At 46.1% G+C, this 144,179-nt stretch overlaps 4 protein-coding genes across 5 annotated transcripts in view; 3 read left to right on the forward strand and 1 right to left on the reverse strand.

The window, feature by feature from the left end:
• Window positions 1-11,716: 11,716 nt before the first annotated feature.
• On the reverse strand, window positions 11,717-19,658 carry LOC144097108 (serum amyloid A protein-like). Its single transcript, XM_077629893.1, has 3 exons — window positions 19,535-19,658; window positions 13,257-13,491; window positions 11,717-12,108 (listed from the first exon to the last, which is right to left on the reverse strand). The coding sequence occupies exons 1-3, from the start codon at window positions 19,536-19,538 to the stop codon at window positions 11,871-11,873; spliced, it is 477 nt and encodes a 158-aa protein (XP_077486019.1). The 5' UTR covers window positions 19,539-19,658; the 3' UTR covers window positions 11,717-11,870.
• Window positions 19,659-52,550: 32,892 nt separating this feature from the next.
• Tbc1d22 (TBC1 domain family member 22) lies at window positions 52,551-78,385 on the forward strand. The gene is made up of 12 exons (XM_077632202.1): window positions 52,551-52,762; window positions 54,244-54,291; window positions 54,798-54,931; window positions 56,162-56,335; window positions 57,199-57,390; window positions 59,815-59,885; window positions 60,712-60,840; window positions 64,636-64,701; window positions 65,496-65,616; window positions 66,197-66,379; window positions 71,031-71,254; window positions 77,360-78,385. Exons 1-12 carry the CDS (start codon window positions 52,683-52,685, stop codon window positions 77,492-77,494), a joined length of 1,557 nt encoding a protein of 518 aa, XP_077488328.1. The 5' UTR covers window positions 52,551-52,682; the 3' UTR covers window positions 77,495-78,385.
• Window positions 78,386-80,757: 2,372 nt separating this feature from the next.
• Window positions 80,758-96,464, forward strand: LOC144099117 (transmembrane protein 243-like). Of its 2 annotated transcripts, none has more exons than XM_077632205.1 (4): window positions 80,758-80,946; window positions 82,829-82,879; window positions 88,935-89,039; window positions 92,659-96,464. In XM_077632205.1, the coding sequence occupies exons 1-4, from the start codon at window positions 80,893-80,895 to the stop codon at window positions 92,776-92,778; spliced, it is 330 nt and encodes a 109-aa protein (XP_077488331.1). In that variant the 5' UTR covers window positions 80,758-80,892; the 3' UTR covers window positions 92,779-96,464. The 2 variants fall into 2 exon arrangements, with proteins under 2 accessions (XP_077488331.1, XP_077488330.1); XM_077632204.1 differs by having other exon boundaries at window positions 80,813-81,339.
• Window positions 96,465-139,342: 42,878 nt separating this feature from the next.
• LOC144099115 (catechol O-methyltransferase domain-containing protein 1-like) overlaps window positions 139,343-144,179 on the forward strand; it is a 16,574-nt gene continuing 11,737 nt past the window's right edge. Inside the window, exons 1-2 of the mRNA XM_077632203.1 lie at window positions 139,343-139,484; window positions 144,167-144,179. The exon at window positions 144,167-144,179 is cut by the window's right edge and continues 95 nt beyond it. Of these exons, the coding sequence (XP_077488329.1) occupies window positions 139,482-139,484; window positions 144,167-144,179 (16 nt within the window). The 5' untranslated portion in view covers window positions 139,343-139,481. The remainder of the gene's footprint in view (window positions 139,485-144,166) is intronic.

A 144,179-nucleotide genomic window follows, 5' to 3' on the forward strand; every position in this document is an offset into this window, starting at 1 on the left:
TATTATTATTATTATTATTATTATTATTATTATAACACATGCACTTTACAAACTCATTAACAAAATTTCCGTGGCAAAAGCAAAAAGAAAGTAAATATTAGGCAACCCGCTCAGCAACAAATATTTCACGTAATACCGTACGAATTACGTCAATGAAACCAGATAAACGTGTCTTCAGCCTATTCAGAAGAAATGGTAAATTGTACGTTAACGCTTGCAGGAGGTGGTCTGTGCGCGGCCACGGCACGAACCACTCCTTTGATGACCTGGTTGGATTTGTGTCTTTTCAATGTAAAAGTACACAATTTCTTCGCGAACTCCTCAGAACATACGCTTTAAAGTGCCTTTGGTATGAAGTGCAACAGACCACAATTGTAAAGCTGTTTCGCACTAACTTGCATTGGGCAAACAGTTCATGACTGTGCCGATATTATGAACCATTAGCAAAGCAGCGGACAGTTTATTTATCGGGCCTGTGTAGTACAGTTACGTTTTTTTTTAGTAGTCGTAGCCAAAATTAACATGCTATAGTTAACTGGGACAAACGAGGGAGCGACAGACTTCAAGTTGAAAGTTTGTTGAAAAATGTCTCGAGATTGATGTAGTAAGCCAACAGCGAAACATAGATTTTTGTGCAATTGCTGAATATGCGCATCCCAGCTCTCACGCTGCGAGAGTACCACCTCTAACACCTTGTGTTCTACTATATCGATGGGAGAGATGCCTAAGCGTAGCACGCCATTCAGGCTAACATGTTCATTCTCTCTCTCACTCTCTCTTTTTTTAGCGAACAGTGTAGCTTTTGGATATTTTAGGGTTTATTCTCAGAGTTCTTGCTTAGTTTGAAGCGGGAAAGATTTAATGTTGTCAATAAGATCTAAAGAAGCGCGATCTGGGCATGCCGAGAATATGAAGTTAAGGGGCTAGATCAGGGGGCATTAATCCCTCACTTTTTTTTGCTTTATTTTACCAAAAAAATGAGGAAATGAGGTTGGAACTGCAACTATAAGGAAAATGTAATAAAGGCTACTGCTTGTCAAGTCACTAGAATTTAGCAACATAGTTACAAAAAAAACTAATTGCGGGTTTTTACAGCCCAGTGTCGAGGGAGTGGCCCACCGTAGTCACTGAAGGGTGGCGGTTTAACTTCGAGCACCTGGCGTTCGTTAGCGGGCACCTAATATACGGGCTCTTCTGCATTTTACCTTTATCGAAACGCAGCTACCGCGACAGAATTCGAACCCGCAGCTTCGTGCTCGGCAGCTAGCAGGCGGGATTTGACCACCGCGGCTGGTCACCGCAAACATTTCATTTCGTCGATGTGAATTTCATGCAGCAATTCTTGCTGAGTAATAATCCCTCGCGCCCGCTAAGTTTCAAGCGGGAAGATTTGGCATTTCGCGGTTTGCATTCCGCTACCGCGCGCTCATTGGCTGCGTGTGGCCCGGGGAACGACGGGTGCGTCACGGAATCGCGACGAGTGATGAGTGTGACGGATGCGGTGCAGTGGAAACACTAGAGCACCTGCTCCTTCGCTGTGCCGCGTTCGCCGATGCTCGTCGCGATATGCTTGCGGCCTATAGGGCGGTGGGCATACTACCAGACTCCTTCAAGACGCTATTGCGGCCGCAGGGCAGTGCGCGCGCTCGTGAGCGAAGCTTGGTGAGCCTCTGTGCATTCCTCGCACAGACGGGCCTGACGTCCCGTCTGTTTTGCGCCAGGTAGTTACACGCAGTGACCGAACGCTCCGCGTGCGCTACCTCGGACGATTAGCAGCTGGGCGCCGCACCCCAGCTGTTGTGTGCAAAGTGTTGTTCACGTGTGTTTTTCTTTTCTTTATTGACACTGTACGCGTAACTTGGACAAATGAATTATGTAAATAGGATGTTTGTCATCTCTCCCCCTATCCTTTCTTAGTGTCCCCTCACCTCTTTCATTTCACTTCTTCAAACTACCTGCTATCGTTTATTTCTGCAGCCCCAACTCAGGTGCCGGCGCCGTATGATGGCAGATGCCGTGGTTAGCAAAAATCGTTTACCTTCCTTTTTTGCTATTATTTTTGAATTAAAAACTTACTACTTCCGCTACCGTGAACAGCTTACGCGGTGTCCCAGCTGCGTCTGCGCAGTGGCAGTGTGAACCTCGAGTTCATCTGCGCATGCGCTTATGCTGAAGCGTATCGAGGTAGCGGGACGCCGATCGCCCTATACCTATTATCATTCTTGCAGGACACGCCATACCATTTTTGGCGCTGCTGACCAGCTGAGTGCTTGACTTTAATTCACTGTAATCGTATCTGCTATCACTTGAGGAGTTGTGCCCAGTCCGGCGATGCCGTGCTCCCATTTTCTGCGTGCGTGTAGTCGCACTGCGAACATACCCGCATCGTTTACAGCGCGACAGTTTTCGATGTCCTCTATACGTATGGCGCGGCATGCAGTCGAATTTATAAGCGCGCCCAGGCGCATCGCATAAATGGAAGAAACTGCAAACGCGGACGCCTCTTCACCGCTTCACGCAACGCTTTCGGAAAACCGTCAGAAATAAAACGCTTGCTAAGCAGAATTAACGAAGCTCTTATTGGCAAGTTATCGCGGTGTCTTACCCTAAGACGGTCGCTCCGCTCCAGATGCATGACGGGGTAAAAAAACTAAAGAAAGTAATGCACTCTTTGCCTACAGCCGGCCGGGGATCGTGTATGCAGACCTTGAAGGCGTTGGCACGGTTGACATGAATGCCATCAGCAGCGTCTCGTGACAGCCACCTGCATTAAGTGCCAGGTTAGGAGTACGCGCAAACAGAGTCGGGCAAAGGTGATCAGCCTCCAGTCCGTCCTCCTTTTCATAGAATAATGCCGGTCGAGCAAAACCAATGGAAAGCGCTCTTTCCGCACTGACATTTCAGGGCGTCCGCGAGGCAAGGCGGAGCATTAGCGGCGGGGTGCATTCGCTCACGTAGGCGCAGCCATCGCCTATCATTAGTGGCGGCGTCCGGGGCCAGTGTGGGGCCGAGATCAACGAGATCAGTTCACGCACTTGTATACACACTGAAAGCATGAAGGCACTCGCGAATCATACCCTTATACCAGCTGACCCCGGCCCGTGTGCATATAGTCTCGCCGTAACATCGACGGTAAAACGGCAGGTCGCTGTCACGAGATGGCGCTGCCGGTACAGCTATAGACAGGCTATGGCGTGTTCCATGTCTATACATCTCGCATCTCTAGCTGTACCTCTGATGATTGGCAGTGTGCCGAAGAAACCGTTAGTTGGAGGCAGTACTCTTACAGGCGATGGTGCATCTTACTGAGCGCGCACTTGTACATGTCGAAAGACGGAGAAAAAGCTTAGATATCGGGGGATCAAGACGAATACAAAGGTCACCATAGGCGTGAGCAGAGGGGAAAAGAGGGGCAGTGACCCCCCAAGTAGGACTGGGCGAGGGGGCCACGAAATTTGTCCCCCATTGTTCTTTGCTACCCAGATGGCGTGAACAGGCGCTACCGTAAACATTGGACCCCACTTACGGAGAGGCCTGGGCACACCTATGATGGTGAATGCCATGCAGTGAACATGCAATGAATAGCTCATGCTATTCCTGCTATTTCCTGCTTAGGCGCATAGCCCAGGATGGGCTGTCGTGCTTTGTTTAAGAGCGATGAATACACAGTGCGCTTTTGTTGGCAAGGAATAGAAACTGAATGGAATCACTGGTACGTTTTGCGCATTGTAGAACGCCACTCATTTCACACGGGCTGCTGCACGAATGGCGGGAAAGTGAGCTATAAATATATGCGCACTTTTGGAACATCGCAGAACGTGCGCGGCATTGTCCACAGGCTGCCGTCCTCTTAAAAGCGTCTGTTGGTGTGCGTATGTACTTGTATCGCTACCGGTCCATGGACGAAATTTCGATTGGTCCGGAAAAAAATTTTCTCAGCCATAGCTGTATCAAGATGTGTCTCGAATTCCCTGTCATCGTCACGCTAAGGCGCCCGTGTGCTGTGCGAGGTCAGTGCACGTTAAAGATCCCCAGGTGGTCGAAATTATTCCGGAGCCCTCCACTACGGCACCTCTTTCTTCATTTGTTCTTTCACTCCCTCCTTTATCCCTTCCCTTACAGCGCGGTTCAGGTGTCAAACGATATATGAGAAAGATACTGCGCCCTTTCCCCCCAAAAAACAAATTATTATTATTATTATTATTATTATTATTATTATTATTATTATTATTATTATTATTATTATTATTATTATTATCACAGTACCACTCGCAGTAACAGTGCGTATGCTTAGTAAAAGTTCAATGATGCACCGCTCCTGAAATAAATATCCCTTTTTGACCTCGTCATACCTGAGCTGATTTATGTTCGTCAGCGTTAATAAAAACGTATTTCTAAATTCTAGGCGTTCCCATGAGCGGGCGCAAAAAAAAAAGATATGCAGCCGTATAGATCCAATAGTTATTTCACTGACTTTTCTACGTGATGTTTTATGGGTCACTATGCTTTCAGTAACATGCAACAACGTATTATGACGCATAATAAGCTAAATACATGCAAGGCAGGAAGCACATTTAAATAACAGAGAAAGCGCATTTATCCCTGCCGTTTGTTCCCCAAGGCGAGGTGGGAGAAATCTGGGCGTCTTCTCTTCCCTTTCCATTTTTGTTTTTGTAAACGTGGACAGCGGGGCCGAGCAATCGAGGCTGTCCTACATTCTCTACGCGCTACGGATAGAGAAAGTCCGGCACATAAACTCTTGCTGTGCGGAGACAACGGCTCGCGCACCACTCCATTCGATCCTGATCGATATCACTGGATTAGAAAACAAAAACAAAAAAGGGCTCTTACGAATGCAACATACTCTGCAATTCTGGACAACAGTACTTTTTAACCGGAAGTTGTTTGTGAACGCAGTTTTTCGCGCATAGTAAGACAGCACCATAACAATAAATACATCCGCGGATTTCCTCTCGGGACGCCTGCAGGTATCCGCTATACTGTGTGGAACGCACCCCATTGGTTTTCTGTGGGAGTCTTAACTACTCTGTTCGAACGCAGGGCAGACTTTAAAACCAAGCTTTTGCTATTCATCGGAATATCAGGCCATTCCCATCGATATGCTCGTAGGTTTCTGACAATAATCCACAGGTGTCTCATAATTAAATATGAGTGCCAAGAAAACTGAACTTGGCAGGACTTCGAGGAACTTAATAGACCCACAGTTTAGAGAGTAGTGCTCCGGTGAACCCAATCTTCGTCCGTGCCTTGCATTTTATTGCACTGAGCAAATTTCTTTTATATTTCTGTTAAAGTTGTACGCCTGATGTGGTGAAAAGGAGCATTTATTATCCATATGGCTTAGTTCATGCGTACATTACATAAAAATATACAGATATCAATTAATCCTTTTAGACAGCAGCCTTGGTCTAACTCGGCAATGAAATATCTTCGAGGTAAGTTCAATATGTTCTGTTCCTGACGGCGATGCGATTGCGGCAAACGAGGTGCTTCTTGACATATTGTTTTCTGTGTAATTTGTGCGCTTTTTTTTGCGCATAAAAGCACCACTTACCACAGTGCTTGCACGTCGGCCAAGACACCATTGACCCACGCCAGATAAAACCCCGCAAGCACCTACATTCCAGGTTGCGCTCAATTCCATTTCCTCACCTCAAGGTCACAAGCAGACTCCACACAACAATAGCACAAGGTTTCCCGCAGTGGCTGTCGGTCCTTCCGCGGTGAATTCGGTCTCAAGCGGCCATCAGACCGGCAGTTTATCGCCAAGTGGGAACAAAGGACACTTCCAACTTGCCACTTCTCTCGGAGCCTCCGTCTGTATCGACGCAGGCACTGCGCAAAATGCGGAAATGGCAGCACTCGATTTATTCTCTGACCGGGCCGTACCAACAACCGCGGTATGTAAAGGGGCCGATATTGAAAGCCTGGCGCCTCCACCCTCCCCCCCACCCTTAAAAAAAAAACCAGAAAAAGAAGAACAAGGAGAAAAAAGTAAAGAAAAGAAGAGAATAAACGCCCTGCGCACACTCTTGAAATAGCCTCGCGACGCAAATGTAGGCCCCGAAATCTGACGCCCTTTGCCGAAGCCGCTTTCGGGGGGTCGTTCGCACCTATAGTGCTTCCCCGTTATACTTTCATTCGTTTGGCTTTCAGCTTTCAATAAACGGGTTGTCGATCAATCTGCGCCGCGCGGCTCAGAAAATGATGCGGGCTATTTTTCGCTGGCGGCTTTTTCCTCGAAGGCATGGGGTGAAATGTTTCAACGGGTTTGACCATCAAGACAGAGGTAGAGAGAGAAAAAGAAAGTAAATGTTTGCAATGTCTGACCGAGGCCGGTGCACGATAGTCTGCCAATTTTGCCCGTTCACGTTCCTGGCGTGTCGGAAGAGAAAGCGGTCGGAGGATTAGTTTGTGGTGGCTCGCTTCCAGGCTTATGCGTCTCTTGCGTTGAGTTTAGGGGGTGTGAGGTTTGTGGGCAGAATTTACATCGCATCAGTGCCGGGGTCAGTGTTCGTTGTCTGGGTATACTTTCGGCACTAACTGGGCTGCTGTAATGCATAGTGGGGGCAGTATTCAGAGGGTGGTTTTTAATGTTCTGGTTAGGGCCATGAGAGAACCGCATTGGAGAGACCGACGTAGGGACTGACAGACATCAACTTTATCTATCTCACGAGTGCATTAAAGGTCGCCATCGTGACATTGAGCGCCGGCTTTAGTTATCAAAGTCATTGTGTCCCGCAGTGTACTTGAGCCTGTCACTGGACACGCTCGATTTAAAGCGTAGTTAACCTTGATAATTATGAGAGCAAATTTAAGCAAAGTACAAATAATCATTGCAAGGAGCACACCTTTAAATACTTAAAAGAAGCTAATGACAAAAAAAGTATGCCCATGTCACGGATCTACATGGTGACGTTCTTTTTTTAAAAGGTCTTTATAAAAGACATTCACCTTAGTCATGCTGGCGCGTTGTATTCGTAAGATTTATAATTTTTTCCTATTCGCCGCCATTAAGCAGCCAATTTTTTTCTAGCGATGGCGTGCCTTGATATATGCGGCTTTTCGCTGTTTCAACAAAAGTGAGCGTAGTTCCGTAGCATAAAACAACGACCCCAAACCTCACTGAAATTCTGGGCAAAGGCATTTTTGAGCGGGAAACTGTTTATGAACGCATTTTTTCGTATAACGTAAGATTTCACTACAACAATCAATATATCCGCAAGTCACCTGACGACAGTCCTGTATTTTTTTTCATTAACGTTTTTGAAGTCGTCAAAAGCCTTCCCCTTTGGTTTTCTATGGAAGTCTTAACTGTTCGATGCGATCGATGAAAAACCGTTGAAAGAAAAATTTTGCTAGATATCAGAAGAATGGACCATTACCGACAATATTTTCAAGTAGCGTACAATTTTCCCATTTTCAAAATTTTTGTCCGAGAATGCTAGACATGTAACTTCTGGTGATATCTTCCTGTTGTTTAAATGTTTCAAATAGGACAGAAATAGGAGTAAAGGTATTGAATGAAACATATTAAATTTAATCTTGCGTTTATTGCCAAACTACTGCTTGTGGCTTGCGTACTGACGAAATATTTTTTGAAAAAAAAAGGTACTCATTTCACCTGCTTCATTATCTTCAGATAGAACCCATTGCAATGAAATATTATGAGCCTAGTAGTTATAATTGTATGTACCGACTGGTTCTCTCAGACCCAAGACCTACCTGAAAATTCGTTATAGTGTATAGACCACATAGCGCACGAACCTGTGGTTATTATGTTCCGAAACATTTTACTTTGTTGTCGCCCTACGTTTTTCTTATGAGATATATATATAAACCGAAATACTGAAGCGAGCTTCCTATGATCGATCCCGTTTTCCTAAATGCTTTGCTCTTAGCAAACTGTAGCTGGCGTCTTCGATCATTGTAACTGTCTTTCCTTCAATAATTAGTTCTCAGCGCTCTCTGCTGCCCCCTCGCGGCGTACCCTTTAAGTCCCCGAGTCATTGGCCGGCCTCATATTACAAACATTAACAAACACGCAACAATGAGGAAATTCATTTCAATGCAATGCAGCTTAGAAGCATTTGTTTTTCTCGACAGAGGCCGCACGCACTGGATTCAAGTTATGGCACAATTAGGCCGAATCTAGCGCAGGACTATCCGGTCCTTACTCTAAATCTGGTGTACTACCTAGGGAGAGTTCAACGACCTGCGTATGTAGTTGTCAAGCCGGCAGTGCCTGAACGAAGAAAGACAGTACAACACTTCGTTTTCTACCGCGCCGCCATGTACTCCCGCTCACTTACACTCTTGAGCAAACTGCGGCCACGGTTGGCTGGACGGTGCTCTCGGATCGAAGCGTAAAAACCATCGTTTCCTTGTTAAGGTTGTTGTACGCACTGCAATCTAGAGTCGCGGAAGTGAAATGCTCACTCTCAAAACAGCGCCGCACCCGCGAAGCGCCCAGCACTCGCACGCGCTCTCCCCTTAAACAGCCGCTCGTTCTCTCCTCGCTTTCCGGGTTCATCTATTCTGGGCGCCTACTCGGACACTCGGCAGTGGCGCCACGATAGGCCACTTTAAAGCCGCCCACTGCCATTGTTTCTTCCCCCTTTCTTTCTTTCTTTCTTTCTTTCTTTCTTTCTTTCTTTCTTTCTTTCTTTCTTTCTTTGAGACGAGCACCGACTGCGTGTGGACGACGCGAAGTGGCTGTAGCCGGACGATCTGACAGAAGCGGATTAGGCCGCTCGGAAGAGGCGCCCGCGCTCAAGGAGGGTCACGTGACCTCTACTTCCGGCACAGGACTAGACTCAGCGGCTCTATAATCTCCCACTCTCTCCCTCTTTATTTTCCCCCCTCTCTCTCGGTGTGCCCCCGTGAGATGGCATCCCGCCTGCCAGTCGGGGGTCGTGACCCCCCGCGGCTTACGAGGCTGCACGCCCTGTCAGTGTTGCACGTCATTTTCTATATTGTTTCCGGAGTCGCCGTGCTAAATCTATCGACCGCCGCTGCCGGAGAAACAATCCTGCTTATCCTTGATGTGAGTGGCCACGCGGCTACGCTGCTAGCGACATCGCAATCGCTGCGGGGTTCGCCGACGCGCTGAAAGCAAGTAGCAGCGCGGACTTTTGTTATTTGTTTAAAAGGCACAGGCAAAGTCGATTTAGTCCTAGGAAGTTTTCCGCCCCATATTATACGGCTACACAGGAAAGCTGGGCAGATATAGATCAACGCGACAAGAAAAATGCGAGTGCTTCACTGAGTGGATTGAATTGTTACAAGTATCTGTATCGTGAAGCACTTGGAGTGGTTCGAACCTCTGTAGGAATCCTTATGAGAGACACCTTGGCTGCTGGATAGCAACGCGTTGCTGCTGAACTGCTGCACATGTTTGCTTGTTTTTTTTTTTTCACTTTAGAACGACGCGTTAAAACGAGAAACTTGCAGGCAGTGTGCAGGGGTTGACTTGAAAGCTTCTTGGTGCTCTGTAAATATGTTACGGAGCAACAAATCGAGCGTCAACTCTTTGGTGCAGCGCGTGTTATCGTCGATCACCAATGGATAAAATGGAGCTTACAGTGCGCGAACGAGCGCCGGCTTTTGCACCACATTTAAGGGCTGCTCGAGAGCAAAGGATAAACAAAACAGGTACGAACAGGGCCACCGCAACATTTAATCTAGGAGGACAGGCACAACCGGATAACGAATGCACAAGCAGGCATTTCTCAGAAGCTAAAAGCAGCCTGTTCCCTTTTCTACGCTTCTCCCTTTGTGCATTAACATTACAAAATCATTTCCCCTTTTCCTACGCCCACAGTCATGCACAAAAAGTTTGCGAGATGCGGGTTCGAGAAAAACAAAATATTTCGGAACAGTCGGGCGGAACAGGCTTATAAAACGCATTGAATCATGAGGGGACATGCATGCTGCATCCACTGGAATAATACCAGTAGGCTGGCTAGAGAGGCCGCGCGGAAATCATTTTTTGTCTCGATGGATTCGCGCTCCGCAAACTTTTGTTCATGACTGTGCGGCATTAAAAACAAGCACGGTGTCTGGCTATCGTATTTGTCATACATGGACTTCAATTGATTTCAATGAACTTTTAACGTATGCCACAATGCTAGGGAATGCCTTAGCATTGCAATAGAAAGTCGTGGCATATAACAGGACGACTCCAACTTTCCACGCTAGAGTAACAAAAGAAGAAAAAAAACGAATTAATAGGCGACCAGCAAATATACTGCAGGCTTGGGCACTATATAGCTTAAACTCTCTTTGGTCCACCGATCTTCTGCAGCACACTAGTGAGCGAATGTGCACCTGTGCTTGCTACGCACAGGTGCATCTGTACTGTGCACGTGTGCACAGGCACACCTGTGCACTTTTGAAGTCGGTCAACGTCCTTTGCACAGCTAGCGTTACATAAAAAAAATAAAGAATGGCACGAACAGAATCTAAAGGAACCACGTACACACCAAATGTCACACATCCGCAGATGTGGCCTCGACTAAAGGTACTGGATCTAAACAATGTATTGTGCCACACCAACAGATTTTTTCAATAATACATGTGAATGTAAACTTAACGTCGTGTCCCGGCCACCTCCTCTGCATGATCAAACGCGTTATGTGATGCAGCTTCTAATAAAATGCGCGTTTGTACAACGCAGGGAGCATATATACTGCATACGTTCGCGGTTTTTGTTTGGAGGGGTATACACACACAAAATTTAAAGATCACTTAAGACGGCGAGTTGAGCTAGTTGGTACATACTGACTGTGAATAACGTGAAGCGCAGAGACAAGTCCGCTGTTCTTGCGCTGTTTTTCACAGTCAAAATTTAAATAGTTTACAAAGGAAATTAATTTGTTTCCTTTGAGCATTTAGGAACGCCTTCTATGGAGCGAGTTTCAGTCCCAGGCATTTCCTTTAAATAAAAAAAGGCCGTGCTAAAAACGTATTTCGAATATATTGTATTGATTTGTTGTTTATTTTGTCTTATTTTGTGCCTATGCTTAAATATCAGAATGAATCCTTTCTAAGTATGCTAGGGGTAAACTATGGACATCCTAACAAATGCGTCAAAAATAGAACTTTTTACCGCTTATTACATTTCTGACATAATTAAAAAAATACTAAATTCAGTTCGGCTTATTGGGCGTTAAGAAAAACGGTGGGCTTTACCACACGAGACGGACTTATGTTTCACGGAGAAACAGATCACAAGCGTTTCACATCCCTAATCTTGGAGAAAAATGCATCAGCAACCCTTCCGTGTCATTAAATGACAAGGAAATTGAATATCTTGACTTGCACGTGGCACAGGTTGTTTACCCTTTTGTCGGCTTTCTATTGTATTGTTGGCGTTCACAATACATTACCACTTTTCGTTCTTCAATAAACTCAGTTGTTAGCCAGCGCCTGTCTTACCTTTGTCCCGCCTTTGTTGCGCGTTTCACCCACCATAACTGCTTACCAACTCGCCCAAATCTCAGCTCTACCAAGGAGCCAGGTGCGGACGCATCTGAGACATTTGCACATGCTCTGTTGGCGGCTGGCGGTGGGGAGTTATGCTCTATGCTAGAATTGTCTATTAATTAGTCATACTGCACTCTGGTTTTGTGAGTTCGCTTTCTTCCTTACCACGCCTGTTAGGCTAAATAAAGCACCGACGAGTACGAACGTAGCCTGTGTACATAGCCCTTTAATGCAGCGTGACTCTGAAGGTTTGCGAGCTCTCGTTCCGAGAAGTCGCCCGAGATTCGTTTCGGACGGCAGCTCCGGGATCACCACCTGCATTGCCCGGTTCTCGGTCTGTAGGCGCACCCGTAGCTCCGGGATCACCACCTGCATTGCCCGGTTCTCGGTCTGTAGGCGCACCCGTAGCTGCGCAGGTATCGAGCGCCGCAGTTTCCGCCGCGTCGGCCGAATCGGTTGGCCGCTTCGTCTCCGCGGCGGTCTCTCGGATTTCCGGGCTGAGAGAGCTCCCTGCAGAAGCTGATGATTTCGGCTACTCGCCTGCTCGAGCCACCCCGACAGGACCTCACAGCCAGAAAATTGGCCCTGCAGTGGAAATACCTGCCACGAGAACAAAGATAGACAGACAAAAGAAACAGGTTACCTCCCGCTGTACTAGGGCAAAGGTGACACGAAATACACGATGGCCACATAAAAATTTCTGATTTTCTTCTCTTTTTCAATTCTGTAGCTCTGCCATAGTTAAGAGAAAAACTTCTAGACACGCTAGATGTTTTACTTATAAGGGTTTCTTACGCAGTGGTTTCAGTTTTAATTAGCACTTAAATTGTTTCAATGGAAAATATTCAAGCATAACAGGCCTCTTATATGAGTTCCCAAAAAAGAGTTATGCCTCGCTGCGCACTGCCATCTGTAGCCATCGGTGCCTGCAAATTCTTCTTATTTCTTATATTGTGAGAAATTCTGCGAGCGATTCAGCCCGACCATTGGCGTTTAATTTTCACGATCTCGAAGGAGCACCTCAAGTACTCCAGTATGGCGGCGTTACGAAAGACTCCATTTGAGGGCAACCTGGGTAGGATTGCTTTTGTTTTGAAATTTCACAATGAATTCACGCTTGTTTATCAATGATGGCAAAAGGTTGTGAGCCAGATTTTTTGCTTCTCGATGGCGTCAAGAAATAAACAACTTATAAAGAAGAAATGCCTGTCTGGAGTTTGAACACATATGGCGTAAATGTTTCGCAGAGGCGGTTGACACGCACGTCAGTGGTAACTTAAAATCAGTGTCGTGGCGATGAGGAGACTTACAGAGCGGATGAATGAACAAATCAGAATTATGCTAGAGTTAGCAGTTGGGATGCTGCTGGCGCAGAAAAAAAACGGTCGGCAAATTTTCTAGTCATTGTCGCTTTAATTTTAACAGGTCTAGTCCCAACGAAGGACACCTGTCCCACTACCTGCATATAACCATCTGCATATTACCATCTGCATATGACCATCTGCATATTACTAGCTGCATATTACCATCTGCATATTACCACCTGCATATAACCATCTGGATATAGCCATCTGCATATAACCATCTGCATATAACCATGTGCATATTACCATCTGCATATTACCACCTGCATATAACCATCTGCGTATAACCATCTGCATCAGTGACAAGGTTACGCGCATGCATCGCAGGTTCTAAGCATCGTAGTATTCCTATGCGACAAAGAAGGAACTTAAGCCCATTCGTACTTGTCGCATTTCCTGCAGTTGGCGCGGTTCATGGCGTGGAACTGGCGGAACATCTGGGCGGCGGCGCAGGCTCCGCTTCGACTCCTCAGCAGGCGACCCGCACGCCTGTAGACGCAGGCCGTGAAGCGTCCCCACTGCGCACCACCGCTGCGGCCTTCCCCGCACACCGCGCACAACAGCAGCACCAGCAGGAGCGGAAGCAGCAGCAGCGAAGGCCGCACCGGAAAGCGTCGAACTGCGAACGTTGAGTTGAGTCATGGATTAATGACCTCAAAACGTTCCAAAGAAACATTGGTGGGCCGTGAGGCAGGTCGCATCGAAGGACTCCATATCGGTTGCGGCCAGCCGAGTTTTTAACGCGATCACGTTGGAAACCACATGGGACCAAAATGCGTCGTCGGTAATAAAACTCGCCCTTTGAATAGAAGGAAGTGACGACACCGGACCGAAGCATTCTGATTGGCTGGGGAGAAGTGACGACACCAGACCAGAAGTGACATTTCTGGTAAAGGCATCAAAAATTGCCAATGATACTGAATGGCTAAGACTTAATGGCAATTAGGTGTCCCCAAAATATAAGTACAAGGGTGCTTTTGCATTTCGCCGCCACCGAAATGGGGCCGCCGCAGTCGGGATCTAATTCACGAACTCGCGCTAAGCATCCAGAAGCCTTATGCTTCGATCCACCTCAGCGGGTCAGAGAATATGGTCTAGGATTAAATTGCATGTGCGAGATACCTATACAGTAAAAAGATTTGCATCACTAATCGAATGACCCTGCCGAATTACCCATTTAACCCTTACTTTTAGCCCACGCTCACTATATATATATCTCTCCACGCTCCACACCCCCGGATTCCTTTCTGCTGAGTTGGCGTTTTTTTCTCACAGTTTTGCAGGTAAACAGGTTAATCATCTTTAGCAGCCATCCTGCCTGGACAAGAATCACCCTCCCCATCCTAACGCCCTTCCCACTCCACACCCTCCTCCCCCTCCCCGGACTTTCCTTCTCGGAGTGATGACCCTGTTTAAACCCCGCCAATGATGAACGCTTTGCCCAGGCGAAGACAAGCCCTGTTGTCGAAACGTTGGCGAGCACCCTGAGTGTTTTCCTTCCTTGTTCACTTTGTGATTATCCAGAACCATCTGACCAATCTCTCTCTACCTTTTACTTTTAGTTGGTTTGTTAAAAAAAGTGCGATACATCAAAATCATTAATTAATGCATGGATCCGTTAAATGGTCATAGGAGCAAGGCTCTTGCAGCTCCACAGGATGCAAGAATGTGTAGAGGTTTAAGATCCTCTAAGGATTTTCATTTCATTTCAACTTCTGTCATACAATGTACCAAACACTCACTGTCAACTCATAGCCAAAGGCTTGTGTGGGGTTCAAAAACAAAAATGCATGTAGGCAAAGACACAGCTCTCTTGTGAATTGGGAAAGTACCGCTATACCGGCGAAATGTCTAAATATATTCGATATTTCTAAATATCTTTCTAACAGCTTTCTAAATATCTAGCAGCTGTTCAGGTGTGCATCTGATGTCATGCGAAATGATTCTAACTTTCCGTGGAAATACCGTTCAACCTCGTTGCGACGAAGGCGAAGGGATTCCACGATTTCTTCATTATAGCTGTTGCTTTGCTACAGCTGCACGAGACCTTAGTTGCAACTGTCGCATGCCACTGTGTGTAACAAGGACCCTTAATGACTTGTACAGTGCCGGTGGGGCGATATTATTTTACGTTCATTAATTAACGTCTCAAATGATAAATGTGTATACCGAGGACAAAATAGATGTCATTTAACCTGCCACCTTTGTACAGTTGTGAACAATTTAGTGGCAACAAACTTTTTTCACAAAATGGAAATCTGATTAATTCTGCAATAAATTTGAGAATACGTCAAAAGCAGTTGTTAGAAAACAAACAAAAAAACCTCTTCTTGTCACACATAATTACGGACTAATCAATAAATGAATGCTCCAACTTTGTTCCCTGTCATACTGCTCACGAATGCACGTTGTGGGAGCCTTCAACACGCGCATCGAGCACCCACCACGTCACCGAATATACGTGCACCAACCGAATATATCAGCATTGACAATGCGCGCCTGTTCCTTCTGTTTCCAGCACAGGCTTCAACACCTAGATTAGGCGGCCCTGTGAAACTAATGCCGTAAAGAACCGGGAGAGGCATATTCAGAATAGTTAGTTCTTTCCTACGTGCAAAAGCCGCTGTAATAGAGGGCGCCCGGCAACAAGTTCATCGCAAGCACTTGTTGTGGTTGGCTTCGCCGCACAACTCACAATACGCAAAAAGAACTCTTCACCGCATGACTGAAATGTCTTGTGGAGAATGCGTATGCCAACTCAAAGGCTTTATTGGGGGCCGCCTTCTGGTTAACGGAAATTGTTTTGCAATTTCGTTTTCCGCTTCTTGGTGCCGTGAAACCAACGTGATGTTGACACCGTGAAGCACACCAAGCTCACTGCACAAAGGTTTCGACCATGCTACCAAGCTTCGAACATGTCCAGCTTTGTTGGGCAAACATAATAATAATAATTGGTTTTGGGGGGAAAGGAAATGGCGCAGGATCTGTCTCATATATGGTTGGACACCTGAACCGCGCCGCAAGGGAAGGGATAAAGGAGGGAGTGAAAGAGGAAAGGAAGAGAGAGGTGCCGTAGTGGAGGGCTCCGGAATAATTTCGACCACCTGAGGATCTTTAACGTGCACTGACATTTTGAAAATTGGAAAATTGTAAGCCACTGTTATGTAAATATTGAAGGTAATGGTTCATTATACTGATATGTAGCAAAATCTTTATTTTAAAGTGTGTTCATCGATTACATCGAACAGTTAAGACTGCCAAAGAAAACCAATGGAGAATGCTTTTGACGGTAGCCAAAAACGTGAATAGAAAAAAATATATAAGACTGCGGTCGGGTGATCTGCGGATATATTGATTGTTATAGCGAAATATTCATTGTATAAAGAAAAGACGCGGTCATAAACGGTTTCCCGCCAAAAAATGCTTTTATCCAAAATTTCTAGGTATGAAGAAGAGCGTTCTCGTAACGGGCCGTGTGCAGTGAGGTTGAAAAGCGGGAGAACTCCAATGACCTTGGTAACTCTGTCGAGGCGCAGCGGACAGTGCGTACCGAGCAGTGAGGCATAATTATTATCCCGCACGCGCGGAATAATTTTTCCTCATGTTTTGTGCGGTGATTGACAGCGCAAATTATGGCCAGTGACTTCAATGTGTCACATCGATTCGGTACAGAAGTGTTGAGCGCCGTTAGAAATAAACATACGCTGGGCGAAATTGCCAGTGAAGTTAACTGGAGGTTCTTTATGTCCAGTTGTAGGAAAATTTGATTTCGTAAAATCAAGATACCGAATGCATGGGCTTCCATGGGAGCTTCGGAGGGAAATGGGTTTTCTTTCGTTATATCTATTTTTTCGTTATAAAGCGCTTTGTTTCAGCGAGGTTTTGTTGAGCACTAGCTGCTTGACGTGCGCATATGTGGTTACCACTTCCGCTGTCACAATTTGGTAACTAAGTAAATTTTCTTTGCTTAACTGACTTGTTCTAGCGGCTCTATAGAGGCTGACATAAAATAAATAAAAGCGCTGAAAGTAGGGCCGTCATAAGTAAATACAGGAAGTGTTGCCCTACTTGACTTGCTTCTTCTTTACAGATTCATATGGATGAACATAGTAAACTCCTTATTGACAACTATAGTGACCTAGGCCCGGTAACCATTTTTATATCATTCAGGAGGCAAAAAAAAGCTTCACAGTTTTAAGAAACAAAAACTGCCATTTCCCCAAGAACTTTCCCTGCGTTAGATCCTAAAGGAAGCAAGCAGTTTCCCCGAGCAATAAGGTTTCTGAAACTTCCAACGTGTTGCCTCAAAGTCAAAAAACAGGTGCAAAAAAAAAAACGGCGTTTGGAACATGAGAGCGTTAAATTCCTACCTGTACAATAAACTCAACATACCTGCATACTTTGCCAATGTGCGCTCGGGCAGAAAAGTTTTCGCAGACATGTAATTCCAGTCTCGCCAAGTGGTAAGAACTATAACGCCCATAGATGTGTCACTGGTCCTCCCAAGATCGGTAAATAATAGCGGGGGTCAAAATGCATGCCCATGGTGACAATAACGGCTTTTGCAAAACATTGCCGTGGTAGGTAATTCGGCCTACCATGCTAATTTCTCGAGCACTTATGGCAAAGTTGAAATCGATGTAAACAGTTGCATCATGAAAGTTGGCATTTGGAAAGTTGGAGTGCAACAATTTGTGTTTAAAAGCAAAGTTAGAAGATAAACCAGTATGAACGGTTGCTGCAGAAAAGAAATGCAAAACATAGCCTAAAAAAGAGAAATGAAAACTGTATTTAGTGTTTTATTTTTTTGTTGCGTTCGAGCTTTACAACATACGTGCAATCATTTCTTTGGATTTCAGTGTAACTTGAGGGCTGGAGTGTGATCTTTTTCCGATTTGAGCCGGTAAATAAATTCGCCCTTGACCTGCCATCCCACCGGTGTGGCAGTCGTCGCAGGTTCAGGGCTAATGGGAATGACTGATTTTTGTTCAAGAACGAAGATTTTGGAAGGCTGTAGAACCTTCCATCGTAGTATGGGATCAATACTTTCAATAGCAATCAGTGGTAGCGCTGTTGGGGAGCAAATCGGTAAGCGATAACGTTTCACACTTGATCGCCATTCTTGTGTTGAAGTTTCCTGGTGGATGCCTTCTGGCTCTAGGACTAATTTATAGCTTGCCTTGGAATGCCTTAGCTTCATTGCCGCTTTGTTGCGCTGCCGATTGGGCTGCAGCCCTTATAAGAATGATCTATAGACAGTCTATAGACTTCTTATAGACTAATTGCCTTTCTATAGATATTTATGTTGTCTATTCATAGTCTATAGACTGTCTATAGATAAAAGTCTACTAAAAGTGTATGGCCATAAACCTACATATTGTCTATAGACTGTCTATAGGACTTGTATTGCCTATAGACTGTTCTCTAGGCTTTGTCTTTAGAGAGTCTAGTTACTTTACAGACAGCAGTCTATGAACAGTCTATAGACTGTCTAAAGAAATGTTTGTAAGGGATGTCGCGGGACATGTCTGCGAAATTACTTCCGCTACACGGACTGCAAGCAGAGATACCCGTTATTTGCTACATGACGGTGAGTATGCGAGCTACGCAGACGTGCAGTGGCAGCGGGTGATAATAATAATAATAATAATAATAATAATAATAATAATAATAATAATAATAATAATAATAATAATAATAATAATAATAATAATAATAATAATAATAATAATAATTGTTTTTTTGGGGAAAGGAAATGGCGCAGTATCTGTCTCATATATCGTTGGACACCTGAACCGCGCCGTAAGGGAAGGAATAAAGGAGGGACTGAAAGAAGAAAGGATGAATAGGTGCCGTAGTGGAGGGCTCCGGAATAATTTCGACCACCTGGGGATCTTTAACGTGCACTGACATCGCACAGCACACGGGCGCCTTAGCGTTTTTCCTCCATAAAAACGCAGCCGCCGCGGTCGGGTTCGAACCCGGGAACTCCGGATCAGTAGTCGAGCGCCATAGCCACTGAGCCACCGCGGCGGGTGCAGCGGGTGACCGCGAATTTCGTCGGGAAGCAGGCAACGAGCGCCGAGAAGGAAATCGACCACCCACAGAAAGGTATACCGGCAAAGAACTGGGAACAAGACACCGTTGTTACCTGTCATGGACGCTGTGAAAAGCGGTGACCTTTTGCGAAAAACTGTTGTATCGTCTTTTATAAGCAAGGACACATCGCTAATATGTGTAAGGTCGAGGTTGTAGACCGGGTAGATGACCAGGCAGCAGGCCTTGCTACTTCTCAAGCGAACAGTTGAGGTTAAAATTAAGAATAAAATTAATGTTGCATAGACAGTAAATTCGAATGAAATGTAGCATTATATGCAGACGCCGCGGTAACCATGAAGTCGCAAAAATACTTTGTCCACTACTTTTCGCATTTGGCGCTCAAAAACGAGAATTCGAATATCGGCGTTTGCGAAGCACGAACCTATGCAAGTACAAGAGTGAATATTTGCTTCGCTGTAGACTGTGCAGGCTTCCGGGCTTTAAGCACACAAATATTGTTCCGAACATCGATGCACGTATGACTCTGGCTCGACGTTGGAGGCAGCAAACCTGGGTCAATTATATGTACAATATGTTAAAACATATGTCGGATACAAACTTACGCATTTCGCTCGTTGCAAGGGTTTTCCGATGCACACGCTGATGATTCTAAAAATGTTACCTAGGGCACATACGTATATATACACAGAGGCAGGCCTCGCACCTGTTCTAAAAGAACAATGCAACGATTGACCGATCGCCCATGACATTCACGGATGTTCAGGAGCTGTTCTGCTGATTTCCAAAATGTACGTATGGTGAAAATCTGCACGGTGTGCTTATAGTACTGCCACCTGCTACTATCTGCAGTTAACCTCACACACTGGTTAGGCTATTCGTTTTTACTTTAACTAACATGTACGGATAAGTTGCTGTTTGACATTGGAACCGGTCACTTCTTTGTACAGAGAGAAAAAAATGCGCAAGAAGTTACCATATAATACCCAACGCAGCACTGCTAAGGCCCACAATACACAATACGATTTGCAGCACAGTACCACTGAAATGCTGACAGCGGATGGCAGAAAAGAGGAGAAGAAAACGCAGCCCATTTTAAACAATGAACAATCGTGATCAGAGGCACATAGAAGACAGTATGGAAGCAAACGATATATTCGGGCAGCATTGAATCCTGCGAACGTCATTAGCCCCACGCGTGGAAAGCAAGTAAAGAAAACATTTTCCTTGATGAGTGGTGTGAATAGGGAGAAATCGAGCACTTCGTACACTTACCAACAATGCTGCTGGTCTCGAGAAGAGTTTTCAGCCCAACAGCTGCTAGCTTTTGTAGTGCGCACTATGACCGTGGGGCTTATTGCTTAATAATAATAATAATTGGTTTTTTTGGGGAAAGGAAATGGAGCAGTATCTGTCTCATATATCTTTGGACACCTGAACTGCGCCGTAAGGGAAGGGATATAGGAGGGAGTGAAAGAAGAAAGGAAGAATAGGTGCCGTAGTGGAGGGCTCCGGAATAATTTCGACCACCTATTGCTTATTGCTTCTCAAGACAAGAAATGCCTCCTATTAAGGGCTGCATTTAACAAGAAAGCCAGTGTTTCAGGAACGCAACTGTATTCATGCCTGGATTTACATAATAAATCTGCGTCTACATGCAGAAAAGATTACAGATTTGCTTTGGTAAATTGGTCGACTGTCGCCAACATGTTCGCGAAACGCATTTCCAATGAGCTAACACTTTCCTTCCTTTAGAATTATGACGGAACTCCATCCGACCCGCCGTTCTGTCTGGTTCAAGCTGGAGCTGCCCACAACGCGCTTTGACGAATCTGACTTTCATGTAGTTATTTAATTGTTATACCTTTTTCTGGAAGTCGTATACTTTCGTAACAGACAACAACAGCAAGAACTGCTGGAGGTAGATAAGGTTAGTGTTACATTTGTTTACATGTAGACATTTTTTGCCGCACTTTCCCTTTAGCGACGTAGATACAGCCGGTAGCTTTGTGAAAATATGCGAACTCTATGGGTGTTTTATTTTCCTGCACGAAAATGGTGAAAATATTTTTGACGGTTGATGAAGTGAAATGCATTACCCGCACATCCAGGCTAGAAAAGTTATGGTCGTTCTTATTTACTTTTTGGTATTTCATTGGTTTGTCATTCGTCGCAGTTGTCATTTTTCGTGGTCGTTATTTCGAGTGGGAGTAACTGGTGTATAGGTACGCGCCATTCATCAAGGAAGTTTACATGAAGCATATGCATGCATTAAAAGAACTGAATAAATAAAGCTTACATCACTGCCTTGGTCTCAGTACTTCACATGCAGTCGATGTTTCAAATTATTAAATACAGATTTTTCTTTTAAGGGAACAGGGTAGACCCAACACCTCTCATGTATCTGAACTGACCTTTGGGACCAGCTTACTCAAGATCTACTTCGTTTAGAGCAGTGAGTCTGCTAAGCTTCTAATCAACTCATTGTGCTCTCTTTACTGAACAAGAATAATTGTTCATTACAAATTTGTTATCTTTGTTTATTTTGTGCTGGACCATTCAAGTATTTAAGCCGAAACGGGCAATAAACATAATGTAAAACGAAAATTTTTGCATTAGTTTCTATAGCCTTACTTCACTATACTCTCCTTTTCGTTTGTTGCAAAATATTGATGTTTTGATACAAATGCCTTGGAAGTGAAAAATGACGTTCATTGCAACATTGCAACCAACAGATGTATACTGATGTAGGATTTCAATATAGCTGGCAGCCAGGTGCTCATCTTTTCGATCAATATTTCTGTCGCTTAATTGCTCCCTACATTTCCTGGCCTCTTTTGTGATCAGGTGTGTAGTGCTTTCCGCAAAGGAAAGTCATCGCCGGTCAGCCTCGAACAGTCATTGCACCGTGTACCGTACTGCAGAACTATCAAATGAATGAAAACGCTTGCTCCGACAATTGTTCCATCATTAAAAGTGGGCAAAACATCATTCACCCTGGATTTTTTCGGCATCTGAAGACCAATAAGCACATCCTCCGCGGAACGCTTCCAAGCAAAACTTCTGAAGACACATTTGCGTCTTGGGTCTCCCCATGGAGGAGGGTCTTTGTGTTCCTAAGCCAGTGTATAGGCACTGTCCGTAAGTCGCCCCTGTCTCACCTTTGTGTGCAGCCGAAAGGGAGAGTTTTAAAGAATAAGAACTCGCAGTAGACACTAGCCAACATTTGGATGTTAATAATTCGTTGTTGGGGAAAGGAAATGGCGCAGAATCTATCTCATATATCGTTGGACACCTGAACCGCGCCGTAAGGGAAGGGGTAAAGGAGAGACTGAGAGAAGAAATGAAGAAATAGGTGCCATAGTGGAGGGTTTCGGAATAATTTCGACCACCTGGGGATTTTTAACGTGCACTAACATCACACAGCACACGGGCGCCTTTTGCGTTTCGCCTCCATCGAAATGCGGCCAACCGGCAACGCGAGGAAGTCAACACCATGATGGTCAACATAGGCTAAATAGCACAAAATCAATGCTTCTAGTAATTCTAAGTAATTACTTAAGTTCGCTTAAGTAATTTGCTTAAGTAATACGAAAAAATGTCGTACTCGAGCCCAATAGGCGAAAAATAATCGATATTACTCGAAAAGACGCACGAAATCAGTGTAATAGTGAGCGACACGTTTCAGGCAAATTGCATAGCGTCTAGAACAAAACTGCCTAAAAACGAAATGCTATGAAGTTTTTTTGTTGTTGCCAGATAAACACTAACAATCCCTCTAAGACTTAAAAAAAATCAGTGTACCTGCTTTGTTTTGTTTTTCGACGTGGTAGAGCTACTCATCGCACTTAGATGTAAAATGGGGCATACATGGTTTGTGATCAGCCAGGTTTCAAAAAATGCACTGTTTCGTGTTAAAAATATTGCTCGCGCGCGACTGGGACATTGAACAGAGTTCAGGAAAAGGTGGAAATTTGATATCGCGAAAAACGAAAAATCTATTTAAACAATATGTTTGCCTACTCTGCTCCCTTAAAATTCGTGAAAGGTACTTCGGTGTGATCTCTGCAGGTTGAGTTTACGCTAAAGCTCACATTATTTGCGTGATAGAGTGCAATACAAAGACAATTAAGTAAAGTTAAAAGAATCAACTGTGTCAAAAAGTTTTTGTTTTAAGGCGCAAAGTTATTCTGTGAAATTGAAGGCCAGCCTAATTTTAGAATTTCAAAATCGGCATCGCTGCTCAAGGTATGCAGCACGAAATAAAAGCACCTTTCAAAGCTGTTCTAGTCGGCTTTCCCACGCAGCTCGTTGTTAAAATGGCGATCCTTGATTGAAATATAGACATTGTTTACGCATTTCATCATGTAAACGATGCTGGCGTCATCACCGGGAGGATAGCACGCGCAGCGACACCATATTACCAATATTCAAAGCGGCAAAGCCAACTTAACGAGCTTTCAGAGGCATATTTTCCACCATCAATATCTCGAAGTACCATGCTGATAAAAACATTTTATAAATTGGGCTTGCCTTCAGTGCTGAAGGCCCTCAATATCGCAATGAAATCGTCTACCCTGGAACCAAAATAAACGTTCATTAGATAAATTTAGTTAATTATTCGTCTTTCCATTGCACCCAGTTACGCAAATAATGTTCACATTGCCGCACAACCAACATGCACAGACCACACGGACATGCCTTTCACGGCTTTTCAGAAAGATATCTGGATTGAATAACTTAAAATACCCCCGGTACATAGGCAGATAACTGCCTAGCGAAGCAAATGATTTGAAGGACCGACGCAGCGGGCCCTCTAGATTCATGTAATCGCCGTGAAGGCTCTGCCTATATAAATAATATTCTAAGAAAAACACCGCCAAAAAGTCTACAAATCCAAAACGCTCCTATTTGACCGGCGACACAACATTCTGCGTCGCTATCGATTTAATTTCTCACTTCTGAGTCTGGAGGTATGAAAGCTAAAGGATCTAACACGTAAGCGATGTACTAAACGTACAGCCCTAAGCGTGGCGAAAATACTTTAACGGATATTCTTAACGCCGGCCTGCTTTAATTCCTCTGCCACGTGAATATTTTCCAACAAGAAAAATCTATATTGCAACTGTGCGCTCAGTGGGCCCAGCTTGAGCCAGTGCTCACCAGCTGCGGTGACATAGTGCATGGCTATGCGATCATCTTTTGGGCCCAAGGAATGAAACCCCAGGCGCCGCTGCTATTTCAATGGAAGGGAATTGCAAAAGACGTCTGTGTGCTGCGCGATGGCAGCGCACGTTAAAGGAACACTATAGGGTAATACCAAGACAGGTTAGACTGATAGGTTAGCATCCCGTAATAGCAAATATATCGTTGTTGTTGAGACTGAAGGAATTGAAAAGCAAAGAGTACGGGCCTGTCCACTGGCTCTAGCTAAGCCACAATCGCTGCTATGTGCAGACAGTATGAGAGTTAAAAGAGGTGTGAGAAGAAAGACTGAAACAAGAGACACGCGTCGAAACAACCGCGTCCGCCCAAGCCACGAGGACGGCTTTAGCAGCAAATGTTCCAGTGGCAAGCAGCCCTCGCCATTTTGCGTACAGGCCCTAGATCCCAGCCCTGTAGGGCCAGGAAGTCACCGTTCCCGTCGCTTCTGTCATTGTTACAATGGCTGTGGCTGTCTGCGGAACGCGTGCCACAGGCATTGGGTTCAGCGCGCGCCAGGGTGAACACGCCATGGTGTGACTGCACGTGATGAGACGGTGCGTGATTGCAACACCACCTTGTGCCTGCCCTCGACATAGGAACTCCTAGGGAAACATAGGGAGCGGCACAGCGATATAAGACCTGCGTCTGACGAGCCAGTGGGCAGACCCGTGCAATTTTCTTTCCATTCTTCCTTTAGTCATAACAAAAAGAGAGAGCGTGAACTCGTGGTCGACTTGTGCTGTGCGGACCCGTGTCGTCTGGAGATTTGGACGCTCTCTTATAAAGAAGCGTCTACGTGCGTTTTTTAATGCAGTTTTATGTAAATAATGTAAATATAAAGTTTCTTTGTTCTTCCTTCCAACTAGGAAGAGGCCTCGGAGTGTTCCGTAGATGCAGAGCCTCGGTCCCGATCTCAACACAACGAGATGCACATAAACCAGTGGCAAAGGTGGGATAGGTTCGCGCTCAATTCCTCGCACCGACGCTGGGGAAAGCTGATTTTCCTTGAGATTCTGCCATGTCTTTTGAAGAGATGCTGAAGTTTATCCAAAATGGTATGTGGAATCTGCTTTGTGAAAGTGTGTGTTTATTAAGGATGCCTTTACGGCACCTCGGGAAAACGGAAGCCATTGCCAGGGGTGACCATGAATTTGAACACGTCGAGCAAATCGGACCTAGTGCTGATCTGCGAGGATTTGGGACTGGATGTGGGGACCATTCGGAAAAAGCCACACCAGTCTGAGCCGCTACAATTTCAAAGAACATGCACCCCGAATTACACAGAGGTCGCAGGCAAATTAAGCCAGTGTCAAAGCCCTCCCACGGCAATAGCAACGAACACTAAAGTGCTATAAATGAGCGCAGCCAAATATATGGGCAAAAAATCCATGTGACTAGCGGCCACCATCGTGGACAGCATGACCGAAATCACGAGTACAGTAAACAACACAAGCAGCAGTAGAGTCGCAGAAGAGGCCGGCATAGCGACGGCGATAGCCCACATGTACCACAATAACGCAAATGAGGACCCGGAGGATGTAAACATGGACGCACGTTACTCACGGACTCGCAGACAGCGTGCAGAGCGTAAGCGAAAATCGAGCTAGCCAAACAGGCGGCTATGATACAAGGGCCACTGACACCCGAAAAGACGCCGAAAGCACAGTCTAGACCCCCGGCCATGCCTCCCTTGCGGGCAATGTGCGCGCAAATGCGCTAGCCCGAGTTTCAGCCTTCCTGGCATTGTCAAGGGAGGTGAATCATGGAAGGGGGAAGAAACAGTCGTAGAAGAAGCCGACACACAAACGCGACGCACGTTTGGACACATTACAGAATACTAACGCACAAAAAGAACGCTAACCCCCACCCCCCACCCCCAATCACTCAACAAACTCGAGGCTATGGCCTGGAGAAAACTACAAGCGCACATATACCAAGGCCTCCATCACAAATATGTGCTACGCCTGCACTTACACCCATATACACGCCCCAACTGTAAAGAGAACAGACCAACCCATTTACCACATGGTATGGGCATGCCAGGCACCCCTTGCGGGATCCCACTTATAGGAAACCGCAACCCTGCTGCCTGGGAGTCTTCCCTGTCTAGCTATCGGCCTGAAAATTAGCGGTGCAGATTGGACGGGCCGCCCGGACGTCTGCAGACACTGAAGCCATGAGATAAGCGCATCGCATGGTCTCTCTCCAATCAACTACAGATTGTATTCATGACCAGAAATGGCACGGTCTCAAGGGAGCCCACTCATCCACACTCATGGCCCCCAATCTCTAAGGATGTGCTGGAGCCATTCATTTCCTTGGGATTCCTTTCCGAGGCGTTCATTTGCCCTTTTATGCTTATCCATTTCCGCCTGTGGCACCAGGGCTGACGATAGCAAGTTGTGTCATTCGCCGGCGGTAGTGTCAATGGCAGGGCTGACCAACGGCAAGGCAGCAGATGAATGGATCTAAAAAATAATCTCATGTTATAAATACGTCCCCAGGATAACATTCTGTTTAACCAACACTGTTTAAACAACCCTGTTTAACCGAGTGGAATTTACTTATACAACTATGATAATGAAAAGTGGTACTGTCTTTTCGAGTTCTTCTATTGGACCGTGGATAAAACTTGCTTCATGCGAAGAGCTAAGTTAGGAACCATGGGCCAGCTTCTGAACCACCCAAGCATATCGCGTGCCAGCTATCCAGGGTCTCCGGCGGGAGCCTCGTACACGTCTGGTAGCACGCCACCCATGTAAGCGGAAAGAATGCCGCGAGAGGGAGCGCGGGAAATTCGGCGTGCTGACCCGCATACGCCAAGGGAATCACGTTAAACAGCGTTGTGTGTAGGCGGAACGCTACCGGCTGGCTGACCTGCTCGTATACAACGAATCGTGGTCGATATTGGGGAGAGGGCTGAGAATAGCAAGCCTTTGCTGCTCTTCATTTTTGAGCAATTTTTGGGGCGCCGGCGCGGCAGTTGTAAATGAGCTCAGGAATGTTGAGGAGTGCGCAGGTAACGCAAGGCGATATTAATTGCAGTGAAATATTTAAACTGCGATAGCTGCACAGGGGATGGCCTCGGGGCTAAAAGATGTTACTGCTTCTTCCATGTGCGTGCCAATGAGAATGTTATCCACGTGGGGCTTGTTCCATGCGGCCTTGTGGAATGGTTTAGACTGTGCAAATTGTATGCGGTTGCTGCTGCACGTTTCAATATCAGTGCACCAAGCACCGGACGATGACAGCCTCGGAAAAAAAAAACCAGGCTGCTATAGGCGGTTCCACGCAGAGAGAGGGGATATTTATGGTACTGTTTATGTTATGGCAGGGTGTCTGTCGGCAATTGTTCCGTCGGTACCAGTTAACAAAGTGGACCACCCACTCACTGCACCAGAAGGTTAGCGTCCCCTAATAACTACAGTAGCACTTCTGTCACTGCACGCTGCCCAGTTTGTGCACCCTCAAAGTGCACAGTGTGAGAGGCGTTTTACAATGGCGCATTCCATCTCAGGGAGGTCGGCACGCCGTCAGTAAGGGAAACAACAGCATTGCTGTAGATGAGCTCAACGATATACTGCCCTCTAGCGTTTGTGATGCACCCTCCCCACGCGAAAGGTGATGTTCACTAGTATTCCCGTGGTAATATGGGTCTCGGAAATGCTATTTAAAACTGAAGCCAATTCTTGATAGTAATTCGCGGTCCTGCTTTGCTGTGGAAGCTTCCGGATGGCATCGCTGTGAAAACAATAAAGCAGCATTAAAAAGATTCCCACCGTGGAGAACGCTTGTCCCGTGTTACTGACGATGATAATTGTGGTTTTTTATGGCACAAGAGCGTCTGCTGCCAAAGATCGCCATGGCACAAGGTATTTTTCTTCTTCTTAAGGTGCGGTCGAAGACCCATTTCCCAAGCATTTCACCCTAAAGAAGCCGAGCGCCAGGCAGGGGAAAGCTTGTGTCCATTGTATCACCGGTGGGTAGGCGGCGTCACTGGGGATCGAGCCCTGAACCTCCCCCCCGCCCCCCGCATGGGAGGTGAGTGCTCAAACACCAAAGCCACCACTTGTGGTTTCGAGCACCCTTGCACACCATGAACAAACTGATTGTTTAACTTCTTGCACAAGCACTGGCGGCGTCCTTTTTTTTTTTCTGTTGCCAGCTTTCACAGGGTTATGTCCGCCGTGACGACTGAGAACACGAGGCTTCGGGCTCGCTTTTGACGCGTGCAACTTATACTTCACAATTCGCTACAACAGCTTGCAGCGAAAAGCTTGTGCGACGGGCCAGTCGGGGCATCCCATCCATCCATCCATCCATCCATCCATCCATCCATCCATCCATCCATCCATCCATCCATCCATCCATCCATCCATCCATCCGTCCGTCCGTCCGTTCCGTTCCGTCCGTCCGTCCGTCCGTCCGTCCGTCCATCCAATCCATCCATCCATCCATCCATCCATCCATCCATCCATCCATCCATCCATCCATCCATCCATCCATCCACTTGTTCTAGCGTGTTTATAGCTCCCAGCATGCAATAGCTTAGAAAGCAGCAGCTTTTTTCGCATATAAAAAAGGAGAAAAATAAATTGATGGCGGTGAATACGGATTTCATGGGCATCTATATGGCCATAGAGCGTCATGTCACAAGGTATTTTCGACTACTCAAGGTGGGTTCAAAGGACCCATTTTCAAAAAAATAAAAATTGACGGGATGATCATGAAGCCTGATGCGAGAAAGCTCTCGAAAAAATGTTGGGGGGGGTGGGGGCAGGGGGGGGGGGGGGGGGCGACCGCCATCCCTTGCCCCCCATGTTCCGGGATCTCTGGCTGGCTCCCGCGCAGCGGGGCTCACGGAAACGCCAAGGGGCGCGAACAGTAGCGAGCTCGGCGAGAGATACAGCGAGCCTATATACCTACGGAGAAAAAAGAAAGCAGAATTTCTGCAAACCAATGGTCTCGCCCTTTGACAAGCCAAGCAAAACCGAGCTATCGCTCGACAAGCTTGGCTCGGCAAACCACTGCTAATTTTTTCGTTCCACTGCTGCGTGGTCTTCTAGTGGCTGGAGGCCTTGGGGAGGGGTAGACGTAGGTGGGTTGATGGAGGGTGACGCTTCTGGAAGAGTAAAGTTAGGTGGGTGCATGGCGTCTCTGATGGGGTGGAAGGTGAACACGAGCCTGAACGGAATAAATTGGCTTCTATGGGCGCTCTTGTAAGAAGAGCAGGGGGGAAAGGCGCAGTAGTCAGCGATGCCAACTGTTGTCTGTCCGAGTACACTGGAAGACAAAGATAAAGGCACGATGAAGATGAAAATATTTAAATTCTACCTAAAATTGGCGCTCGGTCTTCGCCATCGTGAAATGGCAAGAACGGCTGAGCAATGAAGACAGAACAACAATGATATCCAGTTGAGCTCAAGAGATGATGAAGAGGAGTGCAAAGTAGCAGGCAGTAAGCAATCTAAATGTGCCATGCTAACCGAGATCAACAACAACAATCGAAATCGACTCATTTAGGGGGAATTCATTTCTGCATCACTTGTAGCTGCTTCTGTATCCAAGGTTTCGCCAAAGGCTTTACGCAATTTTTAAAAATAGGCTTTCTGAGTTAAGAGAGCTTTTTTTGGGCATAGCCTTGTAAGCGGTATAGTAAATCAGAAAACAGCTAAGATGTGCTGACTAGTAGGCGGTTAACCAATACTGAATAGTTAACTTTTTAACTACTACTGTTAGGCTCCTTAATTATTTAGAAGCGTGTAGCCCACCTTAAGTAATATCCATATCAGTTTTTTTTTAATTTTGAAAACGCGGTTACCCTCCTGGCCCAACAAATTTAGGCTATTTGGACAAGTTACGTGCACTGGAGAGGTTGCTTTACCTGCAAGCTTCTCGAAATTCCATGTATTTTGACGCGATGTACCCAGAATTTGTTGGACCACCGTGCCGAGGGCAACCGAGTGGGCGCTTAGTCTAAAAGTTGACTCACACTCTGAATACTTTTTTTTTCTCACACTATTGTGCCTTGGAATCACCTGTCGCTCTTTGCAACTGCTGATGCAAAAATCGCATTTTACCTCATTATTATCCCGCAAGATGTCCAGGGACACAAAACAACGCAGCGGGCACTTAAGTTACACAATCACGTGCTCTCTATTTTTTTTTTTTTAGTTTGCCTTCCATGGACTTCGTGGCCGACTCGCGATCGGCGAACAATATCGTCGATCGATCAAAAACGCTGCTCAGAACTTAGCGAAACATGTGGTGAGCCCTATATTTTGCCTAGAACATTCATTGTTCTCGTTTCTATTGCAGTCGACACACTAACAGACTTTTGTCGAAAAGAGAAATTTAACAAAATTCTTATTTTCGCCACGGTACTTTTGAATTCAGTTTTGTCTTTCGCTGCGTGTAAGCATACGCTCATTTACTGCTTGTGTTTAAAGCTTTTCTTATTGTTCAGTGTTCTTCGTTACATAATGTGCTCATGTGATATTATTCTACGGGTTGCCTGAATAAACTAAGTGTGTAAGACAATAAAAAATGTGATCATTAAACAATGACAATCTTCTAAGAATCCATTCATTGTCAGAAGCTTGGGACAGCACCCAGGCAGTGGCGCTTCGCCTAGCGCCCTATCGCGTTCTGTTCTGCAGCAGCTCGATCATTATCTTCCTTTCTTACGTCCCAGATGACGTCTGCGTGCTACTTTTGACTGTTCAAATCCATGCGCCGCATGGCGGCAGCCAAAGGAATTAGAAGAGATTGTCCTGAATGCCTAGCAACATAGAGTTTCTTACTATTAACTAGAGGGAAAGCTGGCAGCGCTGCACCTGAACCTTCATGGGCGCGCAAAGCATCATGGGGCGATGAGCTACTTGGTGCGGGACAGTAGGTTTTTTTTCAGGAACACAGAGTTGCGTTACTGAGATGGCCCATTTCGTATTCACGGCGCGCTCCGCGCGCAGACGACTGCAGCCCAAAGTAGTGCGCAAAAGCCATAGTAGCGAAAACGCAACAGCACACGACGCCAATAAAAGGTTTTTGTTTTCCGAAATGCTGTGTAAAAACCTTTTGAAATGTTGAAGAGACAACATTTTTTTCAAAAACATATTTATTTTTAAAAATGCCCTGTTAAGCACGAAATATTGGCTTTTGTGGTCTGCGATGCTTGGCCAATAGGAGAGCAAGCCATCGCTTATTTTTAGCAAAATTTGCATTTACATGCTTTTATGCTCGTTTGCTGCGATTTATAGACAGGATATTGAATGATAAGACATTCTTTACTATCGAACAACGTTTGTTTTTTCATTATTTTTTGGCCAAAAGTTGTAGTTCTGCAGTCGGTAGCTCTCCGCCCCATGATGCTTATATAGCGCCCATGGTGGTACAGGTGGTCTCGAGGAAGCTCCATGCGAACTTCCATAGGCGGGGAGCCAGCTTTCTCTCTAGTTAACAGTAAGAAACTATATGCCCAGTAATGCTCCGTGACGGCTCAGTAGCTACGGCGTTCCACTGATGAGCCCAATACAGCACAAGATTTCGATGGTGGCGAAATCTAAATGCACCCGTGTTCTGTGCGATGTATGTGAACTTACCAGGTAATCTAAATCAATCCGGAGCCCTTCACCAAAGGCGTCTCATAGCCCGCGTGCGCCTTGAAACACTGAACACCACCTTACCGTATACAATATTTTCAGTATCCCAGTTGTGTAATATAAACCTGAGCACATTATGTAAAGCGCTAACCGCGACTGTAAGAAAGGCCTCGATTATTTGTTGAACGCTGGGTGAAGGTAACAGGGTGCTTTTTTTTTCAGAAATATGGGAATGGAGTATTTAGACAGATAACTTGTGGCATAAAGCTCCTTAACATCTTTTCTTTACCCAACGACAGGGCTTGTTTAACGCTTTCAAGTAACTTACCCGAGCAACTGCATCGGACATATGGACGGCAAAAATGACGGACGCAGGGGGAGTGGACACCGAAAGACCAGACGCAGGAAAGTGAAAATGTATCTGCTTAATCCCAGGTTGCACAAGTTGTTGGGCATCTGTACGTCCCACGCAGGTAGTTGGGGCGGCCCCTCAAATACCTACGTCAACCCTTTGTGGAGATCGTTTGGTAAAACCCGGATTCGGCTAGACTATGTTGATCCCGCGTTGGTCGCATATTTGCATTGATGCATTATTTCATTTCATTTATTTGTCCCTTAAAGTCCCGAAAGCGTTGCGTAAGAGGGGTGGGGGGGGGGGGGGTTGGAGTGCGTGCAGGTTGGGCTGGTTACAAAACAAAAGGAACAAAGGATTGAAAAGAAAAAATCAACACAATAACATTTGATATAAACGCAACGATAAAGGATAAACAATACAAAAGCAGGCACTCAAGATACAAACAAGGCACAGCTGATACTTCAGCGTCGTAGTACAGTAGCGAGTAAAAAAGATTAGCACTCGTGACGTGCCACAGGAGCGGCAGACAGCAACGCCCGGCGCTGCGGGCATACGAACACGCCGATAACAAAAGTGCCAGTGTGTTCGCAAAGTATGGCGATTTTCACCGCTCCGGTGATGTCATTGTGCAAATCGTTTTTACTCGCTACTGTACGATTTGGGCAGTTTCAAATGCATGTAATGCGCAGGGCAGGGAAACGAGTCAGTGACTTTATGAAAAGTGAGCAACCAGTTTTTCGCGGGACACTTGGCGGGCAGAGCATGTGATTGTACTGTCGAGTGTGCTGTTCCAAAGTGTTATAGCGTCGGGAAAGACGACTTGGTCATGGCGGAGGTGCGCGCATTAATGCGTACGACGGGATGACTGTGGCTTAGGCGGGATGACGTTCTTAAGGGTAGCTTAAGCGAGGAATGTCTTTGTGAGCGATAAAAGGAAGACTGCAAAGGCATAAGCGTGAAATTACGCGGCGGATTGCGAGTGTTGGAAGGCCGAGGGATCGTTTTAGTAAAGTAGCGCTGGTATGCCCCTTGAATAATTCGATGCGATAAAACGGGCGGCTCGATTCTGAATTGCTTCTAGATCTGAGGTAAGGTATGCTTGCGGAGGATGCCGAACAGATGACGCGTGTTCTAGCTTCGGAAGGGACGAACTTCAGGTGACGCGGATTTTAGGTTGCGCCCGAGGAAACCAAGTGTGCGTGATGCCTTAGAGAGCAGATGGTTTGGACATGTGTGACCCATGATAACGATGACGTAACGTGCATTCCTAGGTATTTATAACATGATGTTGAGCCAGGGACGTATCCAAGGGGGGGGACCGAGGGGGCCCGGCCTGCTACCCCCGAAATCGTGCTCAACCCCCCGCCTCTCCCCCCCCCCCCCGCCTCCTCTCCGGGCTTCGTCCTACAAAACTGCCTCGGGCGCCTCCCGAAAAAAATTTCTGGCTGCGTGCCTGTGTTGAGCTAATGACAGCTGATTTAATGTGGTAGGTGTTGTCGATTACTTTGCGTTTGCGAGAGAATGACATGAATTTGCATTTGTTCAGGTTAAGTGGCATGTGTCATTTATCGCACCACGATGCGACAGACTTTACGTCCTGCTGGAGGATAGTGATGTCGCTAGGGCTTAGGATGGAGTTGTAAAGGACGCGGTCATTGGCAAATAAACTTACCGTAGATTTCAAGTCAGCCATACGCAGCAATTGTGGACAAAAGCATTTTGGAGCGGGAAACCGTTTATGAACGGAGTTTTTTCATATAACTTAAGATTTCCCTGCAACGATCACTATATCCGTAGATCACCCGACGGCAGTCTTGTATTTTTTTTTTTCTGTTCACGTTTTTGCTATCCTGAAAAGTGTTCCCCATTTGTTTTCTATGGTAGTCCTAACTGTTCAATGCGATCGCTGGAAACACTTTTATAGAAAGTTTTTGCTACATATCACAATCACATATCACTATACCTTCAATATTTTCATATGAGTGTCTTACAACTTTCCAATTTTGAAAATTTTTGCCCTAGAAAGCTGGACTTGAGGTAGGTCATTGACGTAGTTGAGAAACAAAAGGGACGATAAGCCTGCGCCTTGGGGGCACCAGATGTACTGACAGGTGAGCGCACCGCAATTGCTGACATAGAATTGCTGGAGTACTTTCAGCAAATTTTCTAAGCAGGACAGCAAGTTCTGTGGAATTCCAAGATAAGAGTTTTAGGTGAGGAAGATTGTGCGAGGCACGGCCAAATGATTTTGAGAAATCTAGGAAATTGGCGTCTCTCCTGAACAAGGTCATCTAAATACTGCAAATCACTCATCGTCTGATTTCTCGTTTTCCCTCCGATCACGCCACTGGGCCGCGCGACGGCCAAATACGGAGTTACCATGGACTCATCACGTGATCATGCGACTCTTGAGTCTGCAGGTATTGATGCGGTGAAGCCGCCGCGCAGACTTGCGGCTGCCGAAAGAATATGTGTGCCAGGCAGGCGCAGCTGACATTGGCGATGATTATAATTTTATTTCACCAAGGGACAAAACGAAAGAATGTCCATGCGGCAATAAAATAGCAGAGACAGTTCGAAATGGGCGTTATAATCAATGCACAACTGCCCCAGTGGACGCTGAGTTTGGATTTCAACTTTCTGTGGTAGGATACAACAACAACAAAAAAACAGCAGTTGGCAACACTGGGCCATGTTTCGCGGCGTTCTGTCCTACTCCGCTGACCAATCACAAAAGTAAACTAAATCAGCTTTCTAACGTTGGATTACATTAAACAAGCCAGGAACGAAACTTCTAAAGCTTATAACTTTTTTATCGTGATTAGCTTCTTCTTTAGGTAACAGCAAAAAGTGGTCGTTTTAACGACCACTTTTATTTTATTTTTTTTTTGTTGTGGAGGAATTGTGTGCAGCGGTCTTGAATGTGGGCGGAGCTTCACTGCAGACTTCAAGGGGCTGTGAAGGGGACTATTAAAGTTGCAGCATGCCTGGGATATTGAAGCACGCCGCTTCACGAATAGTGTCCAGCAAGGATTTTTTTTAAATGCGCTTTGTAGAAGCTGAGTTATCTGTAGTTAAAATTTGAATTTCAGCGTCTTCGCGCATTTCCCTCTCCTCTCGTCACTTTTTGCACGCTAGAAGGTAGGCGCTCCTGCGCCGACCCGCCGAGCCCACTTCAATTCAAGTTTTTGTATGCATTAGAAGTACACTTTAGAACAGCGAAATATGAAAATATAAACAAAAAGTAAATAAACCTGAATAAACATTTAAATAAGATATGGAATAGATAAACAAACAACTAAAAAACTCTAAGAGATGCCCCCCCCCCCCCCCTCTCGAAATAATGTTCCGGAGTCCCTGGAAATTGCATCATCCTGCAGTGGCTGCGAACTCTTCATTGGCCCTAACCACCAGGCCAAGCTAATTAAAATTACTTATTAATGTATAAGAACTTGCTTAGTTGCTTAGTATGGCTCTCAGAATTCCTGAGGCGTTCAGTGATTGCACAGTTCGTTCATGAAAACATGTTATCTTTCACTTTCCGCCACCCTATGTTGAAGAATCTTTCAAAGCTTTCGACATGCAACTGCGCCGCTTGACCGACTCGCTTACCGACTCCTTGCGTGCTGTCCACAAAAAAAAATAAATAATGGAAGTGACAACGTTAATGGCATTACGCACAAAGGGCCGGTCTTCACACTTTCCCCCGCTGCACCTGCGACTTCGTTGAATACTTCGGTGTTTTGTACGTGTGTAATTTACTTTGGTAGCTGACCAAGAACACTCTGTCCATGTGTGGTGCCGCATAAAAGTAAAGCCTTCTCGTTTCCAACGGCTGCGATCTCCAAAGACTGAACTGACTGAACGCTTCGTCTGACCGAACTACATGAGTTAGTGGCCTAGTGGCGCCACCTTGTGACGATATTACTAACCGGAATGCGCTAGACTTTGCCGCGGGTCAGCCTTAAAATAAAGCATTATTATTCAACCTACGTTCTCCGCTGTTTGCTCTTGTAAATGATAATACAGTTTCTGCCATTGGCGTAATTCAAACCAAACATTTTTTTTTTTCACGCTTTCTTCCAATAAACGCATACGCACATAGCACAACCCCCTTCGGAATGGGATTGCCAAGATATTGTTACGTGACGGCGAGCTGACGAATGAGATGACAGATGGCTACAGTATGATTTTAATGGCGGATGGCCTGGCAGTGGCGCGAGCATTCCTGCCCGCGCCACTGCGCAGTTCGTCTTTTACTTCGTCACAATGTAAACAAACAGAAAAAAGGACTGACGGCGCTCACCGGAGACGATTTGAGAAATGTCGCTCTTTTGCTAACGGAGTAAAACTGTTCCTAACATCCCCGGTTTTGAACGACGTTGTAGAAGAAAAACTTTTGATTTAGAATGTGAAGTTCTAAATTCTCTGTACCTCATTTCCTGAGCCTTAGGTACCATGTATCAGTATGGTTCAAACGCCTTATGACCCTGTAGGCGTACCGGAAACATAGAAAAATCCTAACACAACATATAAACCCAAAAGAAAGGAAATACCCAAGACTAAAAATTATGCACCGATTCGTCTAATGTCATTTCTTGACATGACAGTGGAAAATGTTTGCCGAATTTTGAAGAGGAACTATTTAAAGTAAATATAGGGATCCCAACATCGGCCAGACGGCTCTTCTGGAATAAGCAATCTATAGGGTGCTTTGATGCAGCTTTCCTTTACTGGGTGGTGACACCCATTGTTCGAATGATATCGTTACTGTTATAACCGAACCGGTCCAAATTAGGCTCTTTGCCGATGATTGCATTTTATTCGATGAAATCAACAGCCCTAAAGACCAAATCCTGCTTAACTTTATGCTCCAGAAAATTGACACATGGTGTAATAATTGAGATAAGCATGCAGCTTAATGCCGCGAAAACAGGTTTTATGAAAATTGCCAAAAAAAAATTGTACACTCATTTCTATACACCCTTACATCGCATCCCCTTGTAGAAGTTGTGGGGTTGATTTGGGGAGATAAGTACTTTGTCCCCACTCAATCGCGGCTGACACGGTTCAAAGCCGCCCGGACCCCACCCCGTGATCGCGTACGCTACCGAGCGCTCGCCGACCACGGCGGGCCTTGCTCTGGGGGAACAAAGGAACGACACATTGGCTGACACAAACAGCCATTTATTGCTACAGAAACAATAACGCCAGCTAGCAACAAGGTACGCTAATGAATCAAGGACGTCCGACTCACCAGCAAGGTTCCGAGCGAATGTTCGCCCGCGCTAGGGCAAGGGATATAAACTCCGCAGGCCGGACGGGACGAGTACGGGAGCCTGTCTCCCCGTCGCTTCTTCGCCCCGTCGGCGAAGAGCGGAGACCCGAGCGACGCGTCCGCCTAGGGTGATTATCCCGGCCCAAGAGACCCCATCTCCCGCGGGCAGGCTTCAGCAGTCTCCCGCGCAGCGACGCTGGCGCCCTCTCTTGCCAGTTAATGTAACTGACAAGGGAATCCGCTCAGCCTCGAGGGGAGACCGCCGCTGCACGGTGCCTCGCGGGAAAGCAAACTCAGGGGGCTGCAGGGCAGGTCCCCACATCCCCCCAACCTTAAATAGACCCACGCGCCTGAAAGTACATGCTATGGAGGAGTCTCCTGGTCTTCATGTCTTTGAGGCACGTCTTGCAGCGGAGGTCACGCCGACAGCGTCCACGCAGACTTCCGCGGTATTCCGAAGGCGGCGTGAAGGTCTCCGCTGGGACGACTCGTATGGCCCGCGGACTACCGTGTCCGCAGGCCCGCGAATCGAAGGCCGGTGGGAAAACTGCAGGCCAGGATCCTGCAGTAGTCGCCAGGGCAGCAGCAGCCGGAGGTGACTGCTGACTGGTCTCGCCACAGCTGCCCCGGATGGATGCGGCGAACAGGATACAGGCCGCTCCGTCGCAGCAGGTGGCAGCGAGACGATGTGCACCGGTCAGCAAGCCTGGGTGGCTCCACCGGATCTGCAAAATTGTCGAAACGCTCTCGGCGTGCCTTTAACGTAGGTCACGGGAGGGGAAACGGCATCCGCAAGGGCCTCGTGGCACAATGCCTAACTTGCTAGCAAAACGTGTCGGCGGCTGTGCAAACGCAAAGTTCGAGTGAACAAAGCCCTTTCTTGAGTTGAACGAGACTGCTCAGTTCGTGCGAGGTTACAAAAAAAAAACGGACGGGCAGCAAAGTGCGCCCCCTCTCAACGTCACGGTCCGGTGGTCATGTCTCTTTTAATGTGGTGCAGGCAGCTCCGAAAAGCCTCAGGCCTAACGACCACTCCGACAACGACCGTGACCACAAGAAAGACCCGAAACGGGTTTTGTGCGCGCAGCCGCGAGGAGACATCAGCTTTGTGGGGTGGTCCTACCCCGCTCACTGCACAAAGCAGCTTCTGAGCGGTCGGCGCCCACCGTATCGGACGGTGTCGGAGCGCCCGGTGCCGAGCTGCAATACCAGCGAGCTCGTAGCGGCACCCGTGGCCCCAGGCCACCCGGCTCCCGGAGCCGCGACTCCCAGAGTCGAAAAAGAGATAGTAGAGAAAATATATACAGAAACTCGGACCACCCACGCGGCTTCCGTACTCACTCGCTTCGGGCTCGGCGACTCCGCGGGCGCTAGGCCTCGAACTCCCTCGATGCGGACCAAGTCATTCTCACGAAGAAACTCCAGGGAAAAAAAATGTGCTGAGCATGTCGAAAAGTTCAAACATGCTGCAGCGCAATACACCTCGCACTCAAGAAAGCATGCCGCAGGTCCTAGCGATCAAAATTCACTCTAGGCCTAGCACTTGTCAAGTCCGGACAAAGAGCGTTCCTCGAACCGAACCGACAGTCGTCCAATGTTCCAAGAGCAGGCCCCACGTTGGGCTGCCAGATGTGGGGTTGACATGGGGAGATAAGTACGTTCTCCCCACTCAATCGCGGCTGACACGGTTCAAAGCCGCCCGGACCCCACCCCGTGATCGCGTACGCTACCGAGCGCTCGCCGACCACGGCGGGCCTTGCTCTGGGGGAACAAAGGAACGACACATTGGCTGACACAAACAGGCATTTATTGCTACAGAAACAATAACGCCAGCTAGCAACAAGGTACGCTAATGAATCAAGGACGTCCGACTCACCAGCAAGGTTCCGAGCGAATGTTCGCCCGCGCTAGGGCAAGGGATATAAACTCCGCAGGCCGGACGGGACGAGTACGGGAGCCTGTCTCCCCGTCGCTTCTTCGCCCCGTCGGCGAAGAGCGGAGACCCGAGCGACGCGTCCGCCTAGGGTGATTATCCCGGCCCAAGAGAGCCCATCTCCCGCGGGCAGGCTTCAGCAGTCTCCCCCGCAGCGACGCTGGCGCCCTCTCTTGCCAGTTAATGTAACTGGCAAGGGAACGCGCTCATCCTCGGGGTAGTAGTAGTAGTAAAAACATTTATTTTCACAGAAGGAAGAGTAAGGGAGTAGGGTGTTGGGGATAGATAGAAGTGGAGCTGCAGTGGTCGGTATTCCCTAGTCCAGGATCCCGTTGGCCTCCGCCGCTGCCTTGGCCCTCGTCACCAGCATAAGCTGTGTGCTCGGGTCGGAGTCAGCCAGGAGGGCCTCCCACTGCTCTAGACCAGGGCTATTTATCTTTGGTAGTAAAGGGCTTTTTTCACAGCCCCAGGTGGCGTGGTACGTTGTGGCGTAGCCCCCACACCACACGCACTCTTTCGCATATCTGTTCGGCCACATTTTATGATACATGGCTCTGCTTGGGTAGGTGTCTGTTTGTAGTCTTCTGAGCGTGGTGGCCTGCTCTCTGTTGAGGATATCCGCCGGAGCCGAGTACTTCTTGCGCGCTCCCAACAACGCCTTCATTGCCTCCCCGTACGATTCTGGCGTGCTGAAGGGTTCGACCGGCAAACCCGCCCTCCGGTTCGTGAACCCTCGGACAACGGTGTCTGCCATGAGATTTCCCTCAACCCCAGTGTCAGGGACCCAAATGATGGTGTGTTGAATGTGTGTGTTGTTTGATCCATGTCTGTGTTGGTTTTGTGCGAAGAGAATCCTCGCGGCTTTTTGGCCGATCCTGCCATCTCTGTATGCCCTCGCTGCAGCCTGAGAATCCGTCGCTATCCAGTAACTCAGTCCCTGCCGATGGGCTTCAGTCAGGGCTAGAGCTATGGCGATCTCTTCCGCTGCTTGTGTTGTCCTTGTGCGCACTGATGCACCAGTAATGATCTTCCCATTGGCGTTCACTACTGCTACCGCCCTAGCGTTTTCCTTCGTTCTGTACTTGGACGCGTCAACATACAGAACCATCTGTTTCTTCTTTAGGAACCTGTCCAACTCCAATGATCTCGCCGCCCGTCTTCCTTCGTGGTTCTTCGGGTCCATGTTTCTGGGCACTGGTTTAACCAAGAAAGTGCTCCTAATTTGGCTGTCAATGTCTGTCTTGTCTTCGCCCTCGCCTTCTGCCGGGTATCCTAGCTTTAGCAGTAGTGCGCGGCCAGTGGCTGTTCTTTTAAGTCTTTCGAGTTGAAATCTGAGCATAGTTTCACTGTGCTCCTCATAGGTGCCGTACACACCCATGTTCATTAACTTTTCTGTCGAGGCGCAGGTCATGACGCCTAAGGCTTGCTTATACGCCTTTCTGATGCATGTTTCCATTTTGTTCTTTTCCCCTTTATTAGGTTGTAGGTACGGAAGCGCGTACGTCATCCTCGGTATGATGAGCGCAGAAGTGATCCGTAACGCATCTCGCTCCTTCACCCCTTTTCTCTTGTTCGTAATCCGGCTTAACATCCGGCATATCTGTTTCGTGGAGTGTTCCAAGAGCTGGATGGTATGGTCTCGTTTGCCTTTCTCCTGCAGCCACATTCCCAAGATGCGAAGCTTATGTGTCCTTCTTACGGGTTGTCCATCGATCTCTAACTCTATCGATCCCCTGTCCTCTTTGTTTTTGTGAAGTCTAATAAATTCTGATTTTTCTGGAGAGCACTGCATCCCGCTAAATAAAGCAAATTGACCGATCTCATCCGCCGCTCTTTGCAGTATTTCTTGCTTGTGTCCTGTCGATCCTTTTGTCGTCCACACTGTTATGTCGTCCGCATAAATTGAATGTTCTACATCTTTGATGTTTTTCAGTCTCCTAGTTAATCCAATCATTGCTATGTTAAAGAGCAAAGGTGAGATGATGGATCCTTGTGGTGTCCCTCTGTTTGGCGTCGTCTTCTTTTCTGACCTAATGTTGTTGATGCCGATCGTTGCTGTTCTGTTAGACAGGAAGGCCTTTACGTATGCGAAGATCCTCTCCCCACAGTTTGTTGTCGAGAGTTCTGCGAGAATGGCGTTGTGGCTGATGTTGTCGAAGGCCCCCTTGAGGTCTACAGCCAAGATTACGCCTTCTCGAGTCCCCGATATTTGTTTTAGTACCATGTCTCTTAACTGGAGCATCACGTCTTGCGTGGAGAGCTCTAGACTAGGGCTATTTATCTTTGGTAGTAAAGGGCTTTTTTCACAGCCCCAGGTGGCGTGGTACGTTGTGGCGTAGCCCCCACACCACACGCACTCTTTCGCATATCTGTTCGGCCACATTTTATGATACATGGCTCTGCTTGGGTAGGTGTCTGTTTGTAGTCTTCTGAGCGTGGTGGCCTGCTCTCTGTTGAGGATATCCGCCGGAGCCGAGTACTTCTTGCGCGCTCCCAACAACGCCTTCATTGCCTCCCCGTACGATTCTGGCGTGCTGAAGGGTTCGACCGGCAAACCCGAGGTATACGCGGCTGCCAGGTCATTCACGAGGAACACAACACCGGGAAAAGATCAAGTAACCAATGCAATGATCAGAAACCTCAGTGATGACCAAATGGAAAGCCTGACCGGACTAATCAACGAGCACTGGGAAAGGGGCACGGTCCCGGCGGAGTGGAAACACGCTGAGATTATCGTGATACCTAATCCTCGGGGTACGACTGCTGCTGCATGGTGCCTCGCGGGAAAGCAAACTCAGGGGGCTGCAGGGCAGGTCCCCACAAAGTTAATGAATATAAATATCTAGGTGTTACCATAACTAATAATCTAAGTTGGAACAGTCATATTGCCAATACATGCATGTTCATCCTCCTACAGAAAACTTGGGACTTCACCACAAACTTAAAAACGTTCCTTTCCGGATAAAGCAGTTAGCATACTACAGCCTCATAAGACCCAAACTAGAGTATGCTTGCACAGTCTGGGACCCTTATACCAAAAAGAATATTGAGGCATTGGAGGCTGTACAGCGGAAAGCCGTCCGCTTCATCTTTTCTAAATATCGCACATCTGGCTCTCCCTCCATTTTAATGAAACAAAATGCCATCCCGCAACTGCAAACACAAAAAAAAATTCACAGACTAAAATTTCTATTTCTGTTGAAAAACAACGAACTCTCCATGAGTTCCGAAATTAACCTTGCGCCCCTTACAGCTCGTCCCACAACACACCACCATGGACATTCTTTAACTCCATATCAAGCTAAAATTAATGCCTTTAAATATTCTTTTACCCACGTACTATTGAGGAATGGAACAAGCTACCATCTGACGTCATCATGTCCATTGATTCTACTGTCAAATTGTTGGCGTCTACCTCATAGTAGTGTTTTGAATTTAATTATGTGTGTCTTCTTGTAAGAGTTGAACACGTCTCATTGTATTTTGCTTACTAATGTTTTGCGCGATGAAGTCATATTCACAACGCTGTATTCTTTTCGCCCCTCCTGCTAGGGCCCACTTAGGGCCTGCAGTATTTGTTAAATAAATCCGTCCAACATAGAGTCACATGCCCTGCTAGCACGCCGAGAAAGATGACGTAACAATACGGAGTTTTGAAGATGGCCGTCCCTTTGGAAGCGCGCAGAGAATCCGTGTGCGGTAATTCGTTTTTTGACAATTAAAGGTGGGAGACCATTTAATACTGACCGAAGAATGAAGGCGCAGTATGGGAACGCCTGTTTTTTGCCTCAGTAGTTTTATGAGCGGCACAATAAGCGTAGAAGGGCAGCTTCACCATTAGCTGATGCAGCACGCCCCGGACGTCTGCACGCTGCGACTACGCCGGACGTTTTTGCTGCTGTGGAGGTAATGACCCATGACAACGGGCGGATCACAATCGAAGTGGCGCAAGCGATTACTCATTGCACTGCGCGTGAAACCATCTGCGACGACTTGCGCTACCGCAAAGCTCTTGCTATAGATGGGTGCCACAGCAACTTACTCGCGAACTGAAAAAAACGCCTCGCGTACGCTGAAATGTTGTTTCGACCTTTTGAAGCAGAAGAAGACGGTTTCCTACAGCGTATAGCGGCAGGAGACAAATGCTGGATCCATTAATTACAGCTAAGTACTAAATTAACAAGTGGCGGCATTCACTGCCGGCAAAACCGAAAAAGCTCGAACACCATTGTCGGCCGGCAAATTAATGCTGACATTTTTCTGGAAGCTGAGACCGAGTGAAGAGCTCCAGGACGATGGGCGAGGGTAAAGTAAATCAAGAGAGGCAATGGAAGCTTTACATGAGCATAGAATGTGTTCAGTATCTGCCCTGATCTCCGGACAGTTGGAGGTGTGAGCTGTAACATACTCTAGCTGCTACGTTGCAGAGCATCGGGAGGGGTGGGGGGGGGGGGGGGGTGCATGGGCGCCTGCAGGGCCAATCTGAATGCCGCTTTTATTCCGGAAACAAGGCATTGGTGAAGCGCTGTGCCATGGGCGTTCAGCGCCCTGGAGAGTATGCTAAATGATAATAAAATACTTTTCTGTCTTACTGCGTTTTCTTCGCATAAAAAATTCTAAGGTATTTTTCCACTTCCCGGCTTATTACAAGGCGTATCAGCCATGGCGCCCATCACATTTGCAGGGTCTACAACCAGAAGCATCACAATTTTTTTTTTAATTTGTGAAAATTGACTGTGCTTGCAGAGATGGGAGCACTGCACATTAATATAATTTCAAAAGCACTGTCTCTAATATCGAGCGATAAAAGAGTGACGTGCTTGTCGCGAGCTTTTAGAAGTATCGATATTAAAAACTTCACGATGGCGGTGACGCCGTATCATTACCCAGAGGACTCTACTTGAGTTACTTCTTACCCTACAAAAGCAGTAAAACCCCTGTGTTTCTAAGCGTCAAATCATCCCTTGCTACAGGAGTGTGACTGCAAGAAGCTTTGCTCGGATAAGTATAATCCCATCGGGTAAATCAATAGACGAAAAAGACGGATCACTGCTCGTGCGAAACCTAGACGTGGAAAAAACTACACGATAATATTTAGGTTACCTGCTATGGTGTCTACAATTAGTGTAATGTTCTTGCGATTTCCCGTCAATACTCTACTTGGAACCGATTCCATAGCTCTTACATGGTATGCATGCATCATCACATTCTAGAATGTCCCGGTAAGAACTATTGGATTATCCGGGCAACTAATCCACCACAAAACCCTACTACTCTTCCTTAATCCACTTTTTGGGGTGTGCCTATTTCTGGGGGTCCTTTTGAATTTTGAGGGTGGGCCAACTTTTAAATTTTGGGGTGCTCAGATTTTCAAATTTAACAATACCCTAAGTTTGGTCCACTGGTGGTCACGTGATGTTTTTGACGTCATGACCCTCTCAATCGAATTAATGGATGGCAGGGAGTCCTCACACCACTATAATGGCGCAGTACATGGTGCAGCGGCGATAGTTTTAATATGGTTTAATATTAATATTCTTTTTAATATTATTTTTACCCACGTACTATTGAGGAATGGAACAAGCTACCATTTGGCGTCATCATGTCCATTGATTCTATTGACAAATTGTTGTCGTCTACCTCATAGTCGTGTTTTGCATTTAATTATGTATGTCTTCTTGTAAGAGTTAAACATGTCTCATTGTATTTTGCTTACTAATTTTTTGCGCGATGAAGCCATGTTCAAAATGCTATATTCTTTTCACCCCTCCTGCTAGGGCCCACTTCGGGCCTGCAGTATTTGTTAAATAAATCCGTCCAACATAGTGCCACAGCAATACCCTATGTTTAGCCCACGGGTGGTCACATGATGTTGTTGACGTCATGACATACGGTTCCCTGCAGCAGCCTAGGTATCACTTCGCGGACACAGTCATTCTCTACTTTAAGATTCGTAAATAGCGGGGAATCCTCATACCAGTCCTGGCAGTGGGGTGCAGCGGTTTAAGCAATGCGCCACTGCCCAGGCAGTTGGCTGTTTCGAACACGGCCATCGGTGGGGTATGTGAGACCCAGGTCGATCGCTATCCCCGAGCAACCTCTCGCGACCAATAACTAAATTAATCAACAAAAATGCAACATTCTCCAGCAACGGTAAAGCAAACCTGTAGGAGAATGCAAGTCCGCCATTTATGAAGGTGTACACATAGTAACCAACGTTTCGCGAGGAGCAACCACGATGGTGACACCTGAGTTCCGCAGTACAGCCCAACATGCAATTCATACGCTCACCTCTGAACCGGTACCACGGAGTGAAGCTGATATAGCCATTACTGAGGGGTGCCCTATGAGTGATAGTGACGAATGGATAATAAGCTAGCAAAGTCTTCTAATAAAATAATGGGGCTATGCATGCAGTTGTTGCAAAGTGCTGCTATTTGAAAAACATCTTAAAAGGACACTGAGGAGAAATTGAAGTTGGCTTGTATCGATAGAATAGCAGCTCCTGATCACAAAAACGCCACTCTTACTGAAAACAAAGCTCTTGTAGTGTGGAAAATAGCAAGAACCAAAATACAGGTGTCGCCGCCACAGGCCAATCTCGCAAGTGCAAGCGTGATGAATAGATAGATAGATAGATACCTGAGGCCTTGCCCTTTGTAACGGGTGGGCACCACTAGGTTGGGCACCCGGCCAAAAAAACAAAAAAAAAACAAGAAGATGGAAGCACACCAGGAGAGAAATAAAGATAAAACGCACAAAAAATGGAAAAAGAAGAAAAAAGAAGAAAAAAAACACGCAAAGGCTAAAGTCAGGAGGTGGATGGGGGGGGGGGGGGGGGGTTCGCTCGTCGACCTCGTTCACTTCCGCCTCTGCGGCTTCGCGCTTTTAAACACAGTGCTCCACCAAAGAGTTAGTCGACGCTTGGTTCGCAGCACCCCCTCGCTCTTGACCTTGGAGCTGTCTCCTTCGTCGTCCACTGCAGGACCGTGAAACCCGAGCGCCTGTGGGAATGTGGTGCCCTCTGTCGGCATTGGATGGAGTCTCTGGCACGACATCACCAGGTGCTCGATGGTTTCCTCCGCGTCGCCACACGCTCGGCATATTGCTGCCTGTGATTCTGGTGTTGCGTCGAAGTGACGGCGGTACACCAGTGTTCGCAGCGCTCCGGCACGGGCCTCAAACAGCAATGCGCTACCCAGGCCGTTGTCAAAAATCTTTTCAGGTCCGATGCTGTTTTTGCACTCGCGGTACACTGCCAGTGTCGGTTTTTCCGCGAGCGCCTGCAGCCATTGGCGATTCTCTTTTTCCTGGACCCGTCTCCTTGCCTCCTGTTCCATGCCGTTGCCGATTCGGCACTTATGGGTGTCTGGAAAAGTCCATACTTGCCTTCTATCTTGTGGAGGCGCTTCACCCATGTAGTGCGTAGGCATGTCGCAGCGAGGTATTCAAAGACCCGCCTTGCCCATCGGTTGTGGCTCATGAACTGCAGTCGACCGCGGTACTCCAGCTTGATGCATGCCTCCCTTGCCTCAAAACTAGACCATCCCAGGTCGCCTTGAATGGTTGCATTGGCCACCCGTCCATGACATCCGACTGCAGTGCGGCCGACCTCTGTTTGTCTGCGCTCTAACCAATTTCTGGTGGCTGATGGGAGGCAGACCACCGCGTTGGCGAATGTGAGTCCTGGCACGTGCGCGAGCTTCCAGAGGTCGCGGACCATGGTGTACTGGTGGCACCCCCACAGGCACCGACGTCGGAGGATGCATTGCGCTCGAAGTGCAGATTGACGGACCTTAGCCTCGTGCAGTCTGAACATGTCAGTCTCAGCACACAAATTTATGCCCAGGTATTTATACGATCTGTCGACTGTCAGGGTCTCTTCATTCAACGTCAGCGATAGCTGATCATTCGCCTCGCCTGCCAGCTGAACAACCCTGCATTTTCGCTGGTTGAACTTGAGGCCAAGGCTTCGCAGCTCCGCGGCACAAATGTCTAGCATTTTTTGCACATCCTCTGTGTTTTCTCCCATGATTACCAAATCATCAGCAAAGGCAAGACCCGGCAGTCGGCTGGAGTTGTCAATTCCTGTGGTGCTGTACTTAAGGCCGAATCCCAGGTTTGCCTGCAGGAGTGCCTTTTCCAGTCCGGCCACATACAGGAGGTAGAGGAGGGGAGACAATGGACATCCCTGCCGAAGCCCCCTGTGTACGTAGACCCGTTCCGAATGCACATTGCCAAAAACGGCTGTGACTACGTTTTCCCTGTACAACCTCTTTATCGTCTCGAGAAGTGGTGGTGCCATTCCCAGAGTACCAAGGCGATGGAAGAGAGTTTCGTGCGGGACGTTATCATAGGCCTTTTCGACGTCCAGAAAGCAGCAGATGAGTCTCCTGCCTTCCTTCCTGGCAATTTCTGTACAGCTGGTGAGTACGAAGAAGTACAAGAGGCGCCACCTTGGAGGAATTTTCCTTACTTCATGACGCCACGAATCTCTGAGGCTGGCAAAGGAAGGTTGCGCACCGCACCGCTAGCCGTCAGAAATCACGGAGTCTGCGTTTACGTCACGTATCACGTCACTCCGTTCTGAGACGTCATAAGAGTTGCCGTGGTGTCATAAGAGTTCCCTGAGTGAATCAGAGCGGCGGGAAAAACTTTTTCATCTTCGAATCCAAATTTCTTTGAAATAAATGCATCTTTCGCGCCCGGACAAGCGGCAACAAAGCCATGAAATGCCGAACTATCAGATTTTGCTCACAAAAAAAAAATGATAGAGTTCTCCACGGTGTCCCTTTAAGAGCAGTTGGAAAACTTCTGAAACACGGTGCTTGAAATATATTTGTAATGTTATTTTATGGTTATAATCCAAACATATTAGCGTTTAGAAGACTGTATTGAGAAGACTCTATTACTTGGACAGTCGAAAGTTTTGTGACACAACACATATACCGTTTTTTTTTAATGTTATACATTATAGTTAGGGTTCTTTGTTTTCAGGTAAAACCCGATTTTACCCGATTTTTGCACCCCGAACATATTCCTAAAAAATCGGGTAAAACCCGATTTTACTCCCATTTCTGGCACAACTACACCCGCCGAACTACTATGCCCCCACCCCCCCCAGTTGGCGCGCGGGCGAGAGGTGGCCTAGTGTTTCTGTATATGCTCCCTGCGGGAGCATATACAGGAACTCTAAGGTGACCGACAGACAAAGACAAAATCCAGTTGACATTGTGGAAATTTGGAGCCGTACGTACTGGGTATACATTCCGAAAGGGGCTGCTGAGTAAGTCGTTTGATGACTACCGACTTGTCTTTCTCTTGATTTCCGTGATCGACGATGTAGACTCACTTCGCGAGGAATTTAACCAGTACTTGCTGAAATCAGCCCGACTTTTATGGGTGTTGAAGTCATGGACTGTTGCCACGCACGACGCAACTGTGCGCCACCCGGGGCTGGAAAATACCGTGTTGACAATGTCATGCATCGCTAATGGCAGCTGTGATGTTGAGGGAAATTTTCATCCGAGATGCCTTCAAAGACCGGACAGGTCTCGTATGGAAACCGGAATGCTGCGCATGCAGACGATCAGGTATGTTAACAAGGACGTGTAAGAAGCCGATAACCAGCATGTGTGAATAAAATGTTTCATGTCCCAAAACTGATACAGGCTAGCTGTTTACTAGTAATTATTAATTAGCAAAGAAACGCCGAATTCCGGAATATTTTCTTGAGAACTCCGATTTTTCCCCGCTTACCATCCTGAAACATAGCCCAAATTGTTACCCTCCGATAGAAAAAAAATCGAATAAATTATTATGGTTTGTGAATTTAACCCAAAAAAAAAACGGCATTTCGCAGACCAAACGCATTGAACATTACGTACGTACATACGCCCGATTTTCATCCCCCGAATTTGAAAAAATATAAAACCCGAAAACGAAGAACCGTATTTATTGTTTGTACGCGTAAGATTAGAATGAACAGTGTTATACATTACGATATCGTTTAAAAACCAGCGTTAAAATAATATTTACTTCCAATGTTACAGCGACGCTGTATACCTCTACCGTCCAAGGAAATTTTCGTGTCGTCGTCAGCAAAAAAACCCAGGTGTAAAAAAGCCGCCGCAGTGGCTCAGTGGTTAGAGCGCTCGGCTACTGATCCGGAGTTCCCGGGTTCGAACCCGACCGCGGCGGCTGCGTTTTTTATGGAGGAAAAACGCTAAGGCGCCCGTGTGCTGTGCGATGTCAGTGCACGTTAAAGATCCCCCAGGTGGTCGAAATTCTTCCGGAGCCCTTCACTACGGCACCTCCTTCTTCCTTTCTTCTTTCACTCCCTCCCTTACCCTTCCCTTACGGCGCGGTTCAGGTGTCCAACGATATATGAGACAGATACTGCGCCATTTCCTTTCCCAAAAAAACAATTATTATTACCGAGGTACGTGACAGGCATCATTTCTTTTCCTTAAAACCATTTTTTCCCTTGCCTTTCAGCGCGGTTTGGGTGTCCACCGAGATATGTCCGACAGGCGTCATTGCCTTTCCTCAAATTGTCCAACGGGCAAGGAAGGCATCGCGCCGAACGGACGATGGCGTTCCGTGGACCCCTTGGCAACGCTGCAACACGCTGTCGCGTCCCGCTCTTAAAGGCATATCATAAAGGAATGGTGATATAATTTTGTTATTAAAAGTGTGAAAAAATAAAAATAAATAGATAATAAAAATACAGATCACATATCTCGATGGGCACTCATACCGCGCCGTAAGGGAACGAATATTTCCGACGCGCGGTGCTGACAATTACAACTACGCGTTCCGGTAAACATTAGGTTGGCAGCTGCTTCGAAAGGGGTTGAAGTCATTCGAAGCCCTCGTGGGAAGTGCAAAGCGCATAATGTTGATAACGGCACCTGCAAACAATGCAAAGCGCGTTCCTTCTCCCCGCGTGTGTTTCCCGGTAAGATGAAAATTGGTCTGCAGGAAAGGAAACGACGCAGTAACTGTCTCACATATATCCGCCGGCACCCGAACCGCGCGTAAGGGATAAAGGAGGAAGTGAAAGAAGACAGGTATAAAGAGGTGCCGTAGTGGAAGGCTCCGGAATGATTTCGACCACTGCGGGTCTTTAACGTGCACTGACATCGCACAGCACACGGGCGCCTTTTGCGTTTTGTCTCCATCGAAACGCGGCCGCCGCGGTCGGGTTCGGTAAAGATTACGGTTGCGTTGTCGTTGTCGTGAGCAAAAAAGGCCAGACTAGAAACTGAATGCAAACAGCTTAGTTTCGCTGTCGAACCACCCTCACAGCACCAATTGGAGCCACAATTTTTAAAACTAATGTTTCGATAAAACATATAACGCTATTTATTAATTTTTATCTTTAATATGGTTTGGTATATGGGGGTTTAACGTCCCAAAGCGACTCAGGCTATGAGAGACGCCGTAGTGAAGGGCTCCGGAAATTTTGACCGCCTGGGGTTCTTTAACGTGCACTGACATCGCACAGTACACGGGCCTCTAGAATTTCGCCTCCATCGAAATTCTACCGCCGCGGCCGGGATCGTTATCTTTAATATGTAGCGTTCCAATGCAACACACAACGCTATTACAACTTATATAACATTTTAAAAATATTGTTTGGATGATCGGTGCTACCTGGGTTGTTGGGCAAACACATAAGCATATTTCTAAGACTGAAGTGCAGTGAAAGGCAAGCACAACAAAGTGAAATGCAAAGCAGGGCGCCCGTGCCCACCATCATGCTGATGGAATTACTCAGCTTTTCAACGGCCGCCTTCGGACCCCTCGACCCTTTCCAGCCATGGAAGTAATAAATCTCTCTGAAAAACAAATTGAATGCGTTCCCTACACATTCAATGTCAATGTTATTGCTAACAAATTCCATTTAAAGGACAATGAGGACAGTTCCATTCAATTATTGATCAGCGTAAAAATAAATTATCTGGTTCTTCCTGCCTACAAGACGTTTGTTCGGGAGTAAGACGCATATTTTTCGGCGAGAAAATTGGATGTAAAAATCTTCCCGCCAGTCGTTTTAAACTCGTGACGTCCTTACAGAAAACGACTGGTTGCCAGCGTTTTGAAGTGGGTAGCAGTGCAGCGTAGCCTCTTGGATCCGCACCATCAAATCGCTGTCGACGCGCGCAATTTACGTACGAAATCGGCCGCTGATGGCGGCACCGTTTTTTTGGTCTTCTCTAGCTCTTAAAAAAAAAAAACTACGCTTCGGGTGGGAGTGACCTCTTTGAGATAGCGCGCGTTACCCTATCGATAAAGACTAACCTTCATTTGTCCTCAGGGTCTCTTTAAGCATTCCAATATAACTGGAATATACATGGAAAAGGTTCAAATTACGATGGAATTGTCTTGTGTGGCTAGGTGTGTGCAGTAAAACATTCAATCTTTTTTTTTTTGCAACCTGCACAGCTCGAACTTACTCAGACGTCCAGAGCAAAAAATTAAACTATTATGTCACACCATTTAAAAGCAGATTTCGTTTTTCTCATGACCCATATCTGCTGGCTGCTCATACCGCGCACCGTTAGCCTGTCATATGAAACGAACGCACCCCCCCCCCCCCCCCCCTACTAACGCGTACATTCGGAGACCGCTTACGGTGGAAAACTGCGTGAGTTGAATGGCATTCATCTCAAAAGCGCGGAACACTGATACACAGTGAGGAGCAAGATGACACTAAGAGCTTATGTCGTGTTGTGGTTCTTGTCCTGTGCTCACGTGTCACGCTTCTAAGATGAGTACGTATGGATGTATACGCTAGAAAAATTTAATCTCAAAGGCATAATGCCTACGGTTTGAAGAGATGGCAAAGGTATTGCAGACACTTGTATACTGCCCACTATGGTACCATATTGCCCACGTTCTGCCATAAAAGCTTTTATACTTCTGGCACACACAAAAAATACTTTCCGAAGCATCCGTTTGCTTAAGCATTCTTGTTTTAGTCGCTTTGACAGAAGAACGTCGGTTCAAATCCGAAAGTACAAACCACTGATAGTACGAACACGAACCTATCGTCCACGTTAAAAGAGAAGCGAGCTCCCAGAGAGTAACCTTTTGGTACAATTGGCAGAGCAAGTAATCTTGATCAACTGTTTTCTAGAAATAATAATTGTACAGAATTCTTGCGAGTTAGTTTTTTTTATTAAGTATGCTTTTGGCTTGCGACGTTAGGGTGCGACCAGTAACGACGGATCTGACGCCACCGGAAAAGCAACGTTGTGGAAGACAACATGGCGACGTGATGCGTGAAAGTACCGATGAGCAGTTGTGTAGAAATGCTAGTTGTGCCCTCTTTTATTACTTAAATCATGGGGATCCCTGACTTTCTCCTGAAATCATGATGCAAGGGTTCACGGAAAAAAATGCCAACGACAGGACCGCATTTTGGAGAAAGAATGCGCGATCCGTTCCAGGAAGGTAAAACATATTCGCCGCTTTTTCCCTTTGAATAACCGCGACAACGGCGTAACCTGCACTTACGAATTTGAATTACTGGTGCAAACTATGCATGGCATCGACGATCGGGCACGCGAAGTGTCTACGACGGGCGTAGGCCGAAGCATTGCGACATGCCGGCAAATGTCTTGGCAGTCGTCGCCGTGACCTCGCCTATGTTTACGCTTTGATGAAGTTTCCGTAAACACACGTAGCAGTGGCGTTGTCCAATATTTGATACCATTTCTGGCAGTGTCGTGCAATGCAGAGGACACGTCACCGCATCAGTTGATTCATAGGGCCCACACATTCTTGTGCATTGGTTAACCGCGTCCGTGTCGCCGTTTTTGGTCACGGTCATTGCCTGACAAAATTGCCGACAATCAGCGCATCCCGTGGGAAACAATATTGCATACGCTGTCTTCCCTAGCTCTTGCGCATTGCGTACCGCTTGGGTCAGCTTTCGTGAAATTGTCGATCTTTAATGAATCGCGTTAGTCGTGTGCTTTGACGGCTTTCCTACCTCTTGCAACGCTAACGAGAGAAAAAGCCTAGTGCTGTCGTTTATTCCGCTCATTACGACAGGTCCTTTGTAACGGCACCAAAGTTTGTTTGAGCTTTTGTTTTTGAGTGTCATCTCGCGGACTGGTTGTAGCCAGCAGCGTAGGCGCCATCCAGCAGCTGCTTGTCTCGTTTTGTGCATACGGGAGCGCTACGTAGGCGCAGACTTGCGGTCAGTGCGCTGCATGCACACTCGCTGTGCGCACATTTGCTTCGCTTCGCATTGTCGACTGTTTAGTTCACCTCGAATATTTTAAAGCGCTTGCTGCGATGCTTCCTTATTTGTGCGCCGTCGCGTACTTTGCTCTGCTGCTGGACTGTATGCCTGCACCTGTATTGTCTATGGCACTGCAGGTGCTTGCCCGTCACGGGTGTTATTAACGCTCGGGCCTTTCTTGAGGGCTCTTCCCATTGTTGTAGGTGCAGATACTTTGTGTATAACTGACACACCTGTGCCTCCGGATGTTGTGCAGCATCAGCTCGGGCCAAACAAACTCTATTCCCTCTGTATGTTACCAATAATCTGGTTTCTTGCATTCTGTTTGGGCAGATGTTAAATTATCTCAGAACATGCTCTTGCAGTATATACAGCAGTAAGTGGTGTTTGCACTGAGTGAAGGGAGTGCAAATCTTCCCCAGTGTGTTTGTAAGCCTCAGTGCGGACCTTCTGAATACTGAATGCTAATGTTTGAAAATTTTGGTTGGCACCGTTTGCAGATGACCATTTAGCTTGTTAGGATAATAGGGCCGGTTCGAACTTTCATGCCGGTGTGCTGCGTCTTGTTATGGTATATGCCTTAGAGCTGTGTGTGAGAATGAAACCATTGTATCAGTTTAGCTTGAAGGAAATGTTGAAATTGAAACTAGGTTTGCTAATTTGAAAAATATTTGGTACCCTTCAGCATCAAGCCAGTTTATGGAGCATCCCATCCACCAAGGAAAGATAACATGTAAGTGCTTGTGTGTTATGAAAACACTTTCTTTTGTTTCTGTTTTTGTTGGTTATGCCATCCTGAAAAACACCATTGGTGAACATTTTTTGCTTATTTTTTTCATCCTGGAATACTTGGCACCTTTGAATGTGTAAGGGAGCTTTTACATGTGTTAATGGTTTGACTTGGTTAACCAAAACCTGACATGTTAATGTGTAGCCCATTAGTGCATATGAAATAGGTTATAAATGCTGGAAGACTACAGAACTACTGTGGCAGAATATTCATCTAGTCCACTTAATTCATTTCTCTGACAATTTCTTTGCGTAGAAACAAGAAAAGAAAATGTAAGTGGTTTTTAAGCAAAAATAAACCACCATCAGTTGCCAAAACTCTTTATACCCATGCCAGGATTTAACTTTTTTCATTCTTGATTTGCCAGTTTGTCACATGCATGCTGCTTGCACAGTTATTGCAGACTGCACAGCCCTAATTTTTTGCGTTGTTCACTTTTATTTTTTAAGGCCATCCACCCCGAAGAAAGATGGTCACAGTAGTCGACATCGAAGAAACACATCATCTAGCTCATTCAAGGACTTTCAGGAGAGCACCGACGATGCCTGGGATATTGGCGATGATGAGTTCTGCGTTGTGTCAGGTGAGAATCTGCCTTACTGTTGCCTTCGTCTGCACTGACCACATAAAGTGCAGTCTGCGGCAAAAATTATCACGTCACTTGCTGCATGACTAGAGCAGTCGGCGAAGTGCGCACAGGGGCACTTGCATATATTGCTCAGATCACTGAGCCTTGGGCATTGGCGTACAAATTTTGAGTCAGAGGAAATCGGAGCTAGCTTTAGGCAGAGTAAGTTCAAATGAATCTGAACCTCGGTGAGCTTGAGTGAGTCTTGATGTGGATCAGTTTGGCTGGCGGAATCATCAGGTTTATTTACAGCAGGTCTTGCAGCAGCTGAAAGACATGGAGTCTGAGCAGTGTGATCCTCTTCACATTCTGCAGCATTAGCTTTTTGCACCAGAAGTACTGCAAAAGGGTCTACACACTTTTGAGAAAGGTCATGCACTGAAACACTGTGATAGGCATGGAGAGGGAAGCTGCACTGATCTATCTGTGTGTGGTACTGTAAGGATTTTAAGGGGTAATGACGAATCTGTTAGTAACTGCTTATTACTAGTGCTGTGAGAGAGTTGTTTCTGCAAGGAAACTGGCAAATGAGCCTGATGTTAACCACTACTTCAAGGAGAGTCTACAGTATTCCTTTTCAGCCACAAGCTGTGTGAGATCTGTCGCGTGGTATTTGGATATATCCAGGTATTTGTGTGTATACAGTGGACACTTCTCATTTCACTCCATAGAGCAGCACTTCTGTGTTTGACATTTGTGACGCTTACGCTGCAATCATTAATATACTACTGAGAGCTATTCTGGAACTTTGCCAGTACATGGTAGTTTTTTTCGGTCCTCATCGAATGTTTTCAGGCTGCCACAGGGATCATTGGTAATGCTTCTTAGTGAGGTGTGTTTCAATGTTCCATTTCTTCCAAGAGAAATGCAAAAAATGCCTGCGTGTCTTGCAGTGTCGGTGCACGTCAATCAACCCCAGGTGGTCTAAATTGATCCAAAAGTCCTCCACCGTGGTGTCCCTCATAGCGTATTCAATGCTTTGGGATAGCAAACCTTGCATACCATGTACATTTTTTTCTTTGTGCATCATTGTGTAGTAAAAATGTTTCAGTTCTCACAAACGTTAATTAAGGTAGCCTATACCTCAGTAATCTTGAATGCACTAGCACCTCGTACTCTGGGATCACCAGTTTGCGACAGTGTCATTTCACTAAAACTCGTCTCCTCTCTCCTTGCTGTTCACAGACGTGAAGATAGTGTCCAGGGTTGTGCAATCCACCGCAGAATCGGTCATCACCAACCATAGCAAAGCCCAGAACTCTGCTGAGCTCCCGGACGAATCTCTGGGCTACGATGTCTCTGATGGATGCTCAGCAGAAGCACGTGCAGCGGCACTACAGCGGCTCGCCATGCAGAAAGGTGGGCGGCTAATTCTGGCTTTATTCATAGGGTGTGGAATCCATGGATTCAGTATATCAATGCAGGTTTGGCAAGTAGTGTCCAGAGCACATCAGGTTAGACGGCTTGTGTGTCCTACACTTTGTTCACCGATAGGAAGTGCAAACACAATGAAACTGTCTTTCATACGAAATGCTTTCCCAAAGGGCTGAATAATCTGGGCAGTGATTAAGCTTTGTCTGATATGACTGTTGTTCATACGTTAAGTAAATTTTTCCAAAGTGCGAATTTTTTTTTGTAAGCTATCTTGAAAAATGTCTCTTTTAGGTTTATGCAGTTACCTACAGACCTTGTAAAGCATATCTCATAAATCATTGACTAGCCCTTAATCATCATTGTCTTTTTTATAGAGTGTGACTGCTCACTCTGTTTTATTTACTTTTTTAAAATAAATGTTGTCAGCTTCTTTCCAAGGCATTTCATGCAAAATTAAAGTATAGCACTAAACGGCAATGGGCAGTTGTAAGAAACTTATTGCAGCTAATATAATATTGGATTGCATCTCAAGACATCATTAAACTGTTGAGCCTCACTGTTTCCGAGTCCTGCAGTTTTATCCAAAAAGAAAGGGACTCCAAAACTTGTGCTTCTTGGCAAAAGATGGGACCTCAAGGTGGGAGGAATTTGTAATCAATGCCAGATTGCACATAGAACTAGCCAGGTTTTTAGGTTCCTGCGAGTGACAAATCTGTAAAAGTTGAGCGCACAAAAATGTGCACGGATGAAACAATATTTTCCTTCCTCGCAGAATTGCAGTTAATCTGGGGTCTTTTTGGGTTCATAACCCTATCCAAATCTAACATGCTGTATTTCATTTACGGCAGCATGCGCAGGTTCCCCGCTGGAGCCATGTGTAGTGCCGCCGTCGCGAACGGGCTTTGGGCCAGGCATGGCCGTGCGCCATCCAGCCAGCATGAATGCGTCACCCCACCACTCAGCCTCACAGAATGCCCTCAACATGCAGGCGACCTTGGAGAAGTTCCAAAGTGTACTGCAAAGCCCCAAGACAGACCTCGGTGAGATGCAAGCCGCCTCTTATTGGGTAGAAGTTCTGAAGTTAGGGGGCGGGCCGAAATGTTTTACTCAGCACAGGTAAATGGCAAAGAATGTTATGTGCCACTAGTTTCACTAGCATTGTTTGTAGAGTTGGTGCCAGCCGTTTAATGTTTGAGTGCATTAGCACTCCTGATACAACTGCTTTGTGTTGATAACCAAGTGAAAGTGCTGTTCGGTTTTGTTAACTTTTTCTCAGTGGTTGAGATGAAACATTGTGTACTGTCGGGCACAAAAGTCTCCAGGACATGCAAAGAGAAATCGTGCTCTTCAGTGGTCACCTTTGTTCATTACCACAAGTTTAGTCATGATCCACTGGGTAACAACCGATATGTTGGCTTTGGTTGCCACTAAAGCGGTATTCAGGCGGGAGACATCGGCAGGGATGGATTTGGAGAGGAGGTGCAGGGCCTCACTTGCTAGCCAGCCGAGAGGGACGAGCAAGAGCAAAATAACCAGGCTTGGGAGGTAGAGCGGGAAGGGTCAAAAAGGGAAGAAAGGGCCAAAACTGTACCCCATGATGTTGGGGAAAGGGGCTGTGCCGCTCTCGGGACAGTGGAGACAAGAAAATAAGACAGAAGAGGAAGAGCGAAACAGATGTGCAATAGGAAGGGAGATAAGAGAGAAGAGAAAGAACAGAGGAAAGAAACACAGAATGATGGCAGTGGGCCGTACCCTGTGCATACCACCGAAGGCAAAGGGCTGCCACATCTCCTGCCGAGACAAGACTGGGACTGAACGTACAAAGCCGAACAAACGGTCTCCTTCACCATAGGCACCGGCAGTCGCAGCAGAACTGGGAGCTCTGTCGCTACGCATTCTCTCGAAGGCGTGGCAGGTGCACAGTTTCCCTATTCTGTAGCCCATGTGAATACCACTTAAAAAAACTAGGGGACGCTGAAGCTTCGCCTTTAAGAGTGGAACGCGACAGCGAGTTGCAGCGTTGCTAGGGGGTCCACGGAACGCCATGGCCCATTCAGCACGACGCCTTGCCTGTTGAAAAGAACTTTGAACGCATTTTTCATTTTTTTCAATTGTTTCAATTAATTAATTGATCTATTACACACTCTAAATTTTTAAATTACCATCATTTGGCTTTTTCATTCTGAGTATTTTGACTTCGTTGAACTCCCTTTGTCTAATTTTCATTTTTTATTTCTTTAATTAGTCAATTAATTACAATGATTTCATTAACTCGCCATCGCCTATGACACACGAATCACAAATTACCATTATACGATTTTTTTTTACGGAGCCCGCTATTATTTCCGACACGCAGTGCCGACTACAACTACGCTGACGGCTTTTCAACCGAATGAGCTGCATTCGCTGTTGCGTAATATGATGGAGTTTGCTATCTTTGATATTACTTGGTAACGGGGACCTTGAAACTGTTTTAATGTGATAAGTAAAACTGTCTTTTTTATTGGGTCATGTGCCTATACATGTCGAAGCCAGATGCAGTGGTTGTACGTTAACAAAGGTCCTCAGGACTTGTGAAAATTGTTTGCCTTACTCCTTCACGAATCCCGACCTTTTTGCATTACTGTCATTGCACTTATGCTTTTATTGTGTTGTGGCAGGCAGACAGCAGCTACTGGCCAGTTTCCTTATGTGTCATGAATGGCAGGTGTGTTTTCTTGCGCAGATGAGTAGGTAAAGCGGATGGAGCATACTTGGTGAGCCACATGTCCGAGTCCACAGTAATCGGAATGGTATGCACGGAAAAAAGAAATATAAACTGCAGTCAGTGGACGGAGGGTCACAACCATGTCACATTGCTGGCGACAATACTCAGCCTGTAGCGCAGCTGGGATAACCGCAGGAGAGGGAAAACATTGGTGGCTGATTGCTATGCTCTGTCCTGACAGCCTATACTACATTTAGAAAAACTGTCACTGTACATGATTCCACATGTGACAGCTCCTCACGCTGAACATTCTCGGTAATTTTGCCAAAAGGTGCTGCTTAGTTTTGTGCAAGGGTTCGCACATTAATTTGCCTATTTTGAAGAAAGGCTCATTGTAGCTCAATTTTTTTGTTTAAATTGGCAGTTCTAACGCTTTACTCATGGCTTGGTGGCATGTTTACCTTATTGATAATTTTCAACTTGACAAATTTCATCTGAACAGGATTGCAGCAGGTGTATTGTTTGTCATCATTGCTAATTATATCAATGTTGTTCTCCACGTTGAAGGTTATAAAGCAAAATTTTGTGCCCCGAGGACCAAATGCATTTATGTTGTAACCCTGTGCTCTGCCTGCATGCAATGACTTGTATGATGCCTGCCGAGCACTATTACTTATTTGCTGTATGGTTTAGGGGCTCATGAAGAATGATGTGGGCGTATTCGTTTCACCTTATTGGCGTTTCCCGCCTGCTCCAGATGCACTCCGCTCTTTAAGTTGGAAGGGTATTCCCGCCGAAGTGCGCCCCATCACGTGGAGGCTTCTGGCGGTGCGTACCATTCCCGTTTTTCACTTTGCTCAATAAAAGTGCCCTGCAGGACATGACTTGGAGTTGTTGTTAGTTTGAGGGACATCCCATTGCAGTGGATGTAAAAGCTGCGGCTGAACAACTTGGGAGCGTGCAACAAAACAGGGAAGCAGCCAGCCGTGTTATGTGCATGTATATATAGTGAAAAGGAAATCATTTAGAGGGCATATTTGTGGATGTAAACAAAGTTGCAAGTGTAAGGCATTACAAAAGCCAAAGCCGTTACAGAAACGCAAGGGATCTAAATTTAGGTGCTTGCATTTAAAATGGCAAAGGATCAGGTTAGTACGTAAGTTGAAGAATAAGCATATGTAGAAATGTCCTTAGAATAGTTTTGCCACTTGGTAGGGAAACAGCCAAATTAGAGATCGTTTCAGTGCAGTTTGGCAGCACAGGTTAATTATTCATGTGCATTTTTGGCACTGACACTGAATGTGTCACAGAAACGTGGGGTTGATGAATTAGCCTTGAGCAGTGTTACCATAGAGGCTAGCGTTGTGCCAAAGTATGTCTGGAAGTGAGATGTCTATACCGATGTGGTTATTTACGCATGGGACTAATTTTCTGGGGGTGGGTATTGTTAGGGTGTGTCTGTCAGCACGAATGCGCTGGTGAAGTAACTGCAAGAGGTTAATGGTGTGACGTGCTTCTAGTTGTTACGGCAAAGTGGCTTTTGTTTCCTTCCATTTGCTGAGTCTACCAACACATGTTTGTGTCTTTCAACCTTCCTCCTCTTTTAATTGTTGCTTTCAGTGAGTGTACCACCTTCCTCTTCTTTTTCCTGCAGGGTTACTTGCCAGCCAACTCAGAGAGACGGGCAGCAGTTCTTGAAAGGAAGCGGGAGGAGTATTTCAACTTTGTAAAGCAGTATTACGACACGCGAAACGAAGACATTCATCAAGAAACGTACAGACAGGTTGGTAAGGTCTTCTGCGTGGGTTCACAGGGTCTGCACAGGGTGTCCCTATGGCATCCATTTGATCTCAGTTTGCTATCCGCGTAAAACGGCTGGTGTTCTGGTGGGCTGGCAGCTGGCGACTGCATTGTGCACGTTTGATTGCGTGCTCGTGTCATAGGTGTGCTTCCTATTCTGTAGGAACTTAAATGCAGTTAGGGTTTTAAAAGCCTTCTGTCCTGTGTGCCATTCTCCTAGATACTTGAAGCGGGAACGACAAAGTGTGCACTAGGCACACACCTGTGCTGTGGCTTAGAACACTGTTCAGTAGCAAACCGCGAGTAGTTAGACTACATACTCTTCCCTCTGAAAAAAAAAAAATGCTAAGAATCGAGCATACCGGACAACACCGCCCGATATCGCCCGCAGACCTGATTCACTGCCACCGCGGTGCAGCCTTCCTTCTGTGTGTCGCCTCACATTAACCCGCTTTCACGAAAAGCAAACACCACACGAACACATAGCACAAGAATACTTTTCGTTAAAGAAAAAGTATGCAAGCTAAAACAGAATGTTACAGAATTTTAAGCTAAAACAGAATGTGTTTTTTTTTAAGTTAAAAAAGATTGGCTCTAAAACAGCAGTAGGTGTCAGAAGTGCAGTAGTGCAACGCAAATTAGAAAAAATAATATGACTTCCGCACTGTGCATCGGTTTGCACTGTCGAAGGTTATGCTGTCTATATAGCTATAGAAAAAGTAATAACGAGAGCAGCATTGTCTATGCTCTGCGACAACTTTTTGCGGCAGTGGAGTGGAAGCTACGGAGCCGAAACACACTCTCTCCTCTTACTCAGCAGAATAGTCCCAGGTTGCAGTTATGTTAGCTTTCTATTGTATATTTTAAATATTCATTGTGTAAGTCATATTTCTGACACAACTGCCAACTTTAACCTTTAGAAAGTCGAGGAAAACAGTTTTCTTGAATATAACAAATTTGCTAGGCATGTCTTGTTGCAAGGAGCTTCTATAGATGTCCCCAGCGATGGAATGAAGCTGGAGGCTGGGTGCGCCATCGTGCGGCCGAAGTATTTGGCGGAGTGACGCAGTTAAAAATCCTCCACTCCTGTAGCCTTCCCTTTACTGCCTAGAAAAGCTGTCCCTCGGTATGTACTGATTCTCTTAGCGTACTCTCTGCACTTCAACCTAGAAATGCAGTCACACCATTAGTCTGCAAGATCATACACAACATTAGTCTGCGAAATCATACACATTATCACTACTGCCACGACATGCGGACGTAGTAAAATTTTGCTGGGTTCCTGAGCTATGTTGGAATTAGTGGAAACGAGAGAATAGATGTGTGTACACCTCAAACTCTGAACAAGGAAATCGAGTGGTTAAAAATGCCCTGCAAAGATGCTGACAGATGAAGGAAATAATATTGAATAATAATGAAGGAAATAATAAGCCTCACCTAGTAAAGCTCGTCGTAGGAGAATGAAAGTCATGTATGCATCGAGAACGTTTCAATGAAATGATTTTATGTGATCTTTGCATTGGGCAAACACATCTTACACGCAAAACAAGAGAAACCAACATGTGAGCTGTGCAGGGGGCTGATCACCATAAACGTCATTTTATGTTCATGCACAGAGCTCAAGAAACGTGGGAAAAAAACACTTCCCATGCTTTTATTCTGAATGCAACCTTTTCCAGCCTAGTTTGTTCTTAGGAGAAAATGTGCTTTGTTTTTGCATTTTTAAAAGAAGTAAATCTTCTTAACAAACTACGTGCAACATTTTAAATGTGTTTTAGCCATTTTTCACTAAACTGACAAATTCAACCTTGTGTTTGGTGCATGATAGGCTTAGCTGATCATGTGCCAGAAAACCCAACGCTGTGTTGAGGTCATAAGTGGAGGAGATTGTTATGCTGTTGAATGCAAAGATTGAACACTCATGAGAGAATGCCTTGCAGTCTTGACTATTTTATCATCACACCAAAAATAACTGCCATTTTGCTTCTTGTATCTGAATCACAAAGCATAAGCAATAATGGGTCGGAAGTTTCAAAGTAAGTTTTCAATTCTGAGCAAGCCGAACTGTGAGTGAAACTAATGCCAAAGGAGTGTGGGCTCAAATGTTGTAGGTGGTTCTGCTTTCTGATCTTTCTTGGCAACTCCTCCTCCTCATTCCGGGTCAGCTTTTTTTCCAGCACTGTACCCTTCCTATAGTGGCATGTTTCCTTTGGCATCTGGACTTCGTTCTGCCACATGTACTTTTTAAGCGATGTGTCAAGTACTGTGCAGCCATAGCACTGTAAAACCTTGATCATTCAAACTCGGTTAATCTGAAATCCCGGATAATTTAAATAATTTCTGTGGTCGTGTAATTTCTAATGAAAATTTCACCAGCTAATTTGAAGCAGCGGCCTGCGTCAGCCCGGTTAATTCGAAGATCTGTGGTGCTGTGCAGGAATGTTAGATCTCAATTCGGTGAATTGACAGCCCCACAGGGGGCTGCTAGGCGGCTCTGCAGAGCGATGCCGATTAAATGCCGATGCTTGATATGCGAAGCGCCCCAGCCCCAGCACCGCCAGTGCAAGCCAACATCCCCAGCCTGTGCTTGTCCCGCGCAACAGCGTCCTGCACCATTTGTTTCAGTGGTGTGCCTTGGTTAGAAGGTTAGGTTACTGGCATCTCAAATAACGTCACATATTAGTCTTACCTTTCAACGACCATCCTAAATTGGGGGGGGGGGGGGGGGGGGGGGTCGGTCGACCTATACGTGCAAAAGACGTATTTGCGGGGTCTAGGTAGTTTTGGACGAGTGGCGGGTAGCGTGCGTCCACTGCCGGCAGGATACAGGGTGCGCCAGGCATAAAAAAAAAGCGTTAGTTCGTATGCAAATCGGTTTTGCTTAAGAAAATTCGAATTACACACCGTTCACTACGGCTTATTCGTGCGGCCGTTCGATTCCTCGGACGAGTGGTAGGTAGCGCAGGAGCAAATATCGATAAATTCAGAGGGGTGCATCACGCAGGAATCTGAAACTCTGTAGTTTCAGATTCCTGCCTCTAGTCAGTCAGGCTACACGCAAGTGTGGAAGGCAGAGTGGAGCGTCGCTTGTTCACTTTTGATCTCCAATGGTATGTTGTCCTTGTGGCCGCATCATTACGCGTTTATTGACTCGAGTTGAGCCCCCACCGCGATGCCATTCTGTCGTATACTACAAAACAAAATGTGGCAGCGACACAAACCAGAGTACAGGGGGAGGGGGGGTGTGTGCATCAACTTATATTTGGAGTCAGCTTTTTTTTGGCCAGCAAAGGCTACAGGCAGGGAGGTAGCCTTTTATGAGGCAGAATGTGGTAATCACGAAGTTCGCCCAGTAGAGGTAGTGTGTTCCTGCAATGAGATTTTTCAGCTGGGTCTCATATTTTTGCTGTGCTTGGTTCAAAAACCAAGTTGATTGGAATATTTTTCGTGGTCCCGATGACTTCGAATTAACTAGGTTTTACTAGCTCATGAATGCGGGCACTGTGATGTTGCTTGTGCATGCAGATGGTATGGTGTGCTGTCATCCAGAGTGGTGTTGTCATATGGAAGCGTCAAACACACACAGCTGTTAAGTGCTTCTTCCAATGATTTTGGTAGTAATAGTTAAACTGTATATACTTTTTTTTCTTGGCAGATTGTGCCTTATTATTAATGAGCTTTGCAGACGATACTCTGTAAACGACTTTCAAGGGGAAATTTTATTGTAACTATCAACCCTCTTACCGCGACCTTCTTGGTATCTCCGGCCCTCTTTCAGATACACATCGACATCCCACGTATGAGCCCCTTGGTGCCATTATTTCAGCAGGAGTCAGTGCAACAGGTGTGTCATTGATTATCTGCTTGCATGCCCTTTGCATTATAAGCTTTCAAGTGCTATATGGTAGGACGCCCATGTGCTAGGAAGGTTTCAGTGTGTGTTAAAGTACGCCACATGGTTGAAATTAATCGAGTGCCTTCCCCTGCAATGTGCCTCATAGCCCACAGTGCATCTTGGGCATATTAGAGCCTGAAAAAAAATTGAAAATTGGTTTTTAAGGAAAGGAATGGCACATTGTCCCACATAACATCAGTGGACACAGGAACCGCACCTATTAATCGTTTGGTGATTAGAAAGTTAATTTATGGAATAATATTTTCACATAGTGGTGACAACGCCTTGAACAGACAAGCAGACTGACGTGGCATTGAAATGAGCTCTTTATTTAGCTGACTTGTGCTCTGCGGCAGCGATAGCAGCTAGCGTGCTCGGTGGTCGCTAAAGACCAGAATCACCACTGGTCTCGGCTGCGCTCAGTTTAAAGTTGACAAAGCTTTCAAGATAAGGTGCAGGAAGCACCCATTAAAATCTCGAGCAGAGTAGATGCAAATTCTCGAGGCTGCTCTATTCTTCCAGATAAATCTGGTAGCATCTCGCATCACAAACAAAATGACGAAGCGGCATGCTGCCAACATTAAGCGGGAGCAAATAAACAGCTTGACAAACACAGCAGTATTATGGGCTTCCTTGCGCTGTTTATTTCCTCAGTGCTATTAGTTTAGTATTAGTTTTTTTACCTGTATAAATCGCAGGCTGCAACAAACCTTCATGTGGTGCCTTTTGCTTCCTTGCTGCAGATATTCGAAAGGATCTTGTACATATGGGCCATTCGGCATCCCGCGAGCGGCTACGTCCAAGGCATGAACGACCTTGTCACACCTTTCTTTGTGGTTTTTCTTCAAGAGCACGTGCCTAAAGGTGAGCTCATTTCCTCATGCAGATGCCACGAGGCCTGGGCTTTTCAGACCCATTCCTTGGTTGCATTGAATTCATAGCAGACTTTGCATGTCGGGGCTTATCACTGCTAGGTTACATGAGAGCCTTGGGTTCTGTGGCATGCTTTTTTTGGGTTCCCTGTCCTTGCAGGTTTTAACCACCTTTTTTCCTTTGTTTAATTTGTTTCAGAAGTAATAGTACCATAAGTTGCTTATAGTAGCAAGCTGTTTAATAATACAGCGAGTCGTTACAATTGAATTTGGAGTATGCGTCTGCATGTTCTTTTCTGCATGCATATTTGGCAGTAAGGGACAGAAGACCAAGATGTGTAGTATTCTTCAGCACCTTTTGAAAGCCACTGGGGTTCCTTGGGATAAAAAGATTGAGTGCCCCTAGACTCGCGTGATTTACTTTTTGCAGTTGACAAACAGAATGTAGCAGAAGCTCCCATATGTTTCTGGGCAGTGAGGTCGCAGCTCCTGCTTGCAGTCTGTGTATCAGTTTTTGCTGTAACATTTGTGACAGTACACGGCTGGAGCATCTCCCTGCTCTTCCTCTGCAGAGGCAGAAGTGGAGACGTTCATGGTGGACCGGCTGGAGCAGTCAGTCCTGCAGGACATCGAGGCGGACAGCTTCTGGTGCATGAGCAAGCTGCTGGACGGCATCCAGGACAACTACACGTTTGCGCAGCCGGGCATTCAAAGCAAAGTGAACACCCTCAAGGAGCTCATCCAGCGCATAGACGGTGAGGGAGGCAGCAACACTGCTTGTTCGTCCCATTTGTAGATGGGGGAGGCAGCCTTGCTTGCTGCTCCCGTGAGGCAAATATGTAGCCTTGGGAGGCGGAAAGCTAATGGCTCACAAGGAGTGTCCACTACTCCAAGGCCCAGACGAATCACGTGGTGATCGCTAATGGCACTTGTAGTGGGTTACCAGTGGCAACATTTCGTATTGGTGATAGTGGTATAGCTCTGCAAGGCAGTGAGGCCAGCCAGGACTAGTATATTGGAAGGGTCCATTAAGTAGACACGTCCAACAGGGATGTGTGGTGCATTCTCTGGCATAAAAAAAAAAAAAAATGTGGCACACACTGCTGTCACTGTCTTGGATTGTGTTAGTTGCACAGAACCTTCCACCCAGGTACCTTTCCGTAGAAACTCTCGTTCAGTACCTTTGAGCGCGTTCAATATTCCGCATTTCATGCGGGATATTGTGCCCAAGTGTTTGGGATCCAGCTGCAGAGCATGGCTGGAGAGGCCTATCTCAGCCGTCCAGCGGCAGTAGCTGCAGGCTCTCCCTACGTCATCTGGTCCATGTAGCAGCGCTTGACTCTGTGCCGATGCTTTCAGGAGCTACAATTAGTGCATTCCTCTTAAAAGCAGCCAAGTACTGCTGTCGCAGTCCCGACATCATGATTTCTGGTAGTGTGGGCGTAGCGAGATCATCGTGGTGAAATGGCATTGAAATTTAAACCATAGAAACAGTCAACTGATGCCACCACTGATAGCACCTCCTCTCACTAGATGCCTGATGGTGATAGTGCTGAATGACAAGATTGGAACGCCGAATTCGGGTTGAAAATTGTTTGGATCCGCATATAATACGGGGTAGAAATTTGACATGCTAAAGTCTGGAAAAAACCTCGCATTATATGCAGGCTTTTATGGTAATTTGGACTTGGAGAGATCGGAATAAATGTTTGAATTATCAGAAAATTCAAATGATTGTATAACTATCGAAAAAACTGTCAAAAGCTGTTTGCATCACAGTAAATTTATTTGGGGAAAGACAGGGCAGTGGTCACCTGCATTTGAGGCAAAAACTGTGCAGCAACAACTGTTTTTTGCGGTTCTGTCAAGTCCCTATTGCATGCGCACTGTCAGGAGTGTCAAAACAGAACTGTCCTAAAATGGTAATGGCCTCTCTGCACGGTGCAACACAGTAGAGCCCCCTCACAAGTGGCAGAGCTGTGTGCGAAGAGGCTTCACTGCACGAACAGTGAACAACATTTGACGAGCGCATAGTTTCAAACACTAGAAGAATGGAAGAATAACATGTATAGGAGCACGGGAAGCATGAGCACTGGAGCGGCAAGAAGAAGAAAATTATTGGTGGGGACGCTTAAGGGGGACACTGGTCTTTGGGACCAAAAAACGACCCAAAAATCAATTTTTTAAAAATGACATTTTTGGAGCCTATAGCTATTATTCTTCAACTCTACCAGTTTTCTCCTCCAGGAAATCGGTATTTTGACCATAATAATTAATTTAGATTATTGTGTGGGCTCAATTTGTTCAGGAGCAGGCGATTTAGCACCGTGAAAATTTTGGACACCTGGCTGTCTTAGTACGTCAATATCTCAACGTCTAGGACAGATAGATATGTCATATTGTTTGCTAAGGGAAGCTGAAGGCACAATGTATGCAATAATCGAAGCACAATTGTTGAATCACGCTTCAAGAATTTGTAATTTTGCAAAGTTTATCGATGCACTATATTCACACTTTGAATGCTGCTATTCTAAGTGCTGTAAAACTAGTAATGAGGGTAAAATGGAAAAACTTTGATTATTGCACTCTTTACTCACCATACTATGTAGCCATGAGTTAAAAATTATTATTTATTGAGCCATTTTTTTTACCGAGGTACTAATAAATGACTAATTAAAATTAATTATCTTATGAACTAATGAATTGACTTAAAAAGCAATTTCATATTTGAAATCAGTATAAAAAACAGAGCAACATGATACAGTTTCATTAGGATTTGACTAAAAATAAGGAACATAGGTCTAAGACCTAAGACCAGTGTCCCCCTTAAGCTCCGCCAAGGGTATAGGTCTAAGACCAGCGTCCCCCTTAAGCTCTGCCAAGGGTATGCCGTGATAGCGCATTGGGGTAATTCTGATGTATGCAGGATTTCATTCTCTAATTAACATTTCTAGATCCCTGGGAGTCCTCATATCCATCCTGTCACAATGGTGCAGCAGTTAAGCGATACACCAGTGCCCTGTGATGACAGGAGCTCCCAGTTGTGGGACTTGTGGGGCCCAGGTTTCTCTTCCCGAGCGACCAAGCATTAATTTAACTGCCACCTGCCATGGTGGGCAGTTCGCTCATTATCCGGTGGGTATTTTATGATGACGCCATTAGGTCACGTGACCTGGGTGGCCCACCTGCCTCCTAGGTTGGTCTGAGGGGACCACCTGCCAGAGCCGTGCTTGTGATTTTAAAGTGAAAGCTTTCCTACCTCCGTACCTTCTTCGCCGTGTGTGCGGGTTTGACCTTGAATTGACCTTGAACCACGTGACAGCTTTGATGTCTTTCAGCCCCTGCCACTGAAACTGAGCGCTCGCCTGTGTTTCTAGTGGGCGTTCATTGTGTTCATTGGCATTGGTGTTGACAACATTCTAAATTGGACTTGGAGGAAAGGAAGGGTGCATAACTGGCTCCCTGGGTCAGTGGATGCCTCAATCGCACTTTGTGGGGGTGGTGAGAGAGAGATGCCAGCTGCATGCATTAGGGCTGACAGGGGTGTGGTAGACATACGGAACTGCAGCAATAGGCAGCAGCATTCATTGGGTGACCACCCTCTCGCAATCAACCATTAACTGCCACCTGCCAGGGTGGCAGGGTGGGTGTGCTGCCTATCCAGTGTGGGAAGGAACAGAACCTACTCAAAGGAACTACTCAACACGTTACAGATGCCAAGCTGTGTTTACTTGCCCAATACACCACATCTTTCACTATAACCAGGTTCAGCAGTAGTTAAACTGCAGCTCAATTTTTTTGCTCATGATGCTGACACCAGATTCTCTGGTGAATGGGGCTTTTAATGCTATCACGTTAAAAGACTAGCGGCATGCCAGATAGCATCCAAAATGGCCTACAGCTGGGCTTGGTTAGCTGGCTGATGCGCGACCGGTAGCCATCATCACTGCAAGCTGGCACAAAGCTCCAGAAAGCGTAACCAAATTTGATTATTTTTTGGGTATGAGTCCTGCGCCTGCCATTCCGTATATGTCTGAGGTGCGTGGGCAATTGCGCGGCTTGCAATTGAGGTTTTACAATGACCAGGCCAGCATGGACGACCATTTGTCATGCTGCTCATTCCTAGACACGGCCTGGTGCGAGACCTGCGGCGGTTGAGTTAGCGAGCTTCTGATGCCCTAGAATTATGTGGGCATTGGCTAGGACCATGCCAGCAGTTTCAGATTTTCAGATTAAAGAGGTTTTACTGTGGCTGTTTTGGGGGCGTTGGCCAGTTTCACTATGTTCTCTTCATAGCTATTCGTCACTGGAACAAACTTCCAGAAAGCATTGTGTCAGTTAGAAGCCAAGAAGAATTTATTCGCAGACTGAAGTCTTTTTTTGATATGTGAAGCATCTGCGGCATTGTTTGTTTTTATTATTTTTGTTTATTATTGCTTTCATTCATGCCTTGTATTCTTTCCCCCCCAACATGTAATGCCTCCCTAGGCCTTTAGGGTATGCGAATAAATAAATAAATAAATAAATAAATAAATAATGGTGTCGTCAAGAGATATTCACACATTTTATTTTTATTCACACACACATATCAAACATATGTACTACTGGAGGCAAAAGTTTCCGGGACGCGACTTCTAGGAGAAACGTTTATTGTAGCTCCACCTCGCTAGTGAGTCATCTTATAATGGCCTCCCTAGAATTACGTGGGCATTGGCTAGGACCATGCCGGCAGTTTTGATTTTTCAGATTAAAGAGGTTTTATTGGGGCCGTTTTGGGGACGTTGGCCGATATCACTATGTTCAGCGTCTGCAGAGGTGCATATCAGGGACAGGTTGACCTTTTTAGTGTCTCCCACAGCTCATGCAGTCCACTGATCTAGCACCCTGTGAACACTCGCTAAATACTACTCTTAGACTTTGGTTAGTCTTGTCAGTCAGTCGAACAGTGGCCTGTGAGCATGGCATCGCACATTTGCTTGTTGCTGTGCCAGAGGAGAGGAATGAGTTTCTGAAAATTTCTGCACCTTTGATGGTCAGTGGCAATTTTTTTTTTGTTGCTGCGCGGCAGCAAAAGCAAGTGCACTTGCAAGTGGGCAGTGGGAAGGTATAAAATAGGGAAAGAATGCATGGACACACCGTACACTCACATATGATCGGCTGACCATCTCAGATATTGCATGTGCTGCCCCTGCAGATACAGTCACGGCACTACCAGTGCTGATGGCTAAGGGGAATTCTCAGAGGCCATGCAATGGCAGCAGCCTCGATGAATTAGGGCTCCAGAGAAAAAGCATGTGTGTGTGTGCGTGCATGCATGTGTGATTGGTGGATAATGCTTAGCGGGGACATTGCGCTGTGGCAGCAGAGCCTTCCCTTGCTCACGTCTTCTTTCCAAACACGGTGCAGCGCCGCTGCACGACCACCTGTCACGGCACTGCGTGGAGTTCCTGCAGTTCACCTTCCGGTGGATGAACAACCTCCTGATGCGTGAGCTGCCCCTGCACTGCACTATCCGCCTGTGGGACACCTACCTGGCCGAGCCCGAGGGCTTCTCCACCTTCCACCTGTACGTGTGCGCCGCCTTCCTTCGCTACTGGTCCTCAGCCCTGCTGCGTGAGAGGGACTTCCAGGTACAGTAAAACCCCGGTAATACGTAGTTGGTGGGGACGCGGGAAAAGAACGCACTAACCGGTATTACACCTTAGCCGACTAGTACAAATTTGCCATTATTCACGCGCCGAAAGAAGAAGAACTTAGACGAAAACACGTATGTACGTGCACTTTATTTGTTTGCTGCCGACCAGAAGTCCGTCATTTTCATTTGCTGCCGTGGCGGCGGTGTGGCGACAACAGCGGTCTCAAAATCGGTGAGACTGGGGGCAAGCTTTTCCATGAGGCCCATCTTCTTGTTGAACACCGTCAATGCTTGAGCAGCTTCCACCGCATTAGGGCTGAAATCTTCTTCCTTTGCCAAGTCGTCGCCGCTGTCCTCGTTCTCGTTACCCTCATCGCCATGGGGTGGCGCAACAGCGGCAACAATCTCGTTGTCCCACCAGCCCGTAGACGTTGAAACCTCGCTGTCGACCTCCCAGAACACTTCGAAGTCGACAGTCTTCGCACCACCCTGTCGCTCCAACACCTACCTCCGTTAGTAGGGCGCGACAGTCATTGGCGGGATCGCTGACTTCAGTATCGCTTGTGTGTACTATGAATTTCTCGCCCGCGCGAAGCAATTCTGTACCATAACCAGGTCAACCTGCTGCCACGAGAACGCTAGGAGGTGCACCGCACCCAGAGGGTCGATAATGTACGTTTTCCCGCTTTTTATCGCCAGAAGCATTCTGCGTAGGAGGTTCTTCCTGTAGTGATGCTTGGCTGAACAAATGATGCCTTGGTTGAGAGACTGCGCAAGTGCCGTGGTGTTGGGTGACAAGAAGAGGAGCTGATTGCACCCAAGGTTTCCAACTCAAAATGAGAGGATGTGTTGTCAAGCACTAGCAGGATTTTTGTTTTTTCCGCCATGAAACACCGATTCAATAGCCAGACCAATTCTTCAAAAAGCTTGCCAGTCATCCACACTCTTTGGTTGCTGCTGTAAATGACGCCTGAGGGCAATCGACTGCCTTTAAAGCACTTTGGTTTGGCATACCTTCCAATCACAAGGAGTGGCAACTTCTGGCTTCCTGTTCACCGCAATAGTAACCGATATTTTTTCTTTTGCTAGCTTGCCACCGGAGCAGTTTTCCCCCTTGAATGCCAATGGTCTGTTGGGCAGAAGTCGGTAGAAAAGTGCCAACTATCTAAGTTGAAGACATCTTCCGCGGCGTAGCTGCTTAACTGTTGCTGCAGTAGGCCATTCTGCCATTCTTCGGCACCCTCTTTGTCTGCGTGTGCTGTCTCTCTCCACACCACCCTCGAACTTGTATTGTAGCGTGCTTTGAACCTAGACAGCCAGCCATTACTGCAAGAAAAATCTTTGCAGTTCAGCTGGGCAGCAAACACTTCCACTTTTTGGCCGGAAAGGGGCCCGGTGACCGGCAGGTTTTCTGATCTATCTTTTTTAAGCCATAGCACAGAGCTTTTTTCACGTCGGGGAAAAGCAGATCCCCTCAAGCGGCACCTCCTCATATTCGATGCAGCCCCGCTTTTCAAGTTCTCCTGAGCATTCCAGATGCCGCAGACTGTTGTGAAGGGCAAGCCCCACTGAGGTGCTAGTGCATTCTTCGTTGTTCCATTTTCAATGGAATGAATAACGTCGAACTTCTCCTTCACTGTCAGTATGCGATACTTCGGTCGAGTAGGCTTTGGCATAGTGCCGACCGTTCGCACACACACGGACGCAACAACTGCTTTGCGCTTCGCACAGCACCAACTCGGAACAAAGGACACCACCACAAAAAAACACGTGTTGCCTACCCACAACACAACACAGCTGCACGTGCAGCATGAGCAGATGTTGACACGAGGCGGCGAGTTCACATGTGCTGAGTGGGGTGACGGTGATGGTTACTGCGATAGGGCTGGCGATGATGCGTTCGCGCGCAAGAACACAGAAGCAGCCGACGCTTTCTGGGCTCCTTATCGATATGGACATTGCCGCACTCACCGGATCATGGCCGAAATGGCTGCAATGTCTTATCGCCGGCGGTCCGCATGTTGATAATGCTTTTCGGAAAAGCAGAAAACATTTTGCGTCACAGTACGACGCCTGCCAAACTGTGACGGCAAGTACACATTAAGCAGTAGGCATTTCATTAGCCACTACGCCTTGAGCGTCAGCCAATACATGGGTTTCTATGGTGGCTCAGCAGGGGAATTCTCACAACTATGTTTTAACCGTGACAACTTGGTAAGCGGGTACGTATTAACGAGGTTTTACTGAACTTCTGCCTTTCTCCTAGCTAGTCAGAAACACGTGGGTTCGGCCTAGTTGTGTGTTGCGTCTCCTGACATCTAGAGTTTAGCTCGGATTAACTATGGCACATGGAACTCTGGGAAAGACTCATGCACGTCTTCACTTCCAGCTGATTTCGTTTACATCCATCTGAAGAGTGTGGTGGTATGAGTTCTCTCTCCCAACCAGGGGAGCCAGTTCAAGTGTTGGAGAGGAATCAAAAGTAATGCAAGTGGGAAAGGAGCAAATGTGTTGAAAAATTCCTGGTTCCTTACCGTATTCTGCAGAGGAACAGCAACAACATCCAAGGCACTGCACTCTATGCTGTATGCTCTGTAAGACTCACAGACTGTGCACAGTTACAATGCCAGAGCATGTGCTCCATCGCTATGCAAACTGATCACCGTACAGTGGAACCTCGTTAATTCGAAGTCCGTCGGACCGCGAAAAATCATCGAATTAACCGGGTTTTCGAATTATCAAAAATGGATGAAAAACGAGAAATAAACGTACGAAACGTGGCTATATCAACACTGCACCTTTATTTCGCCTGAAAAACGGTCACTTGAAGTAGTCATCGATGCGCGACTGCTTGGCGCGGTAGTTAGCCGCACCGTAGGCTGCGTCCTCCAGTCTGCTTACAGTGCGCAGCAATTCGCTGTTACCGCCGCTACACTCCACAAAACTGTGCACAACGTTCAGCGACTCGACGACTGCAGCTAAAGCTGGTGCTCGGGCGGGCTCAACATCGCCTTCACCTTCGCTGGAAGGCCCGTTGTCACATATTTCTCCTTCCAAGTCGGCATAAGACGTTTGGACATCAAGTTCGGCGCTCAAATAGTCCGCAAAGGTCAATCCGTTGCTCCCGCCGCCGTTTTCTTCGTCGAAGTCGGTCATGCGCGCACACAATAACTCTCCTTCATCATCCAGTGTGCAGCTGGCATCAGATGCATCCTCGGGACTGTCATATTGTTGCTTGGAAAAACCGGCGTGCATAAAGCAACGCCTGATCATATCTTCCTCCACCTGCTTCCGGGCGTACACGATTAGGCAAATGGCACCCAGTAGGTCCACGGAATATTGCTAGCCGTTGTCATAGCACAAGAAGATCCTTTTAAGCAAATGGCAGCGATAAATCTTCCTCGCTTGCAGAATAACGCCTTGGTCCATAGGCTGTGACACAGCTGTAACATTCGGCGGCAGGAAGACAAGCCTAACTACTGTCAAGTTCTGGATGTCGACGTGGGCTGGGCAGTTGTCAACAACAAAAACAACTTTTTGTCCCGCGGCAGCAAACTTACGGTCAAGGTGCCTCACGTACTCCTCGAACAGCGCTGCCGTCATCCAAGCCTTTTTGTTGCTTCTGTACATCACGTCATCTTTAGGAGGAAGTCGTGCGTTCTTGAAGCACCGAGGCTTCTCCACTTTTCCGATGATCAGCAGCGGCAGTTTGTGACTGCCGGACATATTCGCACCAAACAGAATGGTTATTCTGTCCTTGGGTTGTTTTTTTTCCGTGACTACCGCATCCTTTGGGGCAAACGTCTTCGTAGGCAGCATTTTGTAAAACAATGTGGCCTCGTCCATGTTGTAAACATCTTCCTCCGCGTACTGTTGAAGCAGCGGAGCCAATGTATGCTTTTTCCAATTCTCGACAACATTTGGGTCGACGCTCCCGCTTTCGCCGCACACTGTCACGAATTTGAGGTTATTGCGGTCTTTAAATCTGGACAACCAGCCGTTGCTGCACTTAAATGCTACATGGCCCAGCCGCAGTGCAAGCTCATCAGCCTTTTCGCGCAGCAGCGTGCCGTTCACAGGCAGGTGTGCTGCATTTGCAGGCTGAAGCCACTTTATCAAGGCGTCTTCAACGTCCGGATACGTAGGAAAACGAATCCTTGTCTGCTTCGTCGAATGCGTCTTCCCATAGGCCTCGAGGATCTTCGTCTTATTTTTCAATATAGTCGAAAGGGTCGATAAAGGCACCTTGTGCTTTTCCGCCAACTGCGTTTTGGAGCTCGTCCATTTTTCAGCCTCCTCAATTAGGTACACTCTCTGGCAGAGAGTCAGAGTTCTGTACTTTGGCATTTTCTTAACACTAACACCGCGCACGTGGTCAAGAACTAGCAGAGCACAGTACTCGCCTGGTTGCGGCACCGAACAATAAAGAACAACGAGCAGTGCCTGCCACAAGCGAGACAAACAACAAAAACCGAAACGGAACCAGAAAAATTTTGACTTGGTGGCACCTGTTTGTTGCTTTGTCAACTAAAGCTAGCCTCCAAAACCGGTGCAGATCACTGAGGCACAACAAAGCACTGGAAACAGAAAGTTGATTTAAAGTGCCGCCTGGCCTCCACTCCGGCAACTATACTGGCCTCAGAGACTGGCACTATGGAAAAATCACAGAGGCCATGGCTTAAATTGACGTATTATCCGGCTAAGGGCGCGCTGGCTGTTCAAATTATCCGGCAAAATTTGCATGCAAACTGTTGGGACCGCCGAAAACCTTCGAATTACGCGGGATTTCAAATAAACAGAGTTCGAATTAACGAGGTTTTACTGTACATAATAGGCATGCGGTAACTGAAGTGTGTCGTTAAATTTTAGACAGTCAATACTAAGAAGGTCCTTTCCAAGCTTCAGGCCCAACACTGCAGTTTGTCATTAGTTTTGTGCCAGCGTTACGCATGTGCAGTTTCAGTTTTCCACTATCATGGTAGCACCTTCTGCAGCATTCAGCTGCTATGCACTAGAATGTGGGATGAAATTTTAGCCTTCTGTATCCTGTGGTATTCACCTGATGACCATGAGGATGCCGAACAGAACTGCAGGGGCCATTGCAGTGGCCACATTTTAATGGAGGCTGAATGCAAAAGATGCCTGTGTGCTGCGCTGTGTCAGTACATTTTAAAAAGCTCAGGGTGGTCAGAATTATTAGGTAGGAGCCCTCCACTGTGGTGACTCTTTCTTCCTCCTTTCACTCCCTCCTTCATCTCTTCCCTCATGATGCATTTGAGGTGTCCAGCAAGAGTGAGACAATTATTGCGCCTTTCCCCATAACCAGTTCTTGTATTGTCTCTTCAGGCCTCTACCTTTACCAGGCCTCGGATTTTGTTATGCAAACACATGCACGTCTGGTGGCTTTTTTGCAAATACGTAATGGCTATAGTATTGCCATAAAGAAATAGGAGGAGCAGTGAAGGAAAGAGGTGAAGTATGCCCAAGTCTAGCTTGGTGCTCTCAGCATGTGCTTGCATATCACATTAGTCCAATTTGTTGGAGGGGATTCCCCAGAGTGGGATAGGTTTCAGTCAAGGGAGTGCCGTATATACTCTTGTAATGAACTCACTTTTTTTTTCAGAAAAGTTGACATCATTTTTTTTTTGGGGGGGGGGGGGGGGGGGGGGATATCCACATAGTATCATTTATGAAGTTGGATTATGTGGCCTTATACAGGTATATTTGTAACTGTATGAACTGTATGAATTAACTTCCTAATCTGTTGCTGCAACGTTCTGCCTAATGCTCTGTTCATTCTTCCATTTAGGTCACATCTATGCATACTATATAAAATAGAACAGCTAGTATATTTATTTTTTTATTGCACAAATTGGGATGTGGGGAAAACTCTACCACTAAGATTCACTTTGCTGTGTTTCGTCTCAGTGAAAATGAACTGCAGTTTTGCCTACAGAAATATTTAGGCTTATTTGCTGTACATGCGCCTGCATGCCCAGTGCACTGCACCTGCAAAGAGCATCTGCGATGTGCACCACACATTTTTCTCAAGCTTGGATTCATTACTTTTCACTCATGTTGTCTTCTTGCCTCTTTGCAGGGCCTTATGCTGCTCCTTCAAAACTTGCCGACATACGACTGGGGCAACGAGGAGATCACCCTGCTTGTCGCTGAGGCGTACCGGCTAAAGTACACCTTTGCCGACGCTCCCAATCACCTGCAAGCCCGGAAGTGATGCCAATGAACAGACACTGCTTTGTGTGTGTGTGCACACACGTGCTTCAGTGTTGTGCCTCATGTCCCTTCTTCACCCCAGGGCAGGTGCAGAGACCAATCGCAAAGAAGGGTAACCACTTGACAAGGACAGCTTTGGGCGGTGCACGTGGCATCGGCAGCGTGGAGGCAAAAGAAGAAGAATGAGGAAGGAAAACATGTTGTTGCTTCCTTTCGCATCGGCGGGAAAGTGGCTGTAAACGAGAATGTTGCAGGTCTTTAGGCAGTGCTGCCTCACTGCTCGGCTGCCGTTTGCCCAACCTCATCAAATGAAATGAACTTTGGAGTCACGGCACTTTTCCTACGCTGGCACATTGTGGATGGTCTTGGCAAGCACTGGATAAGAAGGCTTTTGGCCTGGTTTTGGTTTGTGTGCATACAAAGGGCGTGATTCTGCTGCTGAATGAGGCAGCACTGCCGACAGGACTGTGAGCCGTCTCGTTTTTTGCCACTTTCTTTTTCCAAGGTCCCTTCCTGGAAGGTCATCCTGCTCCTCTTGGAAGAGGCTTGCCAGCCTTCCCTTGTCACCCGCCTGCAAATTTTTTAACTGTATATTTTTGTACATTAAACAAAGCCTCTTTATGAGATTCCCATCAAAGCACAGTGGAAGAGGGCGTGCCTGGGCAGCATGTGGGGTTGCTCAGAGGGATGTGAAGTGCCTGCCGGATTTAAGGTACAGTCCTGGTGTTAGCACGTGGGGAAGCTGCGGGAAAGACGCCTTTGGGTGGTTGTAATCTCTGGATGCGTGACGAAGTGTTGGTTGGTCCCTGTGCAATGTGACCTTGAGTGTGTTGAATTAACACACAGGCTTTTCAGTTAGAAATATGAGATTAAAAGTATGTTTGAAAGCCGATTAGTAGGAGTTTCTGTCCTCTTTTTTTTGTATTTGGAGCACAACATTGGTTATATATTCTGTAGTGGCCCTGTTGTGCAGTGCTCACAGACTTTGCTGCTGCTGAACAAGGGTGTAGTGAGATATAGAATTTTAGTGAAATGACTATGACAACTGGAGGCAAGGCACTGGAGCTCGGTAGGGAGGAATATCCAGAATTCTAGGCCAAGTGGCATCAGTCTGGTCCCTCACCTTGAAAGCTGTCATGTGTGTATATGAGTTGGCTGGAGGATAGTCTGAAGCCGTTTTTTGTGATGCACTTGAAACTGCCGCTTTGGCTCGGTGGTTGCGGTGCTCAGCTGCTGATCAGAAAGGCAGGGTTCAATCCCGGCTGCGGTGGTCGCATTTTGGCGGAGGCAAAATGCTAGAGGCTCGTGTATTGTAATGTCAGGGCTTGTTAAAGAATGCTAGATGGTCAAAATTATCCCGAGCCCTCCGCTGTGGCATCCCTCATAGTCTGAGTTGCTTTGGGATGTTAAAACCCCATAAACCAAACGAACCAATCATAGGTTACTTAAGGCTGCACAGAAGCTTGCCCTTCATCTTCAGAATGTCTTAAAGAGGACCTGCAGCTTTTTTTGTATGAAATAAAAGCACGCTGGGGACAGTGTGGGCCAAGTTATATGCCTTTATATAATGTTGGCGGTTCAGTATAAGAAGAATGTGCTATATTCTGACAATGGTATGTTGAATGTTGTCTGTATTAAGCCTAAACTTTGGCTTCTGATTTCATAATTTATTTTTCTACGAGGTATGTTCCTGGAGATTGTTTCTGCATTTTCAGTTTGTTGGATTCTGCCATGTACTGCCATAGGTATAGGAAAAGTTAGCAACTTGTGTTGTTTTTGTATGTGAGCACATGGAGCATCTGTGACCGTGTTCATGAATTACACCGGTCTCAGATCAGGGATCTTGAGTGGTTAATTGATGACATTAACTTGCAGCACCATGTAACTTTTGAGCATTCAACTAACACAACTTTTCCCACTGGCTGATCTCCAGCATCTAGTGAATGCCTTTCGGTGTAGCTTTCAGCCGGTTTAATTTTAATTTTCGGAAGATCAAAATATTAGTGTTATGACTTGACCGCTGATTACTGCTGAAAACCATCAAGGCAACTCTTGTTAGTGCCCACCAACAAATGTGGTATGTGTAAATTTTCTCTATTTTAGCTTTTATGTTATGCTTCCCTGGTACTAACCCCATACATGAGCTATCAAAACAAATGCCCCAATTTATGGCCCCGACTTTTCTCTCTTTTGTTGGAAGTTAATTTGGTTGCCACAGATGGTGCAATTACAGTACAATAACTCGTGTGCCGGATTCTGGAGCGTAAGTACCGTTTGGAGTTTCGCTACTGTGTTATGAACTCTCTTCCCCAGCATCTTCAAACGAGGCTTGAGGTGCATCCCTATGATGCGTTGGACATAAGTATGCATGGATCACCCCGTGGTATTCCCTACAACCGCCTAAATTTATATTCTAATTTCTTCTTTAATACTGTTTTTGGTTTCAACAACCGAATGATAATTGCAACGTCAAAGGTGGGTTTAGGTCATTTAAAGCATGAAATTGCTGTAACGGCATCTTAATTAGCAATAAATTGCATATCAGTGATTATAGCACTTTTTTTCCATTCCTCGCAGGGCCTAAATCTACCTTTGATGTCGCAGCTGTATCATTCGGTTGTTGAAATCAAAAGCATGAAAGGAATTCAGCTACATATTTAGCAGTCATGGACAAGAATCTTGTGCGTCATTACAGAGAAGGAAATATGCAACTAAAATTGGGCGTCTGTTATCATCATCATCAGTCTGACTACACCCACTACAGGGCAAATGCCTCTCCTATGTCTCTCCAATTAACCCTGTCCTTTGCCAGCTGCGCCCACCCTATGCCTGCAAAGTTCTTAATCTCATCTTCCTACCTAACCTTCTGCTACTCCCTGCTAAGCTTGCCTTCTATTGGAATCCACTCCTTTACCCTCAAGGAAAACAAAGCACCGTGCGCTGTGCGATACGTTAGCACACGGTAAAGATCCCCTGGAGGCACGGATCAAGACATCGTCTTCCTCCGTGCCCGGAGGAGCCCTCCACTGCGGTGCTTTGTTTTCCTTTTTTTTTCACAATAAAACAGAAGGGAAAGGTATTGCTAGCTTCGGCATATGCTATCGAAGCTTGAAGGACCTGATGCCCTGAGCTGCGGGCAGCTGAAGTCACAGGGAAAAATCTTTTTTTTTTTCGATTTTTCTAGGCTAATCGCGTAGATTAGCCGCGTAGTCAGTCAAGCGTTGACAGATATTTCTTGAGCTCTAAGGTTAGTGGCAATTAATAATCTTGTCATATCGTAAACTGAATAAGCACCACTATTATATGGATATACGAGGCGCATGGCACTACTATACTTCAAAGCGAGACTTGCTTCAAAGAGGGGACTGCAGGCAGTAGTCTAGTAGTACGTCCTACTAGATGCCTAGAGGTACTGGAGGCGTTTCCAAGGTCCAGCGTTGTCAGCTGTTGGGTGTAGGTGTGCTTTCGATACCACTTCGTGTGCGGGAGAAATGATCGTGAGTAGTTGAACGGTTGTAGCCAGGAGTTCTCGTGTCCATATCAAGCAGCGTGCTGCAGTGCCGTGACACTCGCCGACGAAGCAGCTTGAGCAACGCGCGCCGCGCGGGTCGGCGTGTCCTGCCCGGCTGTAGCCGGGAACACTTGGGCAGACTTGGCGACGTAATCGAGCGTAGCGGTAGTACACCCACTCCGATGAAGGACTTGGCACATGACTGACCAGCGATCGACTTGTTTACTGCTTCCTGAGTGATGTGACGAGCAAACATGGACTTACGGTCGACCGAGTACCGGCCACTCTTTGGTGGACCCGTCGACAGACCGCTGTTCGACGAAAACAACACGCGGGTAAGGTGGTGTGCTGGCGTTTTCTCTGCCTCATCACCGACTGGACTGTTGCGCCTGCGCACGGCTGGCACGGCGCTGTGTTTCAAACGTCCCTGGCAGCAGCGCAGCTCTAGCCTCCACGCTTGCCCCGGAAGTTTCCTCGTGGGCGCGTGCTGGACTGCTCGTTGTGATGTTCGCCGCGAAAACTATGGCTTGGATGTGCTCAGAGTTGCTCCGCGAAATATCTCTTGCCAGTTAGTTGCGAGCAAATACGGTGTACTGTTGCTGAAAACGTGGCAAGGGCGATGTGTGCTGCTTGCGGTATCATCGCATTGTGTGCGATTGCTGGCGCAGGTGCTCTCTCAAGCAGAGCTTCACTTTTTTGTCTGCTGTTTCTTTTGCTTCTTTCCTGCTTGCTGAGTTAACCATGCGCTGATTTACTACTTTCTTGTTGGTGAAAAAGAAGGCAATTCAGCAATCGGAAACCGTGCCCCGCTTGGGTATGTGTAGAGGTTGGACTTTTCGTTTATTTTCTGAAAATTCTGCGGACTTTTTTCGGTTTTTATTTCAGAATCCAGTTTTCGGCGATTATTTTTTCCTGCAGTTGAATTACTGACTTTTTTCAGTGATGTAATGTGGCTTTTCGGTGTGGTCAAAAGTAATCTCAGCTGTCTTGCCAGCTCAGGCATTCCATTTACAAATAATTAATGCCTAAATGGTGGTATTTAGAGTTGTACGTACTTGTTCAAGTATATGCTATCACCATTACAGAAAGAAACGAAGTTAAATGATTCAACTGTCAGACAAAACTTGCAGTGGAATTTGACTTCCTAAACACACATTGTCATATTAGTGCTGAAATGTTGCACTGGGTTGAGCAAGAGGGCAACTGGGCATCATATAGTCTGTGTGTTGACTGCAGTGATGAAACTACTGCCTAAGTCATGGTAGACAGAACATGACATCTTTTTGGTCTTGTGTGAGTGTCCGTATATGCAATGGAAGAACCTACTTAATGAAGTAATTGGCCTAGTGGGGTTACAACAGCGAATAATGCTACGATAGCACACGACGCTTGGCGAGGAGGTACATGGAGCCTCCTGGTATGCAGAGGCATGTAAAATAATAGAGTAATCCGTCAAAACGCAAGGCTGCGCTGCTTAATCCAAAGGTACCACCATGTCGCCATGCCCTTGGCTGGCATACGTGATTAATTTCCTCCTTTGACTGGGTAATTCCTACATAATAGCAAGCTAGCTGTGGTGTCTATGCCATGGATACTGACCTTTTTCGGCTAAAGCTGAATTCGGTGTACCATTTTAGGTTTTTTTCGGTTCAAACCGAAAAAGTTCTTACCCCTAGGTATGTGCCACCTCTATTGAGGTCAACAACGGTAACAACTTTGCTGTACCTACGTGTCTCGGTGCATGTGTGGTCGGTTTGAGATTTGATTTTGCAGCTGAAGATATCTTTAAGTGTTCCACTTTTCAGTATTTCTCATTTTTTGCAGGAGCGAATCTTGCATCTGATTATTGGAGCCATCACAGTAATTTTTGTTTTGGTGAGTAAAAGTCATGTTTCCCTTTTTAATTTTGGCTCTCTCAAATCCATAAATACTGGAAGTTTCTCTTTGTTGTCAATTTGATTCAATCTCTATTGCTTGCAGCATTATATTACTTCAGCAAAAAATAGTCGTCCTTGTGGGGTTCTTCAATCTTTTTCTTGTGTAGTGCATTTTATGTACTTTCATAAGCCTGAATGATGGTCGCAGAGCAAGAATGTGCCGGCGTGAAAAGTGTTTTTGCATGATACGATATTGTTGTAGGCAGCATGGAACCACTTGCATGTTGGTGATATTTTGCGGTGTGAAAACCATGTGTGTCTGTGCACCTTGTATAGCTGTGCACTTGACAAGTAAGTAATGCTTGTAAGGGCACACAGAAGCTAGTTAAAATGCACTGTATTCTTCAGTTTTCTGTTGAAGGCATAGAAAACTGAGGTAGTAAAGGCTTGCGTACTATAATCACCATGTGTCACCTTTGCACGCACCTCAGAGTAGGAGAAATACGAAACTGTGCAGTAATTATAGCTGAGTGTGAAGGGGATTTAAGAAAGGACATTGAAGGAACAATGAAGACAACTCAATCCAAGTTTTGTTCTTACAAAAAATCGATTCTGTAGCTCTTTCTTGTTTCGTTGACGTTTGTCCGGCGGCTAAAAAACCATTTATTGCTTATAAAATTTCATTCGTGACATCTACATTGAGAAAGACTCCATGATCACTGTTTTGTAATGAATGGCGGTGTAACCTAGCCTCTGGGATCTGCATGATTAAACTCCGTTGACTCACTGCAGCTTGTGAAATGAGCCAGGTGTGGCAACACCTGTCTTTTGTAGCGATAGCTACATTACGGTAGTATTTAGAGCGTTCATCGTGGTGGTGGCTGCGCCGCCACGATGCCACGTGGTTGGTCACGTGGTGCAGAGCAGCTGCCGGCGGCAAGGCGCCGTGGCTGATCATGTGGTTCGTCACGTGACCAAGTTCCACTCGGCCAGCTGTAGCTATCGTGTCACTCCAGATTTAACCAGAGCTAAACCACTGCCAATTTTTATTTTTTCATCTTTCCTTACTTATAAATAGCATCTTTGCCGTTAGAACGCGGTAATCCATGGTACAGGCTAACATCAAAATGTCCCTGAGGGTTTTTTTGAAGTTCAGGCATTTTACTGAAACTTTTACTGCAAGTTCTCCTTTGTCTCCTGATCTTTATGTCATAATTGGCAGGCAAGTGGGATTTTGTTTCAATGGAAATAAATTTTAAAGCTTTCCGATTTGTGACCTCAAATGGGGCTATTTCTTCAGTCAACTGTCATTTGTGGCGTCACAAGCTAGCACCCCATTGATATTTACTGCATGTTTGCTAACCGAGAAAATATCGAGCTTGTTTTTCAGCCATTTCAGATATTTCATGATAGGGGCTACCGCTTTGTTGCCGGCTCTACCATTCAACACATACATGCAGTTTTCCAGATGCTGCCTGTGATGTCACCTGTTAGTCATCAATGATGTCATTTGGTGCTGGAAACCGTTTCAGTTTTTTCTTTTTGCTGTTTTAATATCGTTTTCCTATTGTTTTGAAAAATGTTTTGCAGCAACTAAGAGAGGGTTATCTAGGAAATATAGATCAACCGCCAACTCAGATGTTCAAAAATGGCGTGGAGTTTCCGTTTAAATATAGAGCCAGGGATAGGGAGGCAGTGCACAGGAAAAATGCAGTAGATCGAAGCCTGCTGTAAATCTGTGTAGAAGTGCGAAGAATGAACTCTGAAAGGAAACGTTTATGGCAACACAAAAGATTGTGCCATATGCTTTGAAGCTTCATCAAGCTGTCTTGGAAGGCAAATCTACATGAGGAGGAGTTTTATGCATAGCATGTGGAAATGGTAGTGAAATGATTAACTGTGCTTTGTAAGGCTGTTGCAGAATTATGCAGGTTGAAATGGGACCTTCGTCGGTCTTCCAAAGCTCGTGGGATAGTAAAAAAAAAATAATTGTGAATGAGTGTTTGGTAGAAAATATTACCAGGTGGTTTTAGAATTAGTGTTCTAAGAATGGGGTAATCATGCAGTAAATTATTGTCACACTTACTTTGCCCTTGTTTTGAAGAGTAGTAATGAAATACATAGAACTTATTTTCGTGGAGCCACAGATACTGAGGATAAGCTTATCTCTAAAAGGCATAAGAGACTAGCTTGGAGGCACTTGCCGCTGCTTCATTTCAATGGGTACTCTTGTGCTGTCCGATACCAACGCACCTTGAAGGACCCCAGGTGGTCCAAGTTAATTCGGAGCTCTTCACTATCTTGTCCCTCGTAACACATGCGTAACTTCGACACGTTAAACCCCACAATTTACAATTTTTTACACTTCAGTGGGGCGCTCATACCATCTCTTCATCTTTCCAGGCATGCATAAGCACCTCTTTTTTTTGTCATGTTATCTGTTTGTCTTTATTTTAACGAGGGGAAAGTTTATGGGAAGGGATAAAGGAGTTAGTGAAAGAAGAAAGTAACAAAGAAGTGCCGTAGTGGAGGGCTCCGGAATAATTTCGACCACCTGGGGATCTTTAACGTACACTGACATCGTACAGAGCATGGGCGCCTTAGCATTTTGCCTCTATAGAAACGCAGATGCCGCGGTCGTGTTCGAATCCAGGAACTCCGGTGCAAATTTCTCTTCTAAAGGGCATTTGTTGGCAGGTTTCATTTATACCTTCCTTTGGATGCAGCATTTGCTTATTTTTTTTTATTTTGAATGAATTGGAAGGGCATATCATTTGTGAGGTATCTGAGATAGAGAAGCAATTTTTTGCTCGATAGTAATGGTGGAGCCATCTTGCTTTGGAGGTAAAACTATGCTGTAGCTTTCTCGTTTCTTGTTCAGTTTATAGGGGGCATATCTCTCCTGTGTCAACAGATGGTGCTGCTACTCCAGCCAATGTGGAAAACTTTTTATTGTGTGTGGGCTGTGGGGTATCGCTGCAGATGGCATGCACTCCTGATTCATTGTGGCTGAAAAATTGAATCGCCCCACTGAAGCGTAATAATAAATGAAACATGCAGCCAGTTGCCACCTCCATGTGAAATTCGAAGTGGCCTTGAACTAAAATATTCATATTCTGTCTCAAAATGACAGAAAAATTCTTGTGCGAAAAGGTTACAAAACTTTATTTCTACACCATGTCGCAAGGGTGACTATACCATAAGAGGGGCAAAAAAAGTGCTTCTGGAACCTGTGTGTACAGTAGTGTTGAGCTATTTGTTGTTGTTGTATGCACACACATGAACAGAGGGCAGATATTAGAGACCTAGATTGAATAGATAGTGATACTGCTGATATCGATAAGAGATAGTGATACTGCAGATGTTGATAAAACACAGAATTTAGGTAAACCTGATTTATCAGGTGTCTCTTGATTCCTCTGTTTTTTTTCACGACTGCACATGCAGTTGTTGCGATTGTACGTTTTTCTGTGAGAGGAGGCTTTAGTTTGCTCTCTCTATTTGAAGTACACAGGCACATTCATTTGTATGTCCTCTCTAGCTACAGGAATGGCTTGGTCAGTGCGTTGCCAGTAATTAGCATGTTTAATATAAGGCCACATGTGCCTTCAGATAAGGTTCTGTAAAGCTTTGCCATTGTCAGCAGTCTGGCAGCTATGTTTAAATGCTCTAGTGAATTGGAGGGAACTGTGGCTCACACCATCAAGTGTTAAGTGCGAAATGGGGGTATCTGGGTGTTGGTGGGGGTGTGTGCCCATCAAGAAGAGTATCGCAAGAGGACTGGACAAGGGGGGGGGGGGGGGGGGGGGGGGCTCAAATTCATAGGAAATGTCAGCAGGGATGATGTACTTGTGCAGGCACGGACAGGAGGGAAGCTCTGCTTTGAGCATTGGGAACTTCGCAGGACACTGAATTGCTATTGACATATATGAAGGTTTTACCAGAAGTAATGCAAAACTTGGCATAACTTCTTTATCACCTGACACACATTTTTAAAATTCTGCCGGTTTGTAGAGTCGCTCTTCTTCTATAATAACCATTAATTTTTTTGCAGGCAGCTAGTGGAGATTTTGCAGGTAACGATTAGATCCTTTTCACTGCATGTAGCTAACGGATTCCAAGGAGAGGCAATGGGCCGTCATGGAGTTTTTGACGAAGAAAGCATGCAGGCTGTCGGATATCTATAGAAAGCTACTGATTGCTTATGAACACGACCCCATTGACAAGGGCAATGTGCTGAGGTGGACTAAGAAGTCTAAGCAAGAGATACTAGCATTGAAGACAAACCATGCTGTGGGATTAAAACATGTGACTACTGACACTTTTAATCTGCGAGTAGACTAGTTGACACTGGCCCAAATTCATTGGTTTTGATGGAGCCTACGTTGAGCAGTACCTTTATATTGTAAATGAGTTGCTGTACAAGCATGTAGAATATAAACGACTTGTGTCAATTAACAAAAAAGTTATGCCAACTTTTGCATTGCTTTCAGTGTAACCCTCATTGGTTTGGAGAATGTTCAAAAGCGAGCTAGTGTGGAATGCCCATAAACAATGCAGGAATAAAGCCTTTTTATTTTTGTTAGTCATTGGAACTTTTATGCTGCTGTTTTGTTTTTCTTTATTTGTAAGTTTATTTTTCCCTCTTTTTTTGGAATTTGCTTAGCATGTGCTGTGCCGACCTGCTCTAAGAGGTGTAGCCATTAGTATCCCCACTAGCTCCAGCTCTGAGCATTTGCTGCTATTTTGCAGAGTGCACATTGAATGTGTGTTGTGTTTAGTCTGTCACATCAACATAGTGGGGTGCTTGAGTGTTCATAATTTGGGGGATGCTTAAACTTCGCTTTTAAGAGTAGAACGCGACAGCGTTAGCGGGTCCCGTTCACATTGCCTACTCAGTTGCCAAACTCTTAATTAGCAGACTCGAAATTTCTCATGTACGCATTATTGCATATCTCAAGACACCTCACTAAGTAAAAGACAACGCATTCACTAGGTCCATCTTTATTCAGCTTGAACCAATGGGCCTTTATGGCTCCTGTCTTGCAATCGGAAAGTCCTGGGTTTGATTCCCACTCAAACCCAAGTTAACCCAATTTTCTCTTCAGTTCAATTTTATTAATTCTTTGCTTCCATCGGTATTTTTTGTTCATGGCTAATGATGCTGACGCCACCGCCGACACCAGCAGCTTTTCTGTGGCATGGGGCCCTAAATGCTATCACATTAAATAAAACAAAACAAAATCACACAGAAGATTTGGGTCAAGAGCTGATACAGTGCATGCAAAGTGTAAATTAAAAGAAAAGACTTGGGTTAAAGTGCGACTCACATATGGTACAGAACAGACCTAGCAGCCTGTACACCTGGCAAGATGTTTTGCTTCTGCCGCATCCCGAGTTCTCAACTGTAAGATATGTAGCATTGCTTTGCACTGTGTGCACTGCATTGCATGTCACGTGAAATATACTAGGAGGTTGTTGTGCTGTAATAATTAACACTTTATTAATGCTGAGTTAACATAATAGCAGGCAGATGAATCAATGTTATATCTCAGTAGCTTGTTTTCAGGTAAGGTCAGGAGGCACCTGTCAACAGATGAAACTTGCTTGTTTTGTCTGCCGCGGTGGCTCAGTGGTTATGGTGCTCAGCTGCTGACGCGAAAGACGTGGGTTCGGTCCCAGCCGTGGCGGTCAAATTTCAATGGAGGCGAAATTCTAGAGGCCCGTGTACTGTGCAGTGCCAATGTACGTTAAAGAGCCTCACGTAGTCGAAATTTCTGGAGTCCTTCACTATGGCATCCCGCATAGCGTGAGTCGCTTTAGGACGTTAAACCCATAAACCGAACCGAAACTTGCTAGTTTCAAAGCAAGGAATATGAGGGAGTGGAAGTCAGCCTGTATAGCCTTCTTGACAAGGCATCTAATCTGAGGTCAACATGGGACTTGTATTTGAAGACTTCATGACCAGTGCATAAACCTGAGGCTTGGCAGGCAGCTCGTGAGGTGCGTATCAGTGCACTAAGCTGACCATCTTCTACACATTTTTTTTTCAGATCACGTTCATCCTCGCATTCTTTTACTCCGTTCGTCCGCCATGCGGGAGGCACATCTATTACGCACTTTGCATCCTCTGCCTATGTTTCGCCCATGCTATGTTGGTAAGACCTCTGATTTTCTGTCATGTAATGGAGTCTGAGGTGTAAGGAAATGCGTAAGCATCCAAAAGCCAAAGGTGCCAATAGTTTTCTGGAAAAGCTTACTGAGGACAGGGGGCTTACTTTTAGTAGAAGCGCTGCGAAGTTGATGGGTGTAGTGTAGGCACTTTCCAGCATCATTGGTTGAATGCTTCCTTTGGGTTCTGTGTTGCAGTGAACCACACTGCTTATTTGAGACATTGCCAAGGAGGAGAGCTGGTGGCAGTCTCCACTTAAGTTAGCCCTAACACCTCGATTATAACAAAATTGACTGGTGGTTAGGGCAGCCAGCACATATTTCTTCTTGTTTCAAAGTTCAGCATGAAAGTTTCATAAACACCATATTGTTTGAGTAACTGGTAGATGGTCATTCATTTGGCATAAAAAGCTTGGCTGCTGAAATGAAATGCTTCTAAGTGAGAGCGTTGTGAAAAAGAAGTGCAATATTTTGCTGGGTTCTCACTTGTGGTGTCTTTGACAGTGTCACTTTGATCCTCTGACCAAGAGCGTAGAGACTGGAAGTGAACTCTGGATCTGGGACGGAGGAGGCATCACTCAGGCTAACATGCGAGGTTCTCTTAGAGTGGTCATGTGATGGAAGCAGAATCATAAAGACGAGCAGTGATCTCCGGTGTATTTTATTTATTCCACATCAATAGTTTCATCATATCACTTCCATATTCCAACCCCAGAGCACTCACTGACAAATAGTTATTTGACTGGTTCCGCAACATGACATACTTTCAAGCTTGGTCAGTGTGGTCTTCACCAAATAAGTTTGCTAGCTGAGATTGCTACCATGAACTGCAAAAAAATTGCACTTTCATTGTGCACATGCAATGAACATCTGCACTACATTTGTACAGCACAAAAATGGAGCTGTAAAGATGTATAATCTAGACTGTTGGTGAAAATACACTGCAGAAGGCACCTCATGCTAAGCCTTTTCTGTACTTGCCAATGGCACTAGTGCAGTCATCGATGTAACTGTGTTGATCGCTGCTGCTATGCTCCTTGAACATACGCTCCAAGTCTCCAGCACATACTGATGGTTTTCGTTGGATCGAAGCTAGTGCTGAACTTGAGTACGGGATCACCAAAATATTGTCACACATCCACTTACCTTTGCCACTGTAATGGGTGACCATGGAGTCTTGCGCTTTCAGCGTGTAAGCACCGAAAGAGCGCTGGAAAGCGACCATTCGAAGGCACCATTAGCTTTCTGGCAAGTTTTAAATTGTGTTTAGTTAATGTGTTCATTTTTGTGCTGTATATGTTTGAAGGTGCACTGAGCATGTCTGTTTCTGCTTATGAACCTGTACCCAAGGTGTTCCTAGAAAACGGGGTTGTATAGCACGGTTGTCAGCTTAATAATTATCATGAAATGGTTGCTTTAGAGACAAACGCTGTTCCTCGTGGCCTGAAGGGTCAGGCAAGGATTGCATGCTATGGTACTGGACACAGGGACTTGAGCCATTGTGGTATATGTTTGGGCCTGTCTTCAACACCTCTGCCACTGCCACGAGAGAGAGGGAGGATGGAATAAACAATGAAATAAAGGAGCAGTTACTCATCAGCATCCACCCCTGTGCAGCCAATGCTACAAAGGAAGGCTTAGCAGCTTTTGCAGGCACCGCATATCTGAATAAAAATTAGTTCTTGTCTGAGGTTTGAACCCGAGGCAAACAGCTGTTTGGGGCAGTTGCTCCACAAACTAGGCAAACCAGTGTGGCTAGCAGATGTCAGAACGAAGTCAAATCAGTCGACAACTCAAGTGTTAGTCCAATGTGTTTAGGGGAATCCCCTAAAGTGGAATAGATTTAAAACGAGTAATTACTCATTAGCAGCCAGCTAAGTGCAACCATGCAGCAACAAAGTAAAGCTTTACAGCTTTTACCGTAATGGCAGTTGAAGAAATATTTGTCATCGTATGGGGAATACGTGTAGAAGGGTTCCTGCCAGGATGCAGTTCCTCGTGTGCTTTGTTTAGAACTCTGTTCTTGCTTATTTACATTTCATTCCTCTTTGAGCCAGACAAAGAAATTGTGCACTTAAATGGAGTTCTTGTTGTATTTGCTCTTAACCCTTATAGCAGGAGAGACTGCTGGCATTGAAGGGCCTTAGGAGCGTGAGCATATTCTATATTATCATAAAAGCCTATCAAAACTCTGGTATGTTGAAAGTGTCAAACAAAACTCATAAAAAAGAATAAATGCATCAGCTGCAATGTTTATCTCACCATTGGCCAGGTATCTTTAGTAGCAACTGTGGAATTATTCAGCCATTTACCCAGGGCTTGTTAACAATTGTTTGAACTTTGTGCCGCTAGATGGCGCAGTGATTATGGCACTTGGCTGCTGACCTGAAAGACGCAGGCGCAATCCCGGCCGTAGGGGTAGAATTCCGATGGGAGCAAAATTTTAGAGACCCGTGTACTGTGTGATGTCAGCGCACATTAAAGAACCCCAGGTGGTCGAAAATCCGGAGCCCTTCACTATGGCGTCCTTCATAGCCTAAGTTGCTTTGGGACATTAAACCCCCATAAACTAAACTAAACTAAACTGTTTGAACTTTGTACCAGAGAGCTGCGCAGACCACCGTGGCTTACATTGAATGTAGTGGTGAATGGCATGTGTTGGGCCTCTTGAGAGGATTCTTGAGGTAAATGAGAATTTGATATTTGTACACTTTCAGTGTTTTTTTTTAGACATTTTGGTTCTTTGAGTGGAGTTTACATCAAGATGTCAATTCTTCAGTCCCGTGTCTTCTCTGGGATGTAAAATACAAAAAAATTTTTGTGTTGAAATTTTGGTGAGCGGCAAAGAACCCCAGGTGGTTGAAAATAATCCGGAGTCCTCTACTGTGGTGTGACTGATAGCCCATAGTACTTCAGCACGTAAAAATCCACAAGTCATAGTTTTGCATCTCTCTTCTTTGCTGCCGTGAGTACCGAATACAAAACTTCGTATGCTAATGCAAGATATGTTTTTACCTGCCAGGAACAGCATGCCAGCAAGGTGGTTATCTATTGGCTGTCAGCAGCCGCATGGCGAGATTGCCATGTTGCTGGTCTCTTACTTTTAGAATGGACGGGCACAGCTGTTCACACTGATGAATCTGGGGATAATGAGTCTGTGGATCTTTAAGGAGCACACCGGATCAAGCCATGTCTCGTGTGACCATTCAATGAACAGTAACTGTGAAAATTATTTCAGTGTGCTCGCACTGCTCAGTCTAAACAGGCTTTTTCCAGCTGTTGATAATTCCTGTTCTCTACTCACTTGCATCTGTCGGTGCTAAAGGGCTTTCATTTCAAGTTGCAAGCAAGCTAAGGGCCTATGTAGCTAATGTGGTTGGTGGTGTAAAGGGCGCACTTGTAGGCTTTGTGCTCAGCACTGTGGAGATTTGTAATGCCATGAAACTCCTTGGTGCTGCATGCAGTTATCATGTGGCTATTTTAGGCAATGTCTGAGATATGTTCATAAGTGTAGAAGGACTAGCTGGCGTACTGTTGGTTGTATAGTTCAAAAGTGTGTGCCTTTGAGATGCATGCATTTATTGAATTTTTTTTGTTTGTTTTCAGATCCATTGGTACAGGGAAGGAGGAGTTGATCCCAAGTTTCGAAACCTCATTTATGCTAACACTGTGATTATACACTTGTTCTGCATATCGGCCATCACATATTTTGTTCATGGTTGTTAGCAGATGTTTTGGGATGCACTTGGGTGGGAAACTGGCTTTGTTAAATATCTTTGAGGGTTTTAAAGGATCTTAACTGTCCACTTAGCCTTGTACCAGAGGCAATGGGTGGCGTCACGTCGAAGTGTACATCTCTTGCGTTGTATTTAATTGATTCGTTGAGCTATTAGGAAGCTCTGTGTACTGGAAATGGTGAAGTAAATTATGCGCTTTTTTTTTCACAAGGTGCTGCGGCATGCACACAGTCTCTTGCTGTTGCTGGTAGCTCTTCACAGGCAGTGTTATTTAAGAAATTGCAAGGTACCTGCGAGCTTGGGAGATGCCACATGTGAGACCAATCTCAAGAATGTTGTCCGTGCTTGCCATATATGACCACAAAACTTTGGCTGAAGTGCAAGGGCTTTCTTCATAGAGCATGAAGCACCGTTTAATTGAATAATGTCTCCTATTCTTTAACATTTTTTTGTCTTTGCTCTAGCATAGATTGCGATGGGTAGCATTAGTTTGCGTGGACAATGCCATCTTCATTCACCTTCCAGCATTTCAATGGCAGTGTAGATTGCGCGTAAATGACTAGTAGGTTAAGTACAAACATTTTTGATGGCCTTGATCTGATGTTCACTTGGCGAATGGCTCCCTCAAACGTGCTCTCTTAGGCTGTGGACTCAAGAAAATGTACTCAGTGTAAAAGGTATGGAGACCAGTGTGCAAACAATTGAAGCAGTAACTCTGCCTTACTTTAAGCCTCCAGCAATGTTCTTGGTGCCTGAAAGCGCAGGCTAGCAATGGTCTAAGAGGCAGGGACGTGATGAAAGCTAGACAGCGAGGCCTGGCAACTTCTGCGAATGCAGGAGAAGTTGCTCCTGCTCACTTGGTGAAGAAGTGTGCTTGCACTGGTTTTGTTTCGTTATGTACTTTAAGGAGCCTTAGCTCTTTTGTCTCAAGTACTTCCCTTCACATTCCAAGCATTCTACATGGTGCTTTTCTTTTTATGCTTATTTCACAGCATAGAGCCATAGCACAAGTGTCAGTGTGGGTCACAGATTGGACCATGAAGGAATCCTATTATTCTTGCACAGTGACTAGCTCTCACTGTCGGGGAAGTTGTACTCTTTTCATTAAAATTTTATCCATTGGCTTTGCAGGAATGTTTCTTGTACAAAGGAAAATTAAATACTTGTAGCAGCAATTTTACATGAAGCAGTTCAAGGTGCTATAGTATGCTATAGTGCACTAAGGAGCAAGATACACAGCAGTTTGTAGAATGCCAAGTGTAAATGTGGGCCATTATCTCTATTATTTTTATTCTCAGGTGCTTGTGTGTGGCATTTTTTTGCATTGTTTTCTTAGCATATTAAAAGTTACCGGTGTCTGAAAGCTATAATTTGTAAAACGTTTTTTTTTAAACATTTGAATGCAAGCTGCAGTGGCTCCCTTTAAGGTGAAAAATACTGAAATTTGTAGATCTGTCCAGCCTCAGATGCTTGTAGTAACAGAAGTGCCTAATGTCGGGCTTAACAATAGCATATACATATGAATAAATATTAAAAGTAGTAATGAAACAAGAGCATAAATGAGTAGTTTGCAATGAGGTGCTTATTAAGTGCTGGAGAATATTTTCAGAAATCTAGCACTCACCCCAACGCAACCATTCAGTTACTGTGGGGCTTAGATGTTTCCTCGGCAGCAGCTAATATTTCAGATAAGAGAACATCCACCTAATGTTTGCTTAAGATGCCTACGACTCTCTGATGCCTTTGATAGACCTGTTGCCTGGTTTTAAAGAACAGAATGCGTTACATGCATTTTGCATGCAAGGCCAACCGTGATTCATCTTGCTCTTACTAGGCTAGAATTTGGCTCACGATGTGGCATGCAGTTTTGTTCTTGCCTGCATATGTGCAGATGTTCAGGTATGCTCTCAGCCATCTTTAGTTTGTTGCTGTTTTTACTGCATTCTTCCCTTTCACAATACACTACAGTCACATAAACCTATCTCCCGCATATTGTTATGATATGCTAGAGGTCTTATTAATCAATGAGAACTAGTAGGATGGTTCATTTTTTTTTTTACTCTGTCTGTGGGAAACATGCCGAAGGTTCCTGAGCTGCTCAGCTATATATAGGAGATTTGGCTTATCAGTGTTTGTTTGAAAGGGAGTTGACTGTATTGTAACTTAACTGCAAGGAATGTTTTCACTGGTTGTTGCATTTATGAAAAATGTGCTTTGCTTGCGGAGTTTGTAGTTACACGTGTGTGCATGAGTGCAACTGCGTGTGTGCAAGTGCATGAGTACAACTGCATCAGTGTAGCTGTGTGAGTGCAACTACGTGGTCAGACAAAGGTGCGTATGCATCTGATATGACAGTACCTTTGCTCGTTGCCTTTTATCTGTGGTGTGTTGTTTTTCACTCGCATGCCGTAAAGAGATTTAACCTTGGCTGTGATCTCACTTGTGCCTTGCTGTCCAGTCAGGCCATGTGTTGTACTCACCACATTCATGCAGCTTTTGCTTGTAGGCCTGTCGACTTCTATTGACTATACTGACAGTAACACTATGGTCCAAGTAAAAAGCCGAGTAAAGGGAACTGACACAAGCCCTAAAGCAAAATCTCAGGATGATTGCAGTACCTTGTAAATAAGCAGTTTGCTGGTCCATTGTGTTCTACAATGATGATTCATGCTATCGAGCTCTGAACACTAACCACATCTTGCTTTGTATGCCTTTGAAAGGTTTTCGTTACATCACCCAAGAGCAATATTGTAGGAAAAATATGCTCAGGACTTTTTATAGTTAACAGACTCCACATATTGGCTGCTTTTCAGTTTCTTTGCAACTGCTCCAGCACATTCATGTTACAGCTCAACTCTGTTTCCCACTTTGAGTTCATGATGTTACTGCTGTGCTGTTCTGCTGACAAAGCGTTGCGGCTGTCTTGTTCATTCGCGGCTCTCTCCATTCTCGTATTCGTGCTCACACTATGGTAACATCCCAGAGGCATTTGTGAACTGCATTGCTGTTGCCTGATCATTATATGAAACAGTCGACCTTCTAAAAGCCGTATTATTTTGCCTTCGCAAGCAGCCAGCGGTCATGAAGCACATGTTGCCAGCAGCCTGTGTCACGGTAACACAATAAAACTGGTAGTGCCGCTATCGATCCACTGCTGTTGCCTGTATGCGTGAAATTCACTCATTGAAGGTAATCACACGTCGCCATTTTGGTGAGGATATCCGGAATGTCAGGGTGTGCGGGTGTGACATTCTCAGTTAAGCCAAACGTTGAGTGGGGACGTAGCAGTTGAAACTGTTTTAGATATTTAGGGAGGAAATGTAACCAAATTTGGTTCAGATATGTAGCGCTTCAAGCTCATTTCAGAACTACATTTTATTTTAAACTAGGTTTTTCGGCATGTTCACAAGGCCATGTTCTGTGCACTAAAGTAGTTTTTTTTTTTAGCTGACCAGTGCTCGTGCAAATAATAGGTATACTTCCATGAAAATGATTGTTACAGAAATAACTTCCAAAAAATATTGCACATGTGCACACAAAAATCGAGGGCTTTATTTCACTCCTTCACATTTTGGAATACATGTGCAAAAAAAGTCACTCTACTCTCATTCGTCATAAAATGCCGAAGGGATGAGTGGTAGCAATCACAGAAAAAATAAAAGCTGTGAAAATAAACCTTTCAAGTTTGTTCCCTCATTTGCCTCCTTTATCGCCTCATATACTTTTGCTTTTGGTCAGAGAAATGCGGCATTGCAACCAAAGGAATCTCTGATCTCATGATATCTTCTCTTCGTGGTGATACTATAATAGTGGTGGTCCCGCTGAAAATCTGCTAAATTCGCGATGCGCCGGGACAGTCGGAAGCACAATACGCTCAATTTTCGGCGACCAAACACCAAAAAACTACTTTCTAGATTATGTACGCTTATTTCGCTACAATTTTTGTCACGAGACAGATGAAGACCAGACGGTTACAAACAAAAATGAAAAATTTCTAACTAGCCAGGTCACGTGACAGTGACAGGTAGGCCACCTGCATTTTTGCTCACAAGGCCTGTGACGACGCCGGTTTTTCTGCAGAGTGGGAGCCTTAACGGTATTACTTCATAAAAAAAACGAACTAAATCATCGGATGATCAGACATCTTCACCAATTTCGCAAAGCCCACAACACACACGCTTGCTTAGGGGAAGCAGTTAAGCCGCCATCTTAGCTGTAGCCCTTTGTGACTCTGCCTGTGAGACACGGTGCTGTGAGACGTCCCATTTTCCTTCGCTCTTCGCAGCATTCTTCGCAGTCCTTTGGCATTTGCCACGTTCACCACGAGGCTGCGGAGGGCGGGGCATGCACATTACATGTAGCTTTGAGAGGGGCAGCAGCTAGTGCGACGCGGGGAAATGGCAACCGCAGCGGTGACACTGCTCATACCATTGGGCTTGGAATGTTGAAGGTGGCGATGAAAACATTCTTGCTCCTTATTTTCCCATGATTTGGCAGAAAAACATTCCTATGCATGAATGCAGATACTAGCATTTTCACATTTTCCAACAATGTTTGCATTGCTGGCCACTTTAGTTCCCTGGTAATTTTTGTGCATGTCATGAAACTTTTTATTTCTTCATTCGTGCTGCATTATATATATATATGGAATTGAGTTGACACACGGTGGAAAAATATTGCAGTTGGCCTTCGTCAGAGTGATCTCACTCTTACAAAGGCCAGACCCTGGTCGAGGCGTTAGAGTGAAGACAGTTGTTTTTCCACCGTGTGTCAACTCCATTCCATTTAGTTCTACTGGATCCATCCGATCGTCACCCTTGCTTGTGTATATATATATATATATATTAAACAAGAAATGGCGCTTGCTTTTCTGCTTTTTCTCATAGAACCAACATAAATCTATTCAGTAAGCAGATTTTTCAGGTCATTATTTACTGAATTGTCTATCATGACGAACTTAATGAGTCCCACATTAGAGGAGGACAAGGGGTACAGTTATGCATGATTTCAGTCGCACTTCTTCGCAGCTTGAAATGAACATGAGCAACGTTTGTGCTTTTTTTTTACTGTGTGTTGCACAATCCCTAACGTTTTATTTTTTTTTGTAACAGTGATCTGCAGCCGATTACCGCTTGCACTTCAGCTCCATTGAGGTGCCGAAATTTCATGTCCCACTTAGCTGGCTACGTAAAAATTCCTGTGCATCTGTAAGCTTAATTAATGCGCGAGCTTAGATGAGCGAAAATATTTAAAAAATACTGAGGAGAGCTTCGCTGTTTTGCGGCTTAACAGCTAGAGATGTGGGCTGTACAAGCGAGTTATGCTGTTTTAAAGATATCCTAGTGAAGTTTGTGTGCCCTGCGCTAAATTAGAAACGAAAAAAAAAAGAATGGAGATTTTGAGTGGGCTACGTTTGTGTTGAATGGCAATTAGCTGTCTGCCTTTTCAGTTGATTTCGCACCTTCCCGTTAAGCTGTTCTTTATTCATTTTGGAAAAGTTTCATTTTAGCGGCTCTTGCAGCATCGCGCAACCCGGTACCGATGCTTTACTGACCATGTTCGATGGCACCGCATCGGTGCAATCACAAGCTTGCGTTTTTAGATTCGAAGCTGTGCTTCATGACCAAAGCTGAAAAAGGAGGGCCATCGCTGGAACCTTGACCTTAAATAAATATTTCCACGATTGGGATTCGAAACCGCGGCGGCGCGAACAGATCAGCTTCGCTGGCTACTGCATGAAAGCACTATGCTACAGTGCACTAGAATATTGGGTAGTGTGCTCGCTGCGCCGCGTCTCCATAGGCCGGAGTGAAGCCGCCGATGTCGACAATTTTTAGTTTCCCGCTTGTCCGCTAGGTGCCGCTACCGTTCCAAACACTAGCCATCGCCGCACGGTGACGCGCTTGGGAGTTTTTTTGGTCGTCGTGGCGTTGTGTATGTGTTGTGCTTGCTGTGGAGGATTCTGTGGCGTGCTTAGGGCATTATTTCTTGTCCCACGAACCTTCAAGGCGAGGCTGTACCATCCTGGATAGACTGCAAGATTTCCGTAAGGGAAAAGAAATGCCGGGTCGCCGGCAGAACCATTGCTTCGCGCCGGGTTGCAATACCGGCTATGCTTACAAGAAAGATGGCCCAAAGGTAGCCCTCTTCAGCGTGCCGAAGGAGGCTGCTTTGAGGGAGCAGTGGGAAAGAAACCTGCGTCGCTCGGACAAAAAGCTTGACGACAGTTGTGCTGTGTGTGAGTCACATTTCGAGACGCGCTTCGTCATCCGCGATTACGTCCACGTCTTGCAAGGGGGATAGGTTCGTATTCCTCGTGGCAAGCCAGCTTTAACACCTGATGCCATTCGGACCCTCTTGCCCAACTTGCCGAAATACCTGTCAAAGAGAATGCCGCAGCCGAGACAGTCCAGCAAGAGAAAACAGTCAGGTGGAGACGAAGAAATGCCCACATCCAAAGCAGCTTGTGAAAGCTCTCGCCAAGATACCGGTGGTGCGGACGGTGCGAGCGTTGCTACCACTGACGGTACTTCGGTGACGGAACTGGCAGAACAGAGTCTCTCTGACGCTGTGCCATCCGACGCCTTTGCTTGTTCTTACGTGTTACTGCATGCAGCGAGAAGACATAGAAAGCATGAGTGTGCCTTCCGCGTTCTGGACAAAATTTGGAAGCTGCATTGGCCTTCTAACTATGCCATCCACTGATGACAGCTTTCAGCTCGCAAGATACACCAAATGCTGCGACAAGGGAGGACTCATCTACCCTTCTGCTCAGCTCTACGATTTTGTGCTGAAGCTCGAGAACCTTTTCACAGAATGCTTTAGCCAAAGCCAGCTCCATTCAGATAGCATTTTTGATGTCCTCGATGTGGTCAGAGCAAAGTTGTGCAAAGAGGTTGGTTGCCATCTTCACGCAGAAGATCTTTCCAAGGAAATTGTAAAGTTTTAAATTGTAGTCAGGCTTCACTTTGTGAAAGGAGTCAACACTGAGAGGCCTAGCAGACGTGAACGGGCCAAGCACTTGAAGTTGAGCCGTAGCTGAACCACTGCCACTGTTGCTTTCCCTGGGAGCTTATCTCCTTATCTCAAACGATGTAAATAAATTTCTTTTCCCCGTTTGAAGACGAAGGGCTTCGTGTGTTGTTTCACTTCAAATCTGCTGAAAACCTTTGGGCTGATGCTATGGCAGAGTTACTGCATGCAAGTTCAAAGTGATGGGTAGGTAGGTACATGCAATTCAAAAAGAGTGAGCGAGTCGCGAAATGAACTGCAAGGATGTGTGAAGTTTCACAGCCACCATTAGCATTGATCCCAAGCGATATTTGTCTACTTTAAAATTGGGACTAAAGTGACACGCCGTAGCTGAATTGGTAGCTCAAAGCATTTGCTTTACGTCGCGCTGGTAGGACGATGCTTAGCGTCGAGTCCGCAATCTGAGCTGATGAGTTCTTGGGATCGCAAAGTGGCGGCCGCTGTGCGCCTGCGCTCCACGCGCTTGACTCTTCCTGTGTTCGCGCGGATGAAGATTTTATTAAACCTTCATCCGCTAATGTCGAACAACGCACATGATGCAAGCTAGTTTACTCCGCGCGGGCACGATCTTTTGGCAATAACACGGTATTTTAGCCCCGCATACGCTTGGGCCACTTTCCCGGCCTTCCTACAGTGAACACGACAGCAGCGCCGTCACTGCGCCGCCGCCATTTTTCGACATCGGCGGCTTCACTCCAGCCCGGCCAGTGAGCACACTACCCCTATTCTAGTTCACTGTAACTATGCTACCGCCGCACGTGATCACGCCTCGTGTTAAACTGCAACACACACTCGCGCTGTGCATTGCATATTGTCGTCTTCATCAACTTCCATCTGCGGCGCGAACAGATCATATCAGCTTAACCCTAATGAGAGCTTAACCTGAGCCTAATATCGCCGCTAGACATGCCGACGACTCAACAAAACAAAACCATGAGCCAATCAGGCTAATAATAATAATAATAATAATAATTGGCTTTTGAGGAAAGGAAATGGGGCAGTATCTGTCTCATATATCGTTGGACACCTGAACCGCGCCGTAAGGGAAGGGATAAATGAAGGGGCGAAAGAAGAAAGCAAGACGTGCCGTAGTGAAGGGCTCCGGAATAATTTCGACCACCTGGGGATCTTTAACGTGCACTGACATCGCACAGCACACGGGCACATTAGCGTTTTGCCTCCATAAAAAACGCAGCCGCCAATCAGGCTAAACACATACTTTCGCACGTCTACTCGGTTTAACGATGTTAAAACCTTGCCATTTTTTCTTTACAGTGCAAGCTATTGAGTAAGATGCTGGCAATATTCCGACATAAATGCACGCTCTAAATATGCCACTATATTTACGCACGGTCAAAGCAGATGTGCAAGAAGATATCAGGAATAGATTTACATTAACACACAGCTGACATCCCGCTGGTCTTCTAATAAACGCATTTTCTCGAGTGTGGCCGTATGAGTAATGGCAGTGAATATATGCTGCGAGTGATCACATCTCGTGGAAGCCGGAATAAAGCACTAAAGAAGCTTCCTCCACAGCCTTATACACTGGGCAGAATGCTCCAAACACGGCTCACGCGCGGAGGTGAAACTGAGGGCGAACTTTGCTCACCTTCAGCAGAACTTGACGGCTCCTAATTAAAACGCTGTTCTGCGTGTGATGCCACGCTTAAGACCTTAATTCACGCTATGAAAGCTTACACCAATTTACAGGGACAAGAAACAACGCGATGAACAGAGCCTCGCTAGCTGCCCCTCGGTCCAACAGTTCTCCGCGCTCCTTTTGTGGCCCATTCTTTTTTTCCAGTCAACGCGAAACCCGCTACAGTCTGCTCGGTAAATCTGTCGTAGCATATGGCGGCGTTCAGGTGAAGCCACCTGTCCTATAAAACTTGATCACGGACGGCGAAGAGCCGTGCGGCACCTGTACGTCCACCGGCCGGAGTACCAAAACTCCCAGGGTGCATCGCGGCAGTGGTACGTGGCTTAGCGCAACTCCTTCGATTATTACCCTGGTACTTTTACTGAGGGTGCGCTGAGGTGGGTCGAGGGGATGTGGTTGGTGGGTTGTCTAATTTAATTTATGGGGGTTTAACGTCCCAAAACGACTCGCGCCATGAGGGACGCCGTAGTGAATGGCTCCGGAAATTTCGACCGCCTGAGGTTTTTTTCAATGTGCACTGGCATCGTACAGTACACAGGCCTCTAGAATTTCGCTTCCAACGAAATTCAACCGCCGCGGCCAGTATCAAACCCGAGTCTTTCGGGTCAGCAGCCGAGCACCATAACCACTGAGCCACCGCGGCGGCCTGGTAGGTTGGGAGTGAAGGATCCGCTAGAGTATGTAGCATACAACTTTAAAAAAAAACACGGGGCCACACGTGCACTGGGCCACGGAGCACGACATTTTGTATTACTCCGCTAGCCAATCAGAGCAGTAAACCAAATCAGCTTTTTAATGTTTGACTTCATTAAGCAAGCCAGGCGTCAAATTTTAGAGCTTATAGAGCTCTTATAGAAAAAATTTTAGAGCTTTTGTGATTAGCTTCCTGTTAAAAAAAATGTTTTAACAACGCCTTTTTTTTTTTCGTGGACAGATTCTCTGCGGTGGTCCTGAATGTGGGCGGAGTTCCACTGCCATGACAGCCTATTTTCACGCATACCCTGCTTATCGCCTTTAATTCCCAACAGGTTAAATTACAATTTCCCCAATTTTCAGTCGATTCTGTGCGGTAAATATTTTTAAAACGATTTTTTTTTTGTTTCTTTTGCGAACTGCTTGCTGGTCTGGCAACCTCTGATCGCTGACGTCACAAGCGCATACACGCCACGCGTCGTCTGCTGCGAGCTGTTCAGGTGCTTGCATGCACACCGTAGACAGCGGTCGCTCGAAAAGTTTTTTTCTTTTAGCCTAGCGAAATAAAATGCATTTTCCGTGTTCTGTTTTGGGAAGCCTTCAACTTAGTACGCGAGCTGAGTGATCCTTGGGAAAGCGGACTTGATCGTGGCGCCCACTTTCCGATTGTTGAGGGAACTGAAATCGATGGACCCCTGCTTTATTATTTACGCTTAGAAACATGCTGTTTGTATGTTATGAGTGTAGTCTCTTTTGAGCAGTCAAGTGCTCCCGTATGTGAAAAACGGCACGTGCCGTGCATGCCTTCGCCGATGTGCGCCGTGAAAGCCGCGGCGTTTTGTAGCTAGCTACGAAGTTCTTGTCCGCTATTCATCGCTCGATAATTAAACTCAAATTATCTAAAGTTGGCTCTAGAGTAACCTTGAGGCACGAAAGGAGCAGAGAAAAGTGCCGTGTGCGAAGACTTCCGCGCTGCATGTACGCGTTTGTAAGTCGAACATACATTTCCTTCGACTCATAGAACCTTTTTGCAGGAACCAAGCCGCTTGCAAAACCCTACGTGACTCGAATGCTTTGACTGCCCGCAGCGATGAATAGTCGCCGCCGTCTAAATGAGTGCTTCGAAATAATAGTACATCATTTTGCTGTGCGTGCGCATTGTGCCCCAGGCGTGCGACGATTACGACAACTGCAGCCCCGCGCTGAGGTTTACATGGCTGTGCGCAAACAGTACTACTCGTTTGCGTGGCATAAAACGCCAGGTGGGTTATCCCCATCTTAAATATTACGTACTCTTGCTCACAAATTGCACTTTTACTCATTAATTTACACACCATGATAACACTGCGATAAGCGCCGATGATGCTATATCGCCTGCTTGGGAAACGTTTCGCGTAGGATACCGGCGCTTTCCGCTAATTGTATCTGCTTTCTCTTATGTCACCAAAATTTAATTTTAGATCGGTGTAGCAAAAAATACGTTCGGAGATTACTTGAATTAATAAAAACAACCAAATTTGTTGTTCACAGTCGACGCCTACGGCTGCTGCCGGCTGCCTTCTGCACATGCTATGCGGACCGGGTCACATATATCGGCACTTCCCCTTATTGTACTCGCGTCCTGCGATGTAGGCAGTCGTCGCTTTTAGGGCACTGTAGCCAAAAACTACGCTCGACAGCTATTTGCAGGCGCTAAAACTTTCGAATTCGTTCTCCGCAATCGCCGAAGTCGCACACACGAATCCTGCGTGCTCGCTAGGCCTCGTCACGAAAGGGGCCGGCGGTCCACCGTCAACCGAAATTCAAGAATATGGCAAAGGTTCCTCACTGACTAGTGAGAAAGTGCGAAGATATGATATCTAGCCGCTCGTTTCCCTTTTTTTCGATATGGATAAGGTACACGTACAAGCGCAGTTTTTCTGTCCGTCGCCTCACCGGGCGTGAAGCTTTCGCTCGGCCGCACAAGCCCAGGCGACGTCAGCGAGCGACACCGTTGTGCGGCGTTTTCTGTCCGTGTCGCTTGCCTCGCCGATCGGTCCTATGCGCAGGCACCGAATGAAAGCACATCTTCGCTATGCCTATACCGAAGAAAAACTGCGTTACTGTTATTATCGCTTTTGCGGTACCAGTCATCCATATATGGGGGACGACTGCTACTTCGACCGCCCGCGAAAGTACAGGGGGGAATGAGACCTCGCTGCGCATATTGCAGCAACGAGAGCAGACGACGTTGCTCCGTGCATGTGCTAGTGACGTCACGAGAGATTTCAATATGGCGGTCGGTGCCGGTGGGAGGAGTCTCCCGGTCTCAATTTCGATCGTATTTTTTGGAAAATACAGCGCGTCCAGGGCAGCCAAATTTCGAAATTGAATCATAAGCTCTTGCATTAGTTACAGAAGCAGAAAACTGCATAATGAAGAACGACCATGTCATATAGTAGGATACAACTTAAAAAAAAAGCAGTTGTCAACACTGTGCCACGGTCCGCGGCGTCTTGCATTACTCCGCTAGCCAATCACAACAGTAAACGAAATCAGCTTTTTAATGTTTGACTTTATTAAACCGAGCTAGCTATCAAAATTTTAGAACTAATAATTTTTTCTTGTGATTTGCTTCTTGTTTAGGTAACAAGAAAAGATTTAACAACGGATTACTTTTTTGTCGTGGAGGAATTCTGTGCAGCGGCCCTGAATGTGGGCGGAGCTTCACTGCAGACTTAAGTTGCATCCGACTATAGCCCCTTAAAGCGCTGCTTTCGTAAAAGTGAGCCCTTTTCGCAAAGTACTCTTCAGTGCTAGGAAGCCCCCGAGAAAAGAAATAATACCACACTTACTCTGCGAGAGGCAGTTGTCCCCATTGAACAGGAAACATTCTGCAGACACCTAACATCTAGAAAAAGCTTTTGCATCTACAGTTCGTCAAGATGTCTGCAAGGTGTATGCAAGGTGCACAGGTCTACTTTCCTATCGGAAGAGCTGTCGATGATTGCTGCCGTACGCGTGCATATGCCTGCCAATCTTTACTATTTTACAATTAAGTTCCCGATTTTCGGACTTATTTTGTGATTGCCGTGTAGTTAGCGCGTGGTCTTTGCAACTTTTCCTTTGCGTCGTGCTTTCAGAAACGCGTATTTTAAGCCTAGAAATACCAACCGTGGGTTCGTAAATCATAACGCTAGCAAAAACGGGGATATTAAGCTTAGAAATACCAACCCTGTAGTAGCCAAAAATAACGCAGTCACTTTTTGTGCTCTCAGCAGTATATATATTGCTTCGAAGTTAGAACTTCTGGCAGAAACGACCGAGCTGTGTTGAGTTGATGAAATGAAATGTGCGGTCGGCCAAGGCCCAACGACCACGTTTATGGCAGTTTTAAAGAAAATAACTTTTGATAAATATTTAGTCTAAGGTCGAACGTAGCGAAACAGCGCGAAATAGTTTTCAACACTGTTAACTATTCGGCACAGTTCCGGTCCTTTTATCAAAAAAAAAAAAACGCGCTGTGGAAAAACTGCTAATCCAAAAGTTCAACGATGCCAGAAAATGTCACGAATGCTCTGTAGATTTTAAATTTTTCAGGAAATCCTCATCGTTAGCCCTGTCATCCGCTTTCACGTTCAACGTTCTGAGTTCGGGCGGTTTTGAATAAACCAGCGCTACTTGTAGATAGAAGTTGAACTTTTCGGTTTTGATTTTCAGAAAATCGGACTTTTCAGAGCAGCTCAGTTTTCGCTTTATTATAGGAAATAATATCTGCCAGGCAAGAATACAGTAATATAATATGTGACACCGCTGTGCTGTAAAAACCAAGTGTACTTTTATAATTGTTGTACTTTTATACTGGCTTGTTTGCAAGCTAAAGCGCTTGATGTATCGGTAATTATAAGGCACTTATGGTCGTGTATAGAACACCGGTTGCAGAATGGAACGCTAACGCTGTGAGAAAAAGTAACAGTACAGATGTTAGTTGGCCTGTCCACTGAAAAAAAGAAAAAGAAATCCAGGAGCTAAAGTTCTGGTATCACGCAGACAGCATGTTGATGGCATGCCGATACAAGTCCCACTGAAAGGTCGCGTTAGTCAGAACATGATACATCATGTGCACAGTTTCGCAGTGAGGGTTGCTTGTTGCGGTTATGGACGTAGTGTCTTTAGATGCCCTTAAAACGTACTTGTGACTAAATAGCGGGTCTGATAAGGTGACAAACTGAACAGAAGGCGCTGCGCTAGTAGACGAAACATAATGCGCCATAGCCCCTCGGTCTGCTCTCGGTGTGTCTAAAGAAACGGAGGAATTGCTCAAAACATGCAACTAACTGCATTACTTAATCCAACAATCTTGTCTCACCGTGCTCCTGGCTTCTTCACTTATTAAATTTTGTCGTGTGATCGCTTCTAACTCTTGCTCTACAGCCATCAAGCTGTGGTGTATATATCAAGGGATACTGACTTTTTTTTTCAGTTGAACTCAAATTTCAAAAACGAATTTGGCATTAATTTATCTATCGTTTTCTTTTTTTTATCTCAGGTCTAATCCGAGAACTTCAACCCCATACTTATATAAGATAATAAAACAACTTTTTTTTTCATTGCCCTTTGGTATTTTTTCAGCTTCAGCTGTAGTGTATGTTCTAGATTTTACACTTGACTGGTTCATTTCGCTCTCGGAATGGCGAACTCCGAGAGTTTGGCTGAAATATAGTTGGCTGTGCGCAACCAAAGGTGGATTCGATCCGCCGCGGTGGCTCAGTAGTTAGGGCGCTCGACTACTGATCCGGAGTTCCTGGGTTCGAACCCGACCGCGGCGGCTGCGTTTTTATGGAGGCAAAACGCTAAGGCGCCCGTGTGCGCGATGTCAGTGCACGTTAAAGATCCCCAGGTGGTCGAAATTATGCCGAAGCCCTCCACTACGGCACCTATTTCTCTTTCTTCTTTCACTCCCTCCTTCATCACTTCCCTTACGGCGCGGTTCAGCTGTCCAACGATATATGAGACAGATACTGCGCCATTTCCTTTCCCCCCCCCAAAAAAACCAATTATTATTATTATTATCCCGGCCGCGGCGGCCGCGTTTCGATGGAGACGAAATAGAAAAAAAAAATGGCTGTGGTTTAGCTCTGGTTGAACCTGGAGTGACGCGATAGCTGCATCTGGCCGAGTGGAACTCGCTCAGTCGAATTGCAAAGTCAGTCTTTCGCCGCTCCGTTTCGCTGGGCTTTCCTACATCTTTGTCGCACTTGACACGGCGCATGCGCACAGCTGTTTGTGGCAGCTGTTGCGCAACGCGCCGCCGGCAGCAGCAGCTGCTACGCATCACGTGATGAACCAACGTGACCAACGGCACCTCCACGGAGATCAAGTGGTGCCACGCTTAAGGGTCGAAGAGGTGTCGTAGTGCAACTATCGCTACAAAACGCCCGTATGCTGTGTGATATCAGCGAATAATAAAAGAACTCCAGAGAACTCCAGGTGTCTAAAATAATGCGGAACTCTGCACTGCGGCGTCCCTAATATCCTTGTATCGCTAAGGGACGTTAAAAGCCGCAATTTCCAGTGCACAACATGCAACACAAAGGTGGAGGAAGCATCGCATCCGTGTGCGGGCAGAGTGGGTGAGTGAATAAACGCGTGTTAAAGAAATACATGCTGTGTCGAAATCAGGAGAAAGAAATGGGCTTGGGCAGGGCATGTAATGCGAAGGCAAGATAACCGCTGGTCCTTAAGGGTAACGGAGTGGATTCCAAGAGAAGGCAAGCGTAGCAGGGGGCTGCAGAAAGTTAGGTGGGGGGATGAGATTAGGAAATTTGCGGGGATACGGTGGGTTTAACTGGAGAGACATGGGAGAGGCGTTTGCCCTGCAGTGGGCGTAGCCAGGCTAATGATGATGATGTGCCTTGCGAATGTTGACATGCCGTGTAAGGCCCCAAAGTGTGAAGCTGGACTGGAATTCTGTATCGGTGAATGCGAGAGCAATCTGGTAAAGATACATCAAAGTAGAAGATGTGCAGAACTGAGCAGTTTGTTAATGCGAAAGTTTACTATAGCTCATTGACAACGAAAACCGGCGTCGTTGTTCTACTGTAGCAGTGGTATCAAAAATCCCAGATGACCCATCGTGGTATCAGAAAAAAAAATTGCTCAAAAGTGCGTGGAACTGAACCCAGGACTTTCAGTTGGCGAGAGAGAGAGAGAGAGAGGGTTTATTTATAAGAAAGGCAGAGAGGTTGGCCTGAAAAATAAATATCTGGCCTGCTACTCTGCTCTGCGGGGACGGGAAGAGGAGATAAAAGAAGGTCACGATGGGGGACGATGATGATGAGAGGAGGCAGATGAAAACTACTTAAAAAAAAAAAACGAGGCACACTTTCTGACATCACAAACGCGAGACAAGGTCCGTGTCGCTCAAAAAGCGTGAGAGCGCTCGCGTTGCCTTTACAGTCCTAAAACTATCTGGCCAAGCGCCGAGGATCAAATCCTCAGAGAGGAGCGATGTGTCCATAGGCTTCAGAGCAGATGCGAGTATGAGTCTTTCACGTGCATACGCTGGACACGCCACTAAAACATGTTCTATAGTCTCTAGCACGCCACATGTGGTACATTCCGGGGAGTCCGCTTGTCCTATTAAGTGCAAGTATTTGCGCGTGAATGCCACATTTAAACGTAGTCTACGGATAACGCATGCAATAGGGCGAGGTATTCCGCGAGGAACTGAAAAGGTCATCGTCGGATCTAGCCGTTTAAGGCGAATGTGGCGGGTGTCTGGCAGGGCCCAGTACCTAGCCGTCGCCCTCCTCATCAATTCCGAAAGGAGACAAGTTGTGTCCACTATAGAGAACGGTACAGCTGTACGCAGGCCACTGCTGAAGGCGCTCCTTGCTTCAGCGTCGGCGGTCTCATTTCCATCGAGTCCGCAGTGTCCGGGGATCCACTGAAACACTATACGGTGGCCGTTTCCCTGAGCAAATGATACGAGACTAATGATATCTAGAGCCAGAGCTTGGTAGGCTGTGTGGCGTTGGAAGCACCCTAAAATGTGTAGCGCAGGTTTACAGTCGGTGAAAATGCACCACTCCTCAGGCGGTTCTCCGCAGATGTGGCGAATCGATTCCCGAAGGCCCACAAGCTTTGCAGCGGTTGAAGTAGACTTGTGTCCCAAAATGAATCTGCGGGTCGTCTGTTGTGCAGGGATTTCGAAAGCTGCTTTTGATGCATTTGGAGACGCAGATCCATCCGTGTAGACGTGCACACATTTGTGGTATTCTGACCAGATGTAGGCAAGTGCGAGTTGCTTCAGTCCGCTAACCGGCATCGCAGACTTCTTGATTATGCCAGGGATATGCAGGCAGACTGAAGACTGAGCCATTACCCATGGGGGCTGCAAGGAATGATGCGGCAGGGCATAGTATGATGGCAATTCGGAGCGATGGAAGCGCAATGCGCGTGCAAAACTGCTGTCCGGTCGCTCATCAAAAATCTTCGTCAGCGGGTGACAGCGGTGCCGTGTAAGCGCACGTAAATATACACGAAGTGGTTCGTGTGACAGGTAGACCGATATTGGGCACGCACGAGATTCCTCAATCGTGCCTTTGTTCGAGGCACAACGTGGCAATCCGAGGCATATCTTGAGCGCCTGTGCTTGGACACTCTCTAATGTCCGCAAGCAGGAAATACTCATGTTAGACAGTACAGGAAGGCTGTAACGAATGTAGCCAATAAAGAGGTTATAGTAAAGTCGAAGCAAGGAGCGCTCCGTTGGGCCCCATTTAATGCCTGCCACAAAGCGAAGCACATGGCAAAAAAGAGTGAGTCTTTTCTTTAGCATGTTTATATGCCTCGACCATGACAGATCGCGGTCAATGATAATGCCCAAAAATCTGTGGTGGGAGACGTATGGTATTGCAGCCCCTTGAAGAGTTACCGGGTAGTGGCAGACAGACTTGCGCGTGAGTGCGACTACAGCACATTTTTCAGCTGCCAAGTGCAAACCCTGACGCCGTAGGTACCTTGAAGTAGATGACAGGGCACGTTGTAATCTCGCACGCATTTGCGGACGTGTCGAACCCGACGCCCAGATGCAGATATCATAAGCATAGGCACTGATGTGAATGTTAGTGGGAAGTTCATTCACCAGTCCAATCAATGCCACGTTAAATAGGGTTGGGCTAAGAACTCCTCCCTGAGGAACTCCACGGCAAACCTGATGACCGGTAGTCTCCCCATCAGGCGTAGACATGTAAACAGACCGGCCGTTGAGGTAGCTCCCAATCCACGAATACATCCGGCCGCCAACGCCAATGTCGTCAAGGGCATCAAGGATGGCGTCATGAAGTACATTATCGTAGGCCCCCTTGATGTCCAGAAGACAGCAGCGACGAGTCGGCGACTACGTTTTTCATGTTCCACTGTCGATATGAGGTCGATTACGCTGTCAATCGAAGAACTTCCCCTCCGGAACCCGGTCATCATATCCGGATAGAGAGCATTCTGCTCTAAAAACCATTCGAGCCACGCCAGCACCATTCGCTCCATAACTTTGCCGACGCAGCTTCCTAGTGCAACTGGCCGGTATGAGGTAAGCTCATAAGGAGGTTTGCCAGGCTTCAAAAGTGCAACCAGGCGGCTGATCTTCCAGTGTTCTGGAACGATTCCGGAAGCCCATGTATCATTGTAGTAACTGAGCAGCACAGTTCGGCCTTCCATGCCAAGGTGAGAGAGGGACGCGTACTAAATCCCGTCAGGACCAGGTGCAGATGGACGCCTACACGAGGAAAGAGCAGCTTCTAGTTCAGGCATCGTGAATAGCATGTTGTAGTGGTCATCTGGTGAAGGTGGTACAAAAGCCTCCAAACTGGTTGAGGGTACCATAGTTGTGCCCACAACCATTTTGCAGAATTCTTCTGCTACCTCTACATTATTACGGCGTTGGTAAATAGACAGGGCATGGAAAGGATAGCGTTCCTGCGGGGGTGAACGCAAGCTCCTGGCTACATGCCAAATACGCGACAGTGGTTTGCGAGGGTCCAGCGATGAACAGAACTGCCTCCAACGTTGTCTCCCTAGTCTCGCTAGGTGGCGCTTTATTTGTCGTTGAGCTCGGCGACAAAGGGCAAGATCATACGTGGATTTGGTTCTTCTGTATTTCATTTCGGCGCGCCGAATGACTGCGCGTAGTCTTTCGAATTCCACGTCAATAGTAGACCCTGGCGTAGGCGCACATATATACCGCGTGGTCTCACTGAGAGAGGACGTAATCAGGCCTTCTATTTTAGATGGTGTTGAGAGGTCCACACAGGAAATCTCCACGGACGACCTAAAGGCAGGTCAGTCTGTATATCGCACGCGAGACGGAGTAGTAGGTGCGTACCACTTGACGCAAACATACGTTGGAATGTGGTCACTCCCATGTGTTTCCACGTCACTGCACCAGGTGACGTAAAACTGGAGACTTGCTGAAACAAACGCCAGATCCAAGCAGCTGCTGTACGACGTGCCACGCAGAAACGTAGGTGAACCATCGTTGATATTGATGAAGTTCTGGGAGTGCATAAAGCCAAACAGGTTCCTGCCTCGGTTATTCATAACAGCACTGCCCCACTGTGGGTGATGAGCATTAAAATCGCCCACTATGATATGAGGAGCTGGACAACTCTGGATGGTTGAATATAGGTACGAAGTATCAATGGCATCTCTAGGTGAAATGTAGGCACCGATTATCGAAAAGACCCGTCCTTTTAGCGTGACTGCCAAACAGATGTAATGGTTTGTGTTGTGTGGCTGTAGAACTTGGCGGACGTGCGCAATGTCTTGGCGTATGCAAACTAACACTTTGCTAGTTTCGTCTTCTGTGCGAGACCACAGCAGCACGTATCCAGAAAGGCGGAAAGGCGACGGCATGTTGGGCTCACATATAACCAGCACAGGGAAGCGGTACTTGTGGACGCGTTGCCGGAAGTCACTCAGACGACCTCGTAGGCCTCGGGCATTCCATTGCACCACTACACTACGGCGCACGTGCATTGGCACAGATGAGGTGGGTTTTGGTTGTGCCATATTGAGTTACTGCAACGCCGCCAAGAGCGGCTCAAGTGCATCCAAAAACTGCACAACAATCTTTTCTGTTGGCGTCTTAATGCCTGAAAGCAGCACGCGCATTGAACACACAAGCTTTTTTAACATTATGCTCACATCCTGACCTTCGGGCTTGCCAACAGTGTCAGCTGGAGTGGCAACCGGTCTTGGTCTTCCCATGGCGATCTCCTTGGATGGCAGAGTAGGCCATTCAGCATCAGAGGAAGAAGGTAACACAAACGCATCAGACTGAGCTACTGCGGTAACATGGGACACGGCCGCAGACGTCTTGTTATCGTTGTTAGGCTCATGCTGCTGTGCCGGCTGAGCTGATACTTCCTGCGACTGTGGTGCAGGTGGACTAGAATTGTGTGGAACCGGACGACGCCGCCGGTAACGATGTTTGCGGCGACGAATACGCGCCGCCGCTTCTTGGTGGGTCGAATTGTCCTTCACCATCTTTTTCAGGATGAGTCTTTCGTTTTGCAGCTTAGGGCAGTCCTTAGCTGTGGCTTCATGGGGACCCGAGCAGTTGGCGCACTTTATAGTCTCCGTCGTGCAGGTGTCATGCTGGTACATCCCGCCGCATCGACGGCAGGATACCTCATTCGTGCAAACAGCACTCACATGACCTATCTTGTTGCACTTGTGGCACTGAACAGGTTTGGGAACATACAGGCGGACAGGATGCCTCACATAGCCCACCTTGACGTGGGATGGCAGGGCGTCAGTTTCAAAAACTAGTTTGACACACTTGGAGCGCCCGAAACGATGAATGTCAACAATCCGGGCCGTAGATTTAATCAGCGACCAGAGGTCCTTGTCAGCTATCTCCGTGTCAACATCAGTGATAACTCCAGTGGTTGTCCGCTTCCCGTAAACAACGTAGGAGCGGACAACCATGCCACCGAGGACGCTAGTTTCTTTCAGCTTGTCTACTGATGCCTGAAATGTAACATCTACTGTCAGGACATTCTTCCATGCATTAATTCTGACTTCACAAACTTGTTCCGGAACAACCCGGTCGAAAAACTGGGTTAGCCGCTGTCTGTTAATGGTGTTCAGATTAGCCGTCTGCGTTGTAGGAACGAAGGCCACTGAGAAGACACCTGGCTGGTCAACATTCCTCGTAGGCAACTCACCCGCTGTCGATGTCCGGCGCAACTTCCTTTTCAGGCGGCGCGACTCAACAAGCGTGAAGCTGCTGCTGTCAGAATCCATCGCTGTCACCGTGGATTCATCAGACGAATCTGGAAGCTCCACATCAGCACTAGAGTTGCCACCTGGTAGAGCCGCAGTCTTGTCAACGGCGACCACGGGTGGACGCAGGGGTTGAACTCCCGCCATCCCGAAGGATGACGAGGACACAGTTCACGCACAAAAGCAAAAAACTGCAGAAAAGTGGAAGAGCTCAAAAAAAAAAAAGTCGGCGAGGTGGGTACGCAACCCATGGGCACAAAACTGCGTCACTTCTTAGCGAACAAAGGTGAACGTAATGTATGAGTTGCCTTATATATATACGACCGTATGTTAATGAGTAGGTGTGTAATTAGAAAGGAAGGGAAAAAATGAAAGTAAATGAATAAGAAAAGAAAAAAATGCTTTCGCATTCAAAGCACGTAGTCTAAAGTGTGCTCCGTAATTTTTCAGAACCTAAACGCGATAGCAGCTGTGTTCAAATATGTAAACTAGTAAGTACAGCTTTCTTTTGCCGAATATGAGCCGGGAAATGCTATATATTTAGAAGTTATGTCCTCAGAACCAATCTGTAATCAAGGCGACAGAAAATTACTCTTTGAGGAACCTGTAGTGAAAAAAGCTGTACGACGCAATAACCTCAAACAGGGTTTGTCATACAGGTGCCTTACAATTCGAATAACATTGCATGTAATTCTTACGAGTGCGTAATATTGGAAGATTGTGTGACATTTGTGTGATAATTGTATGTTTTTACATATGACAAACTTGTATGAGGTTATTGCGTCCTACAGCGTTATCAAGCGAAATGTTTCGAGCTAGTTGAACAGCGCGAACGTCATCTAACGGAACGCTCGTTTTAACAGAGACATATGTGTCGAAAAGATTTTAGTGGTAGTCTTATTGGTAGAGACCTTAGTGGCAGAGATATTAGTATTAGTACCAAGGCTCCTAATTGGGGGCCGCCTCGGTGGCTCAGTGGTTATTATGCTCAGCTGCTGACCCGAAAGACACGGGTTCGATCCCGGCCGCAGCGGTTGCATTTCGATCGTGGCGAAATGCTAGAGACTCGTGTGCTGTGCGATGTTAGTACAAGTTAAAGAACCACAGGTGGTTGAAATTATCCGAAGCCGTCTACAGCGAAAACCCTCGTAGCCTTAATCGCTCTCGAAGTTAAACCCCCGTAGAACCAAAGCAAACATATCTGGAACCTATCAGTTGGTGCATTCGTCGAAGTCCCCGTTCTGTTAAATTGTTCTCTTTTGAACCCTTGCAAAAGTTGTATATCTCTAATACAGAATGTAGTCTCTGTGCCCACATGTGGTCCGAGTAGTTTCAAAGGAGCAGAGACTGCAAAGTTTTCACAATTTGTTCTTTTTTACCCTGACACTTCAGTTCCCAGGGCCTTAAAAACGACAGAACTGAAAGAGATGTGTCACGGAGTGCTTTAAAAATTTATTGCAGCAGTGTTTTTCGCTAGCAGTTCCGGATTTAGTTTCTGCAGGCTGTGACGTAGAAGGGTTGCACGGAGAACCTTCGCGAATCACGTGTGCTCACTGAACTGTGACGCATTTGCTGCTCCTTCGTCTGCTGCAAATCACACGGAGGCCACAACTCGCGTGACCTCACAGCGAATGCGTCATAGTTAAGTGAGCGCACGTGACCTGCGAATACCCTCCATATTATCCTTATACGTCACGATCTGCATATGCCCGAAGCGAAAGTAACGACGAAAAAACAGAGCAATGATAAACTGCTGTACACATACGTCATATCTTCTCCGGTTCTGCCACTCTAAAGGCCTTGTGCGCCGTTAACAGGAAACATAAAACAGACCGTAATCAATTTCGTGTCCGTACTATTGTCAGGCATGTGGAAATGGTAGTGAACCTTTCCGGGGAATTGTTTTTTCTTTTTTTTTTTGGGGGGGGGGGGGGTGTGGTTGAGAAGGCGGGGACTTGCAGCAATCGTACTCAAGTGGGGGTAGAGGAAGAGCGGGAACTATAGAAGTTTTCCTGTTAGGCTACTGGCGTTCAAGAAGTTTTATTTAGACTCCCGCGAGGACAAAGAGGGGTGGATTTCTAATTTTACAGACGTGCATCGTGTGTGCGCTATTTTTCCAACATGCAGCAACTCCAGCTGGCCCAGTTTTGCATCCTTGTGTTATCTCAGATACTTGTCAATGAGACAGTGCCGAGTTCCCCTACAGCATGTGTTGCACTTCCTGAACACCGGTGCGCACATCCCCTGCCCTGTCCATTAAACGATAGCGTCCTACCGGATGCAGCGGCTGCAGTTTTGTGGGAAAGCCGGCCATAAGTAAACCAAATGGAAGCGGGTGCTTTTTTATTTCAAGAGCTGTGTTGGGCACATGTACCGGAAAAAAGGTCGCTGGCGTCGCCGTTGAACGTCGTAACAAATGAACTTTAATGTACCGAAGCGATACCTAGGTTATGAGTAGGCTTTCGTGTTTTCGGTATTTATTTTTCTTCTAGTTCAGGGGGTTATTTATCCTTGTTTATTTTTTCCTATTGAATCGGTGTTTTTTGGTGTCTAATTTCAGTTCCAGAGAGAAATCGGTGTTTATCGGGGCTTGTGTTGCAAAGCGGCCGCAAGATTACTGCAGAAAATATAACTTGGCTGACATTACACAACTTTGTTGAACACATACCAATCACTCTACACAATGAAATAACGCACCAACGAGTGAAAATAACTGAAACACGACGCTTTCATGAGAATGAAATTAGTACTTAAAGTGATTAAAAAAATGGACATCTGCATGGTGAAGGATTTGTCAGCTATTGGAGCACGCTTCTTGCGGCTCAGAAAACGCAGTCTAGAAAACGCTTGTTTACGTTTGCGCTCTGCCAGGCAAGCCATTATTTGCCGTGGGTTCTCCAGAAGCTACCAAAGCAAACTTCATCACATACAACTTTATACAGTGTATAGACACCTTTAGCATACCGTTTACCGTGTTGTCGTTGCCTGTACCAGAGTACCGAGAGCCCGCGCGCAGCCAATGTGCATGCGCAAATCGCCTTGACGGCGCCAGATGGCGCCAGGTACCCGACAGCTGCGCGCGCCTGCAGCGTCTTGACCAATGAGCGCGTGCTCACCGGCAGTGGGCGGGCTCCCAGTACTTCGGTAACGGTAACATGTTCGGTAACGGTAAAGGTGTCTAATATTCTAAGAGTTCCTCTTTCAAAGATGGTAGGTCTGCAGGGCTCACTACAGGCGAAATGAAGTGATTCCACTGAACTCCTTTTCTGCTGTCGTTAGTTCCTGCATCTCGCCTGGGTCCACAACCTGCACTTGATGCCGAAAGTCATTTCTCGTGAAATGAAAACTCTCCGGAATATTCGTGTTTACAACGTTTTCCCACTTCGTCTGAATCTCAAGCGAGTGTTAGCGGAAGCTGCGCATAAATTTCTCTCGGATGTCGGAGTTGATCGTGTCTAAGAGTATGTCGGTCTTCGCACCAAGCGCTTGCCGTTCAGGAATGCATTGAGTAACTAGGTTGGACTCTAGGCGAACCATTATTGAGCACATGTGGTAGACAAGCACCTGAACAGACTCCAGGGATTTCATTGGTCTGATTATTAGCTGGATGTTCTCAGCCAAGTAATTACACTTCGCAATAATTACAGTCATGGCTTCGGGGTTAGCGAGAGGCTTCCCGCACCATCTCGATCTGTTTGACTGCTCTCCAGTAAGCAAGAAGTTCATTGAACTCTTCAGAAAAAGAGTGCCAGTGGGTGTGGGAACCACAGTGGAAAGATGCCGAACTGGCAATCCGAGAGACGTACTACAGATAATAATAATTGGTTTTGGGGGAAAGGAAATGGCGCAGTATCTGTCTCATATATCGTTGGACACCTGAACCGCGCCGTATGGGAAGGGATAAGGGAGGGAGTGAAAGAAGAAAGGAAGAAGGAGGTGCCGTAGTGCAGGGCTCTGGCATAATTTCGACCACCTGGGGATCTTTAACGTGCACTGACATCGCACAGCACACGGGCGCCTTAGCGTTTTTCCTCCATAAAAACGCAGCCGCCGCGGTCGGGTTCGAACCCGGGAACTCCGGATCAGTAGTCGAGCGCCCTGACCACTGAGCCACCGCGGCGGGTTAAACAACATGAAATTCGCGGCGTAAGCTTTTCACATTTGTGGTACGGGACTGACGAACTCTCGCACAGCACTAATGATGACAGCTTCATATACTTCGTCAAAACAACATTCACAAGATGGCAAATGTATCTTATGTGCACCGCGACAAAATCAGGACAGGACGCGTTTAGTTCGCGAGTCATTTTGTGCATATTCGATGCCGAGTCTGAGGCTATCGCTGAAGCATCGTTAAAAGACTTGTCATAAGTGCGTGAGCAGCTATTGAAGTAGAAAATCTGTGGTAGTGGAGTTGCTCTGCTTCAAGTCGCGCAAGTCGGCAAGCACTGCTCTTTTCAGAAAATTAGAGTCTGGGTCAGAAATTGTGAAAAGCAAAGCAACAGCCGGTGTTTCATGCATTTCAGGGGTTTCATCTTTAGTTACCGATCATACCCGACAATCGGCGACTAACTGATTCACAGCCTCCACGTCCTTCGCGTACACTTCAGGAAGGTACCTTCTGTGATCAGATGCTGGCAGCGTTCTTGCTGCAGGGCGGTCGGTAGGGAAGAAGAGCTCCCCCACTGGACCGTCAGCTTGATGCAGTGCCACACCACCTTGGCACGGACTCTGATAAAATTCGTGAGCGGTGTCCTCGCCGGTCTTTCGTTCCTCCGTAACAAGTGTCATCTGAGCTGGTAATCCTGGAACAATTGATTAGTAAGCATGACCGAAACAGTACCTCTAATTAAGATACATCAGTATATTTCAAGCATTAAATACTAATGCATCTTCCAGAAGCATGATGAATGCATTCACTCAGATCGGTTTACGGCGGACCGGAATTACTGCCGCACGGTCACACCTCACTGCTCGCGGCGGGTACAACATGACCGGCGATCGTGGCGTCGGCGATGTACGGGCAGCACTTAGTGCTCCAGTGTGCGGTCACGGCTCGCGCGTTCGTATTTATCCGTAGTGGCTAGGGAGAGTGTTCGGGGCATCGAAAATTCCGCACATTGTGCACAAAAGTGCTCCCTCCGGGGAATTTTACGAATTGGTATCATCCCGAAATGGGGTAAGCGACGCTTGCTGACGCAGCGAATGATCCTCATACTGTACGGCACTTTTTCTTTCCGCGCTCATGACTCGTCGTTGTCTTCAACAATGCCTTTCTCAGCATCCTCGGTGCTCACTAAAGAACGTGACTTAGAAAACTGAAGAAACGCTGAAGAAATATAGAGAAACTTAACTAAGCTTGCGCTGCGATCAAAAACCGTGCGAATCCACGTTGGGAATAATAATAATAATAATTGGTTTTTGGTGGAAAGGAAATGGCGCAGTATCTGTCTCATATATCGTTTGACACCTGAACCGCGCCGTAAGGGAAGGGATAAAGGAGGGAGTGAAAGAAGAGAGGAACAAATAGGTCCGTAGTGGAGGGCTCCGGAATAATTTCGACCACCTGGGGATCTTTAACGTGCACTGACATCGCACAGCACACAGGCGCCTTGCGTTTTTCCTCCATAAAAACGCAGCCGCCGCGATCGGGTTCCAACCCGGGAACTCCGGATCAGTAGTCGAGCGCCCTAACCACTGAGCCACTGCGGCGGGGCAGCTGGCTGCTTCCAGACGAGACTTGCTGCCGCCGATGTACCTACGCCAGGAGTCGATATCGCGTGCTAATCCCCCTAGGCTGGAGATCGGGTCTCGTTCATAAAAGTATGTTCACATAAAACTTCAAAATCATCAAATTCCTACTCGCCCTCTCTCCACTTCTCTCCTGCCGACTACCTCATCTCTCCTTTCTTCTCTCTCCCCCTCTCGCCTTTTACTTCTTTCAGCTTTTTCCTACCCACTCCTCCCTCCATCCTATATCTTTCCACCTCCCTCTCTCCACTTTGCCTCCTCTTCCCGAGACTTGAAACACCGTCGCCATCACCGGGAATTTTTTCAGATAAGGGGGGTTCTAATGTTAATGCATTAAAAAATTGCTCCCGCGTTTTCCGGGGCACGCCGGAAGTATGAAGCGCCATCTTTCCCTCTTATTGCACACGCAAAGAAAGTACCAGGGCTAACGAATGGGAGACAGGGAAAGAAATGGTTCAGGAAGAAGGCATAATTTGCCGAAACCAGCATACCTGGTTCGTAGTGAAATAGAGAAGGCGTTGGTCTGGGCCGCGGTGTACGGTACGCAGAGTGTTTCACCTAAGACTGTACACAATTAAAAAAAAGGCTTTCTGAGTTAAAAAAAAACGCTTTTTTTGGCTACAAATTTTGGCTACATCGCGTCAAAATACATGCGCTTTCGAGAAGCTTGCATGCAAAGTAACCTCTCCAGTGCACGTAACTCGTCAAAGTAACCAAAACTTGTTGGGCCACAGCGCTGAGGGTAATAGCATTTCCGAAATTCTATACACTTATATTGATATCACTTACGATAGGCTGCAGCCCTCCCAATTAAGGAGCCTAATAGTAATAGTTAAAAAGTTAACTATTCAATTTTAGTTAACCAGCATGCGAGTTAGCTCGTCTAAGCTGTATTCTGATGTATTAACCGCTGACAATGCTATGCCGATAAAAGCGCTCATCTAACTCAAAAAGCCTATTTAAAAAATTGCATAAAGTCTTAGGTGAAACACCATGCATACGCGGAGACAGTGGCCCGCGCCGTAGGAACAGGAAGTTTCCTAGTTGTTCCAGGCACCTCAACATGATTCTTCACTAAGTGGCCGACATTCGCGTGCTTTTGAACTTGTTACGCGGGTATGAGCCAGTGCCTTTATGACAAAGCAGTTAATCTCGCCTGACGTTCTCTCCTTTCGTTTGCTGGCTCGATCGTTGGATCGTTCGTTCGTCGCCGCCTCCCGTGCCCCTTACTGCAGGCCCCGTCTAGAGGCCACATAAAAAAAAAAAGAGGTAGGGTTTCAACGTAGTTAAACCGAGTATAGACGCGCGAAAACATGCGTTTAGCCTGATTGGCTCATGGCTTTGCTTTGCCGGGTCATCTGCACATCTGGCGACGACATTCAAGTCAGCTTAAGCTCTGATCGAGGTTAAGCTGATGTGATCTGTTCGTGCCGCAGTTGGAAGTTGATGAAGATGTGCAGTGCAATGTGCGAGAGTGTGTTGCAGTTTTACACGAGACATGACCGGCTGCGGCGATGCCATAGTGCTCTCATGCAGTGGCCAGCGTAGCCGATCTGATCATGCCGCCGTGGGTTCGAATCCTAGTCGCGGCAATGTTTATTTTGTTTATTCGATGTCAAGGCTTCAGAATTGGAGACGCTTTTGCAGCTTTGATCGTGAAGTACAGCTTCCGCTCTAAAGCTTGGAGATGTTTGCGTTCTTACGAGGCGAACTATCAGCAGTGCAATCGTTAGCTCCACTGCATTCACAAGAGACCGCTTACTTATGTAAGTTCTCCTGCGTCTTAGATGGCACTTTCTGGAGAGCATCTACCTGTCGTCCCGATCCTCCTGGATGACGTTCTTATGGTCACCAGGAGAAAGCGCGCGCGCAAGGGGAACGGTGATGCCGTGTAAATCAGTGCGAGCGCAAAACGAGCCCTCCATGCGTTGTCCTCGATAAACACTTCTTAGCCTTATTCTGCTTTACCATGCAGGCACTGACTATCATAAAACAAACTACGAGAAGACCGTTTGTTCCATGGAATACCGTGTGATTCCATGGTGACGCGACTGGGTAACCACAGAAGGCATGCAAAGCATGGTTTACGGAATTGCAGCTTTACAGCAAGCGAAACCAGTTCACTTTTCTCGTGGCATCATTTCATGCTACTCCTAACGATGATGCGATCATAGCCAGCTGCAGAGAAATGCTGCGCTTCACCAATCACGCGGTTAAGAAAAGCCAAAAACATTTATTTGTTTATGTGGAGTCAGTTCGATGAAAGTAGCATTGCGACTTGAATTAGTGCGGCGCTAAGGTCTTTGCAGCTCTCAGAAAGATCGATAACACATGTATGCTGGCCTCCCACCACGTTGGGCTCCCTGGCGGGGCATTTTATTTGGAGAGAGATCTGCTGCCGCCGACGCTGCAATCTAGAGATGTCTATAAACTAGGGCGACGATTTCAGTATGGTCATTGCTGTGGTTCTCCAGTCGTATTAGTATGAGGTGGTTGGCCGCTATACTCCGCTTGCCTTCGGCAAAGCACCGCGATTCGATACCACACAATAGAAATCGAAAGCTCGGCATAATCACATGACCACATCTGGCGAACCGGCGGTCGGCGCGCCTCGTTCGGAGCAGTGGCGCTGCGGCTGCAGCTATAGCGAATCACGTGGTCTGACGTCACAGCCACACCTCTGGCGCTCCTATTGCTGAAGGTTAAACTGCAACACCCAATGACCTTGGCGAAACATAGCGTAGTGGAGCTCTCGCTCCAGAAGATGTGGATGGGAAAGTGATCGCGACCATGTCGCGTGGAAGGTCGTTCCATCCGGGGCTGATGGGGAAGAAATGATGTGGTAACTCTAGCAGTACACGCACGTGCCTGGGCAACATGAACTGGATGACCAGCGCGGAGTGAAATGCGTGCAGTGAAATGCGTGCAGTGAAATGCGTGCTGGAGGACAGATGTAGGGCGCCAGGTGAAGCGAGCTGTAAAAAAAAAACATGAAATAAGCACATACTTGCGATTCGACGGCGACAAGTCATGGTTGTTAGGTCAGATTCTTCTTTTAATGATGCTATGCTGACGTTGTATGAGTAGCATGAATGAATGAGTCTAGTGCCTCGATTCTGAACAGAATTTGTTTGATATATTTGGCTAGGCCTTCAGATGGCAGAGGCATGTTCCAGCTTAGATCGGACAAGTGATTGGTATGCAAGCGATTTTACGCCTTGCGTTGACTGGCGTAGATGACGTTTTAAGAATTCAAGACTTGTCTTAGCAGATGATATGATTTTAGTGACATGCGCGTTTCAGATCAGATCATTTCTCAAGGATACGTCGCGGTATTTATAAAACAAAAGTTTATTCAACCCTGGCATGTGGGATTACATATGGGAACATGAGATCATTACATTCGCTGTTAAATGACACGAGTTTGCACTTACCGAAGTTGAGTTCCATGAGAAATTGATTTCACCACTCCTGTACAAAATTTAAATCATTTTGCGCAACTGGTTGATCGGAGGGGTTATGAACTGCGCGATAGATAACACATTCGTCGGCTAACATGTGGATGTTACAAATGTTAGGAACTGACCCCGATCACCCTGCACAAATCACAGGATAGTAATCACAGTTAACGACGGCGTGTGTATGTGGACCTCACCATTGTGCTGCAGTTCGCTCGGCCGGTTTATAGTTCCTGACAGATCAGGTCTAGCTAAAGTCACGGAGAAAATCCCGTAGCCGCATGTATATTGTTAAGCACACGCTCGTATGTTGAAAACGCCACAAAACAGTGGAGCACCGTGCTTCAGTAAATACCTCTTCACACTGGCCTTACCCTAGCGTTATAAAAGCATGTGAACCCCCGACAGTGTTTTTAACTTTCTTTCGCTACCACGAAGAAAACGTGTTCGTTTAAAATACACCCCTAGTATGGGTGCTTTAGTCAGTTACACCAATTAAGGCAAGACGATTTTAGCGACTAACGCCCTTCGCCGTAAGAGTAACAGATACTGTTACACCATTTATTTTAAGAATGTGTTTTAAATTCTTGTGGCCGTTACTAAGGTACAACTAGTAATACCCCTGTCACACGGGCACTTGTAAGGCCTTAGAAATTAAGGTCATTTGCCCCAAAGGCGCGTGACGCGCATCTACACGGCAAAGCGTCGAGACCTTTGCGATAAAGTTCCGTAGCAATAAAGGCGGCCGTCAGCGGCCTTAAAGTTGCTTAAAGGAGCAACCCAGACGGCAGCGCCAGCTAGCGAGCTCAAAGAATAAAAAATTGACTCAATTTTTAGTTTTGAAACCGTAAAAAATATCTAATTTATCTTATTCAATGGTTAATTTTGCGTTACATGGCACTTAACCGTAGAGGAGGCTATGACTAAAGACATCCATACTGCTAAGAAAGGACTTGAACGCTTTTCAGCAGCCGCATCGACACACACGTGCTTGCGCATCTCGCTTTGCTGTTTTTTCTTCGTTCGCTCTTTGTTGTGTGCGTGTTTTGAGTTTGCTTGTGTGCACAAAGACACAAGCAACAAAGCACGCTTCTCGAACACGACGAGGAGCCGAACGGAAAAGTGCGCCTACCGTGGTCGGACCGAGAACGATGAAAAAAAAAAAAAGAAACTTTGTTTCAAAATATCCGTTTCTCACCGTCAGAACGCTCGTTTATTATCGTGATAGCTACTTTTTTCAACATAAACGAATGCACTCTTAGCTAAAGTGCTACCGTCTGCTTTAATTTCATAATGTTACTAGCGCCGCTTCACACACAGCGGTGACTTTTGGCATTCACGGAGGCCGCGTTCTAGCTCCTTTGGATTTGCCGTGTAGCAGCGTCGCTGCTCCTTTTCGGTTTTCCTCCTTTAGTGCAATAAGACAAATTTACGGCAAAGGCCGAGAAGAAGTCCCGTGTGACAGGGGTATAACTCATGTGGTAGTAAGGTACAGCTAGTAACTGAAAATCACAATCCATTGTGTTCTCAAGAAGTAACCGTGATAACGATAATGTTATTGTGCACATAATTTTTTAAGCAGAGTAAAAAAAAATTGCACCGATAAAGGAGTAGAGACACGAAATTTATTGGTTGCATTTCTTGTCAAGGCTTTCTGTCACTTCCACTCCTTGGGGGAATAGCGATGAGTGCGGGGTTTTCTGTTTTGATTTCTTGCCTGCATTTTATGACAAGCTTTGAGCTGAAAATAAATGATTGATTGGCATTTCGTGCATGTATCCTTGTTTACTTTATGAGTTTTCTATATTTATCTAATACATGAACACTGTGGGAATAAATAAACAAAAGTTGGAGGACTCCTATGCTGCGCTTATGAGTTGACACGATATCGTACGCCGTTTGGTGCGTCATCTGATGCTGATGCGACTCTTTAGAAATCTTTTTTACAAGATTTTTTTATGACGACGATATACACCGATACTTACCACCAGCAAACATTGGCTTTCCATTCTGAACAGTTTGACACTTTTGAACCATTGTTCATTTTTTCAATTGTTTCAATTATATATTGATTGATTACACACTCTAAATTTTGTTAATTAGCATCTTCAAGCTTTTGCTTTTCATTCGCAGCAATATGACACCTTTGAATCCCCTTTTACATTTTCATTAATTTAATTAAGCAATTAATTACAGTGATTTAATTAATTCGTCATCGTCAGTCACACTCCAATCAGTCATCAATCACTAGAACCACAAATTACCGTGATACAATTTTTTTTTTACGCAGCCCCCGATTATTTCCGATACGCAGTGCCGACTACGCCCACGGCTTTTCGACCAAACGAGCTGTGTAAGCTATCGCGTAATAAATTTTTGCACTTGGATATAAACTCGCTTTTCACATATTTACTGTCGACGTTCGCCTTCGAACGCTCGCGAAGTGCCGCGGCAAACTTTTCTGATGTGAAGGAGGACTTCGAAGCTCTCTGGTAAAATTTTTAGTTCCTCAGCCCAGTTCATGCCGAAAACATTTTTCAGAGAAGTTTTTATGGAGGAAAAACGCTAAGGCGCCCGTGTGCTGTGCGATGTCAGTGCACGTTAAAGATCCCCAGGTGGTCGAAATTATTCCGGAGCCCTCCGCTACGGCACCTCTTTCTTCCTCTCTTCTTTCACTCCCTCCTTTATCCCTTCCCTTACGGCGCGGTTCAGGTGCCCAACGATATATGAGACAGATACTGCGCCATTTCCTTTCCACCAAAAACCAATTATTATTATTATAGACGAGAAGCATGCCAAGTAGTGGCCTCTGCACTACGCAGCCGCATTGAGTAATGCCAGGTGGCTATGTACTGGCAGCTTTCGCAGTCGTCTCCTGTTTGGCCAGGATAGATGCACATTTTCAATCGCACCTTCCTGTAAGCCGCTTAACACCTTCCTCTTTTTACATTAGGACGTAACTCGTGCAAGTTTTCCCATTCAAATAATGCTACGAAGGCGGGAAAGCAAACCAGCCGCGGTACAACGGGGCTTGGGCCGTCGTGTTGAGGACGATATATTGATGGCACTAAATCTTACCTGTCGAAAGTTTTCTCACGGTCATTATGCCAGAATCAAGCTGGAAGGAATCTCTTCAGCCGCAACTGCATAACGCCGCTGGAGAATTATGCTGTTATTTCAAATCCAGCTCTCTCTCCAACCGTGTTTTTTTTTTTGTTCAGCGAGAGGAAAAATGAAATACTTATACTGACTATTTGGCTAAGCTACGTTTGTGCCCTAAACGCCTAAGAAAAAGTCAGAAATGGCATGCACGTTTTTTATAGCTGTAGCTTGTGCCATAGCGCTGCAGTGCCGACGCTGCTATGTCGCCACCGGCCTCAACGCTGCAACCCTAGCGGCAGCTTCTTTCCCTGTATCAAATTTCATGGGAAGCTTCATGACCACTCAAAAAGTATTGAGGACGGAAAGGCGTGATAGCGCTAAGATGAGACAAAGGAAACGAGGCAAGTGTTTGTCTCCTTTCATTTGTCCCGTCTTAGCACTATTATATTTTTTTTCTGCCAACATGTGCCAACCAGCCCGTATCAGTCCTCTTCTATAGGTATCGAAAGACTCAGGTAAATGTTGAGTGGATGAATGGATGAAGGGATGGTGTAAGTGTCCCCTTCAAGCAGAGTGGGCGTCTCTTTTTATATTTTTCTATCGAATCCTTCCTTTTTGGTTCCGGCTAAGTGCCATATATTTCATTGCTTTTTGTTAATATATGCTTGAGTACGCGCGATAATATATTTCATTGCATGTTTTCTCTGCACAAACGCCACTAATTCCCCAAACTTTTTTCTTGCCTTTTCTTCGCAGAATTTCTTTTTCCTCTTTAAACCCCTCTGCCCTCGTAAATATTAGCACTAGGACCACTTCTACCCACATAAGGCTATTACAACATCCTGACAAAACATGGTCATATTTTTCAATACCATTTCGACATGCTATGCGTTTTATGGACTCCGGAAAACTTCCTTCCATGAATCCGAATTGCACCCTGACTTATTTCGAACAGTAGGGCACTGCCTTCTGATTAACGATAAAATGCTTCCTTTCTGATTTTATTCTTCGCCTTCCGGCATAGCTGTAGGCCATTGCCGGATTTCTTTTTAATGCACTTTCCCAATAAAATCTTTTCACGTCAGACTCCTCAGTTAAGTTCCTCTCCTTCGTCCGCTCTTGCAGTGTTTTGGTTTATACTTGCTTGTTAGTTTTCTAGTTTTTTTTTAAATCACGGATTGTCATTTTTTTGTGCAACACACCTAGAAACCCTCCTTGTCCATTCGCCTTCGTTATTAACTTTAAAAAATTAAATATTGTAACCCGCATACGTCTGCACTGCCGCGCGTATACGGCGGCTCGAAGCTATAGGAAAACTATAGATGTCTTGTTTTCTTGATTTGTTGGAAGCTCATTTTTTCTTTAGGTTTTGCCGCTGATTTACGTATTTGTACGCATCAGGAACCAGAAGTAATGCTCAAGCACTGTACTTAAGTACACGTGCGCTGTAGTTCTTATCAAAAACTTATAATGGCCGGGATAGCGTTTTTTTGCCTCAGCTTTGGAAAGTATACCAAACTGCATTCTCTCCAAATTAAAAGCTCAATTGGTTACTGATCGGACATAGTTTGGTTAGTGAATGCCCCCGTCAGTAATTGCATCCTTACACTGGTTTCAGTTTCCGCGCTTTCAGTTTCCATCAGAATATGCAGTATGTCTTAGCGCTTTCAAAAACCTCACCACCTTTGCTTTAGCTTCTGTTTTCGTCCCACATACACGTTTTCAAGAAATTGGAGTTTTTAGCGTCGCAGTTTTTAAAGTCGCAGTTTTTCAACGGGAAGCTGACCGCTGCTGTGGCCTAGTCGTTTCAGCATCCGCCTCGCATGCGGGAGGTGCGGGGTTCAATCCGCAGTGCCCCCGGGCACCCACCGGTGAAACAATGGGTACAAGCTTTCCCCTGGTCTGGTGTTCGGCTTCTTTAGAGTGAAATTCTTGGGAGATGGGTCTTGAGTAGAAGAAACAAAAAACCTTGTTCCATGGCGCTCTTTTGCCACAGATACCCTTGCGCCATAAAAATTCATCGTCATTATCAACGGGAAGTTGTTTATGAACGCATTTTTTTTTGTTGCATATCGTAAGGTTCAGTATGGTTCAGAAAGGTTCAGTATGTCCTCTCAGGCGGCAGGATATCCTAGTATCTCAGTTTGCCGAATGCACGTGCCGACTCTGTACAGCAACATCCTGTCACCACACATGCGGTGCTGGACACGTGTTGCGGAGCGGGTTTGTATGTGTATTCTGTTGTGCGCGACCGCAAAGGATGCTCGCATGAATAACGACCGGAAAGAACAGGTGTGACGCGCACCACTGCTGTAGACATCATCGCGGCTGACTTCGCTGAAACGGAACTTTAATATAGACCAGAATTTAAATCATTTAGGAGAGGTTTAACGCTTGAATAATAATAATAATAATTGGTTTTTTGGGGGGAAAGGAAATGGCGCAGTATCTGTCTCATATATCGTTGGACACCTGAACCGCGCCGTAAGGGAAGGGATAAAGGAGGGAGTGAAAGAAGAAAGGAAGAGAGAGGTGCCGTAGTGGAGGGCTCCGGAATAATTTCGACCACCTGGGGATCTTTAACGTGCACTGACATCGCACAGCACACGGGCGCCTTAGCGTTTTTCCTCCATAAAAACGCAGCCGCCGCGGTCGGGTTCGAACCCGGGAACTCCGGATCAGTAACGCTTGAACGAAGAGACAACATTCCTTCAAGTACAGATCAAGTACAGCATACTGTTATGAATATATTGACGAGAATCGCTTAATCTACCAATGGGCCGCAAAATAATGCTTTTATAGCTTGTCCTGAGTTCGCACCCAGTAGTTGAGACTGCCGTAGGAAACCGATGGGCTATACGTTCTTGACACCTGCTTACTTTGGTTGCCGATATTTCTGACACGTGTTTGTTTAAAACAGCCGCTGAAAACATTGTGCTTGACTTATATGCCATGTTATAACCTGACCCGATCTTACATCTTACGTAAGCTTACGGTTTGCTCTGATGTATTACATTTTGTTTTTGTTTTGCTGCGTTATGACTACTTTTATTTTGTTTATTCCACTCCCTTCTGTAACGCCCCTTGGGGCCTTGAAGGTATTGCAATAAATAACAAATAAATAAATAATTGTGGGGCAGCTGTGGAGTGTTGTAAGATACTGTTACGAACATGTTGCTGAGATGGGTCTAATCTACCGATGCTTCGCAAAGTCTCGATTTTAAAGCTTGTCCTGAGTTCGCAGAGTAGTCAAGGCTACCACAGAAACCAAAGGGGAGCGTGTATGATAATAAATGACGGAAAACTATCAGCGTTTCGAGGAGAGATCTGCGGATATATTGCATGTTAAGGTACAACCTTACTATATGCAAAAAAGAGTCGCGTTCATAAAGAACTTCCTGTTGAAAAAAATACGACTGTAAAAAATTTCTATGTTCGTTAAAAACATCAAGCTCTTGACAACGTGGACGTGGGACGAAAATAGAAACTAAAACAAAGGTAGTGTGGTTTTACACCTTATTTTACACCGAAGGTGTGAACCTCAAAACGGTAGGTGGAGTATGTCCTATTCCCGACCATGAGGGCACCCCTGCTTTTCTTCCCCACGTAACATTTTTGAAACCCTCCCCGTTTGGTGATCTTGATGGTTGAGTTCTGGCGGTGATAATATTTTTGGTTTTTGGGGAAATGAAATGGCGCAGTATCTGTCTCATATATCGTTGGACACCTGAACCGCGCCGTAAGGGAAGGGTAAAGGGGGAGTGAAAGAAGAAAGGAAGAGAGAGGTGCCGTAGTGGAGGGCTCCGGAATAATTTCGACCACCTGGGGATCTTTAACGTGCACTGACATCGCACAGCACACGGGCGCCTTAGCGTTTTTCCTCCATAAAAACGCAGCCGCCGCGGTCGGGTTCGAACCCGGGAACTCCGGATCAGTAGCCGAGTGCCCTAACCACTGAGCCACCGCGGCGGGTTATCTGGCGGTGATGCAAACGTGCTGCCGAGGTATTAGCCTTTGTTGGCTTGGGCAAGTTTATATATGAACTTTGCTGTAGAATAGAGTAAACAATATTATTAGTAATATTATGACGACAATTGTTCCATCTGAACCGCAGCGGTGTCCTAGTGTTTTGAGCATCCGCCTGGCAGGCGGGAGGTGCGGGGTTCGATGTCCAATGCAGCTGGGTACCTACCGGTGATAGAGTGGATACAAGCGTTTCTTGGTGCTCGCCTTCTTTGGGGTGAAATTATTGGGAAATTATTAGGAAATTATTGGGAAACGCCAAAGCATGAGTGCGTCTAACCTTACCGACAGAATAGAACTGATAGAGCTATCGAAGTTAATAAATAAGCGCAAGGTAGCCGACATAAGGAAGTTTAATATGGAGAGAATCGAGCATGCTCTAAAGAACGGAGGTAACCTAAAAGCGTTGAACAGGGAACTAGGCATAGGTAAAAACCAGATGTATGCATTAAGAGACAAGCAGGGCAATGTCATTAGCAATATGGATAAGATAGTTAACGTAGCCGAAGAGTTCTACACAGACCTGTACAGTAGCCAATGTAATCGAGCATTAATGAGAAAAACAGCAGTGCACAGCAATGCGCCATCCCGCCAGTAACGAAAGATGAAGTAAAGAAAGCCTTCGAAGCAATGAAAAGGGCAAAAGCAGCTGGGGAGGATCAGGTAACAGCAGATCTGTTGAAGGATGGAGGGGACATCGTGCTAGAAAAACTAGCCACCCTGTATACGCACTGCCTTCTGACCTCGACTGTACCAGAAGCTTGGAAGAATGCAAACATTATCTTAATTCATAAGAAGGGAGACGCCAAGGACTTGAAAAATTACAGGCCGATCAGCTTACTATCCGTTGCCTACAAAGTATTTACTAAGGTAATCGCTAATAGAGTCAGGCCAACGTTGGACTTTAATCAACCAAATGATCAGGCAGGCTTTCGTAAAGGATATTCCACAATAGATCATATTCACACTATCAATCAGGTGATAGAGAAATTGGCAGAATATAACCAACCTCTATATATAGCTTTCATTGATTGCGAGAAAGCATTTGACTCAGTGGAAACCTCAGCAGTCATACAGGCATTGCGTAATTAGGGGGTAGAAGAGCCTTATGTCAAAATACTGGAAGATATATATAGCAACTGCACAGCTACTATAGTGCTCCATAAAGTCAGCAATAAAATTCCAATAAGGAAGGGCGTCAGGCAAGGAGACACGATCTCGCCAATGCTGTTCACCGCATGTTTGCAGGAGGTATTTCGAGGCCTGAATTGGGAACAGTTGGGAATAAGAATAAATGGAGAATACCTAAATAATCTGCGATTCGGTGATGACATTGCATTGCTGAGTCACTCAGGAGGTGAACTGCAAATCATGATCAACGAGTTAGACAGGCAGAGCAGATCGATGGGTCTAAAAATTAACATGCAGAAAACCAAGGTAATGTTCAACAGCCTAGCAAGGAAACAACAGTTCAAAATTGGCAGCGAGAGCCTAGAAATTGTGCCGGAATACGTCTACTTAGGGCAGGTAGTGACAGCTGATCCGGATCATGAGAGGGAGATAACTAGAAGGATAAGAATGGGGTGGAGCGCATATGGCAAATTCTCGCAGATCATGAGTGGCAGTTTACCAATTTCCCCCAAGAGGAAAGTGTACAACAGCATAATCTTACCGGTACTCACCTACGGGGCAGAAACGTGGAGGCTAACGAAAAGAGTTCAGCTTAAGTTAAGGACAACGCAGCGAGCCATGGAAAGAAAAATGATAGGTGTAACGTTAAGAGATCGGAAGCGGGCAGAGTGGGTGAGGGAACAAACACGGGTAAACGACATCCTATTCGAAATCAAGAGGAAGAAATGGGCTTGGGCAGGGCATGTAATGCGAAGGCAAGATAACCGCTGGTCCTTAAGGGTAACGGAGTGGATTCCAAGAGAAAGTAAGCGTAGCAGGGGACGGCAGAAGGTTAAGTGGGCGGATGAGATTAAAAAGTTTGTAGGCAAACGGTGGATGACGCTGGCAAAAGACAGGGTTAATTGGAGAGACATGGGAGTGGCCTTTTCCCTGCAGTGGGTGTAATAAGGTTGATGATGATGATTGGGAAATGGCTCGTTGATCCCTCCTTAAGCAGGAGAAAATCACCTTGTGCAATGACGCTAGCTCTTTGGTCGCAGATGCCCTTGCGCCATAGAATAAGCATCACCATAATTTGTGCCACCCATATATGTCTCACAGTAAAGAAAAGAATCTACCGCCGATCACTGCCGCAGAATGCCAACGTCCTCTAACAACTTCAAAAGTAACCCTTCTACCGCGCTACTTTCATTTCTCAGTTCGCGGAACACAATGCGAACGACGTCGTCTGATAGTGCAGTCTTGAGCAACATTAGAGGGAAAAAGGTTTGAGCTTTTGTTTATTGATTATTCTATATTTATGTGTGACAAGCACAGTTTTTACTGCTTTCTAACTTGACTTTTTCTTGGCGTTTAATATGCAAAAGTCATTCTCAAATGTAATGAAGAAATAAACGAAGAATTCGCATTTTTTTGCAAAAAGGTTGTTCCCTCTTATATTGCTCGCGACTGTAATACCACCTGCTCAGATTGCGAACTAATTTCTCAGACTCGGCACGAAAACACGGGCGCATGACGAGAAAAGGCTGCACTTCCCCCAGAATGGCAAAGCTTGAGTACAAGGGTGACGCTTGAATCGTGCTGGCTTTCTCTGGCTGCCTTTGCTAAAAGTGCTTACATTACAGTGAAGTGTCCTGTGAACTGCGGACTCCACCACTGCGAGTGCTGTGAGCTGCACTACTGCGCGGAGATGTTCTAATTAAAAAAAAAGACGAAGTTGACGAACTTCAACTGGAACTTTGTCCAGCCCGCCGCCGCCTTTCCGCTTTTCATAACGATGTAATTATTATCCAGTGGAGGATATTTTTCGAATTTTGTTGACGAACATGGCTACTAAGAGAAAATACTCGCCTTCTTAAATGGCTAATTATGCAATTTCGGTTTTATATATATATATATATATATATATATATATATATATATATATATATATATATATATATATATATATATATATATATATATATATATATATATATATTAAGGAAGCCAACAGTAGCTCAGTTGGTAAGAGCACCGGACGCGATATTCGGAGGTCGTGGGTTCGGATCCCACCGGCGGCATGGTTGTTTTTCCAGCTGCTTTATAAGTAATTTTCTTTAAAAAAAACTAATTGATTGGCACTAGATATTAATAAAAATAGAAACATTCCCCTATGCACCTTGGTTTCGGTCACTGTTGGCTTCCTTAATATGTTTGTCAAACGAGCCCCTCACTTCATTTGCTTTGTCTGCTAATAGCTTAACGGGGTTCTTGGTTCTGGCAGTCTTGATGCCATAGGTAGCATTAGAGGGCTCTCGCACAGTTTCCGCCCTCGCCGTTAGATGACGTTCTACGTCACACTTGCGGTATAACAGGACGTGCTACGTCCACCGCTATGAACGAGGGTGGCGCTGGTGAACACTCTCAAGGTTCGCTTACACGCAAAAACATAAATACCCACGAAAGCAGCAGATTGGACAGCCGTCGCCGTAGCTCAGTTGGTAAGAGCACCGGACGCGAAATTCGGAGGTCGTGGGTTCGGATTCCACCGGCAGCATGGTTGTTTTTCAGCTGCTTTATAAGTAATTTTCTTAAAAAAACTAATTGATTGGCACTAGATATTAAAAAAAAATAGAAACATTCCCCTATGCACCTTGGTTTCGGTGACTGTTGGCTTTGACGTTTCGGCCGTGGAACGGCCTTCATCAGAATAACAGAATAGGAATAACAATAACAATAATAATTGGCTTTTGGGGAAAGGAAATGGCGCAGTATATGTCTCATATATCTTTGGACACCTGAACCGCGCCGTAAGGGAAGGGATAAAGGAGGGAGTGAAAGAAGAAAGGAAGAATAGGTGCCGTAGTGGAGGGCTCCGGAATAATTTCGACCACCTGGGGATCTTTAACGTGCACTGACATCGCACAGCACACGGGCGCCTTAGCGTTAGAATAGGAACGGAGGACACAGAATATGACGGAGGGTGCAAAAAAAAAGTACAAACATATAATGCACAGAAGATTAAAAACGTATCACACACGTGACTAGAACGCGAATGTGGGTCACAATGGCTGAACAGGAGGGCTACGTTGCGAAATTTAGTGCGTTAACACTCTTAGCTACAGAATGCGATGACAGATGATTAAACGTGTCATGCTTACAGTGCAAAGATGAGAAACCAGAATTACTGGACAGCAAACTCTTAAGAAGCGAGAAATTGTACACCCTAAAAACACTAAAAAATACCGTCACTAAAACACAGGTCACGGTAAAGCAGCATAAACGGTAACAGTATTAGCTTTTATTACATCCTGACAAAATAACTCATGACGCTATCTGCGTGTTCTGTCCGAGCACAAGAAAAGAATAAATATGAAGCATACCCGTGCGTTGAGGTAAAAAGATAAACGTAGGGAAATTTTAGCTATATGATGGAGCAGCAAGTTAAACATACAGGCGCGATTAAACGCAAACGCGGGGTGCGATATACATGAAGAAAGAGCACGAACAGAATAGCACTTAACATCGGTGCATATCGGGATGTTTGAACTGGTAGGGTGCTCAATTTCCCCGTGCTTTCGTTCAAACCAGAAGATACTGTATTAAACTTATAGATCAGGGAAGACTCTCTAATTTCTTGATCGTGATTAGATTTAAATGCAGATTCCAGAATAGTAGCTGTAATGTGATATGCCATATGTCATGTGATATGCATATGCCATGGCTACTTTGTAGCCATGACATATGAATATGCGGCTCGCTCGTCGTCTTCTTTACATTGGAGCCAGGAGCGTGCACCAGGCGATGACCATGCGGCTCGTGCATATGCTCGTCGTCTTCCTTACACTATGTTTATGCCATGGCTACAATGCTCCGGGGGTCCGTGTTGTGCTTAATATCACAGCTGTTGTTCTCTAAATGACTTTCTCCTGGGTTCATCATGTCCGTTTTCGGCGCTGCCCGTTTGCGTATTGTGGCGTAACTGAAAACTCTCGCATTCACCTGCTGATCATAGGGAATGTGATCCAGGTGGGCCGCAGTCATGTGGGAAGGGTTGTCTGCCACGTGTGGTCACGCCATCCAAGAATGTGCTTGGTGAGGACATGCCATACAAGCATGCTTGGCCATGCCGTCTAAGGGCATGCAAGAGTGCACCATACATGGCCACACCATTAAAAGTGTGGAATGCGTGGTAAGGCCATCCAAGAGCATGCGTGTTCACATCATCCAAGTGTTTAGCATGCGTGGCCACGCTAACCAAGAGCGTACCATACGTGGTCACGCCATCCAAGAATAATGGTCACTCCATTAAAAATATGCTATGCGACGTAATGCCACCAAAGAATGCAACTTGATTGGCCACGCCCAATAGAGTGTGACATACGTGGTCACGCCATCCATGAATGTGCTTTGCGTCATGATATCCAAGATTTCGCTGTGGTGTCACGCCATCTAAAGGCACCTTGCGTGGTCGCTCCATCGAAGAGTGTACTATGCTTGGCCACGCCAGCTAAGAGTGCACGCTATTCAAGAATTTACCATGTAGGGCCCGGAAGGTGCCATGTGGAGTCCTGCAATCTGAGAATCTGCCCTGTAGTTTCACGGCATCCAAGAATGGCCTATGCGGGGTCACTATATATATACAAGAAAGTCTCATGTGGGGTCACATTATCCAGGAATTTAGTATGTGGGTCACGTTATCCAGAAAAATTGGCGGTGGTTTAGCTCTGGTTAAGCCTGGAGTGACGCGATAGCTGCAGCTAGCTGAATGGAACTTGGCCACGTGACCAACAACGCTGAAGGCTCGAAATGCTACCGTAATGTAGCTGTCGCTACAAAAGTCCCATTTATGGGTCACACGACCCTAAAATATCCTGTGGATCACCCTGCTAACGAAAGTCGCATGTGGGGTCACGCCATCTAAGAATTTTTAATTTGGGTTCACGCCACTCAGAAATCTCATGTATGGTTGCGCAATCTAAGAATGTGCCACTTGTGGTTACGCCATCCAGATGAACCTGTGGGAGGTGCATACTCTCGTCGATGGGGAGAGGCACAGCTAGAAACCGCCGTCATATCTCTAGCTCGTTAAATAATGGGGACAAGCCGTGGATATTATTTTTTCTTCGGTTTTTCGCGTTGTGTAGACTTGCACATGAAGTGCTTCTTTCATATGCAAGCACGGCACGTGTTCTCAAGTTAAAATAACGCATGGATGAACTCGTTCATGTAAGCAATATAATTTGTCTCCTGTAAGTTGTTGTAGCGAAAGCTACATTGGCCACGAACTCGCAGTTTCGCCGTGCTCGCGTTCCCACCGTGGCCAACCACGTGACTGGTCATGTGACCAACCGCGTGAAGAACCACGTGACCACCATGGCGCCGCGCCGCAGGCCGCTTCTCCGCACCACGTGGCCGACCTCGTGACCAATCAAGTGGTCGGTGGCGGGAGCCACTGAAACCCGCGCACACTCACTGAATGAAAAAAAAAAAACCACCTGTGTCGAGGTTGGGAATCGAACCAGGGCCTTCGGCGTTTGAGGCGGAACGCTACCAATCCGCCACTTTTTTTAAATTTTTACTGCCTGTTTCGACAGTTTACAATAGATCACAAACATATTCTGCGCTACATTCTCAAACATCAAGAGCGGACATGCGTTTCACTCACGTGAGAAAATGAAAACTGTTTCAAAGAACACAACTCTCCCATCCAATCGATAACTTCATCTCCAAAACATAGCTCCTTGCACACTTCACGCAGCTTAAACATGTTTTCTCTGAAGTATCTCGGACAGACCGCGCATCTTCATCGTAGTGTCGTACAGCCATCCTGCTTCGCCAAATGCTGTGCGGGCCAAGAAGGAAAATTACATCGTATTTACAAAGATCCGGCTCAACGTCCAGGAATCGTATCCCATACGGCGTCAAGGGTAAGTTTTTCTTTATTGTACGCTGGAGCACGCACCAAAAGAGCAGCGCATCCCAGCAATCAATAAAGGCGTGTTCTATTGACTCTGGTTTGTGACATAACAAGCAGTCAGCACCCGATGATAAAAACAATCCCTTCTCCTCCATCCATGTTTTAACCGGCAACGTACCAGTGTGCAGCTTCAAGAAAAACGTCTTCACACCCGCTGGCACCACCATTTTCCTTACCATTTTTAAAACTATTCCTCCTTGGCCTCCACTATACAGAGATCGATATATTGGCTCAGGGAAGACACAGTCAAGCAAATCTTTTAGCAATTACGCGTGACATTTGAAAGTTACTCCAAACTGAACCGAGCATTAGAAACCGGAAAGGAAAGACCACTTCTTTCAAAAATCTACTTGCACTTTATCGCATCCCGTCTACAGTGGAAATAACATAGTTTGGCAAGGCCGAAGAAAGCCTCACTTGAATAGAAGTCCGGAGGAAAGGGTCGCGTTGATCTCAAAGAAACATAAGCCTTGACACCACCTGCCTCAGGTACAAGTGTGGCAAAGAAAGACCCCCTTTTTTCAAACGCAGAAATAAATTATCACGTTTAGTCCTCTCACATGAGCACTGCCAAACAGAAACGACGAAGAGACGATGAAACTTTTGAATGTTAAGTCGAGAGCACGAAAGACCTGCAACAAATGGCTCACTCTTGAAACCAGGTATACACCACATATGTTTGCGCGCGAATATAGACAGCGCCTTTCCCGAGCATTTTTGTGTACGCGTGGACAGTTCTTGAATTTTCTCCTTCCAAAAGTCATCGTTATCTCGATACTTGTCAAGAGGAACACCTAGGTACACGGAAGAGACAAGTGGCCATTTTACACTTGCATGAAACAAAGGCGCTGATGTCCGGTTCCCATGCCAAAGGCCCGCACCTTTCTCCAGATTAACAACGCTATTGGTTACATCACATAACCTGCGAACAACCGACATCGCATGTTCTATGCTGCTGTGATCGCTACAAAAAATTGCCACATCATCGGCATAAGCCGATGCACGGGTTTCATTCTCATATATTAACTATTCCGAACCAGATGTCGCTGCGCTAGAACAGATCTAGGCCATCATCAATTTTTTTTTCATTCCGCGTGGAATTTACAGAGCGGCACGTGTGCAGTCGTGGACAGAAGTTTCCGGGATGCAGATTCGGGGGAAAAAAAATAATTTCCGCGTTGCCCTGCTAGCCATTCACACTGTACTCTTCTACCAGATAGAACACGGATGCCTCCTCACGCTTCGATGTTTTTCATTGACCTGTTGTGCCTAACCGCTCCGGAATAATCTTTTTTTCCGCGAATCTGCATACCGCAAACTTTTGTCCATGACTGTACATGAGTTCGATGCACCGCTTGTTCTGTCGTACTAGTGTGGCGGAAGCAACGTTTATTTTTTGTTTGAAAGATGGCGGAAAAAATGGGTTGCCGGCCTTAGTTTGAGACAAGGCCGCATTAAAGTCGAATGCCTGAGCGGCGCAGCCGCCGGAAATAAGAGAGATGCAGGCGAGCTATAGACACGACTAAAAAAACAAAGGCAGGTGCGTGGCTAGCTGACATACACAGCTATGCGCCATATTCCATTGCATTTCGTTCACCCTTTATAACACAAACTAAGCACCGTGCCACGTGCCGATGGTTAGAAAGCCCACTGCAGCGTTGCTGTGTAAAAGTACGCGTACCAGATGTTACCCCGTTAACCTCGAACCTAGACTTGCTGAAACTCAGCCGCGGAATATTTGATACGATTCATCGGTTACAGAAAAAAAAAACACCAAAGGGCCGTAGCAGCGTTTAGCGGGACTTTTGGAAAATCCCAACCGTTTTTCTTTCGCGAATCTGTCAATGTCACTATTGCTCACACACTTGGAAATCGCTTTCACAGAGAGTGTGCTAAGGCGCACGGTTGGATGATGAGATCCTGTGATGCAAAAGCAATCAGGGTGTTTCGTAGCTGGAACAGGAGGCGTTGTCTAGGAGTTACCACCGCCTCTGTCTCGCACAGACACACGCGCACATGTTGACTGCTCGCAGTGGCGCAGAGGCCAAGGTCGCGGGTTCGATCCTGGTTTATTGAGGCTTAGATGCGCAGTAAAGAACTATACAAAAGTACTTCGCTCTACGGAGCGGTTCATGTTCATAGACAACAGCGTAGTTTTCGCCCCAAAATAAATATAACAGAGATACATACACGCGCCTGCTATGCACAGACGGCCAAAAATGTGTACGCCATTAGGCACAGAAACACCCACACACATGTACTATACGAAAGCACATACGCACACAAAGAGGGCCACACAAGCGTACATATCACAAAGAGAAAAGCACAACAGCGGTTCACATCTACGTGAGATTTTTCATTGCGGCTACGCTATGCTCTGCGTTCACCATAAATCAACAGGATGCGTGACGTGCACCGGAAAGAGAGCTTTCTAGAACGTGCGGATGATTCACGGGGGAGAGAAAAACATACTAAAGCTCGCGGAGGCACCGACTTCGTTAGAGGTGACTCGGTACTGGAAAACAGAAGGCACACGGGCAGTCCGGAGGGGTCGGCATTCACTGTTTTCAGAGCGTCAACTGCGGAGCGACACGTAACCAAAGCAAGCAATGGTAAGGTGACAGTAATGATTTGCGCTCAGATATTCGCCAGAAACACGGTTCGCGTTCAAGCTCGGTCCATCTGAAGAACCGCTGCACTTTAGACGCCTTTACTTCTTACTTCCTTTGGTTTATTCTCAGCTTAGGTCGAACGTGTGCAAAGGGAGTTGTGAACTGGCCACCACGTTTACTGGGCAGCGGCCATTGGATTGCTTAAACGCACGAGAACGGGCCACGCCTTACAAATCCCGGTGATTAGAAGCGGCAAGTAGGAAAGAGTGCGCGCTAAAGGTTTTTGTTCTCGTCTTTCCAACGAGGGTCGCCTTGTTTAGTTATACTCTAGTTCATTTTCTCCGCCGCGACTCTAGTAGCTTGGTCTGGGGTCGGCCGTTGCTGAAGGTCAGCAATTTGCTGTACTCTTGCTTTACATTTTCAAGAACGGTGGCAGGGTTGCAGTCGGCAGTATAGGCTCTGCTCCAAGCAAAAAGCGTGCAACTCATTTTCACGTTACTTTGTAAATACAGTTGAACCTCGTTATAACGAAGTTGAAGGAACCCGGCGATTACTTCGTTATAGCCGTAGATTCGTTAATAGCCGAGCTTTCAAGGGGGATCGTCATTCCTTCGTTATATTTGTTATTTCATTATAAAGCGTTTCGCTATAACGAGAATCGACTGTATATCGCTCGTTACTTGCAACCTTTACCTTGTTAACACAGAACGGTTCAAACAAGCGCTTGTCGGACTGCTGAGAACAGGTGCAAATGCTCATAAGGCAAGACAACCGCTGGTCCCTAAGGGTAACGAAGTGGATTCCAAGAGAAGGCAAGCGTAGCAGGGGGTGGTAGAAAGTTAGGTGGGCGGACGAGATTAAGAAGTTTGACGGGGATACGGTGGCCGCAGTTGGCAAAGGGCAGGGTTAATTGGAGAGACATGGGAGAGGCCTTTTCCCTGCAGTGGGCGCAGTCAGGCGGGTGATGATGATGATGACCACACCGCTTCCGGCGTGGCTGCCGCGTGTGCACGTAGCAGTCCAGCAGGCGACATGGCGGCACACAAGGAGAGCTTCTTATAAAAGCCTATAGCTTTTAAGAGAAGCTCTCCTTGTGTGCCGCCATGCCGCCCGCTGGACTGCTGGGCTGCTGGACTGCTGGACGCTGGGCCGCGTTTTTTTTATTGAGGCAAAACGCTAAGGCGCCCGTGTGCTGTGCGATGTCAGTGCACGTTAAAGATCCCCAGGTGGTCGAAATTATTCCGGAGCCCTCCACTACGACACCTCTTTCTTCCTTTCTTCTTTCACTCCCTCCTTTATCCCTTCCCTTACGGCGCGGTTCAGGTGTCCAACGATATATGAGGCAGATACTGCGCCATTTCCTTTCCCCGAAAACAAATTATTAATATTACTATTATTATTATTATTATTATTATTATTATTATTATTATTATTATTATTATTATTATTATTATTATTATTAAAAGCCAATAGACCTTTCCGACCCGGTCGTCACCATAATGATCGGAGGACTGCTTTTTGCACCCGGCGTTACCATGTGCTACCAGGCGCCGAAGGCGCTTGAAACTGCGACGTGGCAGTGGTGGAGGTGCAGGCTCGACACTCCGATGTCCAGGGCCCCCCGGACAAGCGGAAGCCGGTCATCGGGTCCCGACCACCTTCCGCTTGTCTGCAACAGTACCCGCTGCTTGGCACGAAGCTCGCGCGCCACGTTGATGGATTGGATGAAGACACTGAAGTTCCTTTCCGGGCGTTTCTCGGTGCTGTTGCTGATTATCGGTGCTTCTTGGGGTTGGCGTTCATCGGCTGTCTACGCCTCAAGTTTCCAACCCAAACTGCTATGTGACAACACGATTATTTCTCATATTCACCAAATGAAGGCGAAATGAAAAGGAGAAGCTCCATGTTTGCATTAGGTGCCGCATTCTGATGTCACCCTTTCACTACGCTTTGATCCGTCGCGGTCTCTCAGTGGCTTTGGCGTTCGACCGCTGAGCTCCAGGACGAGGGATGGAATCCCGGTCTCGGCGGCCACATTTAGACCTGAGCGAAATGAAAAATACAGCCACGAGGTGTGTGATGTCAGTGCACGATAAAATACTCCACATGGTTGGAATTAGTCGGGAGTTGTTCACTACGGCGCCCCTCATAGTGCACATGTAGCTTTAGGGCATGAAGCACCAGCACCCCTACTACATCAGTTCTCCTTGGGTAGAAAAAAGGTTAGCGCTGCGCGAATGAGACACGACACGAGAACGGGAACAAAAACGACAACACAGGCGCAGACTTCCAACTGTTTATTTGAGACCGAAATGCAAATACTATATAGGGCATGAACCTAGGCGCACAACCATCGCTGTCATTCAAAAAAGATCTGATTAAAATCTAGACAACATTGATCACATTTTTGCGTTGCAGAAGGACCGGTAAACCACACAGCACTTAGTCAGCATGTCCCCACACTCCACGTCAAGAAAATGATAAAAAAGTAAGAAACCTAACAATAAACCTAAGTAAAGAGGGTGAAAAATACGCGAAGTGACAATGCAGGTGACCCAACAGACAGCAAGAGCAAAAAAAAAAAACAATGCAAACGCGATAAAACCATGGTGTGACATATGAAAAAACCGATATGAGAGCGTGGAAACAACAAAGAATACGTGTAAAGGTGAAGATTAAAAGCAGGTAAAAGAGTGGGATGAGGTATGGAAAAACAGGTATGGCATGGAAGCCAACAAAGAACAAGTGAAAAGGTGAGGATTAAACCAGATAAAACTAGATTTCCGTCCTTGAGGTACATACATCTTAACCAAATTAGGACGTAAGTGAAACACTTATAGGTGGCCTTCTAAAAGCGTGATTTCAGTCGGTGAAAGCGTAATAGACTGAGTGCTGAGACATTTTTCACATTTTTTTACTATGTGATAGGCTTCGACCACCTCCCTTTCCGTCTTATCTCTAGATTAAAACAAAAAGGTAGTGTTGCGCAAAACCCAGTTGCAAGACACTTTTTTCTATTCCTTACCCTTCCCTTTACAGTTCTTACCAATGCTGCTCCAGATGACCTCCCATATTGTTCTTCACTGCCAAGTTATGTTCGCGTGCCCTTTCATTAAAACACCTACCAGTCTGCCCAATGTAAACTCTACCGCAAGAGAGGGGAATTTTGTAGACAAGGCTCGAATCGCACTTTGTGAACTTCTTTTCGTGATTGGTGCAGCACTGCGGCCTGCTTCTCTTTTCAGTCGACATCAAAGGGCAGACGCTGCTAAGCTTAATCGGTGCAGAAAAAAACCACCCTGACACCATATCGGTTCGCCACTTTTCTGCTGTTGTGGGATACTCGGTGTATGTAAGGCATCACCTGCAGGGGCTTTTCCTTGTTCTTTTCATTCTTTTTACGGCCTTCGAGCTCCTGTAATAAGCTTTCACTCGCTACGGTGATGAGCTGGGGCGGATAACCAGCTGCGCGGAAACGTTGAACTTGCTGGCTAAAGCTTTCTTCTATTTTGCGGTTGCATGATTTTTCTAGGGCAGACTGGCATGCTAAGATTACGTTGGCACGTTTTACGAGCTTAGAACGTGCGCTTCCAAACGGCAGTGGGTTATTTTTGGTTCTCGGACTGTATGACCAGCAGATGTGTTTAGAGGAAAATTCGAGAGTAAGATAAAGATACTGCAGTCTGTTGTCGTTAGCTAACTCGTGGGTGAAGATTAAGTCCTGGGAGGAGGTGTCAAATATCCCTAGAATGTCAGTCACCACCCCATCAACGTTATCTTCTGGAGTGTTTGGGGACATACTGACTGAGTGCTGTGTGGTTTATCGGTCCTTCTGCAACGTAAAAATGTGATTAATGTTGTCTAAATTTAATCAGGTCTTTTGTGAATGACAGCGATGGTTGTGCGCCTAGGTTCATGCCCTATATAACGTTTGCATTTCGGTCTCAAATAAACAGTTGGAAGTCTGCGCCTGTGTTGTCGTTTTTGTCCCTGTTCTCGTGTCGTGTCTAATTCGCTCAGTACTAACCTTTTTTCTGCAATGAACCAACTAGCCCGGAACATCGTTCTACTCCTTGGGCACTGGCTCAAAAATGTTCGAGCCGTGCGGTCGCGCCTTTGCGATGCTTCGAAAGCTTTACAGTGACCACTGCCCTACACAGTGAAAAAAAATTGCACCCTTGAAGGTGCAACACTAATGACAGCACCCTTTCATACTTTTTTTCTAGTTTTTTTTGAAAGAGGGTGGCTGAGCCCGTTAGCACCGTTAAAGAACCCGTGCACCCCTCAAGGGTGCACGGGTATTGTAGCTTATTTGGGTGAAAAGGTGCGTAAAGATGTACGCAAACGCTCAAAACTTATGAAATGTAAAGCAGCGTTAAAATGGGTACAACTCTAACAATGACGCCCTTACTGTTTGGGTGTGACAATCTTACTTTGCACCCTTTCGGGAGGGTGCAAGGGTGTGAGTTATAAACATAGAAACGCGCCCTTAAGGGCGCGATTTTTTTTTACAGTGACACTGGCTGGGCATAGCCTCTGTCCGCCTACATGCGAGGGAAGCCCTGGCCAGGGGTGAATAGCGTCCGTACATTTTACAATGCCTATACCGCTCCTTGTGCCTCTTCATCGCATCCCTCTAATTCCCGTTTACCTCTTAACTCTCGTTGTGCACTACTCCTTAGGAAAATCTCAGGG

The sequence above is a fragment of the Amblyomma americanum genome, chromosome 7 (assembly GCF_052857255.1).
Source record: "Amblyomma americanum isolate KBUSLIRL-KWMA chromosome 7, ASM5285725v1, whole genome shotgun sequence".
Taxonomy (NCBI): Eukaryota; Metazoa; Arthropoda; class Arachnida; order Ixodida; family Ixodidae; genus Amblyomma; species Amblyomma americanum.

Bases quoted from the DNA above. Each gene is read 5' to 3' on its own strand.
- LOC144097108 (XM_077629893.1), bottom strand. The intron at 12,109-13,256 runs GTACGAATGGGC...TTCTCGTGGCAG, and splicing joins AACTGCAGGAAATGCGACAA to GTATTTCCACTGCAGGGCCA.
- Tbc1d22 (XM_077632202.1), top strand. From the start codon at position 52,683: ATGATGCAAGGGTTCACGGAAAAAAATGCCAACGACAGGACCGCATTT. The intron at 54,292-54,797 runs GTAAGTGCTTGT...TTATTTTTTAAG, and splicing joins CCACCAAGGAAAGATAACAT to GCCATCCACCCCGAAGAAAG. The intron at 54,932-56,161 runs GTGAGAATCTGC...TGCTGTTCACAG, and splicing joins TGAGTTCTGCGTTGTGTCAG to ACGTGAAGATAGTGTCCAGG.
- LOC144099117 (XM_077632204.1), top strand. From the start codon at position 81,259: ATGGACTTACGGTCGACCGAGTACCGGCCACTCTTTGGTGGACCCGTC. The intron at 81,340-82,828 runs GTAAGGTGGTGT...CATTTTTTGCAG, and splicing joins TCGACGAAAACAACACGCGG to GAGCGAATCTTGCATCTGAT. The intron at 82,880-88,934 runs GTGAGTAAAAGT...TTTTTTTTTCAG, and splicing joins TCACAGTAATTTTTGTTTTG to ATCACGTTCATCCTCGCATT.